Here is a 144179-nt window from a genome sequence, read left to right as displayed (position 1 = left end):
ACAAAAAAAAGTACCAGGTAAGGCATGGAGGGAAGTAAAAATATACTAAATGTAAATGAATATATTAATGAAAACTTCTGGACTGGAAGGGAGTTTTGTTTTGTTTGGTTTTGGTTTTGTTTTGTTTTGTTTTTTGTTTTTTGTTTTTTTTTTATATTCAACCCAATAGCACATCTTCAAGCTTAAGTAGCCTGGAGGAGTTGGGGAATATTACTTTATGGAACACTTTATCTTGGAGAGACATCTGTATCCTAAATCTTCACTTTATGGCTAGTACAATTCTTCTTGTCTTCAGTGAGAGTTTTGTCTGGATAAGTAGTGAGGGAACTATTCACATAAAAATGTATATATATACACACAGGCACAAACAGATGCATAAACAGATGCATAAACATACATATATAAATATGGAATAGGCAAATCTCAAAATATGATAAATGAAAAAGAAGAAGGATAAAGAAAAAAATAAAAATAATATGAGTGTCAGATTTTAGAACTGGTGAAAGTATCATTTCAGCTGCCAGATAAGAACTACATTTAAATTCAACAACAGTGAAATCCTTTTATTTCAAGATGTTGGTAATATTATTCCATCAAAAAGGAAGCTGAAGACATTAAATAGGGTTTTATAAGGAACTCTTAGCATTGGTTTGTCTTGACTGTTCAAGTAAAAAAGTTAAGGGTAATTCACAAATGAAAAATAGTGCTAGTGCATACTCTGTTGAGAAGTATTAACCAGTTCATGCTTATAAAGCGCTTTGAGGAAATGCATTGTTACATAGAAGGAGACATACTTTTACCATAATATCATGCAACTCCTCTAGCTATTTCCCACTTTCACAGTATATAATTTCAAACTGTTCAATAATCGATACAGCTTTCCTTCTCGGGCAAAACCTGTGTAAAAGAGCTAGAACATTGGATTATTCTAGAAAGGTAAAGAAGTGAGACTATGTTCACACTATATACACTTAGAAATGTTCCAGCAAAGTTACAACTAGTTCTGTGACTGCTTTATTCTATTATTACACAGGAATTGTAATACTGATTCAGATCCAAAGCCTGTCCTGAGCAGAGTCTCTCTGAGAAAGTGGCTGGTGTCAGATGCTTTAAAGTCCTGGAGCCCTCTCCATATGCACTCCATATCATATAATCTGTCCCCACTTTTGACATTTTTTTTGGTTGCAAGCAGAGATTCAACCCCCATGCATGAAGTAGTTCAATGAGTCTCAATATACAAAAATCTAATACTTGATACCTTGTGTGCAAAAAAGCAAATTTCTCCAGGTAGATGTGGATGAAGAAAAGCTTTTGGTAGTTGTACACTGAGGCAACTGAGTGAAACAGGGGGCTGCCGTAACTCTCATAATCATAAGAGGGATGCTCAAAGAATATCGGTGTGTGCAAGCAAACTCCAACTCTTACCTGCTTTTCATTCCCTAAAACCATCACCACCTCCATTATCCATCATCTCATTTTCAGTCAACTAATTTGCATTCATGTTCTGATTTTACTTCTCTGATGTTTTATTGCACTATCTGGGGATTAAGGTGCAGTGTAACTTTCCGTATATGCTAATCTTCTCACTCATAAACAATATCTTTATTCTGGGCTTAAAACTAAACCAAGAACAAAAACCTTCATAATCTTTTGGTTTGTGTTTCATTTGGATAATTTTTTCATAGATCTAATACATACTTTCCAAAGACTAAAAAAATACTGCACAAGTGAGAATGAGTGAAACCCCTTCTCTGTGAAAATATGACTGAAGTTGATACTAAACCCTTGATTATGTTCCTAATTTGTTGACATTTCAGTTTATATTGACTGTATCTCTTATCAGGCTCTATTCAACTTAAAAAAGATGGAGGACTGTGGATTCCTGTGCAGTAGAAGGCTTTTTTCTTTGTAGAGAAGTTAGTTACCTTAGGCATGGTGGTGTTGGGTTGATGATTGGACTGATGATCTTAGGGGTCCTTTCCAATCTTAGCGATTCCTAGTTTTTACTTTCATTATAAATAATCCAGCCACCAAGCCAGGAAACATGAAATTGCTACTCTACCCTTAATTGGTTTAGTGGTGGACTTGGTAGTGTTAGGTTAATGGTTGGACTGGATGATTTAAAGGACTTTTCCAACCTAAACAATTCTATGATTCTATGATTCATTAGGAGACTAACTGCAGTTGTTAGCCTCAAGGGCCCAACAGAGTAAGACTTGTGAACTAAACTAAGATAATGAGTTCTCACAGGGGTGCGCTCTGCAGCCAGCATGGTGTTATGAGGATCACCCATCCCTTCAGCATGGCCATATTGCACCAGGTGCCAGAGGTTCTTGTTAGCAAATAATAATTATTAAAGGCAGCCCCATGAAGGGTTAGAAATGGATGGAATAAACACAGTTTGCCCCAAAGGGTTCCCATGGATCCCTAGTGAGCTAGATCTCTGAATTGCTGTCCAGTCTTCTTGAAGGTCCTTGGTTTGCCTGAGATTGTCAACCTACCAAATGTAGGCACCTCACGTAAACACTAAATTAGGCAGGTGATCATCCTGCATGCCAACTACAGGCAGTGAAAACTGGCCTCTTCAGAGAAAGAAGCTACTTCAGAGCTGAACACCGCCCTTCAGTTTCCATCAGCTTGCTTCAGATAGAGGAAGAAAGACTATGCAAATGTTGTAATTTCCTTATAACTTCTTTCTTCCAGGTACATAGTCAAGGACAAAACTATAACACACTGTGTCCTTCAGACCAGAACATCACTGTATGCCCAGTCGCAGTGAAAAAAGAAAGAAGAAATATTTGAAATAGTGTTTTGATTTGTTTTTCCTTTAATTTGTAAGGATACTGGAGAGCAATGAATGCAGTTTGGTGCAAATGAGGCTTGCTCTGGCACTGCTGTATAAAGACACTCACTTCTGGGTTGTGAGCTGGAATACATTCCTACTCTGTTTTCTGTTTCCTAATTAGTTTTTAATCCATAACATGACTTTGCATGATCCCCTCTGATTGCTAAATATCCTCAAAAGAAGAAATTTTTCAAAAGGCTCTTGAAATTCTAAATCAGTTACATAGCCTGCTTCTATTATGTGTTTTGTTAACCATCCCAAGTAGTGCTAACCCTTTAATAATGTGAAAAGCTCTGTAACAATAAGCTTTGTAGTTTTTTTCCTTTTCATGTTGTACTCATCAGAGATTCTTATGGACCCTTGGTCAGTGATACCTATTAGGAGCCATACACATACAAGAGATCAGACTCTGTACAGTTCTTGCCTGTTCCTATCAGTACTGAAACTGCCTGGAGTACAATTAATGTGATATGAATAGTACCTTTATTAAAACATGGCATGGCAATAACCATCCATAAATTCTCTCTAATGGTGAGGTTTTTAAAATTTCTTTTCTTTAGTAACCTATCACCTTAAATTTTAAGGGCTTGAGTATTTGAGTTTTAGGCTACATTCTACTGAGGCCTACATATATATATATATATATGTGTGACTTTTTTTTTAGATATCATAAAAAAAAATTGTGCACACCTGAATATTAAGACTTGTAACTTCAAGATGAATATATGAGAACCAATATTAGTTTTTTAGGTAGGATTCGCTACCCAGAAAGGGCAGGCGCAACCTTTTGCACACTCAGTATTATTTTATTTTTTTATGCACAAGAAGAAACTGTGTAGAAGCCCAAATGGGAATGTGCTTCCTTCAAAGTGTGAATTCAGTCCATTTCTGTTCCCTGGTGTCTAGCTTATTAAAGTGCGTATCACCTCAGACTGACAACTGGCAAATGCCACCGGTCTTCTCAGCAGTGTTTGACACTGTCAGTCATACATTCCTGCTTACTTGCTGTACAAATCTGGCAAGTGTAGGCAGAAGCATTCTGAAGTGACTCTGATCTTTCTTGTCAGATTAATCCCAGAAGGTCCCATTTCTATCTCCAGAACTTGCCATCGAAGAACTTGGTCTTTCCCCTTTCTCATTCAATAACTGTACTTCGGGAAACTGACTTGGCAGAGGCTTGGGAAAAGGCCAGCAAGAAGAATATATACCCCACTAGCAGAATGAGATAACAAACACATAATATACCAGCAGATGTGCCCAAATACCTTTTATATTGAGCTTCCCAAAGAAGTATGTATAAAGTTTTTGAAGGAAACTTGAAGTGTAAATTTAATTTGCTTGCTTCTGCCCTCTCATCCTTATTTTTTGTTCTGTATAGTTACGTATGGACTTGTGTTGTAAGTTGATCAGGGAAGCAATCTGCGTTAAATAAAACAAACTGGAAACCTCTTTTTTATTGCTTAATTTAACTTGAATCATTGAACTGATCTATTTCACAGTGTAACCTCACATATGTGATGTCACCCCAGCTGATGGGATGGTGAGCAGCAGCCCAGGGGTAGGAAGGAAAGAGAAGAGGAATGTCTCAGCATATTTTGTTGCCAGTGACACTGAAACACATGATTCTGCCCCTTGCCTAGCTGAAAACCACACATCTTACAAACAGGATTGAGTTTTCAGATGCAGCTCTTCAAAACTCGTACACTTAGTATGTCCACTGCCTTAAAGAAAAGAAAGTTTTAAGAAACACTATGAAGGAGATTTCATGATACACATATTTATTTACTTTTTTTTTTTTTTGAGAAAAAGAAGTGAATTTTCTGTTGAAGATACAAACTCTTCCTGGTCTTCTGTTTTAAACCTTTTCTTTGAATAGAGGGCATTTTTTTCTCTTTTCTGTGTGAAAAGAGTAGCAAATAATACAATGAAATACTAATAAAGAAAGATCGAGATGTACCTCAGTTTTGTGTCTGTAATTCAAGGAGTGAAAAGGTTTTTTTTTGTTGTGAAGTCATGTATCAGAGACTCTAGAATACCATTTGAACATTTTCTTTTCTACATCTCAATGTTTCTGAGTCAACAGGCAGGTTTTTACATATCTTTTCCCTTAGCTTCTGGTTTTATACCTCTTAATTGAGTAAACAGTAAGATCTTCTTCCTTTCTTTTCCAGCTTACTAATCTACCTCATGGATAACTGTACTTCAAAGGCCATGTGTTATACCCAGCCATCCCATCTAAATGCAGAGCCAGAGTAAATGCTGTAATTCCTAATTTCCCCTGATCTTAAATCCATGGGTTTATGAATTAACATAAACATCCACTTTTTGACCAGTCTGGTAAAATTACCTATATATCCGTAGAGATTTTGCTTTCCTTTCAGAAGCATCAAAGAATGCTTCCTTTTGAAGTGGTAAGTGCTTGGTATTGTGGATTAATGCAATACTGTATTGTTTTGTTTGGCCTCAGCATCAGTGAGCTGTTGGCCTGATCCTTCACACAGCAGAAAATACTGTGATCTGTTATCTGGGACTGAACCAAGTAATTGCAGGAGCTTGGCTGCACCAGGGAAAGAGGGAGGGTTGTGCCTTCATCTTTCCCTGCTAATGCCTTCTGTGCTCTTATCTCATTTGGTAGCTTAGAAAGAATTTAAAAAGAGGTAAATACCAAATCTTCATCTTTTTTTTTTTCTTTCCTTTTTTTTTTTTTCCCCTTGGAAAACAGCGATGTAGCAGCTTCTAGTCACTGAAACAGTTTGATAATATGGTAGTAAATGGTGATGGTGACTATTCCTCTCTGTAAATTGATCTCAGAAATAGTTTAGAGAACTTGCAGATAATGTTTCAAACAGTATTGGGGGAGGGGTACACAAATGATCTTGAATCACATGTCAGGAATATTCTGCCAAGGGTTAAACAGCAAGATGTTCCCAAGCCTGAACTGTCAGTGTTATTATTTTAAATGTTCCCCAATTAAATAAGTAGGTGTAACTTAATAAATGTTTGAACACCATTTTCTCCCTTCTTCTTTCAGTCCAAATGTCTTGTAGTTTATGTCACTATGGCCTACTTTTCAGTAAGAGCATGTCTTAATATTGAGTGTATCAAATCTAATCCTACGGTTTATTGTGGGCAGCCCCAGTTGGTCCTGTTCTAAGGCTTTCCCTCCCTTTCTGGTGAAAAGCACTTGTACTGTGGCCCTGCTGGTGGCCTGAATCACCTCAATTTGTTCTAGCAATCAGAGGCAGCTGCTCCCTGTGAAAGGAGTGTGGACCACTAAACAGAGCATTAGAACTGACCTCAGGCTGAATGCAAAAGTCTCAGCCTTTTCTGCGAGGCCAGTCGAGCATGTGCAAACAGATTTGCTGAAGTACAAAATGGTCCAGTGATTTAAAGCAAGTTTTCTTTTTTCTTTCTCTCTTTTTCCTTTTCAGAAATGAAACAGGATAGAGGATAGCCTGGGTACAATCTTAGCAACATCTGTTGCCTTTCACTAGGGTCTTGGCCAAGGACAATATCTATTCAAAGAGGTACTGACATTTTACTGAAAGAGAAAAAAGCCTTAAATGGAGAAGCGCTTGGACATGTTTCCCAACACAAACAGTTGGGTCTTTTTATGGGTCAGAATGCTTTTGGAGAAACACTCCCCACCCCCTCCTCTCTCCCTTTTCTGGTGAAAGTGTCAGAAAACAAATCTTCACTAAATTACAGAGCTCAGTGGGCTTACAACACTGAAGAATCGTTAAGTTTTCCATTGTTTGCTTTCATTCTCTGAACCAAAGGGTGTTTGACAACCGAAATCTTAACCACACTTAATAAGAGTGTGAAGGAATTTATGCTTAAGCTTGTTTCACATCTGTTACTTTCTAATTTCCACATTAATTTAGCTTTTAAAACGACTAGTAATAGCAGTGGAGCAACTGCAGCATTTTAGCACTATTGCGATGACTGATATTGTATGAAGATATATTTTGTAAAGTTATTTGTTATGTTTGTTTTCCTGTGTGCTTTTCCCCCCACCATAAACATTAATTTCACCCAGCACTTAGGAAGAGGCAGTTACCTGTTTCTCTCTCCCTTTTTTCCTCACACAGCTTTTCACAGGCAATTTTGCTCTGTCCAACCATGACATGCCTTCATAAAAATGACAGATGAAGCAGCTGAGTAACTGGTGGGTATATTATCCTCCTGCAGGCATCTGCTGCTCAAAAGGCACCTATTCTTTTGTTGGCCTTGAGACTGAGGATGTATATTGCATCCCATACGTGAAGCCATTCTTATCAGCCTTCCACTGTTTTGAAGGTAATCATTGTAAATTAAATAAAAGCTACTCAAAAGAAGTCTAGTAGAGTTATTCAATTACATAGATTAGCAATAAAGCTTTATATAAGCCCAAATTTTTAGGCAAAGAAGATAGTGCTAGAATCCTCAAGCAGAAATCTTGTGGTACCTCCAGTTTTACTGAATTTTGATTGATCAGGCCATGGTCATTAAGTTCAAAGCAACATGAATACATACAGATGAACACAAGCTCCATGACAAGAAAGGATTTAAAGTAGCTGGACCTATGTATGCATTGTATGCATGTGTGTAGTAGATTATTAATATTTATCGTATGGTGGCACTTCACACTGAGATCAGGGTGCTTGTGCTCTTTCTAAAAAAACCTTGTCTCAGCAAGTTTACAACAGAAGCAAGTAGGGCAAACTTCAGTGACCCAAAGAAAAATAAAAGCGGCACTTCTGTTGAAAAACTAAGGTGTGTAGGACTGGTAACATTAAAGTCAGTGTAACTGAATGATTAGGCACAGCATCCTAGTGATCAGTGCCTGATGCCTCCAAAGGCCAGACTGGAGGAAATACACTAAAAGAGTGAAGGGGATTCAATGGCTTTTACTTCAGATGCTAGGGCACTATACCATTAACCTGCTAAATATGGGAAGAAGCAGGTTCCAGAGAACTGTTATTTCCTTTCACCTGCCCGCAGCCCATTTTTTTTTCTCTTACACATACAGATATGGATAGAAGTAGGAGGAAATAGGAACTGATAAACCTCTGTTTTTATTCTTGCAGCGTAACCATTGATGTAACACCTGGGGACCTGCATCTACATGGCAACGGACAAAGTTTTCTATCACCTTGTGCAGGAGTGGGACACAGTGCTGTGCTCCATACTCTGAGCTAATTTTCTAACCGACAATGACTTAGATCCTTCATAAAACCTCTTCTTCTCTCATTGAATCAAAAGATGTTTTTCCACGGATTTTAATGAATACAGAATCTATCCCAGGAACAGGTAGAAGGATTAAGGGATTTATAATGTTTTCAACATTTTAAGTATAAAAGTAATGTCTGAGTTGTCATTCCTAAGGAATAAAAAAATTGATGGATACATTAGCTGGGTGGAAAATTGACATATTGAATTATGCCTCCTTCGGCACTCACACCAAGTAATTGTGAGAGTGGGCAGTTCAAGATGATGAAGATAGTCACATTTTTTCTCTAGCTCACTTAGAAGATATTTCCATCTGCTTCCTATACAACAGCTTACATGTTGTTTCAGAATTTTCTCCATAAATATTCAGGTATAGGAGTTTAGCATTTAGGCTAACATTCAGACATTAAAACTTTGATTGCCTGAAGGTGAAAAAGAAGGGTCACCAGCATGCTCTTTGCTTGTAGTGTTTCTTGTACTTATAAAGCTCAGATTGTACATTTTGTAAATGTTTCATGTTTTGGGGGCAGGGGTGGCGGTGGCTTGTTCTGTCTTTGGTTTTGGGGACATTTTGAAAAAGAGAGACAGATATTGTCCAATTATTGCTGTGGTCCAGGGAAAAACATACAAATAAATAAAATTTGCTTATTTAGCTAATGTGTTCACACAGGGAAAGTTATGACCATCTTGAACACCAGTCATGATGCAGAAGTATACATAATTTGGGCCATTTATTCAGAAAAGACTTCTAAAATCACAGCTGCAATCTCTGGTTTTGTGCATGCAAGTATTCAAGCTTATATTGACAAGTTACACTGGAACAGTGAAATCTGGTTTGGGTTTAGAGGTCAGCGGAGGAGTTATTCACATTAATTTTTGTATAGTTGACGCAGAGTACAGACTCTGACCTGAAGTAATATATCCCACTGTGTATGGGCAGTTACTGGTTTATCTGTGCATATAATGGCATTTTTCACAAGTAACTTAGTTGCAGATTTTCAGATGACTGCTACACAGTACCAGCCCCCTGAAGTGTGCAAAACTCCCTGAAGTCAGTTGGACTTCTTATGTATAACTTTTCATAGGATCAGACAAATGTTTTCAGTCTAGATTGCAATTCCTCTGAAAAATTGGCCTTAGTTGTGCCACAGTGTGAATGCCCTGCAGAACTGAGCTTAATATCCAGCACAAACTTATCTAACCTAATTTTTTTTCTGCATACATCGGAAAAGAGAGGAGTGCTGATTATAAAAATGGTGATGCTTCTTCTCCATCAGCAGGATCTTGCTGGCAGGAAGCATTAATCCAAAACCTAAGTGTTTGTGGATTTATTTATTTACAGTGTGAACTATTGTGTTCATCAGTATTTTAGAGATGCTCATAAATGTAGCCATGTGAGGTCTGTCACAGAACTACTGTTTAACTTACTCAGTACCATTGCAATGTTAGTGCAGGTCCAAGGATACCCAAGTAGTTGGCACTTTATTTGCACTTCTCAGAAACTGGATTTTCTTCTGCTCCTGCCCTGACTGTATCTTTCCAAACATTTTTGTTTGAATGAACTCATCTAGTGAAACAGAAAAAAAAGCTTTTTTTAAGCATTTTTTCTCGCTTTTAATTCTCTTATAATATCTCATTTTCTAGCTTTTATTCCTAGCTTTTTTTTTTAATTCTAATGTAAAAATAATTTAAATACTTTTATTCTTATCACTTTTCTTTGGCTGCAGTTGATTTTTTTTTTTTCTCCCCCCCTCCCTATTCATAATCCATACTTCTTGCAGAGCGCTCAGTGCACAACACTGCCAGCTTTGTCTTGCCATATTCTGTCTCAGTGCTGGCCAGCTTGGTACATCCACTTATAATATGATGAATAGCACCTGGAGCCTGGCCACACAGCCTACATTCTGGTCTTAGGGCTTTTTTAAGCCATCTATCCTTGCTTGTACAAATAGCCCATTCCTGTGTGGCCATAATGATATTCTCCATTTCTCTTTTCAGTATGCTGACAGCCTACCTGCCATTTGCCACCATCTTCTTGTGAGATTTTCAAAATTCTTTCCATGCAGTTGTTTTTCAGTTGATTTCCCCTTGCACTGTTCTTACTGCTGTATGACTAACAAATTACCCTCAATGGCAGAATCTTTTTCTTCTAATTTTTCAGCCTCCTTATGACTAAAAAAACTTATTTTCTATCTACAGCTTCTTAACTCTTGTATTGGGTTTATGTGGCAAGGTTTTGGTAGTGGGGGAGCTACAGGACTGGCTTCTGTGAGAAGCTACTAGAAGCTTCCCCCATGTCCAACAGAGCCAATGCCAGCCGGCTCGAAGATGGACCTGCCAATGGCCAAGGTCGAGCCAATCAGCGACAGTGGCAGCATCTCTGGGATAACATACTTAAGAAGGGAAAAAAAAAACCAAAAACCCACCGGGACACAAACTGCAGCTGCAGTGAGGAGTGAGCATATGTGAGAGGAACAACTCTGCAGACACCAAGGCCAGTGAAGAAGGAGGGGGAGGAGGTGCTCCAGGCACTGGAGCAGAGATTCCCCTGCAGCCTGTGATGAAGACCATGGTGAGGAAGCTGTCCCCCTGCAGCCCATGGAAGTTAACAGTGGAGCAGATCTCCACCTGTAGCCCAGGGAGGATCCCACACCAGAGCAGCTGGATGTGCCAAAAGGAGGCTGTGACCGCACAGGTAGCCTGCGCTGGAGCAGGCTCCTGGCAGGACCTGTGGACCCATGGAGAGAGAGAGGAGCCCATGCTGGAGCAGGTTTGCTGGCAGGACTAGTGACCCCATGGGGGACCCACGCTGGAGCAGTCTGCTCCTGAAGGACTGCACCCCATGGAAGGGACTCATGCTGGAGCAGTTTGTGAAGAACTGTAACCCTGTGGGAAGGACCCACGTTGAAGAAGTTCATGGAGGACTGTTTCCCATGGGAGGAACCCCATGCTGGAGCAGGGGAAGAGTGTGAGGAGTCCTCCCCTGAGAAGGATGAACTGATGGAAACCCCCATTCCCTATTCCCCTGCACTGCTCGTGGGGAGGAGGAAGAGAAAAATCGGGAGTGAAGTTGATCCCAGGAAGAAGGGAGGGGTGGGGGAAAGGTGTTTTAAGATTTGGTTTTATTTCTCGTTACCCTACCCCTGTTCTCACTCCCCTCTCCTACTCAGTTTTGACTGGTAATAAATTAAACTGATTTTCCCCAAGTGGAGTCTGTTTTGCCTGTGACAGTAACTGGTGAGTGATCTCCCTGTCCTTATCTCAACCCACGAACTTTTTAATTGTATTTTCTCTCCTCTGTTCATTTGAGAAGGGGAGTGATAGAGCAGCTTTGGTGTGCACTTGGCATCCAGCCAGGGTCCATCCACCACAACTCTATGTGTTCCTTTACTACAACTCCTTCTGTTGCCTTTCTCTGTTCTTCCTGACAACATAAACTTAATTTTTATCTGCATTCACATTTATTACCTTAAGCAACAGTAAATTCTTATTACTTTTACAGTTATAGGCCCTTAGATTAACTAGATTTAGTTCTGAAGAATACCATTCTTGCAAATACATCAGTTATCCAGATTTGCCAGTATATGTGGGCCAAAGAGTACATCAAAGGTCTGTGGAAACTCTAAAGAAGATAAAGAAGAACCAGAGAGGAAGAGGTGGAGCCATGATGGTCAAGTTGAGTTGATAAGGTAACGCTTCCTAAGTGGAATGGGTGATTGTGGATACATAAAGACACCTAATAAATTGACTAATTGAATCACCGCTATTGTTATTTGCTACTATTTAACTCATATTACTGTCTTTGTGGATGCCAAATCTTCAGAGAGTATTCTGCAAAATATCTTCTAAAGAACAGGTTGCTGAGTTTTTGGGGGCTATTAGGTATGTCCCCATAATTACTGTTGCTTCACAGGGGATAGAAAAAACTCCTGGATTATAGACAACAATGTAATTGCCTCAAAAACTGAGTTTAAATAGGAAATTAAGTCATAACTGGCAGGACACAGAAAGGCAGAGACCTTACTGTGTTGAGTATCTTGTTAAAAGCAGTGTTGGTTTCAATAGACCTTTTGTTTTTCCTTCTGCTCTTGGTAGAAATGAGAACAAAAGAAGACTGAAGACAAGCAATGCTCAATTCTAGATTTGAATCCAAGCTAGTGTAACCACAGCAATGGACAGTGATTTCCCATGTGATACAGAAGATGATAAATGCACGTCATTATTATAGCAACCTGTAAATAATATCTCTGGACAACAGAAGTCCTTACCTAAGGGTCATTTATAGAAGCATTAGTCTTGTACAGAGCAACCATGTGCTCATGGTGGTAAGTGTTTTCTTTTTAAAAAAGATCTTAAACTACAAGCTCTCCTACTTGCCTCATGAAAGCCTAATATCCATATATATTTTCAGGAAAAGTAAGGTAAAGTTAGCATTTTGCCTCTGAGCATAGTACATTCTCATATCGAAGGAACTCTGCAAGCTGTTGCTGAGTGCATAATGGAAGTTATTTCTGCCTACACAGTCAATGAGTTACCGGCATCCAGCTAGCAGTTACCAGACATTGCTGTTTTCAGAATGTGTATTATGCAGACCTGTAGGTAGACAGGTATGTACCTGTAGGTAGAAATGTTATTGTTGAGAGACTGTCAGTGGCTCAGGGGACTGAGGACAACTACAAACTTTTTTGTTTTCTGCCTCAGGTCAAAACCCTTCCTAAGCAGCAGCCACCAAAGCTCTCACTAAGAAACATTTAAAAGCATATTTCAGAGCAGGTTTTGTGGTCCTAAATCTGCCTATGGATCCACTATACAGAACAGAAACACAACTCGTACTGTGAAGAGGCATCCTTGACACTTTCAGAAGTCAAAAGATGGGAAAGGTGCCAGTACCAATGCATCCTTTGATGCCTGCAGCCAGTCTTTATATGGCCTGCCTAAGAGACAGTCTAGCATGGTCCAATGTTTGTTTTTACAAACCATAGACATTCCTTCGGAAACAGTATACCCGTACCTCTCAGGATGACTAAATGCACTACGAAACATATTAGAAAGACATACAACAGCACTGTAAGTATGGATTACAGCCAGAATGATCCAGTCAATGTATTGGAATGGACTGACTCACTGGCAAAGCCCCACCACCAAGACAGTCCAGAACAAACTGTATTTAAAAAAATACACATTTGCTTATGTTACTAAAAATGGTAGATTGCCAAAACTGACTAAGAATGATTGCTTCTTTATATGTTATTCTGCCTGTGCAATGAAATTAAATTGGCCTGCTTAGTCACACTTTTTGCTTGGAGTCACTGGGCTGTTTTGCTCCCATGAAAGTCAAAGGGTTTAATACATTTTATTTTGATATGACAGCATAAGTGTTTAGAAAAATAATCAGACAAAAATATCTATCGTATTTTCAACACAGTAAAAATAAGTTCAAATGTTTTCATAGACATACAGTTTAATGAAGGGTTCTGCTTGAGAGAATATAGATTTTTGGAACATAAAGCACATCCTTGAGAGAGGTCTGTTTGAGTTAGTGCGAACATCATGAAATACTCTGCAAAGGTCTACACATGAAAGCTTTTTAATTGGATGGTAATTGGCTATTCCAATTCTTCATTAGTAATATCTGGATCAGAATCAAAATTAATGAGAAAGAATCCTTCCTTTGTAAAGAATTTAAGTGATTGTAAAACTATTTAGTCCCTATTTTGAACCTGAAGAGCAAAGAAAAAGTTTGAAGACGTTAGGTAAAGTTTATGAAGCTCATGACGCCTTGTAGATTTTTTTTTTTTTGTATCATCCCATTCCCAAACAATGTTTTTTTGACTTTTCTCTTTTTAAAATGTTCTATTTTCACCATTGAGGTCACAGCTACTGAATTAAGTAGGAAAAGATAAGGTTTCCTAGTACTGGTTAGTTTTCAGAATGAATTTGAAAGAAGATAAACCAGAGGTGTTTGTGATATTTAGTGATGAAAAAAGATAATCTGTCCTTGAATCTTGTCCTCTAAGGATCAGTGCAAAGAGTCTTATTCTGATTAACTTGTGAAAGATGAATTAAGGATTGGGGGAAGGAGGACAAAGGAAAGAAGGATCCTTAATTACAATCTTAAGCAACTGTGTGCAATCATGTTTCAGGATTTTCTTGCCTGAATACATCTTATTACATTGTAAACAAGCACTCAGATGCTCCATAACTTGGAGAATGAAGATTGCTTCTAGTTGCTCTCTTTAAACCGCTTCTTTAGTTCATAAATGCCATGATGCTGAATGGTCTCTTTCTGATTAGAAGGGTGATATTGGAAATCACATGTCTGAAAATGAAGCTAAAAGACGAGGTACATGTAGCAGTTACACGTTGCATTTATTAAAATACTCTTGCATGTTTGCACTTGTGTATTCAAAGGCTACAAATAAATCCAGAAATTAAAATGATAAAAAAAAAATCCTTTGTGATCTAAACCAAATTTTTTTTAAGAGGTCACCTTATCTTCACATTATTATTGTTGTTGCCACACTTCATAATATACTTTATAATAGGATTGAAGACTAATTATGAATCCACATTATTGGTTTGTTCATAGTATGTTGAGAATGCTTTTCTGCTAAAGCTATAAATCAAAAGACTTTGGCCAAGGCTCACTTCTTACAGTTGCCCTTGGTACAATCCATTGTTCTAAAAACAGTAGGTGTTAAAAATATTTTTGTCCGTGGAAAATGTCAGATCAGCAGCTCCGCCAACACTTGGAACCTCTGCCTTTTTTTCGCAGGAGGCGTCCTGACTGCTGGGTGATCACGTTTCAGTTGTAGACGTTTTTCATTCTGCAGACCCAAAAGGCTTCAACAGCGCTGAAATGAGGCAGAAAGTTTGTGCTGCCGCTTTCCCAGCCGGACCAGGTCCAAAGAAAGCAGGTATTAGTTTCCTAGAGAGGCTTCCCCGGGCAGCTTTGGGGTGGCGGGGCTGTGCGTGGGTGCTGCCAGGCACCAGCCCCAGCGTGACTCTGCGCCTTCTCCTCCTACCGCTGCGCGCAGCCCCGGCACGGGTACAGCCGCCTCTCTCCACCGTTTATTCTATGAAAGCACCTGCTTTATTTATTCCATGTTTGGGGTTTGTTTTTTTTTTTTAATTCTCTCCTCCCCCCTCCCCCCGCGGTTTATACAGGGGCCGGGTAGGAGGGCCAGCGGCACTGGGGAGGCGGAGGGCAGCGGGGGTGCGGGGTTTTAGGTGCCTTGAGCCGGTGGGCGGCAGGTCTGTGCCTCGCCCCGGGAGAGCCTCGCCGCGCCCCGGGACCTGGAGAGGGGACCCCGGCCTGGCCCGCCCGCCGCCCCGTGGCCCCCCGCTTCCCCCCGCCGGCTAGGCGAAGGGGCCGGGGGAGGAGGTGCGGATTTTGCAAGTGGAAGCAGGGCAGGCGGGGGAGCCTGAAAGGGCAACACTGTAAAGCAGGGACCCCCGCAAGTTCGGATTAGTTTTGCGACTTTGCCTTCATGCCTCGGGAGCTCAATTGATCGCGGCTTCTACGACAAGTGCACGTGTCGGGGGTGGGGGGGGGAATTAAAAAAAAAAAAAAATTCTTAAACTCCGTCCTTCAGCTCCGCGTTTCAAATGCAAATCGGGAAATAGACTGACTCCCGCCCCACCCCCTAGCCCGGCTCCTGATTTTTCTCCAAAGGACTCCATCTGTATATCCTGTCAAGGAGGAGGGAGGGAGAGGCGGGGGGAGTGGGGCCGGGCAGGCTGTTTGCTCCCTGGATCCCTTTTCAACAGCCACCGCCGGCTCTTCGGGAGGTACAAAGAGTCCCGGTGCCTCCTCCGCGCGCCCTCGGACGGAGCTGGCAGCCGGCTCCAGACGCCGAGCGGTGATATCCCCTGCCCAGAGCAGCATCCCCACCTCCTCTGCCTCCTTCCCTCCTTCCCTCCCCCCTCCTTCCCTCCCTCCTCTTCCTCCTCCTCCCGCAGCCACGATCCGCACCCAGTCGGAGCTGGGCTTGGCACCGGCACCCACTTCTCCCACCGTGTGCCCAGCGCCTGGCCGCGCCGCGCCGCGCCGCGCCGTGGAGGAGGAGGAGGAGGAGGAGGAGGAGGAGGAGCGGAGCGGCGGCGGCGCTGCTGCTACTTCCGCGGGTGCGGGCGAGTGCGCGGGCGGGCGCGCAGCCCCCATGCCAGGCGGGCGCCCCGCCGCCCGCAGCCCGGCCCCCGCCTGCGAGCATCCCGCCAGCACTTCGCCGCGGAGGCGCCGCCGGCCCTCAGGATTAAAATACTCAGCGCGCTGGGCGGCCGAGGGAGAGGGGGGACAGGTAAGTGCCCGCCCGCACCTGCGCCTTCCCCGGCTTGCCTCTTCCCCTTCCCCTCGCACGCAGGTAGAGGGAGACCGGAGGAGTTGCAGGAGAGGGCTGCGTGCGGTTCGCCTTCCCCCCCTTGCCCCTAAACTGCTCCTGCTCGGCAGCGGGGCTGCGGCTCTGCGGAGCCGGCGGGGCGGCGCGGCCGCAAGTTTCGTTTTCCCCCGTGCTCGGGGGCGGCGGGGACAGGGCCGGCGGGGCGGCCCGGCTGGGAGCGGCCGCGGGGGCACCGGCAGCAGATACGGCAGGGGGACCGTGGGAAGCAAAAGCACTGACGCTATACGCGTGTGTGCACCGTCTGAAAAACAAGAGAACAATAGCATCTCTCCGACTCTTTGGAGAAGTCTCGCAGACAAGCGGAGAGGTGGGGAGGGGGAAGGGAGGACCACAGACTTCTGCAAAATCTAGGCAGCAGTAAGTCCTGACTATCTCAGCCTGCTCCGCCAGCCCGGAGCGGCTGTCGCGCTTGATCTCAGAGTCCGGCACTGATGCCACAGAGCAAACGATTACCGAGGCCAGGAAATTTCCCGAGTTATTTCCCAGAGCTTTCCTCCTTTTATGTCAAGGTTAACTCTACCTCAGCCGAAACCAGGATACAAGGATGTTCTAGAGTTTGCAAATGTGGAAATGATGGGAGCTGATTTCTTCGATTAGTATTCAGCTGGTAAGGCTAGCTCTGCAGTGCTTGGCTGTTCGATACTGACCCTTCCCCCTCCGCCCCATCACCCCATCTAGCCACATATCCACACACAGGCATGTCCTGCTTTCCCATAATAGCTTATATGCACCGGTAGCCAGTGGTTTGTGATCTGGATCTTCAGGCTTCTAGTTGCTAAATGGAGGAAAAAATATCCCTTTTTGAGAGAAGATTTAGCCTTTATACTTGTGCTTTCAAAAGGTGAGGTAGTTCAGGTGAGCCAGGATTCTGCAAACGCTGTCTTTCCTGGCAAATCAGGGGATTAGGGAGGGATGGGAGATGGAGACGACTGAGGTACCCTGATTCTGGGAACTGAAATGTTGATACTTTAATCTTTTCCCATTGCAAGGATAAAATCTTGTGTTCTGATAGATAACTTCCCAAGTCAAAGCAGAGACTTGAAAGGGCAGTGTATACTTTGTAGTCTCTCTAACAAGACATACTGCCTTGCCATTTTTCAGCAAAAACATAGGTGATTGTACAGCTTTGCAGAAAATAAATTGCTTTTCCGGGTCAAATAAGTAAATACATAAAGGAGCCAAACTCTTAAGAATGCCAGTTTCCGAAACAAGTCTCTCCTTGACAGTAATGTGTGACTTGGCTTTTCTGTCCTTATTACATTTACTAATTGTTCCTCTGTTACATTATTCTAAGTTTGCAGGGGATTGTTACTGGTAAAAGCGACATACTTGTTCTGTTTCTGAAAAAGATAGGGCTACATGATCTCAGGTGAAGAGCTATTCAGATGGGCAATAGCATGAAAGTTGCACAAGTAAATTAAGTTTGCTTAGAATATAGCTTCTGAAAGTTCAACAGCTCAACAGATAAAAGATCAGTTGGGAAATGATGCTGGTTTGCTCTTAGCAATATGATAACAGTTTTAATGATGCAAAGATGAAGTGAGGATGTTTAGAAATAATACGACTGTCTCATTAGAGCCAGTTCAATGCGGTGGGTGTGTTACCATCTTTTGGGGAAAAAAAGAACAAAAAACCCACTAAACAAATCCAAAAGAACTGTCTAGGGACCAAATGTGACATCCTGTTTAAAGTCCTTGTACACACTTTTCTAGCTCTCCAGCCTACAACTACCAGGGGATCTAATCTAGACACACTTCTTTTTTAGGGTCATGAAGAAAGACTAAGTAAGATTTAAAAACCAATTGCAATAAAATACACAGCAAGGGGAGAAGAGCAAAGGCGCTAAAAGCTGAATCTGACAACTTTTAATGTTAGGTATGTGAAATATCTTGGGTTTCAATATAGATTGAAAACTACCTGAAATATTAGGGAAATATCAAAGGTAATAATCTGAGCTACCACTGCACGTTAGAAGTACGTGTCAGTTAATGTGAGTAATGTAGACTATTTTCTTGCAAAAAGCTATTAAAGATTGCAGTTTTAATCAGAGGGCATTTCACTCTTATAATGGGAGACTTTACTGTAATTAAAGGTTGATGGAGGTCCTTAGAATAGTGTTGAGAGTCAGATGACAGCCTCACAACTCTCTTAAGTCTACTTTTATTGATTTAATAGCAAAACACTCTGGATTATTTGCTATTGATTTAACAGCAAAGCATTCTTATCTTTCCACATAGAAGTGTAACTGTAAAGCATTTGTATAACTGCAGATTATTAATGAATTATCTAATGAGAAGAATAGAAATAGCATCCATGTAGATTTTTGTCTATCTTTTCATGTATAACTGTGTGCATGAGCGTGTTGTGCCCATATTTTTCTGTTTTTTCAGCAGTCAGAGACTTGACTGAAGAAAATCATTATTAATGCAAAAGCTTAGGTTGTTCTACTCTAAGTTAAAGTCCTACTTTGCTATAAACCTGACTAAACCTTTTCTCAAAGGTATTCAAGTCACATATTGACTCCAATGTGCAATGAAAATAGAAAATATTTTAAACTTCAAATGGTTTGCAGATGAATATATTGTTTGGGAGTCAGTTTTAGTGCCAGACTGGCTAGTAAGTTTCTGTGTATGATTTTGGCTATTGGCTTGAATATCTGATGTGTTCAGTGGTTCTTTAATGAAGGCCTTTCTTGAGCCTTTCCACTCCCTTTAGTTTATCATGCACATTTGTTTTCAGGTACGCTTTCTGCTACTACTGGGTATTGTTTTCTCATGGCAATGAAAATCATTAAATTCTGGCTGAGGAAGGGTGCATCAAATAGATGATGGTTACTTGGTTCTTCCTGTCAAACCAGGCTTAACTCTAAGCAGTAGTGCAGGAGTGCCTCCTCTGGGAATTCAGCGGTTCTGCAAGAAAGTCATCCCTACGTATTATGTGAAATTTCTCAGCTTAAATGAGGCTGCAGAAATAGAGCTTGTGGAAATTTAAATATTTGACTTGATTGGTCACAGATATACAAACACTGCTCGCGTTTCTTTTCAATAACTAATCAAATTAACATAATCCTTTCCAGTAACTTAGACCTATAAAATGTACCATATCAAGGTGAAAAACCAACAAAGCACTTTCACATGGAGAAAATGCTATTTAAAAAAAAAATATTTTTGTTAATTTTTCTTGGGGGGGAAAAAGAAACCTACCAACAACCCAAACAACTAAGCACTCTAGCCACATACAATCTTATGATCAACTGCAGAGCAGTATGAAAGACCAAAAGCTGTTGCCTGGTTTTCTTTACATATTTTTTGAAGCCATATCATTTATTGAAGTGTGCCTAGTGTTTTTCTGTTGTTTCATCAGGTCCTTTCACCTGAGTCAGAGGGTATAGGAACCACTTTAGTGTAACAGCGCCATATGTTTGGAGCAGTGATAGTTTTTTGCTTGATAACCAGATGCAGACTGCAGGATGTGCACTACATTTACAGATCTCCCATGTGAATATTTAGGCCAGTTAGCGGCAGGAGGTTGTGGTCTGTAGTTGTAATGTCATCTGGCACAGGAATTTAATAGGTTTCATTGTACTGCCTTGACTCACAGAGCTTCATTTCATGGCAGGGTCCTCACCTCACTTGCTCCAAGGCACCCTCCTTTTTTCTTTTTTTTTCTTTCCCTGAAACAAAATTGTAACCAGACATTGCAATCCACACCGTAATTAGACATGTTATCTTCTCTAAACTCTTTGTCTCAAGGATCACAGAGTTCCTGCACCTGTGAAGGAGTCTCCCATGATATTTAGGATCTGTAACATAGAGGAGCTGCAGGCTCATAACAAAGGGGAATTTTCTCTGCCATGGAAAGTGACGCCCTTTCCAATCGGCATTGTAAAATTGAATGTCAAAACATAAATATTTCAGTGAGAGTAGTTCAGCTGTCAGGAGGCTCACCTGCTGATTCCACTGTGTTTAAGGGATTATGGTTCAGGATCCAGTGGCCACAGTCCTGCTCAGAATTATCTCAACAAGCAGGGTCTTATTTTATTGAATGACTAAAGTAGAGAAAAAAACCCAAACAAAACAACAAAACACAGGATAACTGTGCACTATTGACCAAGGTAAACCAAGATTTACTAGCAGGTGTTGTCTGGGCTGCACTTTCAGAGACAGTGAGGTCCAGGTTTACACAGTAAATTTTGCAATGGTATCAAAAATTGAAGTAATCTGATGAGAGCAGAATAATGGGGGAGGGAAAGGGAAGGCAATAGGAGTAGAAAACTCTTCAGTTACACCTCCAATGGATACCCTGAGCTGACAGTGAGAATTCAAAATAGAGAAATGTAATCCAGGCTGGTGGAGTTCAGTAATGGAAAAGGTTTTGGATTTCCACTTCTTCATGAAGAATTTTGCACATTGGAAAGATTTTAAGAAAATATATGGTGAAGGGCAAATTTTTCTGTTGCGTTGAAGAGGTTGACACGGAAATGATACGGTTCACAGATTAAACTGCCACCATGACACCAGTAGCAATGTGTGAGTGGAAGTTTGGAGGAATTTGCACTTTGGCTGCAAAGATTAGGTGGTATGAAGACGATCTCAAGAACCTTTAGCAAATGGCCCTACAAGGCTGGGGAAACCTCAGGGGTGGGGAAAGAGGGCTTCCATGAGGATATCTAGGAGACTGACAGCCTGTTTTGTCCATATCTACTGGTGCTCACTGCTACACACAAACAGCAAGGACTAGTCTTGATGCGGTTGTTTTAGAAATTATGGAGCGAAGCAAAATATTCAGAGAGATTTTCAGTGGGTGTAAATTACCCTTAATTGCTTACAGTGAGGGTAACTATTCCTTAAAGCTGAGGATCTTATTCATGATCTGAATGTTTTCAACAAATCAAGATTGCCCCTCGGAGACAGTGCATAATAGTGTCTTTTTGACACTAGCAGATTGTTTTGGCAAAGTAGAGTAGCAACATTTTTCAGATGAGCGGTGTTCACCAGAACACTTCTGCTACTAGACTGTGGCCTAAATATAGTTCAATTTCTACAGAGCAGATGGGAGAAAATGTAAGTTTTATGGTATATATTGAATAAGGAGGTTGTTATTTTTTCAAATGTGTATTCTTCAGTCTGATGTTTTATATATCAACCAGCTATTTAAGAATACAAACATGAGATATTAGATATTTAGTTGATAATTTTTATAGGGTTTGGTTTTCTTTTTTGATTCTTATAGCTGTTCACATAGGCAGCATGTTAGTCCTCTGGTAAGGCATGCTACATGCACAGTCCAGATCACATAACATACTCTTTGAATTACACACCATTTTTTATACTTTGTATTTTCCATATTTGTGATTGTCAGGACTATATGCAAAGTAAGTACGGAATACAAGCTTAGATGTGAAAGGTAGAGCCTAGTGCTTTAAATATACCAGCAGACAAATTAATTTTATTTTTAAAACCTAAATTACTTTTTATGTAGGCAAAGCGTGAGTGAGGAGACATGATTGCATTTTGCCCCTGTCTGGGGAGAAGAGTAGCATTTTGGAGATCCAGAAACAAGATGTAAAGGTACACTTATGTCCTAGGGTAATTAATGACATCAATTACAAGTGCAAATATTTCTCAGGTCTGTGTACTCCGAGTCCTGTTTGTGCAGAAAGTGATACCATTTTATAAAAGAGCATCTTTAAATGCAAAATACAAAATGGTTGCAGGTCAGTTTTGCCTTCACTTCATGCTCAAACCTGTAAACACAGATGATGGAGAAGGCACTGGAATCAGAGCACTGCATTCCCTCTGTTGCTGTCAGTGTTAGTCATATCCACTGCTGCAAATGCAACTCTGACCATTGAAGTTATGCCTTGATGAGGGAAAAAAAAACCCAACAGCACCTTTCAGTTTTATGAGTGCTGTGATGTTACTTATGTGAATTTGTGGGCTGCATACTTATGGACTTCATAGAACAGGTAATGCTTAAGTACTAGTTATGTTCAGACAGAAATACAGTATTTTTTAAAATAAAAAATTCCATATGAATATATATCTCTATATCAGTAAGAAAGGTAATGAAATGCAATTTAATAAATAATTATTCCCAAAAAAGAAAATATTTTTAAATACCAGACACTTACTTCTGCTTTGGTAAGTATCACACTCAAAAGGCAATGTGGTGAAAGAACTATAAATAAAAACCTAAGGAAAAGGGTTTTAAGAGGAATAGGAAGATTTACCCTGACAAAGGGGAGGAAGGGAGGGAAGGGTGTTTCAGAGCAGCAAGTGCTGCTACATAACTGAATAAAAATAATTGGAATTCTGGAGACTGTGCAGTGAAAGTATTTGAGAATGAGTAAATGACAACAATTTTTTTCTAGGGGGTGTGAATATTCTGTTTTTCATCAGATTGTGCTGTCTAGCATATGGACTGTTTTTCAGTCGGTATTTTGGGTGCGTTTTTCAGTTCTGTGCTGTCGTGTGTGGCTGGGGACCATGGCACTCCATATGGTGGCTTTCATACTTTCCTGCAGGTGTAAAAGAAAGGATATAAGAGAACACTCTTTGAGATAAAGGTTAGAGCAATTCTAGGTTTGAAATGTGCGTTCAGAGCAAGAACAAGACATTTCAAACTGCTTAGTGGAAAGACTCTAACATATTGTAAATGTTTTACTGACATTTCTTAAGAAAATCCATTTCATATTTTTATCTCTGTTAAATAACAATCTGCTGCCTCTTTGAAATAAACTGACAGTTTATCAATATCAGATATCTTTAACCTGATGTAACTTAGACACAGAGAGGGAAAGTAAAGGGTGCATAAACACCCTCTACTACAAACAACACTTATCGTATTTGAACTGAGCAGTAAGAAGTGAACACATCACCAAGGAAGCACAGCTACCCTCCTTAACACTCATGGCAGCCCTCTCAGTAATTACTATGTCATATGGTCATGATTTACCCAGAGGGCTAGATCAAAACTGAGCTATGACTAGTTGGGATTAATTATTTTAAACTATGCTCTGCTAGTAAGGATGAAACCTGCATGTTAATCCCACTGTAAAAAGAATCTTGATCCATGTTGGAGAGACGTCTTTTATAACGGTAGTGTCATGGTTTTGGAAATTAGGGTCTTTAGGTAAGACATTGCCTATTCTCTTCGTTTTTCCTGTAGGGAGACACTGGATTTTCACATATGGAAGCTTTCAAATTGCTGCTGCTTAGCGAACACGCTCAGTGGGTTTGTGGTTTATCCCACCAGTCTCTAAGCAAAGCCTTTCTGGTGCAGGGCAGTACCACAGAAGGGATTACTATAAAAAGGCTTTAAATACAGTCTGTAATCAGAAGAGCTTTTTATTTGTTTCATGTTTCTGCCCTCTAGGTACCTTTGGCAGCACGATGCATAGGCATTCTTCAGCTAAAAGAGCCTGACATACTGAAAACAGATAACAGAGATCACATTTCACTCAGTTTTAATAGTAGTGGGTAGGGATATAATAATAATCTAGAGCATTTAATGTGCATGTGATTTAATGTCTAGTATTTTCAGATTAATAAAATGTAGAAAGGATGAAATCTTCTTTCTTCCACGGCTTCCTAAGTAGCAGCGGTTCACCCCAGATGAATGCCTTGTTATCTGTTTTAATCTCATCCTCAATTTCACCTTGTGTTTGGCACTTTTTAAATACTTCTTGTCTGCCTCATTGCTCGCTCAGACAAGGAGGATGCCTGTTTCAGAGAGAGCATTGCTTACCTGGGGTTAATGGAGGTGATTCCCCTGAAACACAAAGCAACATTTCATTCTGACTGACACAACTTATACTTTTAAAAACATTATACTAAGTATACATTTTACTTGGCCAGAGAAGGCTCACAATTGTAAAAGCCGGGAGGGGGGAGGGAAGACTTATTTAAGTATTGAAGGTTTTTAGGGTTTTTTTTGTTGTTGTAAATTATTATTTTTTTAGTGATTTCCACTAGTTACTAAGTGATCAAGATTCTGAAATAAAAAAGTACAAGATGCACAAAAAGATAAAACCTGTATGTGTTACTGCTGAAAAATCATTTGTCATTAAATCAAGGTTTCATTGAAAACACAAAATCAAATAATCCTCTGATCTTTCTGAACATATTTGTGTATAAGTATATAAACTAGTCTCGCTTGCTTCTTACCGTGCCTGACATTTGCTTTAGGAATGTAGTAAAAATGAGTGGGGAGACTCTGAGGGCTTTTTAGTGGGTCAGATTCAGATCAGAACAAAACATAGCATCTGGTGTACTGTGACTAAGAATCAATGAAATTGATCTGATTCATCTTATACTACTTTATTTTACTTTTCGGTTGTATGGAAGAGAGTTAAGCTAGCATATGTCCTTTCCATTAATATAACTTCCTGCCTGTATCTGGTTTGTAATTATATCACGGTAATGGCAATTAAAGCAGACTGCAGCAGACAGAGGAGGAAAAATCAAAACAAATAACTGTAAAAAACTACACTTGCTTTGATTATTTTAGAGAGAAAAGTATCAGCCTTTGTACTGGGGAAACTGGTGTGTTAAGAGAACAGTCATGAGAAAACTTTATAACTCTAGGTACAGATGTATCAGCAGTAGTAATGTTGTCCAAGGAATACGCTCTAAACTCTTAGAGACTTATTACGTAAACTCAACTGTGTTGGTGACGGGAAAAATCATAAATAAACATTTTTGATGAATTATGTGAAAGTTGCAAAGATTTTGCATTCTTTAAAGAAAAAAAAAAAAAGTTCTGACAACAGTTCTTGTCTTTTTCCCGGATAGGTACCTATTACACCATTTCTTTGGTGAAGGCTGTTCAGCAGTGGTGACTTCTTCCAATCGACCACTCCACCAATTATTATCTCTGGACTCCCAGCTGACACCCTGCCAGAGGCTAGAGCTACTGAGACAACTGGAATTGTGCCCGCCCTCGTCAAGGTTTTTTCTTACACGGGGAAAAAAAAAAAAAAAAAAAGAATGAAGTTGGGCAAAGTGGAGTTCTGCCATTTTCTGCAGATGCTAGCTCTTTTCCTGTGTCTTTCCGGGATGAATCAAGCAGAGCTCTCGAGGTCCAGGTCAAAACCCTACTTTCAATCAGGGAGGACGAGAACCAAACGCAGCTGGGTGTGGAATCAGTTCTTTGTGCTGGAAGAATACATGGGTACAGACCCACTCTATGTAGGAAAGGTAGGGGATTTAAACAAACTTTGGAGAGTGCAGATGCTTGCTTTTTGATGTGTTTATATGGTGCAATCTGAAAACTGCAATTCTGTCAGTGTGGTTAAATTAAGCCAGGGTGGGACAAAGTTTCGTAGTTTGAAAAAGAAAAACGTTTAGCACTTCAGAAGAGCAACACATTACATTCCTAATTCCTCTTGCAATTTTCTTTAAAATCTCTACATATTAGCTATTCTTCTTTACAGGAGTGTAATAATGAAAGTGTTTTACCAACATTGATAAAAAGAAAATATTTTATTACTAATATTAGATGTATTTTTTTATGTAGGAATAGAGAAATATAACAATGCATATTCTTTTATAAGAGCTAACAGTCCCAGAAAATAAAAGTTCTGTGTTATATTGGTTGCTCCCTAAAGATCAGCACTGCTGAAGTCAAGAGAGAAAGAAACAGGCATCTGGGGGTGTGACAAGTAGAAAGGAGGGCACGTCTGCATTACTGCTTTTCTTTGACGTTGCTTGGCTGGCAGATTGGCACCGTGGGGGCCTTGCTGCCCTCCGTGCATAGCACAGCCTTGTGGCTTTACCTTCCCTCTGATGGGCACCAGGCCAGCGCAGAACAAGCCCTTACATCAGGGCATCCCAAATAGCTCGTTTCAAGCGCGCGTCACTGCACATGGAGCACACTGAGCACAGCTGTGAATCCAGGCCTTAGCTCATTCACTGCCTTGTGCTGGTGGGTAATACGCTTCCTTCAGCAATTATGAAGGAAAAAAAAAACCCAGACAAAAAACCCTCTTGTGTTTCTATGTAACATTTATGCTTAATCATCTTACTGAAAGAAAACCCCATTTTTCTATGTAATACCAGAATCAATAAATAGAGTTTCTCATTAAAATATAGCAAATGCATAGAAAAGAAGGGAGTGACAGCTTTTGGCAAAATGGCACGCTTATGGATGAAGTAATCTGAAATCCACTGCTTCAAATATATGAGTGCAAGGAATTTCAGCTTACTTAATTCGTCCCACTGAGACAAAAACCTTGATGTTTGTGTTACGCAGTTAAGCACTTAGAATTTAATCATGCCAACTGAATAATCAAGTTAAATGGGGAACTGCTTTCATGATTACAGTTATGGTTGTGTTTAGGTGCTTTTCTGAACTGCGGCTGGTACGTTGCACAATTGAGCCCTTAAGAAAGATGCGCTAAAAGCAGAAATATCTTCTCTTACTACAGCGGTCCTGAAAGTTTTTGTTAAGTTTTAGGTTACGTAGCAATTTCCATTCTGATGCCATGCAGTTGCTGCTTGGTTTTGTGAGTTTTGTCTTTTAGGCAAATTTGTTCTCAGGTTGGAGCTTCTCTTGTGCCTCTGGAAAATGACGTTTGGCATTCTTGCCCACTGATAAAAAAGGAAGTGTGGCTTGAGAATTAGAATTTCTCTACTGGAAAGGAAGTGTCTTTAAATACTTGACTGAGGACTGGTTTTGATCTGCAGGATTCTCATATTCACTTGATTGCTATATTATGGCCAAAGATGCTGTGGTAGCACTAGCGTACATGATATTTGCATGTATGCAGCTATTTTTAGCTTCACAGTCTGCTCTTTCCTGTCCTTTACAGGAGTCCTAGCATTCATAAGCAGATATCTTCTGAAAAGCAAACCTTTTTTTTTTCTGAAACAGTCTGTGCCTGGCCTGCTTTTGTATCAGCAGTATGAATTGTTGGCTCAGGAACTCACATTTGTACCAGCAATTCATTTTGTAGGAAAAGCAGATAAAAATTTGCACTTGCAAAAGGAAGCCCATCTTCCTGGAAACAGAGCCCTTGCTGAGCATCTTATAAGATAAGACGTGCCCAGTTCCTAACCTTCTCACTGGAGAGGCTTTTTACCGTGTGGTTCCTGAGGTGCAATCATGACCGAAGCTGCATTCCCACGCAGGGGAGCAAAAAGGTGAAGAAGTGATTTTCCTTCTGTACGTTAACATATTATGTGTAGCACCACTCTGAAATGAGCAGCAGTTGCCTTCCTCCCCCTCTTCTCCTCTTGAAAATATTGCTGTTTTTGTTTCAAACCCTTTGCAGGCAGGTAGGGACTGAGAAGACCGAGATTTGGATAAGAAGGTTGGGGTTCGTTTTGTTTTTTTTTTTTTTCTTTTTTTATTTCTTTTCCCGTGGTGAGGAGGGGAAGCTACGGCAAGCAAAGAGCTGGTGTAACTCACTTCTCTCATCAAGTGAAGTAGAAGCAGCAACCAGACTCTGCCTCGTGTTCTGCAGAGTGCTCTGCTCCTGGGGAGGTCAGTCCTGCGCTACCTTATGATCTGGATGCTTTGCAGGGTGCCAGTCTAACTGCACATCCAGGAACGAGGAACCTTCCTCCAGATTTTAAGGGCTGTGAGATAAAAATGCTTCAGGAAAAATCAGGCAAATGGAGCTGCAATAGGGAATGTTTTCTCCTTGCCACTATTCAATTTCACAAAGCCCTAGGCAATTCTGTTTGGAAGGCAGCATTCGGAGAATATGAGGGTTACACAGCGAATCGTTCAAGAATCATGAAATACCAATGTTAATTCCATGTTCAGCATTAACTCTGTCCTCCTGGGTGTGTGCATTCTGACACTAATTACGTGATCATGCATGGTAAAATCCTATTCCTTTTAAATAGTGTAACAGGATTCCTATTCACCTCAGTAAGAACAATCTTTCACTTAAAATAATTTTTCAGTGTTTTCATGTTTGTTTAACAAGTCTTCAGATCCATACCTGAGGTATATTGCAGCCTTCCTTCTTGCATCCTTGACATCCATTTATTGGCAGTATGTTTTTGGTTTGTGTTTTTTAAAAAAAAATATTTATTTTCTCAAGGTGGCAGGGGCCTGTTTCTTGCATCGCTTGGGAGAAACCTCTGGAGGAGTTCCATTAGTTTTACACTAATAGGAGTCAGAGGTGGCTGAGGTTTTTTTCTTTTTTTTTTAATGTAGGTCTTTCATCTCCATGGTATGAATTTTAATCATCTTAGATTCAATCCTGAGTAATTCTGAGTGCCTCTTGGGAGGTGCTTAACATGTATCAGATTGTGGACTGAACCATATACAATTTCTTTCTGTCTGTCAGCAGAGCATATGTTATGTTCACTTAAAAGGCTGAAACATTTAACTATTTAGCCCATTTACCTGTTTGGACAGGCATTGTTATCTTCCAGATGTGCCATGCAGGAGACAAGGCAGTTAACTATGATGCTTAGCTAGAAGCATAAGTGGCTTCTGTTTTCTGGAAAATGTTTACTATTGTTTGATAATATTTTTTGTGAAATGCCTTACTCTGTATTTTCCATATAAATGACTTTAATGGAATCTATTTGGGCATAAAAATAATAGTACATAACAGTTTTAATTGATTCAAAGCATGAACACCTCAAATTAGGAAAAAGTGTATGCTATTATACTGAATATTTGAAAAGCTGTATACAACCTTGCAATTAAAGTCTATATAGGTACACATTGGCAAAAAGGGGTGCAGTTAAAGTAGAACTTCAAAATTATGTTGATATCTTTTTTGGCTTTGCTACATAACTATCAGACATCCAGGGTTTGGTTTTGGTTGTGGGTTTTTTTTTGTTGTTGTTGCTGTTGGGGTTTTGGGGTGGGTTTTTTTTTGTTTGTTTGTTTTTTATTTCTTTTTACAAGTTCTGCTGCAAGAGTGTCAGTCTCCTCAAAAGGATTATAATGACACAAAGTCTCAGCCAGTAATCCTTTCATTTTTCTTATTAAAAAAATTACAAAAAAAAGAATCAAAAGAAGCCGCAAATAAACCTGGAGAAGTGAAACAAGGCTGTGAACTCCATGTGAGATGCTGATTGATGGCTGGATTCACTGTTTTGTTTTTGGATCCAAACCAAAGCTCCTTTTCCAATGGCTCTAAATTTAGGTATAGTTAAAGACAGGGACAGTTTCAAGCTCTTTGCTGAGTTCAACTCTATTTTTTTCCCTGAAACCTCAGTGAGGTATGAAGGACTGAAAATAAAAGAGAAAAAGGCATAGGCTTGATTGAGCACAAACTCAAGAAGTTAATATTTAACTTTGAGAAGCTCACCGGCACTTCTCAAAAATAACACTGGAAGTTGTAAGGTGCCCTGCATGTAGTTGTTATTTATAATGTATGGGGAAGGAAAGCATAAATCCTAACCTGCATTTTGTAGATGGTAAAAATCAAGAAAAAAAGGTTAAATGAGTGGACTAAGAGCATGTAGTTTGTTAGAGTTCACAGTCATTGCCTTCCAATTTCGTTCTACCTGCCTCTTGGTTTTTCTTCTAACTGTTTTAAGATAAAAAGGCTTGTTGCATTCAATTTTCAAACACAGACCAAAGTGCATAAAAGTTAATATTTGCATTATTATTTTCTGGAGTAGGACAGAATGAGTGAAGCATAAAAAAATGCAGTGAACTTAAACATTTCCTAGAAAATTGGTGCATTTAAGAGAATTTACAGGTTTGCACCAAGGCAGGTGGGGAAAGGGCTTTTCAAGCAGCAAAATAACAAGAAGTGTATATTATTGTCAGCATAGAGAGTGGATTGGTTTTTCCAACCTCATCGTTTTGGAGGGAAAGAGGCTGGACAGGGGAGGATACGTGTTTTTTGTGTTTGTTTTTTGTTTTGCAAAGGTGTTGGTGAATGTGTCAATAAGGTGACAGAATTATTCACACATGATATTTATCTGTGGTGTGACCTCATATCAAGCTATACAGATGTAGTCAAAAGTAGCGCTCTTTTTCTAGATCATAGTCTGACACTTTCAGATGCAGCTGATGGCTTTTTGACTGACTTGGATAATAAGTGTCTTTGCTAAAATACTTTAAAGCGGTGAGTACTGCGGAAGCTCTAGCTGCTCAGTCGAATTCAGACTGATATGCGGGAATATCAGCTGCTGAGAACCTGAGGGAACTTAATCGGTGATGAAAGAGCTGAGGATCTCTGAAGAGAAATTAGCCCAAATAGCTTTTCATCTCTCTAGAAACTACACTACAGCAGTTTTACTGACACTTTAGGAAATGGAGAGGAGATGGGGTGAAATTCTGAAGGCTAAATGTAGGTAAAAGAGACTAGACTGCCTCATTTGCAGAGAATGGAGCGGGAGGTGGGTCAGGTGTGATTCCCTGGAGGGCTTTGTCTCTCCTGCTGCCTCTGGTCCCCCCATGGGGACCTGCGCTCTCTGCTCAGCCTCAGCCTGGGGTCTCACCTCTCCTAGCATTCTGCACAAGATGAGGGTTCACATCTACTATGCAAGTAAGCTCCTGGCTGAGAGTAGCTACAGCTCCACACAGATTCTTTTTTTTTTTTTTTACTTATTTTCTTTTTCTTCCCCCAAGCACTTTTGGGGAAAAAAACCCAAACCAAACCAGCTATTCTTGATCTGTCTTCATGGACACTATGTGGAAAACAAAGATGGCATAATAACTCAGTAAGAAACTTCGCCTTTGTTATATTTTTTTTTTGCTCCTTTTCTATTTATTTTATCTTTACTTTTAGCATAATCTTTGAAGCACTGTTGTTTTATAAACTCCCAAAAGGCCATTTATGGAAGTGAAAAAGCAAATCTGCTGTATTTCTGATATTTATCCATCTTAGGAACTCTTTGTTGTTCTGTGCTACAAAAATTGCTAAGAGTTGACCTTTTAAGTAAAATGGGACATGCCATTCCTGTCAATGTTTTTCTACCACAAGTGCTGCAAATGAAACAAATGAACAGACAAAATTGTCAAGTCCTGCTTACCTGCTTTGTGGATTGAATAGGACTTGGTGAGGGGATGCTTCAACTGTACAGCAGTGAATTTACCATCTCAGCTTGTACTACACAGTCACTAGTAGCACACACTTGTCTTCACTGGGTAGTCACTATGGACTTTGCATTATTCCATGCTTTATTTGGATTACCCCAAATAACCGAGAACTGACTGGCAATGTGAATGTTTCCTACTTAGCATGCGGGGCTAAAGTGTCTCTGGGGAGAATGGTGAGATTAAGGCACACAGGAAGAATTATCCAAAGGGATAACCTAAAATCTACTGCTTTTTGCTGGTTGATTTCATTAGCCTGCACAGCTACAGTGTAATTTCCTCTTTCCCTCTTTATAGGAAGTTGTCTTCTCACATAGCTGAACGGATACAGAAATGGGTTTTATGCCGGGGATTTAAAGTGATGGCAATTTCACATGCTCAAGCACTAAAAGACAATTTGTATGTAATTTCATTATTAGAAGCGATAATAGAGTTGAGAGACTTATGGTTGGATGCTGAACCAGAACATGCAGCTTTTTGATCTTTTAGTATAATATAGAACATTGATCCTTAACATGTGGCATTACAGAATAGGAAGGTTAGTGAAGGTGATGACAACATCCATAAATTAAGTAGCCCTCATCGCAGCTTTTTATTCAATGGCACAGCCATGCTATTTATATAATCCTGTAATACCAGTTCTGTATTTCTGTAGACTAATAGGCTCTACCTGCAGTGCTCTGCTCAGAATTTCTTTTGGGCATTATTTAAAACTATTTTTTATGGGTCTCTGGCAAAATAGAAAATCAAAAGTAAAAGCTAATTTTGCAATGATATGTAGATGCAAGTCTCCTTTATGCTTGGCTGGTTATCAGAAAATGCCTTCTTTTCATGACAGCATGAGATTTACAGTTTCGATGTCAGTCAAGCTCATGCTGCTTCAGCTGACTTTTTTTAGTCATGTTCTAATGTTCCTTCTCCTCTTCATCTGCTGAGACTGTTTTTAGACCTCTAGTTCATGCTATTGGCTAGCACTCAACATCCAGTTTTACCTCTGTCTTACAGTTGTGTATTATTGATGCTGGAAACACAGCTCTGTAAAACTAGGGCTACCAAGAACTGTGAGTATTTGCATTATTCTAGGGCTAAGGAAGTCTAGTCATGAACCAAATTCCCACTGTGCTAGGCACAGTGCAAGCAAACACAACCCCTGCCCTGAGGCAGTGGTCTTGTAAGACAAGAGGCAGTAGCAGATTAAGAAGCAACGACAGAATCCAGAGAAATATGGGGACATTAGCCAACATCCTAAAAATAGCTTCAGAGCAATAGCTCACTATTGTTCTTTACTATGAAGATAGAATATTATTTGTTCTGAAAATGAGAATCATGCAACATTTTTAAATATTATGAACAGATAACAAGGAGTTTTTTCCTGCCTTTATTTTCCATCCTTTATGGACGACAAGTGAGTTGAAATTTGTAAGTGCAGATGTGTTTGATATCTATGTTAGTACAAGGCTACTTTCTTCAGACCAGTGAAGATAAAGGATATTTTTCCATTGCTTTCAAAAGATCAAACTGCGTATGCTTTAAAGTTTTACATCTTGTAGCCTGGTAGCCTGCTATCACGCTACCTTTTCCATGTTGCCTCTTTTCTTATACCTGTACTGTTAGACATAAGTGTCTTTCTACAGAGCCATTGGGCATTCATTCCATGTATTTAGTATTTTCCATGTGTCACAGTCTAAAACTGCTCCAGGACTATTGCTGCCTTGTCACAATTCTGCTGAATTTCATCTTTGCTTCACACTATCGTTGTTTGGGTTTTTTTTTTTTTTTTTTTTAAATATCACACTGCCCTTGTCTTTTTTTTTTTTTTTTTTAGTAATCACTTAATAAAATAGAACCTGCGTACACTTTTTCAGTGTTAACTTTTACCAGTTAAAGGGGAGTACTTGGGACAACATATTAAGGGATCTTGAAAAAATCAGGGAATGTTTCCTTCATGTCCAATAAATTGGCTTTTACCTAAATATACTGGTGATAAGTCCTAGAAAATCTCTGCAGTATAATATTTCTCTCTCAGCATTATGCATTTCTCTAGAAAGAGGTGGCTGAGCTAAGTGCTAATGGTGGAACTGCTGAGAGAAGAAAGAAATTAATACACTAAGTTGCTCACTTCTCTCAGAATAACTATTAGCTACCTTATGCTACCAGCATCTTCTCTGTCACTTTTGCACTGGAAGAGACACTTACTGTCACGTAAATTAGAGACAAGTAGCTCTTAGAAAAAGCAGTGAAGTTTATGCTGTTAGGAGACCTCTAATTCTGTCCCAGCCGTCCAAACCATGGTCATGGTATGAATACCAGGTGACACCATGAGCACAAGTTTGGGGAGGTCGTAATGCTTAATCTGTCATAGGTTCAAGGATGTAAGAAGGAGGATCGACCAGTTAAAAATACATTTTTTTTTTTTTGCTTACATGATATTAAAAATATGTTGTCAACACCTACCATATATCACTTGATCTCAATCTATGAATGGGAACCACCTTAATCTTCCCAGGCTAAGTGTAAGCTTAGCCAATGAAGAAGCACCATTGACATCAGAAGAACACATCGTGAAAAGATGCTGATCACAAAAATAAAAAAAAAAATATGTTCATAAAATTATACAATATATTTAGGATTAATTCTTGCAGAAGTTTTTGACTCGGCTAAAAAATTACTACCATTAATGTTTCCTTCCATATTCAAGTGTTTGCTGGTGCTACAGCCCTGTGCTGTTGCAAAAGTAATATTGTTATTTACGTGGGTGTAAAGCACATAGTACAATAGTAGTACTCTATAAATCATAAACAATATAGCAAAAAATAAACATTATTTTATCTTTCAAATAAATAGGAATACCAAGACAAATACAGTTCTTTTGCATATAGCAGTTCATGTGCAATCATTCAGGTACCAGAAAATACAAAATATGCTTTACTGGCTCAGTATCAGGCTGTCTTTTTCAGAATGCTCCCCCAGGACAAGAAAGTAATTCTAAACATTCAAGAAGGCGGCAAACGTTCTTTAATATGTGTTGCCTGTTAAGTTGTGCCATTCATAGAGTAACTGAAGATTTAATCCAGAATCTTGAGATCAGTTTTATCAACCCTAGTAGACCACTTGAGAATGTTAATTTTGGAATGCAATTATTTGGCTGTTTTAAAATTTAATTTTTAACTGATATGTTATTCTGTAGGTTAGTGAAAGAGGAATACTGAGGACTGATTGACAACAGATAGCAACATATTCCACATTTTGTCAGTGAAAAAATACTGTCTTCCTTTCATATAGTCATGTAGTATTCTTAGAGCACCAAAGGTCTGCATTACGGTGTTTCATATGGGTGAATAAGGTATATGTTGAGAACAGCTAAGGGCTGTCCGACATAATGTTCTATCTTCATCACAGGAGATTCTTTGGCCCTCTCTGAGTAGAAAGAAATAAATTTAATGTCATTTTCCAGGTGATACAAGGAGATTTTGCTGCAGGAATTTCACAAAATGTTACCCTAGTTGTACTGTCCCATTTAGTTTTCCTATTTCTGTAAATCATGAGAAATTACCTTGAGGGCTACAGAGACATGCAATTTTGTTGCTGTGGAATGCAGGTGAGAAGCATTGAGCTCACAAAGTTATTTTCCATTTGAAATGATTGCAAAATATGGTAAATCTGGTACTTGTATACATGTGTAAGGATGATAAGCTGCTTAAACATTTCATACTGAGGTACCAAATTGTAACCCTGCTGACTAGGCAATCAAGCAATTCATTTTCCCTACCAGGTATGCAGGTGCTGTATTAGGCAAAGTTCAGTTTGTTATTCTGTAACAATAAAAAGTTTTCAGACACAGTTGGGAAAAGCAGATGGTCATTTCCTAAGTTTCCATAATCATGGTATAAATGCAAAGCCATAAATTAACAAAATACTTAACTTACCTTTCTTATACAATTTACAAAATTTATAAGGCAGAGTAGGCATTTGGGAAAGTATCTGGCATATTTTTATGTTTCTTTTTTAACTTGCAGGGCTATAATGATATTTTGGAAGGCAAAGTAAGAGTTGTTCTGTTCTTCATACTCCTGAAGTTGTGTATCTCATTAATCAATAGACCCTTCCTGATGTTTTGCTGTAAGGTTTGGCTCAAGGAAAACATTCAACACTGTTAATTTTTTTACATCAATTGAAATTTTAAATGCCTTCAGGGTGGAGTATGGGACTGTCAGAAGAACCAGCAGGTTGCCACATGGAAAAGTCAGCCCAGGGCCATGAGTCTTCACTTTGGCCAACCCTGGGTGTTTTCACTAAATACAACAGTCTAATATGTGTCTGATTGTTTACAGAGTAGCAGAAAATTTGCTTTTAAAAGTGACTGCATAAAGTTATACTTTGTTACTCAGTAGATGAATTCTGTGTGTGAGTCGCACCTGCCTGTTCTGGCAACAATTTTTTTTTTTTTTTACTTATTATTGCTGTTAGTCCTGCTGAGCTAACACAGCTGAGAGAGAGCAAACTGCATTCTGTTATTTCTTGAGTGTCATCCACAGACGTGTTTGTTATGTTCCACTGGCTTACACCTGCACAACCCAGTTGTAAGCTATGGAACCATACATTTTTACAATGAGAACAGAATCTGAAGATAGCAGGGGTTTTACTTATGTAATCAGAGGCATAATTTTTCTCCTGGAAAGATGGAGTTTGCCTTTAAAAGACAGCCAAAGTTGCAATACAAACAGCTTAATATAACTTGTCCACTGAGTCTATTTGAAATGCAAGTCACAGAAGGGCATTGCTGGTTTTATATTACCACTTTTCAACATGCAGCACATTAATAGAAAGCCTGTTTACTGTCTTAATGCCTTTTTTATGATCAAATTGGTTTACTTGGTTAATTCAGTTTGTTCTTGGCCAGTTAACATTGAATTCACTAGATTTGCTACTGAACAACTGCTCTCCTCCACTTGTACCAATGTATTTGTGTATATATGGACACAACAACATGGCTCTATTACTGAACTGGCATGTTTTCTCTGATAAAAATTGGAGAATTTAATAGTGCATTCTGGTCCCTTTATTATCTTATATAGCCATTGGTTTCGTCTTCCAGTCTTCTACCTGTTTTAAAAGCAACTGCAGAACAGACTGAAGGGTATTCTTTATCTTGTGCTGTCATGAGCACTGACCAGCAGTGTTTGATCACTTCTGCAAACAACATGCTTTAGAGTTTCTCATGTATTCTTCACTGAAAACAAATTAAAAAAATCCCTGAACAATCTTTCTGCCTTCTCGTAAATTTTATTGAGCAAATACCAACAGACATTAATAGAGAAAACAAAAGAAGAAGAAGTAATAGAAAAGGATGTATCTTAGAAAAAAATAAGCCAATACTAGCCAACCACAAACACCCAGAAGAGCAGAGGATCTGTGGGACCATTAGGAGGACAAAGGATTCACCAGTTAAGAATGCAAGGAATAGAGTACGGTTGAAGAAACACAATAACTTTTGAAGATATATATATATAAACTAGAGGCAGGTGGGGGATATAAATTCCATCTGTGAACTGCAAGTGAGATGATTAAGTAGAATTTTCTGTTCACTTCAGAAAGTTTGATTTTAATGATAGTTGAAATTTATACATCCTTGATCTTCATTAGTTTCACTGATCTGCTTGTGACTTTTCTTTGCAGAAGCTTTTGTTTATTTATGTTATTTTCACAAGCTAGATTTCATCTATTCATAGGCAATATAACTTTTTACTAAACTGCCATTGTATGTAAATGACAATTTGCACATTTTGAAAAATAACATAGATAAGAGACTTCTGTTTCATGTGCAGAAACAGTTACTATTTGGAAAATATTTACTGAATTTAAAATAACATTTTCCTTTTGAAAGATCTAATTTTTTTGGCAGCATCTATTAATGTAAAAGTCTCAGAACTTTATGACTGGGGGTATAATTAATTATTTGTTTTCCCTTAAGAATATAGGAGCAGATCCTCAATGAATGGAAATTGCGCTCTCTTTCCAGTGCACAGAGCTGTGCTGATTTACACCAAGCCATATAGAACTTCCCTAGGGGGGGATATTTAGCACAGCTTGTTATATTAAATGATCATTTTAATGGACCACACAGAAGGTGTGAGACAAAAGTGACAATGCCTTGAGTATAAAGTTCTGAACATTAGAATTGGTGACAGAAGGCTAATCAATGAGACAGTAATCCTATAAAAATACAGAAAGATCAGATTGCTTGTTGAATTAAAATTGCTTTAATATGGATGCATGCAAGGGGATAGCAATGGAGCTGGAAACTTTCCATCTGCTTTGTATACAAAGTGATTAGATTGTGATCACTTAGTCCAAGAGGATAGAAATGATGCACAATTCTGCCGGGATGAGACACGCAAATTGGATCAATTAAGATTTGAGAGTGCTCAGACAATCTGGTAGAGAAGTTTACATGCTGTATCAAGTGAAACTCAGCAAAGATCAGTCTTGAATGCTAAGGGCAACTATTATAGCGATGTAAACTCTAATCTCCAAGAGTAATTCATTGTTTTCAGATTAGGTTATAAAACCGATCAAATACTATAATAAAACGATCAGATACTATAACAAAAGATCCCTTTAGGAAGTGTTTGGTGGTATACACAAGAAGTATGACAGAGAAGTTAGTAACAGTCAGATGAGTTGAAACATTTGGGGTAGATGAGAGTAAATTCAGATGTCTGATCTTGTTCGCAGTTGATGGAACACACAATACTAATAACTCCTGTACCTTCGTGTTGACCACAACGCTTCAGAAGCAGGGAGTGTTCTCATAAGGAACTGATTGTGTGCTCTATTTTTACTGAAGAAGAGCTCACTCAGGAGGGGAACAACGTGAAAATGATTACTAGATAAGTGGTCTAATTTCATCAGGAACCATCTAAGAATTTGAATTATGTACCCTATGCAATGTCTTTTATAGCGGCAAAAGGACATGTTGTTTCAGATAATCAGAGGGGTCTTTATGTATATCAAAAGTTCCCCATGCATGTGAAGTACTGGAACCTTCAGAAACAAGTTTCTGAAGGAAGACTTTGAACATTTTCAGCAGAATCCAGATGGCTTTCAGAATTAGAAACAGGTCTGCGCAATTTGAATTTTAATGTAGATTCGGCAAGTATACATGACCAACATAAAATAACACCTGCCATTTCAGTATTTTCTCATAATTTGTTCATCAATGGCACATAAATTGATTGTATTGCCAGCATTTAATGGCAGTGAGTAAGAAACACAGCAAGAATGTGTTCTGGTGAAAACATGAAGAACAGACAAAAAAATCCTGGGTTGGCATCAGCGTTGTACATGACAAAACTTGTATCTATGGATTTTTTTGAAAACTATGAGTGAATTTCAATTTTAATCCATAAATATCTTCTCTCATCATTTGAAATGTCAAATTATGATTTAAGGAAACAGGGTGTAATGACTGCATAGGAATTTGATGAGATTGTCTTTATTAAACACTCATAGCACTCACCAAAATAGAGAAAGGCACCAAGAGAGCACTGCCCTTTACATAGAGCTGTTAAAATCTTTCTAAGCTGGAAGGCTTTACAATTAACCTAGTATTGGTCATGTTAAGGCAGTTTGTTATGGTTATGAAATATTAATGCATTATCCTCCCTCTCAAATGTTTTCTGAAAACCAGCACAAAGCACAGGCATTAAAAGCATTTTTTTTCCCAGCCCTTAATCCTATGGAGTAAAAATGCCTATCAAAATACGAAATGCTATCTTGAGATCAGTCTCATTGTATCTGAAAGCCCTGGAAGAACTGCAAATTTGAATGGTTAAAAAAAAAGTTAAGAAAAAAAATCAAAGCTTTTAAAGTATTTATTCGCAAAGGATCACTTTAAATGATCTGAACAGTTTAAGGCAGACTTTCAAATGTCCGCATTTACTGTGCATACCCTATTTCAGCTTGTTCTGAATACCGAACAGCTACAGTGTGAATTTATGTAATGGAATCACTTAAGCTTTCAATTCTGCTTCTTACAATTAGTCTATGTGATGCACATTGCTGTTCATTAAAGCACCCTTCCCTTTGCACAGGGATTAAGGCTCTATTTCAGAAAGGCGCTTAGGCATATGCTTGGTACCAACTTTCATGAGCGTTAAGCTAGTCTTGACATGCTGTACATGGATAAGGATGATTTCTTAACTTAGAGAATTCTAAACCAGACGTTTAATTTGATGTAGCACAGGGTTAAATTTCCCTACTCTTTGGAGTAAGAACAATGGGCTGTTAATTAACTAGCCAGTATGTATGTATGGATGTATTTTAGAAATATTTTTGGATAAAAATCAATGTGATAAACCATCTTCAGTGAAATGCACAAGAGTAGGGGAAAAAAGAGAAAAAAAAATTGTCCTATAGCCTACTGAAAAAAGAACAACTTATTTGTCATTCGGTGTTTTACCTTTACTGAACTGCATGCAGTGTTAGTAATCAGTCAGAGTAGTAAATAGAAAGCACTACAGAAATGTTAGGGTGTTTAATGATGCCAGATTGAAAAAGAGATTCTAAATGAAATGTAAACACACTGACAATAGTAACTTGTGTTTTAAGATAATGTTAACCACGAGATCCTTCTGCTCTTTTTAAGTGAACTCATTTTAAGACACAAAACAAGTGTTTACAGGAAGGTATCTAATACTGCACTTTATTTGGTCATGCATTGTTTTTTCACATTATATTGTCATAGTAGCAACGAAACTGTAATGCTTTGCTATAGGTTTTCATTGCTGCCCATTTCATATGAAATAATTTACTCATATTAAAATCTTATAGTAAAATTTTACATTCAAAGTTCTCTGTTCTTGTTTTATTTCCTTAACCCACTGTCAGCTCTGAGCAGTTATGACTCTCTCCCCAACATACCTTCCCAGGGACTAATTATGTGTGATACAGGCATTGTGTGAAATTCTTAATTTTGCACTTTAAATCTAGGAGTAGTCCCATTGATCTTAGTGGGAATACATATCAGATTAGACTTGTGGAAATGCTTTGAGAAATATCCATGTGGTATGAAACATTTTATAACATATAACCAATATGATCATATGAAGAACTGTCACTTTCAAGTTAACTATAAATCTTTCAGAAAATTCAGCGATAAGTATTGCATCTAACCAAATGTATAAAACTTTATAAAGAAAGACAATAAGAATTTATTTTTTAAGAAGCAAAACACAATAAGAAACACCGATGCCCTGACATGTATATTGTCATTTATGTACATTAAAAATGGAGAAGTAGACCGATGCATTAATTCTGCTTTGTTTTCACAGTTTCATAAATTTTATTTAAAAAGTCCTTAACTGTTTTCAGGGAATTATAGGTTAGTATGGCTGTGGACCCAGTTCCTTACATTTTTTCTGTATTGTAAATCTTTCATCATTAAAATGATCAGATCGTGCTGTCTTCTGTAGTCCAGTACTTTATAAGCTTCTACAGACACAATTAGTCACAGTAATTACTTCAACTGCTTTACAGTTACATATTTTACCATTGTCTTCTAGTCTGTTAGTGTTTCAGCACTTCCCACTAACATGCAAGGTAAAATTATAAGTGGATTTTTAGTAGCATTAAACTTTCAGAAGCAAATGAAATTTGAGGAATTGATACAACATAAAACCAAACCAAAAACAACAGAAAAAAGCTCTACACCCTCTGGGTATCTATTCCTTGGTACTAATGTTCTTTGGAAGCAGGTTCCTATAAGAAAAATCATTATCAACCAAGCAATGCTGCAAGCTATTTTGGATAGTTGAAGCAGAAACAGGATAATCACTCTAAACTACAGAACAGTAGTTTGACAAAGAGGAGACAATATGGGAGGTATAATTTCCACTCTAAAATAAAGACATTCGGTATAAGTACATATCTTATCTCATAAAAGGCTTTAATACCAAATGAATTTTTGTTTGTAAATTTGGTATTATTGATATGATAGTCAAACAAGAAGTGTGTATTATTATTTTTCCTGCTCAGTGCTATTACAGACAATGCTTTAGATTACAGAGTTATATATGAAAAAATAGATCCTCTAACGTGCTTTCATTTTCTGTGGTTGAAATCCTAGGCCTGAATTATCATGGTTAAGTAGAAAAAACAATATAGGAGAAACAAGATTCCAACCAGGATATTTATATTCTTTTTCCTAATTTCTATTTTCAAGAACAGGGAAAAAGTAAAAGCATTCATTTTGCAGTATTGCAGGTATATAAATTCTGCTATTGCCTTTCTTGTTCATTTCCCCTCTTTCCCTCTTTCCTATGCCATAAGGCAAAACATATATATGCATTCTCTGGCCATAAAAATAAATAAGACTTAAAAATAATAAATAAGTAATAAAAGGATTAACATATTTTTTACAATGTACAGTGGTATACAAATAGAAAATACTCATATCACTGTAAGTATATGTGTATTTATGCATATATGTATTTCATTCAAGAAAAGTGTATGCTCAAGAAACAGTTCTTTACTGTATGTATATTAATATTGTGCAAGAAGAGATTGTTTCATGTGTAGTGGGGAAGTAATTTGAGAAGAATGAGTGAAGTTTCTTGAAGGCTCTGTTTCTGTAAGCTGCTACACGTGCATAAACTTTTCAAGCCCCTGGACATCTGCTAGCCCAGAGATATTCTTCTATGAAGTATGCTAGGGTCTTTGGTATTTATTTGCCATGCTACATTTTTTAAGCCTGATCACTTTCATAGAAGATCTATGTGGGGAATGCAGGGAGAAAGCATACTCACACAATTTTATTACACTGCTGAAATAGAGAGTAGTGACTTTAAGAAAATTTTGTCTTACAGATTCAGTGATTCTTGGCAACAAAATAAATCAAATCACTGGACCAGTAAATACGTTGGTTTAGTATATAACACCAAGTTGTATGGTGCATTATGAATATATATGGATCATGTGAAAATTCTATTGGTATGTATGGAAGAGAACTTAGTCCCTTTCCTGGAGAATAAATAAATGCAGAGACCCAAATACAGCTGGTAAGAATAAACATTCAGCAATTTGTGAATAGAATTTCACTCCAGTGGTATTTTCACATGATTTAATTGTTTTAGGCTGTTGTATAAATGAGGTTTGAGTCATTGGTTTCTTTAATCAAAAATTAAAACTATTTGGGTAAAAACAGAAGCAGTTTTTGTATATTAAGTCAGATAGCAAATCCACTACTCCATGGCTTGGTTTGTCAGTGATGCAGTTTTGTTACTGAAATACTCAGAACGAGCACTCCAAGGAATAAATACTGATGGACTGAGAGTGGTTTGGGAAAAAAACAAAACAAAAGAAAGCGGAATATTGAACAGGTCTGTAGGGATTCCAATGTGCATATTGTTTACAAACACTGTGGTCTGTTTCCCCATTCTAAATTCTAGCAAGAGAATTTCTGTAAAGCTTGAAGTGTGTGTGTGAGTGGGAAGCAGGACTCTTTTTTTTCCATTCTTATTCTGAACGTGTTATGTTGCCTGCAGGCTCTTGGTGGTGCTACAATACAGTATTGCTGTCCCCCCACCCCCAATAACTATTATGCAATTAGTACGTGATGATGCACAGTATACAGATGGCTTTTACGTCCCAAAGCTGCCTAACTGTCTTTTTAAGAGTGTGAATGACAAATAGTCATTTTGGAGAGTGACATGTCATGATGATGGCCCATTAAAACTCCTCAAGAATACTCAGCCGGTGACATATGCCCACTCAGCTCCATCTACAGCAGCAGCTGCTGCTGAGTTCCTCCTGTAGCTGCACTAACCTTAATGGGCTGGCTGCACAATTCCCTGTTGCCACAGGGCATTTTGTGCTCTTATTAAAACTGGGGGGGAGAAGGCACAGGTTTGTGAGTACAGCATCTGCAGAGAGTGGAAAAGAAGAGGACAGAATAAGGAAAAGCACGTGTGTGTGTGCGGGCGCGTGTGTGTATAAGTATGTATACATACGTATACTTAATGTATGCGTATATTGTATACATATATAAAATCACTGCCTATATAAAGAGCTAACTTTTATAACTATACATAGAGCGAGAACTCTACAGACACAATTGGGTGTTATTAAGAGAAAAAGTGTCATAAAAATGTGACATGGTTTCTCTTATCACATCCAGTTTTCAGTATTTCCTATTAATTATTCAATTCACTAGCCTTTAGATGACAGTGTCTCTTCTTCCTAGAGGAACCTTTCATCTGAACTTTGTCTTCCACTTAGAAGCCTTGAGGGCTTACTTAGATACTAACTGGAATGTTACAAAGTGTAAGTTTTAGAATTTTGGTACTTCTATTTCGAATTTTGTTTGAACAATAACCATCAAGGAATGAAAGAAGTTTCACTGGTCTCTTTCCTGTTTCACCCCCCTTTTTCAAAAGGTTGGCAAAACTAAATATTCACTTCATGTGGCTGAGGTGATAAAGTTGTTATCCTTCTGGAGCACTGATCAGTCACTTAAGAGTTGAAGGGTTATATATTTTTCACTAAACTCTTCCACCAACATTTCTGAACCTTTTACTGGGGAAACAACATGGAGGAAGGAGGGGATAGTAAAGCTTAACTGCTTATTCCAAGTTTGAATGTGGGAGAGAAGTTGTCTGAGTAAATTAATAAAAATTTTTACTACTTTCATTTCTTAGGCACAGAAACATACATTCTGTAGCAGCAAAAAAGTTCAGAAATTACATTAATAGGGGAAAATAAGTATTTTTTTAAAAAAAGAATGATACCTAGTTCATTCAGAACAATCTGACATTTATGCTACTCTCCCTGCCCATCAGATATGTTTCTTATGTTTGCTCCTCTTGTTCCAGCACTTTAAAATCAATGACAATTTAAATTGCACCCTCTTTTTTTTTTTTTTCCCCTTCCAAAGTAAGCTTTTTTTTTTGTGAACTTAGCGTAGTAGTAATACAGACCCTCAGCAAAATGCCACCTGACCAGATTCAGGTTATCAGCCTTTTTAACTCCTGTTGCATTAAACAGAACATGAAAAGCAGATGCTGGTAAAGTTATACAGCTTTACTCTCAAATACTCTTCTTGCCTGAGACTGATCAGTCACTGAAGATCAGCTCCACTTACTACTTCAGAATTTTCTTTCATTTGTACTTTTTATTTTTCCTTGCTCTTTCCTCCCATTTCAACTTATCATTCTTTCTTTTGCCTGTCTCCTTTTGTCTTCCTCTTGCCACATCTCCTCTGCCTCATCACATTCATTTGAGGTCTTTCATCAGTCTGTTTCTCATTCCAGTTCTCTCCTGGTCCTTCAGACCTGTCCATGTTCTCATCCACTTTGGTTTTTCGGTTTGTGGGTTTTTTTACCTTGTGTTTTTTTTTTTTTTTTAAACTCAGTTTCTTCTCTTCCCTCTTTATCCTTCTTATTTATCTTATCCTATGCTTTCTTAATCATGCACCTGCATGAATACCTTGACTGTAGATGGAGTTTTGTTCTCACTGGTTTTATATAGACTGTTGAATATGAAGATCTTGGAGGTCAAAATATACCAAATGACATACAATTTGCCTGTAGGAGAGCTATTAAGGACAAGCTGTGGGATGACACAGCTGGTACTCCCAAAGGCATGTGTCCTGGTTTTAGCCTGAATGTGAAATGCGCTCATGTGATAGGTAACCCCTCATTATCTCATTGCCTTTGTGGTGATCTTGGGTACATATATTGGCTTGTGGTCATTCATAGGACTTTAGTATTACCTGTAACAAGACAAAAGAGGATTCAGAGACAGTCTGAGTTCAGGCAGCCTATAAAGATAGTGCTGGATGTGAAGAGATCTCAGGAATGTCTAGGACCTCGGTTGTCTCAGCAGGTCTTTGGTCAGCTCTGAGCACTCTAGGCACAATTTTGGGGGTTTTAGATCAACACAGAACTGAAGTCTTGTCTAGCCTGACTGGGTTTTCAGCAAGCCTGTCACCAGCTGCTTGTGTTAGATAAATATAATGTGGTATACTGTGGTCTACAACATGGGACCTTGTTGTATTCCCACATGACTATCTCTGCACTTGCCTGACAAGGAGAAAGTCTGGAGGCAACAAAACAGTGCATGAAATTGCTGGTATGTCAAAATGGCAAATTGTGCCACTGTGGCACAGTTGTCTATGCTGGTTCCCTACTATACTGACAACATAGCTGGGACAAGGAAACTCTGGCAGCACGACAAGCATGTTCCTTCTTTTCAAACTCTAATTAAAAATGTTAGGGTTTTGGGTATAGCCATTTATATTGACTTGAACTCTTGTCATCAGTATTATCTGTTATGCTGAAAGCGCAGAACATACACCAGCATATTTCTTTCTGAACCTGGGCTTGTACTATAGTTTTACATAAATTAATAAAACCAAAAACAAACAAAAGCCCTCCAGGAGCTCCTTTATCACTTTCTCAATGCTTCTTGGAAAAAAGACTTTTATAAGAAAATCATTACCTGCTGAATAATACTTTCGCTAGTGCCTGGGTGTGAAGTCAATTATATGAATCACAAGCCTTTGCTGACATCAATAAAATGATGAGGAATCTGTTTCTGTCCCACATGACTTCTATAATGAGACCGAAAAGGAAATTAAAAAAGATGTCTTAAGCTGTTGATATTGAAATATGGTTACAGTTTTCAAGAGTGAGAGTTTCATAGCTCCCTCTGAAAACAATTGTACTAACAAATAACATGTTTGTGAGGCCCTTAAACGTTGCAGAAATGTGGTATGTGTGCACATTGGATTTTACTTAAATGTTAACTCTATTGTCTATACTGAATTTTAAATATTAGTTATTATTCGCTTTGAAACAGTTCCAAATCAACAACATTGAACCCTTAGTTATCCTGATAGTTAACAAATAAAGTGTTGTATTTAAAAGAAAAGAAAAAAAAATCCAAATATGTAGTACTTTATGAGTCATCACAATTCAAAACATTTACTAGCAGTGATAATCTGAGGGGAAAAGGGGATTTCAAAACCTTCTAGGTGCAACCACAGTGAATACCAAATCTAAGAACAGAAGTTTGAAGAACCTGGCTGTTGTGATGAGCAAGATTTAATAGAAATAGCCAAATTAAGTCTGTGTTTCAAATCACCTACTTTTTTTAATCTTCTGGCATTTACATGTTTAATTTGTATATACCTGACAAGTTCCCTTTTTAAGTCTTCCCAGGAAGTGTGTGTGTGTGGGGAGGCATGTTATACATGAAGACAAGAGTGTCTTCCTCCCAAAATCAGTTCTCAGTTGTTTTGTGATAGTAAGTTGTGGTTATAAAATGGACAAGAAGATTGCTCCTGGCTTGGGGTTCTTTCTTCCTTTTGTCCTTTTATGCTTCCTAGTCCCTTCTTACCTTTAGTGAGAAGGCAGAAATAAAGCTGCGGTTGCGTCAGTTCCATATAACCAAGAGCTATGGATGCCTACACAGTCATGAGGAGGCAATTTTCATTCCTCTCCACCCTTTCTAGTTATTTTCACAGCAAGAAAGGAAAGGGTGCAGGCAAGGTAAATCCTCCTTGAGAAAACTTTTCAGTTGTTCTGCAAATGAGTGCACATTTCTTGTGGTCTCAGGGAGCTATGGAGCTAGGTTGTATTGAAACACCTCACGTTTGCTCTGTCTCTTTCTCACCATTATCTCTGTGATCCTGCCGGTCAGCTCCTTGTGTTCTCCTTGTGCTTTCCTTCTTCACCCAGAATCTGTAAACTCTGCAATGAAACATTAGCCATGCTGCCACAGGGAGGAACAACTGCAAAGATAGATCTTTGGGGAAGAAAAAACCCAGAAGAGAGGCTTATGAACATTGCACCTGCTTTAAGGAAGCCTGAACTGAAAATCAGAGAAATACCAAACCTCCCATTCAGACCTCAAACAGATCTGTGGTGGCCAGATAAATTGCTTTTAATGCAGTGCAGTATCTCTGCTTACTGATGAAAATAAATGTCCTTCTCTATTGAAAATACTGCATTAGTATCCTTTAATGGCAAGTGATGCAAAATGACATCATCTTTGGTTGTACAGATCTGTACCTACAAATAGACAAAATCCAGAAACTATTGAGTATTAGGGATCTTGAAGAAAATGTATTCTTTACATTTCCCTAGAATAATCATCACCCCAAGGGTCCACATAAACATAAATACATTAGGCAAGACCCTATAGTAATCTATATTGCTGCAGGGACAAAAAATGTAAGTGAGGACAAAATTGCATTCATTAAAGGAGTTAGGGTAACAGTACCTTTGCTACTGAGTGAAGCTGACTGCTTCATTCTCCCACACATATCCAAACAAGCATTTTCTAAAACTGAGAGGAATTTTAGGAGTTAAGCCTAAGAAGATATGAGTGCTCTCTTTTCAGGTTGAGTTCAGAGACAGTAAAGGGCACTCAGTAAATTATCTTCTTTACAAAAAAAAAAAAAAAAGTGTACTTATACACACTGGCCCTCTCTGCTTCCACAAGGCTTGTGTGGCTTTTCTTATTATATTTGTTCACTCTTTGCTAACTTTCCTAGAACATCAAAAGTTATCCTCCTGTAAAAAATGCATCATTTCTCTGCAGAAGCTTGCTCCTTCCCATTTCTGTTCTCACACACTCTTTCTTGTACATGATGTAACACAAGGAACACCCAACACCAAAACTCTTAAAATCTTCAGGTTAAATGTATGTAGAACGTACAAAGAAAAAATAGGATCAGCATATAATAATTAGATCATGAATCTCATACTGAAAATAAGGTTACTTGAAAGCCAAGGCAAGCTGGAGAGTGACCATCATGGATATTGCATGGAGGCAGCAATGGATGAAATTAATTGGAAGTATACAACCATTTTACCTATAGCATTCCTCTTTCAGAAAACAGAGGGAGGAATTTTATTTACAACATTTATTGCAAACTAATTCTGAAAGAAAATTTGTCTGGGATGTTCCAGAATGGGATCAGATGAGATTTACACAGTGAATCCTTGAATCCTCCATGTCTCTTGGAACAAGAATTTGAAACTGCCTTTGTCTTGATCCTCTCTACTTCTAAAGTCATATTCACCACATACAGCTATAGACTGATCTGCAGTTCTGTCTCCTACATGAATGTCTCTGTAGAAAGCGGGAGGATTGATAGCCAAGCTAGTAGATGGCACTGCCACAAATGTTTTCTGGAGCTTTCCTGTAAAGTACAATGGTCCTGAGGACTAATATCATTCTGTATAATTGTTGCCAAATTAATCACAAGAACAAATAAGAATCCCAGGTCTCATTCTTAAATGTACTTCTTCTTAAAAAAAAAAAGGGGGGGTGACACCAAAACAATAACCCCAAAACAACAACAACAAAACCAAAAAAACCTTGCAAAGTGTTTTCTAAGGACAACATTATAAGGAAAATTTTACTTCTGACTTCCTAGGATGTTAAACTAAATAGCTGGAAGTACAGGTAGTTTAAAGTCACATTTGGTAGAGCTGTAAATATGGTACAGGACTGCTGCATTCAAAAATTCTGTTCTTAGTTGCAAATCACTGATGTCTGTACATTAATGACTTTGAAGATTACTGTTCAGAAGGATTATATTGGGTGGAACTGGAATAAAGGTGATCTGAAAACTGCACCAAACATCCACCTGGATTCTGTCAGCTTAGTTTATTTTTGCATTGTTCTTTTGTATTGTATTTTTAACTTATTTCAGATTGACACTAAAATACACACTAAAATGTTGAAAAAAATTAGAACGTTTTACACAGAATTGGTTGTACTATAGTGCCAAAGATAAAATATATCTTGAGCTATATCACCTTCCTGGGGTTAAGTAGGTAGAGAATGGTACTTTACTAACTTGAGCATGGGCCAACATTGTTTTTTAAAGGCTTAGTAGAACAAAGTTTTAATAAAAGATACAAAGAAGTTCGCTCCCCCACAGCCTCAGCCTTGGAGTAACAAAGGTCATTGCTAATCACTTTACTAATCCGTGTGGTAGCAGTTTTCTACCAAAGCATCATCCCAAAAAGTGGCTTCTGTTTAGCATTTCAATCCAGGGCACCAGCCACTGTAGTGTAATCCATGAGGAGATTTATGGACCTCAGAGTGGGACTCCTTAAAAAACAATGTGTTAATCAGCAAGCCACTGAGTGAGCAAATGGGAAATGCTGAAGCTACAGAATTTCTTCTTTCTCTGCGATGTTAAAGCCTTACTCAGTGCATCTTTGAGGATTTACACTTATGGCCTCTCCCTGAAGGTCTATTTTCTTTCAGAACACTGCTAGAAAGTTTTTCAGGATAGGGCTGGATCTAAATACAAGGTGAAAAGGAGGCTGTGCAGCCCTGCAGCATAAGACCCAAGTGTGAGTGCTACACTCTGGTGTGCTGATGGGCTCAGCTTCACTCCCATGAGAGAGCACTATGTTGCTCTCAACAAGTTGAGACATGGAATCCCTTCCCTTCTCTGCCTGAAGATATCTACTTGCACAACATTCAGAAAACCCCTCTGCCTGATAAACTGCTGGGTATGCCGGTGTCATCTGCTTTTCTCTCATCCAACACATCCTTAAGTATGCCACAAAAGGTGGAATAACTTCTACAGGGAGAATGGGAGAGTTGGCCACCACAAAAAGACCAGTGCTTTGCTAGAATATGGGATATGGAAAAAACCGAATCACTTCAAGAAGACAAAGGCATTCAATCTTTGTACCCCGTAACTTCAGTTCTTGGGTAATGTGATGCTCAGCATTTCAGTCTAGACTGTAGGATTCTGGCTATGTAGGGGAACCCACACAATGCCTCTGTAGCACACAGGAGACTTATGAACCCTGAAGTAGGTCTTAGAAAAAGAAAAGAAGAAAAAAAAAGTAAACCAAAATCAAACACAAGCCAGACAGATTCTTACTTGCACAGGCCACTGCTCCTTTGTAGGGAAGACGGGTACTTCTTGAGTCAAGTTTGAAAAAGCAGAAAGAGCCCCAACTGCCAGATTTGTGAGATGAACAGACATATGGTTTGTTGAATAAACACGCAGCCATTAAGGCTGAGGAATGTGCAGTGCTGCAGATCTTGAAAGAGCCTGGATGTGAGATACATTTTACCTTTATCTGCTCACAGTGTCAGCATTGACTATTTCTGAGTGTTCTGAGAAGCAGGACTTTAAATGTTCAGGGAACTCCATCAAAGAAATTTCAGGCTTGTTTAGGTATCTCAGGAGTTAGGTAGCCGCAGAATGAGCATAAACCGTGTTTTGAAATAATGTAGCTAATCTGATTTAGACAACCTAGTTCTGTTTTTTTGATCCAGTCCAGAGCTCAGAGTCCACCTCTGTCTTAAAAGAGAGAGGGATTGCACTGTAATTGCATAAATATGAGATATCCGGACAGTGTAAGTGAAATAATGTGTAAGAAATAGGCAGCTTTTTAGCCAGCTGAAAAAATCAAAACTGATCGCGAATACTTCCCTGCTGAAATAGGAAAAGGTTTTGCAGCTGTGCTAAGTTATGCCTGAGATAGCAATTTTCTGCATGTATTCTGGAATTGCTTACTATCCCAGCGATACTCCCAGCTGAGAGAAAAAAAATCTTAGTGGAGGAAATTATGACGATGATGACAGTAGAGTAACCTCCAAACTCAACGTGACATAGAGTTAGGGCAGGTACAAAGTAGATAAGAGACATAAAGAATTTGAACATCTTTGACATTGTCCTCAGCTATTTACAAGTAATAATCCACTTTTTAACAAGCGAGCAAGTATTTTGAATTTTACTGATGTTCTTTTCACTTGTACCATATTAAATATATCACACGTGTGTTACTTTAATGTGATATCCAGATTGACTACATTGCTGATACAAGTTTGAAAAGTATATGAGAACTGCTTGAGTCTGTGTTCTGTAACAGGAAGCTGAGACTCAGTAGACCTAAAAGAGCTACAAAACCTGTGGAATCTTGCTTTGTAACTTAAAATAGCTTGGGTGGTGAGGAAGAAAATTTCTTTCTGTAAATCTGTCTTCAAATGGAAGATACATTTTGCCTTACTGAGGTACATTTGTTCTGTGCCTGCTATAAGTAGTCCCAGGGAAACTACACCTGACTTTCAATGATGTGTAGTTCAGGTGGTGCCAGGACACTTGGTCTTTTTCAGCCTGTATTTTTCTGAAGTTAGATAGTGGAAAACAAGATATGGAAGTGAAGTTACTGGCTCATCAGATAGTAAAGAGCAATCTAGCAACCAGTCCATTTTAATTCACTTGATATGTTTTACTGCTCTACACAGTAAACACTGAGGAAATCAGTATGTTGTTTCCCATACATGCACAGGAGCAAACACCCGCTGACATTAAGTTTATAGTGACATTTGTTTGAAGTGTCACCCTTCAGTAGGATAATAAGCTGATAATAAGCTGAAACCAACAATGTAGTTAAATTCAGGTAGGAATAAAGTCACAGTTATAATCATATGTGTGCATCTGTATGGCTATGTAAAACTCTGGTATGAGAAGACTGTAGGACAATATCAAATGCATTTGAAAATGAGATTGTTTGCAGGAAAGAATGAAATTATATTGCTCAAAGGAGCAAGCTGACAGATTCTAACGGTCCCTCACATGCTGTGCACTATAGACATTCAGTTTATCTTTCCAAGAACAATAAAATTTCATGTACTACTGCTTGGCATAAGAATTATTTTTACATATCTCCATGCCACTGACTCTCTTGTAAGTTAATCTCATCTCTCATCAATTTTTCACCAGCTTCACTCTGATGTTGATAAAGGAGATGGTTCCATCAAATACATCTTGTCAGGCGAAGGGGCAAGTTCCATTTTCATTATTGATGAGAACACGGGGGATATTCATGCTACAAAGAGGCTGGATCGAGAAGAGCAGGCCTACTACACGCTCCGAGCACAAGCACTAGATAGGCTGACTAATAAACCTGTGGAACCAGAATCTGAGTTCGTCATTAAGATTCAGGACATCAATGACAATGAACCAAAATTTCTGGATGGTCCTTACACTGCTGGAGTTCCCGAGATGTCTCCTGTGGGTAAGTGCAAAATACACTGTTGGTGTTGTGGGAAATTTTTTCCTATTGCCTTTTTAAAAATTTCATTATTTTTTACTGTATCACACTAAGCTACTGCATTATCTATGAGGCACCTGCAACAGTTAGATATTTCAAGACTTAACTGAAAAAAAGATGCTAGATTAAGTATTTACCCTTTCAAAAATTTTGTGGAACTCAAATAGCTATGTAGGGATTTAGATAAGCATTTTATGGTGTATTTCTCATTCCAGTGGCCAAAGGCTTTGTTCTATAATTCTCATTAACAGTAATAAGTTTCACACCCATGCTATGGTACTCAGGGGTGATAATATATCATTTTGTTCAGATAGTCTGTTCTTAAACTCTTCAAATTCCTGCTAGTGCATAGCATAATTTTTTTTTTGTAAGTGTTGCATATATCAGTAACAGTTTGTATCTTTTTTAATACCGAAATCCAGCTCTCTGGGAAATATATGCAAGCAGCAGGGACTGGGGTACAACTTGTTAGTTTCAAAATTCCAGTGGAATCAGAGAAGAGTGGCTTTTAGAGGCTTCAGACCCTCTGTTGGAAAAGAAGAAATGTTATTTTTTCCTGAGTTTGAATTAGGGAAGAATTTCAACATCAAATCCACTATCTCTTCATTTCAAAGAGACCAAATGCTCATCTGTTGTCAGCTGCCACTGTCCTTTTGAAAGCTGACTGATTCAGACCAGATAGGAGTTTGGCCTGGAGACATTATAGTAAATTTTACTTTAACCTGAAATTATAAATGCAAGCATGAAGCTAAAAAAAGCTTCAGTGGAAATACATGTATGGGAAGTCTCACTTCAGGTTAAGAGAGTTATATGGTGATTGAAATTAGGATTTTCTTTGTTTGACTGATTTTAAGCCATATCAAAATTTGATACTCTTACATAAGACTGCCCATATAGAATTTGCTGTAGTTTCCTCCATACCCTCTCCTGTGGTTTTGGATGTTAAACAATGCCTCTAAATTAGAGCTAGAGAGAGAAAAGAATATTCCCTGCCTAAGTGCCCTGCAGCAACCATTAATCAACATTGCTTTTATATTTGAAACTCAGCTTAGGAGCCAATAGGATATAAGTAAAACATTGCTAATGAGTTTTCTATTTATTTATTTTACTAAGCAGTGGGCATAAACTATTTCTCATTTGATACTTTGCATTTGTTCTTTGTCACTCAAACAGTAATTGGATGGCTGAAGAAGCAATAGTAGGTTGGAAAGAAAGATGGACACCACAGGACACCACGGTATAAGGGAGGAGATGAAGTGATATGTTGCTGAGAACTTTTTACTGCTGCAGTTTGGAGAGACAGAGATAATCAGATAATCTAAGACTGAAAAACCTAAATATTCAGCACTTCAAAAATATGTTCTGTAATTTTTTTTTTAAATTTCTGTTTTCTTTTAGAATTAGATTATTTAAGTGAGCTGTAGCATACAACAATGATTAGATTTTTGCCTTGTGCCCTGAAAAGCAACATCTCCACACTTCCCTTTTGCATGAGTTACCTCTGCCTTGTCCTGTACTGGCATATTGACATATGGGAAACTATTACGGATATATGAGGTTTACCTACAAATGCACATCCATGCCTCTACCCCTCACCCATGCTCCATTTGTTCCAAAAATATATTGGGAATCAACCTGTGGGGAGTGCACAGTGTGCAGTGGAGAACATAAGGACTATTGTTCAAAAGGAGCTGCTTTTGCATATTTTGTTGAATCTTTGCCACACAAATGACTGAAAGAAATTCTCTCCTATATGGACTGCAGCACGAAATATATATTCAACTTAGGTGCAATATTGTGCAAAATTATTAACTGAAACTTATGCACTCTTTGGGATTTGTGTTGACTAAGGGTGGTTTCATCTTCATGAGCTTCCTGAAACTGTACATTTTAAATATTTGTGGTTTGTATCACACAACTACCAAATACTGCATTGTTACTGAATTAAGGATTACCATGAAGTGCCTGTGTAGCACTTGTCTTACATAGTCACGTTGATTCATAGTTTATTCATATAACACAATTTTTAATTAATCACCTAGAGCATTCATGAAATATTAAGGAGAAACAAAGTATTTCTCTCCTATTTTGTTTACAATTACGTCCACGACAAGGATTTTTAAATGGATATTTAAAGAAAATGAAAGAGATCACAGGATTATAAACCAAATTAACTATAAAGCTAGGAGAACTATAACCTTTAACCTAAAGGGTGGTTATGCAAGTATAATGACTCTGTATTTTATTTGACAAATATTTCAGGACATTATCTAAGGTTAATTGAAGTCAATCTTTTCTATTATTTGAAATGACTTTGGGTCAGGTTCAAATTATATTTGGGTCAGGCCCAATTATATTGATTATCCTGGATAGGGTAAATATCTTGATGGCTTGTAAATCTATTCACAGCAAAAATGTCAAAGATATGGCTTATCTGAGAATCATAGGGCTTTTTTTTAAAAGTATGTCTCTTACTTAAAAAAATTGAGCAGTGTTATATTTAAAATGAAAAGATTGCAAATTATAGTTAAAAGAGTATTAAAAGAGTGCTCCTGTGATGTTGACCAAAAAAAAAGATCATACGAGATACTGATCTCTTTGGCTTATAGCCAAAGTAACTGGGGATAAAAATTCCAATACCCAACACTCTTTTGTTTTTGTTTAATCTCCTCTACTCACCAGACATATCAACAGCTTTGCTTGTTACCCAGCACAACAAATATCTTTCTTGCCACTTTTATTATTTCTGATTAAGATGGATAGAAACATTTGATTTTTATACCAAAGATTAAAAAAAAAGGAAAAAAAAAGCTTTATATTATGCTTAAATCTTTGGTACAAGTGGGTAGTGGGTTTTGAGAGCCTGAATAAAGGGAGAGTGTCTCTCTCCAGTCACAAGCCCCCTGTGCTTCACTTGACCTTGCTGCTGGGCTGGGACCAGTCTTGGACTTTGTCTCCAAGTGAAGACAACCTACTGAGGCTGTGGGAGGAGAGGGAGGAGGTGAAGAGGGTAGAACCTGCCTCCAGGTGCTGTCTCTCTCCCTTCACACTCCTGGAGGGGAAAAGCTGTGGAAGCATTGCTGCATCAGCTCTGGGTGAGGGCCAGTGGCAGAAGCATGGAAATACCAGATGGTATGGAGCAGAACAAGGCCGGGCTGTAGCATGTAAGGATTAAGCAGGTATTATGGATAACTTGACAGTAAAGGTGTATTAGACATCATTAATTGATATCAGTCAATGCCTTTAATAACTGACTGCCTTTAAAGGTCTATTTTTAATTTGTTAATGTGGTTACAATTAAATAGATAAGGGTTTGCACAGTTTCAAAAATAAGCGTTCGTTAAGTTCATGTAGTTTTAGAAACCAGTTTTACCTTAAAAGATTTCACCAATGTTAAAAATAGAAGTCACACAAACATTTCTCATACATACTCGTATAAAAACTTTGGTGAAATACCACACAAGTTACTAGCAAGCTTCTTAAAAAACTCTGTGCAGAGGTTTCTAAAACAATAAACTCGGAGATTTAAAAAGGATCCTCTTGAAGGATCTCCAACTCAAAATAAACTTCAGCAATCAGTTTACCTTTATCTGACCCTGTCACAGAAAATGTTGATCTCTGCAACATGTTGGAAACATTGCTGAATCTTGACTTGGGTAAATTAAAGTACAGAAAACATTCTAAATTCAAGGTGCTCTCTGCAAAAGCTCCTCCCTTCCTTTTGCCCTAATATCAGAACTTAAATAAGTGAAGTTCTCAGACTACTGCTATTCTGTCTGCCAATATCTATTAAAGGTGAGGTTAGAAATGATAGCTTAAACATTCCAGAAAAAAACCAGAAGTCTGTCGCAGCCACACAAAATTCAGTGTGTTATTAGCTAGTATCAATAAAGAAATATGTGGAACTCCCTTTGATTTGCATCATGGATTTTCCCTCAGTATTTGCTACAATTGCTGAAAAAGTTTATGAAGTTGCTACATGTAGAATTGTTTTTAATTAACTGATATTCAAGCTTTGTTACAAATACATAATTGTAGAGAAAAATAATTGTAGAGGAATCCATATCTGAGAGGGAAAGACCCTTTTTCAGTAAATAGCCCCTATTTATTTTTTCAAACCATATCAGATCACAAACTGTAAGAAATATTTAAAGTTGTAGTTCTGAAACCGCAGGTTATAACAAGTCACTAATGAACATTTGGAGTAGGGTTAGTGTCTTGTTTACACCTGCAGTCTAGGGCTCTGAACAATGCTGCCATAAACAAGATTTACTGGGACACACGTTCTGTCGGATGGAATGAAGGTGTGGTGCCATTTGTTGACTGTCCCAGGTTACCTGTAAGTCTAATCTTGCACACATGTATGATGGCTGACCTCCTGGGTTATGAGGTAGGGCAAAGTGTTCAGGAATAAAAGGAATACTTAATTTCAGTACAGGAACACAAACTCCCCTTTTGTAAGATGATGTAGTTGGAATCACCCATTTTTTCTCAACCTATAGATTTATTGACTATCCATGAGTATCCATAGAGCTTTATTGGTTATATTTTTTTTTAAAGGAAAATAAGCATATGAATTCAACATCAATCCATTGCAAGAAAAATTAGGACAGCTCTGTGTTGCAATGATTGTCCTCTGAAGGAATTCCTGTTCTTCAAGAGACATCTGTTTCCTCTGGGAAAATCTCTGGAAGTCTTCGCATACTGATCTTTCCATGCATTAAGTTTCCTTGGAACCGATTTCCTACACATAGGACTTTTCACATAGTTAGCATACCTTATGATAGCTTGCATATTCTTTTTAAAAAAAATATTGTGCAGAAACCTCCCTTTCAGCATGGGACTTCTGGAAGCTGTTTGTGTATGCAACTGGTAAAGAATTAATGACAACAGCAGTTGTTTTAAAGGATCTTTCCCCCATGAGGTTTGAGAGAAGTTGATTAGCACGAAGGGACTAGAAGAGTATCATTGTTTTTTATTTGCTGATTACACTCAAGTGGGGTGAGTGCAGAAAGATTTGGTGTTAAAATTGCTACCTAAAAAAAAAAAAAAAACTTTTCTGAAGGATCTATGTGTTTTAGGAGAGAGCTAATTAGATTCAGATACTGACTATTCATCTCATGGAAAGTAGAGGGTTTGTTTGTTACATCAATAGATTTTTTTACAGCAAACAAGCACTTTTAAGCTTGCAGGATTTCCAAAATGTCTCTGTTGAGGTTGCAGAGCCTGTAGTTTCTTTCATCTTGTATTGGTCTGGAGTCCTTGAAAGCAACAAGAGCAAGGAGCAAAGACGTAACTGTGTGTGAGGTTTATAAGCACTTTTGCCAATATTTGCAGACATTGTAAGCTTCATTGGCAGGGCTTAGGGACTTTGTAAATGTGGTAAGCCTGGCTTTCACAAAGAACACAGGATGTCAAATAGTCATTATGATACCCTTGTACTCAAAAGCTGGAGAAACTCTGGCAAGTTTAAAATAGGTCCCTGTATGAAATTACGTTATAGAGTAATCTGTAAAATCAGTTTGACATACTGAATCAAAGCTCTTAGTTACTGGTGAACAGAAAATTGATGTGTTTTAAGTCCCATAACTGATAAATGATTTGATGGATTAACTACCAATTTTCTTTTTAAACTTTCCATCTACTTAATAGTTGCATATGAAATTTCAGGTTGAGGATAACCTTTTCCTTGTCCAAAAATATTACAGTCCACAAGAGAGAAAAATTGCATTTAGAATAGAATTGCAATCATAATACTTTGTCACGGATACTTCAGGAAGAGAGATCAGGAATGTGCGTTAGTTAGGCCATAACTTAAGTGAATGAAGTTATCTTATGATTGATTATTTCTGGTCAGAATTCACTCAATCAGGTCCTATCCTTTGTAATCTGTAACATTTTATGGAGGGCTGCACTTAATCCTCTCCAAACCTTCAGCCTGGTTCCAGGACCCATTTACAATCCTCTGCTTAACTGAGAATTGAAAAGCTGAAGAAAATGGATGGTGAACATACTATATCAGACATGAAGAATTTCAAAACTTTCTCCAACCCTTTTCCTGAAAAAATCCAAATAAAACTGACCAGAATATAATTTATGTTAAATTCATCCTGGACACTTGCTATTGCCGTTTGTTCTTAAAAAGTGATGTCTAGACTTGCTTCTCTCATTTTCACATGTCAAAAATGTGTTCATTTGGAAAATGAACACTCTCTTTAGCAAATGTTTTTTCTTGAATCTTGTGTCCAAATCCAATTTATGAAGGAATCTGATCCTCTGTTCAAGACCTTTACTGGGCATCTGCCAAATTGCTACAATATTAATTTGCAACCTAACCTCCAAATGGGTCCCTGGGCTGTTGAATGAAGGTCTCAATGTTCCAGACAATCTGCCAGTGAGAAAAAATAATCCTTTCTGGCTATCAAAGGGTAGTGACCATGGTGAAGGCCCTGGCTCCCGAGTGTTGTTTTATTCTGCTCTCAGCATACATCGTGGAAGCTGTTGTACAGAACAAAACAAATGGGAACTGATGTGGAGAACTTAATGAATAGGAGATGGATGCAGAATGAGATCCTCACAAAATATACCCTTCTTGCTAGTCAGTTAGACATTTCACTTTCTTATCCCTGTCAACATGTGTACCATTATCAAAATATATAACACTTATATATGTATATATATTTGAATCTCTAACTACTCATTACAATTTTAGCATTCAGACTTCTCTTCAAAGGGGAAGTATTACTATATTTCATACTTAAGCATACTTCAGGCATCACCATCATTTAAGAAATATTGTTCACATACCCTCCGCCAACCAAAGGCAAAGATAGAAAGGGGGAGCTACTGAATGAGATTGTTTTTATTGCTGTGAGTCAAAGGCTGAGACTATTTGGGAAGATGGAACTCTGTGATAGCTGAAACTACTGGTTTACAAAGTGGACCTTATATTCTAAGCTGAATCAGCATGGAAATGATGAACAGTTGTGAAAAAGTCACCTCACACTGGTCCAGATACGTATTGGCACAGCATGTTGAATAAGTGTAGTTCAGATTTTTGGATCTTTTATGTACAATAGTCCCTTAAACATTTTGCAGGTACCTCTGTGGTTCAAGTGACAGCCACCGATGCAGATGATCCTACTTATGGCAACAGTGCTCGAGTGGTTTACAGCATATTGCAAGGGCAACCTTACTTTTCTGTGGAGCCCAAAACAGGTAACTTTCCATGAACTTTCTGCAGTAATGCTGAGAAAAAAGACAATGTGCATTAAAACTTGCTACGAACTTATTAATGTCATCCCTTGGTTAATGGAATACATTTGGATTTTGTTGATCTTTTAATCTCTTATTCTTTAGAATAGATTATGAAAACCACAAATCTGAGCTATGTGATAAGCAGACACTGCTGGAATATGAATTTTTATCTTCTTGTCAATCTACCAGCTCCCTGGTCTGCTGCCTGTTGCCATCTTTCTGATCAAAGAAAATTTCAAGATGCTGTGAACAATTTTTTTTTTGCAGATGTTTGTTTTAAAAATATCTAAATGTCACATAGCCAGATTCCTTAAGTATAGATTTACAACATGATCACCTCTCCATTCTACTTTTTAAACTGAGATTTTGTTGTGTGGGAAATGTATCTTTTCTTTATTAGTTTGAAGAAGAAAGCACTGTGCATCCTATCTTTATCTGATATAACATTTTGCTGCCACTTTCAAAACAATTACTGTTACAATTTTCATGAAATTTTGTGAATATTTTAAGTCACAACAAGATGCAACCTTTAATCTTCTGTCAGTTTAATAGACATCACCTATTCTACTGTATAATTTCATAGAGCAGGAAAATAAGTTCTTGCTCTGCTCAGTTCAGTTTGGTGCCTGAGCCTGCGTTTACACCAACATGGAGAAGAGCTATAATCTTCATTTCAGAGATGAACAAGTTGAGACAAAAGAGAAACAAACTATTTACCCTATTTATCATAAAAAATCTATGATGTGAATCGGATCTGAATCCCAATGCTATGACCAAAATGTCACACTCTATTTAACAACACCTAAATTTGCAGAAATAAGTACTATAATTATCTTCATATTGCAACAGGTTCATCCTCAGCAGGGATATATAGAACTTTATTTATCCCCCCAAAATGAGTATGATTTATAGTGGTTTTCTCTCTCTCTCTCTTTCTGTGTATATGTATGTACAATGTATATTGTCATAATGACTGCAGAAAGCTCTTGAACAATAATACGTTAGTTTCTGCTAAATCAAAATCTTTAAGGATTCAGACTGAAATGTTTGCATACATTTTCATTTTGATGTAATACTCAAATTTCCTGTGTGCATAATTACTTTCCAAATGATTGGTTAACATTGCGTGGCAATTTAACTGTGATAGAAAAACAAACAGGCCAGAAGAAGCAATGTGGAAACAATGACATTACAAAATTGTACATTCATTTTATTTTAACATGTCTTGTATAATGGGTGAAATAGTGCCAGACAGTCTGTTTGTGAAATAAATTTTTCAACCCAGAGATGATTAATGACAAGTCCTGCATTCATAAGGGAAGAAAGAAATAAAACTCTAACTAAACATTCAACAAATATCAGATTAAGAGGTATGTGTCCCAATGTGCCTCTCCTTTATTTAGTTTATTTATGTTTCCTCTGTTGCTGACACTAAGTGCTGGTGGAGTAAACGGCTGCCTCTCTGGAAATCAGCATTAGTGGCTGTACTGTGTACTGAGCATGAAATATTCATAAAGTCATCACATTTTGGGAAGGCATATTTATTTTCTGATCTGTATCAACAGATCTGAAAGGGTGAAACATGGAGCTTTCTTCTGGTTTTAATTTCAAATCAATTAATTAAAAATTGTATGCAGATCATCAAATGGATGTAACAAAAACTACTTAAGATATTACTTAAGATATTACATATTAATGGTTGGGCTGGATGATCTTAAAGGTCTTTTCCAACCTAAACGATTCTATGATTCTATGATTCTATTACAGTATTTCCATTAATAAATAAAAAATCTCTTAGTTACACTAATGCTTTAGAAGTGGGTATTGTTAAAGCATATATTTGGTAAAATAAGATAATTTCATATATATATGGTGTGTGGCATAGTATCAATATTAGTAAGAGTTAATGTAGTGAATGACTATTTAAGACATTGTGAAATGAATGCTGAACTTGGAATCTTAAAAACGAATGCAGAATGTTCTGTTCTTCCTAGCTCTAAAAGAGTGGGAAATCAAACAGAGATTATATCTTCCAGGAAACTGGGTGTTACCCAAGACATTATGAAGGCTATAGTTCAGGGAGAAGATATTCAGAAAAAAGAGTCATGGATGGTATTACCCAAAGCACCTAGTACTAAATAAAAATGGGTAGGTTTTGGTGATGTTGTGGTTTAGCCCCAGCCAGCAACTAAGCACCACGCAGCCGCTCGCTCACTCCCCCTACCCTGATGGGATGGGGGAGAGAATCGGAGGAGTAAGAGTGAGAAACGCTCCTGGGTTGAGATAAGAACAGTTTAATAATTGAAATAAAGTAAAATAGGAATGATAATAATAACAATATAATAATGATTATGATAATAATAATAATAATAACAATATACAAAGCAAGTGATGCACAATGCAATTGCTCACCACCCGCCCACCGATACCCAGACAGTTCCCGAGCAGCGATCGCTGCTCCCCGGCCAACCCCCCCCAGTTTCTATACTGAGCATGACGTCATATGGTATGGAATAGCCCTTTGGGCAGTTTGGATCAACTATTCTGGCTGTGCCCCCTCCCAGCTTCTTGTGCACCTGGCAGAGCATGGGAAGCTGAAAAGTCCTTGACTAGCATAAGCAGTACTCAGCAACAACTAAACCATCAGTGTGTTATCAACATTCTTCTCCTACTAAATCCAAAACCCAGCACTATGCCTGCTACTAGGAAGAAAAGTAACACTATCCCAGCCAAAACCAGGACAGGTGACTACTTAAAATAAGCTTGTAGTATGTCAGTTCAGCTCCTAGTCAAAAACTGTGATGTTAATATTGAAATTAATTCTTCCATCTCTTGTTGCAGTCATTGATCTGCTGCTACCTTTTTAAAGGCAAACTCAGCTTTCATTATAAAGTATTTGCTTGTGCAACCATTGACATATGTTGTCTTACTGCAGGTGTTATCAAGACTGCCCTTCCCAATATGGATAGAGAAGCCAAGGACCAATACCTACTAGTTATTCAAGCAAAGGACATGGTTGGGCAGAATGGTGGATTGTCAGGGACTACATCTGTAACTGTGACCCTGACTGATGTTAATGACAACCCACCCCGCTTTCCACGACGTAAGTTACTTTGTAAAAATATGACTTATAATATTATTTCTGAACATTGTTACTTTCTTTTCATGTCATGCTATTTCTAAACAAGGAGTAAAAGTGCTCAACTTCCATGTTAAGTACTTTAAGAGTCACAGACAGCAAGGTATATTATTATTATTATTGTTATTGTTACTTATTACATTGGAAGAATCTTTTTTGTTTACCTAATATGTTTTAGATCAGTTGAAGTGATGTACAGTGGGTACATTTATTAATGTATTTTACTTCCTCTCTATGAATAAAAAGACAAAAAAAGATACATCTTAATAGGTATCTAGCTCTTGCCAGCTGGACTTCAGAATGTATAGTTCTTTAACTTGACTTTTAATCCTTCATATTCCTTTGGCATTTTAGCAGGATTTCTCTTGTGCATACAGTATTTCCTAAGGAGTTAATCGCAGAAGAACTGGAAAGTCATCTTCCCTCCATTTACTTTCTTTGACCGAGGTGGTTCTCATCCTAACCAAAGAAAGGAGTACATAGTTGTATGCTCAGACCTGAAGAGCTGAGTTTATTATTAGCATTGTCTGGGGTGCTGTTTTCTTTAAAAAAAAAAAAAAAAAAGTCCTTGCTAAGTAGAATTAAAATAATGTGAAGAATTTATTGATGTCCACTACAGCCTCACCTCCAATGATATAAAAAATAGATCTGTACATAATAGATTTCCTGTTAATGCAAGCCACCAACTGCTTGAAATAATAATAGAATAACTGAAGTTATTTTTGAAGGTGAGGGTGTTATTGGCTACAGACTGCACTCAGATACCCTTTTGACAGCATATATATCATTTTATACTTGAATGAAAAACTGGAATTTTCAAGAATGCAGATGGTGCGCTTACTTTTAAAGAACATACATCAGTTTCTAGTCGTATTCAGACTGCAAACTGCCTAATCAAGATACACAGCTATAAAGGAATAAGAGTTTATATTGATATTATTTGACTTACTTGCTTTTTTCCTCTTTTGTGTAAAATAAAGTAAAATATTTTCTACATTGGAACTCTGTAGCAGGCATTCACCTCATGATTTGCACTTAAGTTTTGAATTATGTTTTTGCAGCTTTGCCTTGTACTTCTCTCATCACAGAAAGAAATTACGCCCATAGTACTTAGAGCCCATCACAATGAAAACCTAGCAAAAAAAGAGCAATTCTATTTTAAACTGAATATATTCTGGTAGCCTAAGTAAATATTCAAGTGTATGATTTAAAGGATGGAATATTTTAAGAAAACCAGATTTTTTTTTTTTAGCTTACAATCTCAGAAGACTCTGAATTCATTAAATTTTTAAACTTCACAGGATCATATCAGTATAATGTCCCAGAGTCTTTGCCAGTGGCTTCTGTGGTGGCCAGAATAAAAGCTGCAGATGCAGATGTGGGACCTAATGCTGAAATGGAGTATAAGATTGTGGATGGTGATGGCTTGGGAGTATTCAAAATTTCTGTCGACAAAGACACCCAGGAGGGAATCATAACAATTCAGAAGGTAAGTCTGATTGTTCTCACTGATTCTGTTTGGATCTGTGCAAGACAAGGGCAGGTAATGAGAATATGAGCTTTTGTTTCCAAGAGCTTTATCTGCTGTAAATGTTTCCATTAGCATATTTCACCTTGACTTCAGCGTGTGTGCATGTGTTTATGTGATTTTGAGCTTTTTAATAACTTACACTGGAAGTTCTTGGGGGGTTTTTTGGCAATAGCTGTATTGTTTCGATGAGGATTTTTTTAAAACTCCTGCACATAAAAGTTTGGATTGGAATCTCAGCATTAGTCTCATTTGTCCTTGTATTAAAGAGAAAATGTGAAAATATATCCTACGGTAAAAATGCAAGCTCCAAAAGTAAAATGAATCCAAATGTAATTATTTAAAAAAAAAAAACCAAACTCTAGTTGTCTTTGGCTGATGTTATTCTATTCAGGAGGCACAAATTACTAATGGTAGAATTATGTATCAGCAAGAATAGTCGTTTTACAAGATAATAGGTTATAAAAAATATTAGTTTGAAAAAAATTGAAATATTTAAGGAAATATTTTTTTCTTAGCTTTGTATATTTACAGTTCAAAACCTAACATTTTGAAATAAAAAATCGAGTGTATATAAATATATTAAAACTCAGCATTCTTACCTTGCTGCAACATGTTTTAAAGAATATCTTTTTACAAAATAAATGTGCTAAAATATTTTACACGAAAATTTAAATTTTGAGGAGACCAGGAAAAAAACCCCAACATCTAAGACAGAAGAATCTCTTCTCATATAATTGCATACTCTTAATGTGTGAATGCTTGGCAATGACAATACTGAATCTATGGTCCTAACTCTGCTAAGCAATTTAATACCCCCTAAAACATGGGACTGACTTAACATTTTAGAATATGTGTAAGTATGTTCCTGAACAAGGACCTATGCTTGTAGTTCCATAGCAGATTTTTCTTCCCTCTATACTCTTTAATCTCTGTAAACTTCACCTACCAGTTGTGGGGGTTTCAGTTTGGATTTCTGTTTTTTCTTCCTCTGGTGCATCAATTCCTTTCTAAAGCAATATAAAACTTCAGTAACATTTCTCCTTTGACAGAAGTTAATACTGCATGATGTTGCAAAGCAATGGGCTAATTCTCTGATGCCCTGAACACCTGCTGATAGCTGGTAAACATCCATAGATGTTATAGCAAATGGAGGATGTTCAGCACCCTTGAAAGATCAGGCTCTAATCTGTGCAATGTGAATCATTTTTCAAGGCAAACCCACCCATCTTAGGCTTCTTGCAAGCAGTGCTAATTTCTGCTTAGCACATTTGAAATACAAGTGATGAAAAATCGGTTGTCTCTTTGATCAACAGCCAAATTCAATGTGGCTCCTTCAGTTTGCTTGTTTAAGGTTTTTGAGCAAAGATCTGGAAGAAATATGCCTATCCTAGAGGGAGAGCATTTATCAGTGCCACAGCGAATCAGTCAGGGGCTTCAGCAATCAAATTTGAGAATTGTTGTTTTTTATTTTATTTTACTTTATTTTATTTTATTTTAATTTTTAGTGTGCTCTTGTAGTCATGGTGTTTGTTCCTGGAATCTCCTGATTCCAGTGTTGTACAGTGGGCCAAAGAATTGTCATTTATTATTTCTATAATCACTTTAGCCAGGGAACTGAACTGGACTTCTCAGTACTGAATATTTATCCTGAGAAGTGTTTTTTGAAATGGCCATTGGACTACGTTAGAGAAGTTACAAAATTTTGACCTGATGAACTGCTCCAATTTGCTAATAATTTTTAAATCTAGATGCTATATATTTTGACACAAGAATTCAGACTTTTTTCTCTGCAGCGTTAGAACATTTCTCTCATTTACCTACTAGTATCTCCTTTCTATCCCCTGCCATATACAAAGGGGAGTCCCCATGCTGAGGGGCACCTCCCAAACTTCTGGAAGTCCTTAGCTCTTCATTTGGACTCCAGAGAACTTGGTACCTTGCCCCAGGCTGAAAGATCCTCCCTGCCAACCCTGCAGATAAAATGGCAGAGTTGGCCATTGGCTAGGAGAGAAGAAAGAGAGTGAAGAGCTCAAGCACAGTGGCTAACAGGCAACTGCACCTTGTTCTTCTCTGGAGGATGTGTACATAGAAGACCATTGATGACGGTGTACGCAGGTTAAACGGGCTTCAACCACTGACCCTTGTTATTAAGGAATAATTAATAAGGTGCTTGTTAATAAGGAATCAGGGAAGAAATTAAGTCTGTAGCCTGAAGTCTGTCTAAACATTTTACTACCCGGCACATGACATTCTGTACACCTCTGAGTGCAATTAACTCTCTCCTTTTCATGTCCCTGACATCAGCTGAGGCATTGAGAAACAGCTCAGCCTCCAAACACATGCCCATCATTTTAAACATGTGTGTATTTATATGCTCAGATGACATGTCTGTGTACACATCAAGCAGTAAAATGCCAAGGCAAAGACTTCTGAAAAGGCACGCTTTGGTTCTAAATGCAAATGCATGCCTTAGCTTTGCATACTTTTCCTGCAATCATACATACAAATCAGCAGGCCAAGCATGAAAATCACCACCAGTATGTCTCAGCAGCTGAAGGCACTGCTCCATTCTTTTTTTGCTGGCTGTTGTGGAGAAAGTTTGGCACCTGCTTATTGGAGCTCCACACACAAACTGAGGGCTTTACATTCTGTTTTTAGAAGGATAACCATTTTGAGACAATTTGAAAAGTTGACTTCCTCACTAAAAACTAAGACTTTTTTTTATCACATAAGGAACATCAAGTAAAAAAAAAAAAAAAGTTTTCATAAAAAAAAAAAGAGAGACGTGAGATTTAAGAATTCATTGAGCAAATCAGGATTTTTGTATGCTCCAAGTGGATGGAATTTGAAAGAAAATGCCCAAGGATCAAAAAAATTGCAAATAAATTATTTATATATAAATTCAGGAAAAGTAACTTTTTTGAAAAAGAAAGATACCAAGAATTGTGATATTAGAAAGAGAAAAATGTTACATAGCTAGATATTTCCCAAGATTACTTGTGTATAATAGACTTGACTAATACATATATTGACTTAGAATCATAGAATCATGGAATCATTTAGGTTGGAAAAGACCTTTAAGATCATCCAGTCCAACCATTAACCTAACACTACCAAGTCCACACTAAACCAATTAAGGGTAGACTAGACTAAACCATGTCCCAAAGTGCCACATCTACCCATTTTTTGAACACTTCCAGGGATGGTGACTCAACCACCTCTCTGGGCAGCCTGTTCCAATGCTTGACCACCCTTTCCAAGAAGAAATTTTTCCTAATTTCCAGGCTAAACCTCCCCTGGTGCAGCTTAAGCCCATTTCCTCTCGTCCTATCGCTAACTACTTGGGAGAAAAGGCCAACACCCACCTCACTACAACCTCCTTTCAGGGAGTTGTAGAGAGCGATAAGGTCTCCCCTCAGCCTCCTCTTCTCCAGGCTAAACAACCCCAGTTCCCTCAGCTGCTCCTCATAAGGCCTGTGCTCCAGACCCTTCACCAGCCTTGTTGCCCTTCTCTGAACACGCTCCAGCACCTCAATGTCTTTCCTGTAGTGAGCAAAATTGGTGAATGAGATTTGGGTTTGGTTTTGGGTTGGTTTGGGTTTTTTCCATGCACATTTGAACACATTTCTTCTCTGCAGCTGATGACACAGAGACTTCAAAGCATCAAAAGTCAACATAAAAAATTTATCAAGGTTTTACTGTAACAGTGATATTCATCAAAATACGGAGTGTATTCTTCCCTCCTTTATATCTTCTACATTGCTAAATCCAGATATCTCTTTACCTTGCATGTTTTATTCCGGATGGATTTTTGTCTAAACAGTTTGAGAACAGTGTTGTTTTTCAAATAGTAGTAGCTCTGCTCATAGCTTTTATAGCCATGGCAGGGCTGGGGATTATATGTTCCTGAACATGCTAGTACTGTTGCTGCCTAGTGCCTAATATCAGTATATGTTAGCTACTAGACTAAACCTCAGTTCAAGGTTTTGAACATATTTTGACAATAGGCTGGTACTCTTATAATAACTCCCTTGACCATACAGAATCAGACAAAAGAGGAATACTTTCTCGGTGTTTTCATCCACTTGGTCTTAATCCCTCCAAAGAGTAAAGAGTAGGATTATACTACCTTATGCAGCACAAATAAGGAGCCACCATGCTGTACCACTGTACAATATTTGCTGCTACATGGCTTTTCACGTACTTGTGACATGTTATTTTCTTTCATCCTGGTTAGGCTGTTTAAATCAGGATTAAATTAATGAGATGTGAAGTTCATGTATTCCAGCGAGTTGCTTAAGTTCATTCTAGACAAAAAAACCCAAACCTTTTTCAAAATATTCTTGGATCAAGGACTAATTTTTGTTCACTAATTTATGGCTTAAATGGTAACAAGAGGTTAAGTCTGTGTAGAATTGATTTTTTTGTGAGATTAGTGAGGCTAAAATTTTATCTTATGACAGAAGCTAGTAAAACCAGTATTGAACCATTTATTTGGTTATTGGCACTAAAAAATAAAGTCTACCTTCTTCTGCAATACATTAACTGAATTCATTGACTGAATTCATATCCAAAAAATTTATCCAGCATGTATCTAGGATGGTATATAAAAGTGCCTAAGTTGGTTTTAGGATGCCATGGCCTGTTTCCAAGCTGAAATAGGATATGAAATATGCTAGAAGACAAACTCTGTTTTCCAGAAGCTGTTATAAACAAGTGAATGGGACCATTAAGCACAGTTCAGAGTGGTATTCTCAGCTTACAGGAAGGGTGGGAAAGTGGTGGGAAAACTAGTGGGGGTCTTTTCCTGTAACCTGCTATGTTCATACAATTTGTTGCCTGGTAGTTTCAAGTCACTGTGGAAACCTTCCCATTTTTTTCTTTTCCCACTTTCTCTTTTATTAAATAATAATAACTAAATGAAAAGTTCTCTCTTGTCAAATGAAACAGAAGAAAGTTCTTAATTTTTATTTTGTACAGAGCAGTCTAAGTATACAACCTACTCAAACTTTGTATTGGAGTTCTGATGTTGCAAATAATGGGAGAGTTTGGCTATTCTCCACCCTGTAGGCACACTCTCTGTAGCGAATTCCTAAGTAAAGCTAAATTAGATGTGTAAGTTCCTTTTAAACAGGATTTAGGAAAACATCCATCTTAGGTGATCTTTTCAAGTTTAGTTTTGTACAGTTTTTGAAAAGGAAATGGGCATTTATATTTCTTAGAAATATTTGAAAATTTTATCCCTGTTCACACTGTGACTCAGTTCTCCATCTGTAGAGTAGGATCAATTCCTTCCTGTGGTTTCATTTGTAATTTACATTCTGCTATCAGTGCTCTGTTAGTAAGGACTCAGATCATTTGCATAGCTACATTTCACAGTGGTGAGGGTGTTTAGAAGAAAAGTGTAAATTTTCTGAATATATTGGAGTTTTAAAAAATGTGTTGGATTTGTCTCTGCAGTAGCAACCTTAGAACTGAAGAAATGTTTATGGAAGTGAATGATGATTCAGTCATTTAATACAACAAATTCTGAAGTGTCCATGCAAACCTATGCGTGTACAATTTCAAAGTGAATTCATGTTGACTGTTCACAGAATCCTGATTGTAATGCACATGAATGGAATCTTGGCTTCATTTTCTAAGCAAAATATATACATAAGACCATATTGTTTGTAGTTTCCAAAGCACTATTCCTAAAAATAATGCACTGAAAAAGGCATCATATAAGTACAGATCTCACTTCATTCACAAAGTTGCAGGCTATAGTTAGACTTTGGTAATAATAATAGCTTAGTAGCAAAACATCTTCAGATAAAAACCTGATAGATGATCTGTATCCATGTACACCTTTATCAAATACTTGGTGCTTAAAGCAGTAATGGTAATTTAATAATAAAAAAGGCTGCAAGTTATATTTTTATTATATGTATCATATGTGACTTTTTGGAAAGTTATGAGATCTGATTCAAGACATTTTGAAGTCTATGGAGAGATTTTATTGGACTTAAGTGAAAAAAAAAAAAAAATCCTGAAGTCTCTATAGAGATATAGAAAGGGGGTTGTCATGCCTTACTGTAGCAAGTGACAAGAATTAAGATTTGCCATGGTACAGTTCTTGCTCACTTTGCATTCATTTCTCCCCACAATACGCAGCCCTACCACCAATAGAAACAATCAATTTGAAGGTTAGAGGGAAAAATGTGCAAATAGTGTTGCAAAGTACTTGCTCATAGAAATTGACTGCTAAGAGACTATTCTGAAACCTGAGTTCATTCAAAGAGTAATACTGGCAATTATAAAAATGTGGAGTTTATGCGTAAGCTTTTGAGTGAAAAGCTATCTTTCTATTACTGTTAACATTTCACTTTTTTTTGCAGCTAGAAAATTTTCTTTCAATTTTATATCAGAGTTTACAATGTAAGAACTTGAGGCTTCTATGGTTCCTTTGAGAGATAATGTGCATTTGTTTGATGTACTGCAGTTTTCAGTATAAAACCTCAACTGGGCTTAAAAATGTGATTTTCACCTCTGAAAAGTACATTATTACAAAATTACCATACAATAAAAAATGAACATTATAAAAATGGGCTTCCTGTGAATGATAACTTCATATCCATCCTCTGTAATATAGATGACTTGTTTTGTAATTTCCTTCAGACAGGAGAAAATTGTTACCTATTTAAAGAAAAAAAAATAAAAAAGAAAAAGAAAGACAGACCCCACAAACCCCCAAATGAGTGAAAGATGAATGGATCATGCACAGGATCTAATCAGATAACACTAATGCACAGATATTAATGAAGCTGTCAAGCTCTATTCACTGTACTGAAGGACTGTTGTCCATTTAACCTTCAACACTGATGTAGTGATTTGTAGTCTGTTGGCTTGGTATGCCATTATTGGAACCTTGTGCTTTTGTTATAGCAGGAAATAATGAAGGCATAATCTGAAGGCCAGTTAAATAATGTTTTCTGTATAACAGATATCCGTGATAATTAGATAAGAAAAAGAAAAAAAAGAAATCTTTTCAGTTCACTTTTTCAGTCTTCATTAGTGTCTGTAGTATGTAGTGTCTTCATTATATTATCTATGAATTGTTGAAACATTTCCACCAGGTCAAGAACTCTTGCATAATAATCGCATTTTAGAGATTTTGTTTATTTTCCCAGATTATATTCTGCCTCAAAACTTGGTACCTGTGTATTCACCATAGGATCTGAGGATGTGTATCTTATAGGAACAGACTGAGGACGACAACTGTAGCTTTTGTAGACATTGTCACACCCCACAGGAGACAAACTGTGTTACAAAGAACTGGAATAAAAAAATATTACTGCCCCTGTAAAACACAATACTATTTGATGTTGTAAAACCTCTTCGCCAATCCATAGTTTCCCTCTTCTAATCACCAACTGTTCCCCACTGTATATGTACATACATTAGATTTTATGTATTTATTTATTTTTCATTAGCAAGGACCCTTATAGCTTTTGGAAACTATCAGCATCATTGGGTACCAGAAGATATCTGACAGAATTCTAGGGCAGGATTCATGTTGCTGAAAGCAGATGTTTACTTCTTCCAGTTATTGAGAGTCCCTTACTAGTGACTGATGAAAAACAGGCATTCATAAGTAGACCAGCTGATTTCTTCCCTAGAAGAATTTTGCTACATTCACAGTAAGCATCATATGGTGATTTTCTCAGATGTACATGGCTAAATTAGAAAGTGAAACCTGCTCTTAGTAGGCAAGCCTGTTTAGAATACACATGTACACTATTGGTTTTGCATCCTTCTCTGTGAGGAAATACCTTTCTAATGAAAGTGGGTTTTGTGTATTCTGTACTAGTCTAACACTCCTGTAATCCAGTCAAATAATGAATGATCTCTTTCTACATTACAAGAATGAAATATGATGATTTAAATGTGCGTGCGAACCCTTGTGATAAATATTCACATGGAAAATACATGTTTTTATTATTTTAATTATTAAATTTCTAATTTGGTCTTTAATCAATATAGAAACATGGGAACATCTTTAAAAAAAAAATAAATAATATTTCTTCATTTTTGTGCTTAGTCTGTTCAAATTAAAATTTATATAATTTGTCCAATTACATATATTTTGTTCTATGCACTTTCTATATTAAATCAGAATTTTCATAATCTTTTAGTATATCATAAGAAGCTGTCTTGTCTGCAGTCTCATATGTTTCCACGTGTTTGATTAAGTATTGCATAATCTTAATCATGCAGTTTCAACAGATATCACTGATTAATGAGAATGCATTAGCCTTCCCTTCTCTGCTACACATTTTTGTACATTCTGACTGAAAATAGACTGTTAAAGGTTCGCTTTTTTTTTTTCAGTTCAACAAGACTCAGCCTTTTGTCTTTGACATGCTTCAGGTTATCATTTCTTTAGTTAATATGAGACTTTTATTGGAAAATGGGAAGTCTTAAGATATTTGTGTGTTTGGTTGTCTTCTCCATAACCTTGCCATTCATCTGGTCGTACCAGTTGCTTAATTGTTATCACCATGTAATATAGTTTCTGAGACATTTTTCATCATCCTAGCACCACATTACATTTGCATTATGGCTGTGAGGTTTGTTTCATAGCACACATATTGTACTTTAAATTTAAAACCAAAATTAAAATTAAAAACAGTTAAACATGCTTTAGTAATAAATACTGACCAGTTGTATGCAGTATAGTGACCAGTATCCAGAAAACCTTTCCTTTATGGCATATCTGTGTTTGGAGAGCTACAGATACTACAGCTCTGAATCAGTGCAAGAAGTAAACGCTTGCATAACATAAGTGTATTGGGTTTCTGTGGCAAGGTTTTGGTAGTGGAAGGGGCTACAGGGCTGGCTTCTGTGGGAAGCTACTAGAAGCTTCCCCCATGTCCAACAGAGCCAATGCCAGCCGGCTCCAAGACAGACCCGCTGCTGGCCAAGGACGAGCCAATCAGCGATAGTGGTAGGACCTCTGGGATAATATATTTAAGAAGGGGGGAAAAAACCCTGCACAACTGCAGCTGGGGAGAGGAGTGAGCATATGTGAGAGGAATGACTCTGCAGACACCAAGGCCAGTGAAGAAGGAGGGGGAGGAGGTGCTCCAGGCACCAGAGCAGAGATTCCCCTGCAGCCCCTGGTGCAGCCCATGGTGAGGCAGCTGTGCCCCTGCAGCCCATGGAGGTCCATGGTGGAGCAGATATCCACCTGCAGCCCGGGGAGGGCCCCACGCCGGAGCAGGTGGATGTGCCCAAAGGAGGCTGTGACCCCATGGGAAGCCTGTGCTGGAGCAGGCTCTTGGCAGCACCTGTGGACCCATGGAGAGAGAGAGGAGCCCAGGCTGGAGCAGGTTTTCTGGCAGGACTTGTGACCCTGTGGGGGACCCACGCTGGAGCAGTCTGCTCCTGAAGGACTGCACCCCGTGGAAGGGACCCACGCTGGAGCAGTTCATGAAGAACAGTAGCCCGTGGGAAGGACCCACATTGGAGAAGTTCATGGAGGACTGCTTCCCATGAGACAATGAGGATCACATGTATTCCCATTTGGAGAAGACTTTTGCTGCCACATAGAGTTTATAAAAGCTCAGTGCCTTTCTGAGTGTGATGTGTTGTAATTCATTTTTCATTTTAAACCTAGATTGTTTATAACTGTATTGTAATGTCAGCATAATTGCTGACTTTAAGATGCTCATTTGGGATTCATCCTACTGTAACTCAATGGAGAACTTAGACCCTTGCATTTGTAGGTCAACAGATATGTGTTGACACACATGCTGTGCTGCTCCTCTGAGTGAGTATAGGAATGTTTTGCAGATGCTGTCAGTTTCTTTTGCAAGCACATTTCAGATCCCTATGACATATTCAGAATCAGAACTGAGGAAAACCTTTTTTAATCTGTTTTATACACTTGGAATTGTGGTTTGAAAAGATAGTTGAGTAACCAGACTGCAGTTTTAGAAACGTTTGGGCCTTTTGTTGCTGTTCTTAATGATTAAACTTGGAATTACAAAGGAATAGGTAACTGGACATTTGCTGCAAGCTGACAAACTAAGACTATTGATATAGGGTAAATGGTGCTAATATTAACATGGTGTTTTCTTTCAATAATTGCCTGTGAGGTAAGATGCTTTTTTGCCTCTAAAATAATTTTCTTTACAGGGCTGTCCTCCAGATCACAGATATCCCACTAGCTGTAGGTGGTAATTTTTAATTCTAATGCAGTATTTATTCCAAAAGAAACTATACTTCCATCAAAGAAAATTAAAGCAGAATGAAGGTGGAAAAAATTAATGTGCATTTTGTTTAATAAGCAAAAGAAAACAAAGCAATCTCCAGGCTGCATCTCAGTGCCAAATACTGTCATATAAACAATGTAGTTTAACAGATTGCCACATTTTCTACATAAATTTTTACAGAGTTTGGATTAATAATTGATTAGTCAATCCCGATGTCATGCAAAAAAAAAAAAAAAAAAAAAAACAAACCAAAACCCCACAATTTTCTGAATGAGGTGTTTTCACCAGTGAATATTATATTGAGTACTTATGTCTGGGTAGTATGACACATTGTATTTGACATTACCTTAGATAAAATATAAATAAGACAAAAGAAATATTCATTCACAGTGATGAAATAATGGGGAACAATTTGGTCCTCACAGAAGTCACAGGAAGTTTTGCCGTTAATTCAGAATTCCTGTTTCACTCACAGGGTAGAACTACCTTTACCACGAAAGTCATTGAGGGATATTCGCTAGTGCGACACTGCAAATAGTGTTTTGAGAAAGCTAGAAAATGAGCCATCAACTATGCTTTGCCAATCAAAAGTGCTAGTTGGATCCAAATGTCAAATTTCATTTTGTACTTACTGACAGTTATAAGTGAAACAGTTTTGCAGCAACGTCACCGGATAATTAAATTTCCAAATAACATTACCTGTATAGGAGCTGGATTTTGAAGCTAAGACAAGCTACACCCTGAGGATAGAAGCAGCCAATATGCATGTTGACCCTCGCTTCCTGAGTCTGGGACCCTTCAGTGACATGACAACAGTGAAAATAATCGTAGAAGATGTTGATGAGCCACCTGTGTTTACTTCACGTTTGTACTCCATGGTGGTGTCTGAAGCAGCAAAGGTTGGCACTGTCATTGGAACTGTAGCGGCTCATGATCCAGATGCCTCAAATAGTCCTGTCAGGTAATTGTTTATTTATTTAGCCTTTGTATTGAAGTTGTTCATTTTGTTGTTGGTTACACTGAAATAAATTAGTTAGCTTTCTTCCCTTGCAGAGGGAGATTGAGATGTTCTAAGAGTTCACATATTTTGACTTTTATACTCCTGAACTATGGAACCTTTGAAAAAAATAATATATTTAAATCTCTGTAAAACAAAGAAGAGAAGAGAAGATATAATTTCAGGATTCCAAAGAAAAAAAAAACTCAACATGTTACTCATATTTATTTCTCTCTAAGTTTAGGAAGAGTCTATTATTGTCTATAACAGGTTACATTCTCTTAAATCAACCAGGACCAATATATATATATAAAAAAAATTATATATACATATATGTGTGTGTGTATAATGATTCATGTTCTGAGTGCACAATGCACAGGAATGTAATAGCAATTAGCATGATAAACCAGAGGTGAGGTCCCACAGAAAAAAACCCCGAAAACATTAGGAAAAAACTCTTTATGTGAGAGAAATGGATAGGACAAGACATGTCCTGTCCTAGTCAGTGTGGTTAAAGGCAATAATCTTTTGGTTTTTGTAAATTCTGCTGCAGCCAAATATCTTCCATTCAAATGAGAAGAGGTATGAACACTAGAGATGCCTGAAAACTGTCAAGGGCCTCTTCCTTTGTCTCCAGTGTGTGAGGTACCTGCAGGTCTTCCACAGTCTAATGTCCAGGATCATAAAGAAACCATAAGAAAACACAAAGTATTGATCTTATGTTTGCCTGTATCTAAAGGCCAAAGCTCAAGGACAAAGACTTACCACTTAAGTTAAACCAGTACTGAGTTACTTGCTACTTTTCTTATGCAGAGTAGTAATATTAATTGTCAAAGGAACATGCAAAGGATCTAAAGGGTAATACTTCTGACTCAGGAATTTTGTGAACTTAACTGCAGGAGGAGGAACACACTCACAATTAAAAGTTAGTGCTAAGTTTCATTTGTTATTGTTCATTTAGGGCATACATAGAAAAGAACTTCACAGCTACAGAACTCAATTGGATGTCACCTTTTTTGGTGATGTTAAATTTTTACTTTCATGCATAGAAGATGAAGTTGGGACTCTAGTGTAGCTCTGTAATTTCTAAAGCAGCAATCAAAAGTTGTAGAAATAAAGCATATGTTTCACTCCTAGAGGTGACGTAAGTGTTCTCTCTCTCTCTCGTTACACATTTGCAACATATTCAAAATAGCTGATTCCTATCATGTATAAACAAGTCCTAGATGGATGGTTGGCATGGATTCATTTGTGAAATTTATCTTTGCTGAGCTCTTTCTTTGCTGTGGCAGTGTTTTCTGGCACTGATGTTAGCATCTGGTGTATAATATCTGGTTTAGCAGAGTCATGTAGAGTAGGATTAAATCCAGTTCCATAAATGCAGTCCATGCTCAGAATGCTTTTGACTCCTGTTTAAACATAAGGATGAGTTTATTTGCCTTGATCTGATTAATTTTTAGAATTCCAGCATAAACCAGTTTAAGTAACGTCTTGAAGATTTCTTCTGCTTCAAAGTTGTTTGGAATTTGAGATGGAGGAAAAAGAGCAATAGTGAGGGTTTATCTGTATGCTTGTGAACCTGCTATGTACATTGTTGGGGGGACTGACAGATCATATAATTTAAGCTGTCCTGCATCTGCTGTGATGTACATCAGAGCCAGATTCACCTAAAATTAGACTATGTTAAGGAGGATTAATGCATAGTACTTTTTGTGATCTATTTAAGAAGTTTAAATTATTAATCTATAAATAAGCATTCCAAATTCCAGACATTGGATTATATTGATATTGATTAAAAATTAGATTTGTTATAATTCAGAAAATGTTGAAATTACAAGATCAGAGACAATTAAAACCTTGAAAATACTGGGGGGAGGAGGAGGGGGAAGTAAGAAATATTTTGAAAATAAGAGGTTATCTTGCGTGGACCAGAGAACTATTGATGTTTGAACTAGCTTAAATAAAGGATTTAAAACTCCTGCAGATCAAAGATTTTCAAGTATTAATGGCTGCAAGGAATTAAAGGATTAAAAGTATTTAAAATATTTTTTTTAGAATTTGAGTGTGGATACAACCTTTGTAAATAAGTGACGGTAAACTGCTTGCTTCCTATGCATAAAAATAATTTTTCTTCTTCTTTCATAAGAATCTGTTGTCTAATTTATATAACTTGTTCACTTGCCTTCCTCCCTTCCTCCCTTCCTCCCTTCCTCCCTTTCCTCCCTTTCCTCCCTTTCCTTCCTTTCTTTCTTTTCCTTCCTTTACTTCCTTCCTTTCCTTCCTTTCTTTCCTTCCTTCCCTCTCTCCTTCCCTCCTTCTTATTGCTTTCTTTTATTGCTTCCTTGCTTTCTTTTCCTTTTTCTGTCTTTCTCACCTGTCTCCTTCTCCTTCTCCTTCCCTCTCTTTCTTACTATGTATTTTCCTTACTATTTTTTTGGTTTTGGCTCTTCAAATTGCATAGTGAGACTGTTAATAATTGAGAAATCTAAGGGCTGGCAGGAGATTGGATCCCTGCTACGGGGCCTGCCAAGGTTGACTACATAGTGGAGGTGACAGGCATAGTCTCATGGGGAAGCTTGCCAGCCACAAAACAGCTGAAGAGCACTGCTGACCAAATAAACAACAGTGCTGGCATGAAATAAAGTAAAAAATGAACTATAGTTAACATAAAATGGGGGGGGGGGGGGAGGTGGAAGTGAAAGAGTGAGAGCCTTAATCCATGAAAACTGGTGTTAGTTACAACTCTACTCCGTTCTCTCTCTCACAGTGACATAATACGGTAAAACAATTCTAATTATGTAACAAGACTCTGCTCTAAGATTTTGCAGCCAAGAGGGATAGATAAAAACACAGTAATACAACAAAGTAAAAGCTGGTACATTACAACACAGAACAAACAAATAGTGTCATAAGACCATTATATCTGGGAAGTCCCATTTTTTAACTATCTTCCATAATTCTTCCCTTCCACATTGTTCCAAGGGTTTGCTTAATGTTATATCAGTACTGTAATATATCATCAGCATGACAGTAATTGTAATGATCATACTTGGTCTGATTCAGACATTTTAATTAATCCTGACTGTAGGGAAGTGCTCTGGAGTACATACTTGATCTAAGTGAGAGTGCAAGAATTGACCCAATATTAAATCGAACGTCAAGAATATTCCAGTTGTAAATCTAAATCTGCCTAATCAACTGTCCCTTTCTCTCAAAAGGGTTATAAGCAAAACACCCACAAGCATTTTGACCTTTTCCCTTATGTGATTTTCTGTTTGCTAAGGAGCTCATTTCCCCTTCCTAAAACAAATTTGGAGGTAAAAGATATGTTAGGCCAAGGAGTTAAGGGCATGAGCCTCTGTTTGTCTAATGACAGTAAAGCACTGGGAGCTGACAGTGATGATATGCAATCCCTTGACCTACTCTGCATCATCTCTCTTTTCTTCCCTGCCCCTGCAGCTCTGGGTGACTCAGGGGCTTTTCTGCTGGTGATAGAAAGCTTTGTGCTCAGACTGCCAGCCCCCACGGGAGCAGCGCCCGGCTGGTACGGCCAAGTAGCAAACTGCCAGTTCGCCTTCCCCTTAGCTGGGGTTCAGGAGGATGCTATTCCATGAATAAAGGAAAGTTTGCCTTACTGGAGAGAGGAAGAAAGAAAAGAGAGGGGAATACCTATAACCTCACTTAAGAGGGCACTGTGGGAACAAAGCCCACCACTGTCAGCACAGGTTGCTTTCTAACTCTCTTGCCTTTGCATACATCTTTGCTTCTCTGAACGCCACAGAGAAACCGGACAAAACAAAGCTCAAAAAGGGGAAACAGTGGAAACTCTTTCTCTCGAATAAGAAATCAATGAAACATTTTTGCAAGCTGTAATTGAACATAAATCAAAAGTTTTCTTTCATCCTTCACCTAGGTACTCGATAGATCGAAACACAGACCTGGAGAGGTATTTCAATATTGATGCCAACAGTGGGGTCATTACAACTGCCAAGTCTTTGGACAGGGAAACTAATGCTGTTCATAATATCACAGTTTTGGCTATGGAGAGTCGTAAGTAACAATTTAAAGATTTTATTGGCTGTTTATGTGTAAAACTTCAGGCTTGCTTGTGATCAGCTGCACTGAGAGAAATTATGACAGTTTCAAATCATGGCAGATAAAAATAACTTTTTACTCACTATAAAAGAAACCTATGCAATAAAAATTAAGAAATACAACAGATTAAGTATTTGCTCTTTCCTTTGTCTCATACCTTGTGAAGTCTTTTGACTTCTGAAAAACAAGTGCAAAGGAAGATGAAATATGTTAAGTCAGCAGTCTGAAACCAAGTGTCATTAGAGGAAAAGTGATGTGAAGCACAGAGGAAAGCAGTTAGCCTGTCTTAGCAATGGCAGTCACTTAGAGCTGATTGCTGTTGGTCAGCCACAGCATTCTCAAAAGGTACGAAGGAAAGGGGATATGAATGCTTGTGTGGTTTCACTTTCCTGACTCTAAGGTAAGACTGTAGAGGATATTTTGTACTTGGTATCTTTTCTGGTATAAGATTAAAAGTGTTGAAGAATCAAACTGTTCAAACATATGCAAGAGTTCTGTTAATGCAAGTTTAAACCTAAACTTGTTCAGCTCTGAATACATTCTGTGAAAAACTATATATTTTTGGCTTTATAGCTGAAAAATTTATTTCTTAAAATTTCATCCTTATTACTATTCTGTTGGGCTGTGATAATAAAAGAGTTATTAGTTTTCTAACCTGCTATTTTAAAAATCCTCACTTCTTGCTTTCAGTGAGGTTAATTTAATATTTAACCTGAAAAATAACATTTATCATTTAGTGTCTGAATTTATCTTGTATTCTCAGGAGCAGAATTTTGGTCTAGGAAGCCAGCATGGAAACCAAAATTTTCCTGGGTAGTAACAAAACTGACAAGGTAGCCAAGGGGCATACCTGACACAAGTGAGAGTCTAGGAGCACAAGTAAGACCTTACAATGCTTTAACTTATGTTCATGGTCTGCTTGGTTTTCAATAAACTTAGCAGAGGAAAAAGTTAGTGTCAAAATTGCTTACTCCTCTGGTATTTCACATGTGGAATAAAAACCAAAACAAAACACTTCATGATCTACATCTGGATGCATCGCTGTAAATACTGATAATATTTCCTAAAATGTGGTTGCAGTACCCTATAAAAAGATTGATACATATTTGAAGGCTTGTACAGTTTTCCATTCTGCACTGTTTTATCACTAATATCACCACTTGTGGTAAAAAAATAATGCAATCTCTCTCTTCCCTGCTCCAAAATAGAAATGTTATCTAGTAAAATAAGTATAGGACACAGTGATGTCCTTTATGCTTAATCCAAAAATATCTACTTTTTAAGATTAAATGATGACATTGGACCCTACACAGATTCATATTTTAGCTAGAAATGTGCATCAGTTTAAGAATGTGATTCATATTTAAGGTGTTCAAGATGTTAATGACAGTGTTTAAATACTTAGTTGTGTGTGCACTTTAAATACTTTGGGTTTTGCCTGGGAATACTGCTTCCTTTTTTTGTTATACATAGCTGATGGAATTCTGTTTTTAACTTCTTAATAGCCTGATCAATCTGAATTACAACAAAAATTTATCTATACCATAATAACCATTCTGTTCTTTATATGAATAATGCTGTTCTGGCTAGCTATACCCCTTGGCAATGGTTTTACATCATCTTGCTCTTATCCTTCCATACGATGCAATTCAATGCTGTGATTAGTGAGTTAGATTTTCAGTTTATCCCTGAGAGTAAAATCTGAGTTTAATTGAAGTGGTTGGAAAACATAAACATTGTTTCCACTATGTCCAGAAGATCAAGCCAAGAGCTTCCTTTGTTTTTCTAGGAGGGACTGCAATAGATTTGGCAAGTATATGCAAAAGAAGAATGCAAATGAAAAACCTACTGACCCAAAGAATAACTAGCAAGGAGCTCTTCTTGATTGTTTTGTTGGCTTCTTTTCCTATAGAGAATCCAGCACAGATTGGGAGAGGCTATGTAGCCATCACCATCCTTGACATCAATGACAATGCCCCTGAGTTTGCCATGGAGTATGAGACAATTGTCTGTGAAAATGCTCAGCCTGGTCAGGTATGGCTTGATAGTTTCTTTAAGTTTGTTTTTATCAGACAGGCAGCTCTTCCTTATGAAAGTCTGCCAGATTTAATATAAAATATAAACAGCTTTATGGCAATAAAAATGATGCTTTGATGTGTAACACAAGCAAATATTCATCAAACCCTAACATCTCCACTGTACCTCTGAAGAGAAAGACTTAGGTGTAAAAATTACATGTTGAAGATACAGTTAAAATCTCTGGTTTTCTTACGGACATAACAGATGCATTTTGCTAAACTCACCTAATTTTAAATAATATTAAGAATGTGTACTTCCTTGTCATGGTTTAGCCCCAGCCAGCAACCAAGCACCACTCAGACGCTCGCTCACTCCCCCCACCCCGATGGGATGGGGGAGAGAACTGGAGGACTAAGAGTGAGAAACACTCCTGGGTTGAGATAAGAACAGCTCAGCAATTGAAACAAAGTAAAATAGTAATGACAATAACAACAATACAACAATGATAATAAAAATAATAATATACAAAGCAAGTGATGCACAATGCAATTGCTCACCACCCGCCGACCGATACCCAGACAGTTTCCAAGCAGCGATCACTGCTCCCGGCCAACCCCCCCCAGTTTCTATACTGAGCATGACATCATATGGTATGGAATAGCCCTTTGGTCAGTTGGGATCAACTATTCTGGCTGTGCCCCCTCCCAGTTTCTTGTGCGCCTGGCAGAGCATGTGAAGCTGAAAAGTCCTTGACTAGCATAAGCAGTACTTAGCAACAACTAAACCATCAGTGTGTTATCAGCATTCTTCTCCTACTAAATCCAAAACCCAGCACTATGCCTGCTACTAGGAAGAAAACTAACTCTATCCCAGCCGAAACCAGGACATTCCTCCTAATTTTACTGGGAAGTGGGAAGTCTTAACATGGAGGTTTTTCTGAGACTGAAGGCCTACCATTCCTAAAATGACTACACACTTTTATTTCCCTTAGGAACTATGGGCTACAAGGCCCTACCAAATTCTTCAGTGTTTTTAACTCCCCAAATGTCTTCCAAGTAGTCCTAGACTCAGGTAAATGTATCTGGTGTTGTTTATCCTTGGTTTCTCCCATATTCAGACTTTTCCTCTCTACTTCGTAAGACCTCAGAAAAAAGATATATTCTCTCATTCTCCCTTCAGTCTCCCAGAAAACTAGTCAATGTTTCACCCATACAGATCCCACGTATTCCCTGGGAGGCTTTGCACTTTTGTGCCTTTTCCCAGAACATTGTGCTTCCTGTGGCAGATACTGTTTATTGCATATTTCAAAATCACAGCATAATTTAAATCCTCAACAGAAAACACTACTATTATGAGCTCTCATTCATGAGAAACACAGAATATGTGTGCTCTTATTGGAGCACCTGTTTGTCTTCCCTGTGATCTAGTCAGAACTGTTATCTCTGAGTATTCATTCTTTATGGATTGTAAACAATGGTGACACCTTTTTCTAGAAACAGATTTTGACAAAATTTTAGCAAAATTAGAAAAATCCTGATTATAAGAAAAAACCAAAAATATTAATATACTTATGACTTGGCTTTTTCTTTTTCATTTCTTTAAAAAAGAATTAAATGAGTTTAAATGCTCAAAATCATAATCTTCTCCTTGCAAAAGTTTATGATGCAATGTTAATTGCAGCCACTGATAACTACATTAAAGGCCATCCAGAAGATACACTTCTTCCACTGCTATGCAGTTTATACTCCCTGCCCTGGTGAATGACAGCACCTAACTTTCTCACAGGCCCTGAAGATCATTGCTTCTTGCCAATAAAGTTGGTACAGGGAAAGTAAAGTGTGGAGCCACGTTTTAGTTTTATTAGTGTCTGTACATGCTTAGGAGATTAGAAAAACAAAGTCCCATATGAGCAGGACTCAAGAGAGATTGATACTTTGATAGGTAATAGAGGGGTTATACAATGTACATGTATTTATGCTATTTCCCGTTCCAAACAATGAAACCCCAATGTATGTCAAAACAGGTCATCCAGAAAATCAGTGCAATTGACAAAGATGACCCACCAAATGGCCATCAGTTCTACTTCAGTTTAACAGCAGAGGCAGCAAATAACCACAATTTTACGCTGCAGGACAACAAAGGTAAGGACATTTTGTTTGGGTAAATACTCACCACTAACACTTTTAATTTTGACTATATCATGCTGATTATGACCTACATAAAATTCTAGTCTGGTAAAGACATAAATTAAGTACAATCAGCCTGCAAAATAATTTTATCTGTAGATTTGTCAAGGGAATTAAGCTGTTGTTTGAATTGTTTAAAGCTTTGAGCTAAAGAGAGCAGCTTCAAGTCTTTCTTCCTCTTTTTTTTTTTTCCCCCAGAAGTCACTCTTCTCACATTTTTTCCTTGTATTTATAGGTTTTTATCTAAATTAGATTTTACCTTGGGGCAGTGACTGAAAAATGTCCAGGAATTCATGTTTTATTAATATAACTCAGGGCATAAAAAATGAGTGCACAGTAAATCAAGAGAGAGTTTCTTTTTTTTTTTTTTAGAAAAACACATCTTTTCAGTAAGTATACCACCTACTGAAGAATGCTTTTGATAATGGAAGCTGCCTACAATATTTACACAGACTTCTTATGACTGTTTCCCCAAAGACTTATGCAAAGGCTCCCATTGACATCACATTTCTATTAGTTAAAATATCTGAGAACGTGCTTCTAATTAGTGTTCTCATTAGTTGCACTGCATAGTATGGCAGCTGGGCATGTAGCAGTCAGCTTAGCTATTAGCTGAAGCAAATAGAACTAAATAGATGTTATGTTACTCTTGCACTGCTCTTTTATAGATCTGTACTAAACCAGAGCTACAAAGTCATCCTTATTAATAAAATAAGAAAAACAGACATATGGTGGACTAAAGGGTACTCTTTGTACAGACTTTGAACAACATTCACTAGGTATAATGTGACCTAATACAGTTCTCTCACACATTATTTATTGCCTTACCCTGCATATAGTTACTGACATGCTTAAGTTTCTTCATATGAGCAGCTTGCAGTTCAAAACTGAAAACTGTAATAGTAATAATGATCAAAACAATAAAAATGTGTTAGAGTAAGACTCTATTCAGAAATCTAACATTGTTACAAGTACTGTAAAGTATTTAATGAAAAGACAGGCGCTCTTCCAGAGAGCTTAAAAATTGGAAAAAGTAACAATGAACTTTTGCAATGCCAGTAAAATTAATGGAGGTACAAGACACAGCAACAGCTGCCTCTTTTGATGTTAATTGATTTCATGCATATCTCATACGATGCTATATGAAGAAGTGCTTGCATATTTTGCCAGATAGGTCATAATAGATGACACAATAAGATAACTTTACAGGACTATCGATATGTCTGTCTATAAATAGGTAGATAAAAAGACAGATAGACAGACAGACCGACCGACCGACCTTTTCTATACATTCTAGGAGATGTAACTCCCTACCTCTCAGGAGCTGTCAACCTGTATTGAACACAGTGAGTTTTGCACATATTTTCTGGAACACATGGACTTTTTAATCACTCAACTCAGAGCAGCTTCGAACCACACATTTTAGATTGATTATATTAGTCATCTTGACTCTCAGATGAGACTGAAAACAAGGACATGTCTTTGTTACATGTGCCATTACCTGTATTTGCACACCAACTGGATTTTTTTTTACATTCAAAAAATATTTCATTGGTCTTCAGAACTTACTCTCCTATTAGTGTGTTCATCCCTTCCATTAATATGTTATCTATATCTGTGAATAATTGAAATAAACCCTTGGAAATTAGAACTGAAACAGGTATATAGATATTTAATCTGAACACTGAAAGGTGAATTTTTGCTTTTTCATAATGATGTCATCTTCAACTATCTATCAACAGTGTGGAGCTGTGTGCTTAACTAAAAGCAAATAGACCTCTACAATTTTGAAACAGTCTTTCCTGGAAAATAGAAATATTTTTTTTTAGTTGGGTATCATTTCTCAGCTGATCCTATCTCTACAGCTTCAAAAATATATGACCAGGAAAAAATAAAATTGTTGAAATAGTATATATGTGTTTATAAAGTCTTTTAAGTGAAAGACTATTATTTATAGGCTTGTGTTTTAGAAAGGTCATGTATTTTATATTTATCTTTTTATTCCTTTATCTAGATAACACTGCAACGGTATTAACCAGAAGAAATGGGTTCCGAAGACAGGAACAATCTGTTTTCTACTTGCCAATATTCATTGTGGACAGTGGATCGCCTTCACTTAGTAGCACTAATACCCTCACCATCAGAGTCTGTGATTGTGATGCAGATGGTATTGCTCAGACGTGCAATGCAGAAGCATATATCTTGCCTGCAGGACTTAGCACTGGAGCTCTGATAGCAATATTGGCTTGTGTCTTGACACTGCTAGGTACGTCTTCTTCCTGTTACCCTTATTTTCCATTCAATATATAGTAGCAAAAGATAGATATATATATGTGTGTAAGCTTCAACACCTACCCCCCCACTCCCCACCCCCAGCCTGATTTCTTTAAACAGGGACACCTAACATTCCAGGCAGATCAGCGTTTTGTATCATGAGCCACACAAAACCTTTAGTTTGGGATTTTCAAGTTCGGATACTTTGTTTCTATGTCAAGCTGTCTCCAGAGGTATATATGAAATAATAGTAAAAGAAAAAAAGATTATTTGCATCAAATGTAATATTTAAGAAATAGACAATGTCATTTATGGAAGTATTTGGTTTAGCATACTCACTGCATAACCAGCATCAGTGTGCATCCCTTTTTCAGAGATATAACTATTTTTATGAGTATTCTTGAGTGTTATTATCAATGGAGAGATTTTTCTATTCCCTGGCTGTACAAATCAATCTAAGGGGAAGGGTAGGACCATAGTTTCCTCAGGTTGGTATAATCCCAGTGGTGGTTTATCTGTCACTGTTATCCAAGTAATTTGAATAGGTCAAATCAAGAAACTGTTGTCCACACTTCTGTTCATGGCAGTATTTCAACAATATATAGATTTCTCTTCTTACTGACTTTGATTCACCTCACTGTAAACCATTAGAAGGAAATGTCCCTTCTGCTACAAACATTTCTAAAGGACTCAAAAAAGGCAATCCTCTTGCATTGTTGTTGCTGAATAAGAAAAATCACTACCTCTGCAATGAACCCAATTAAATTATTCAATAGCTATGTATAGGAGGTGGCATTTCCAGAGTTTTCTATCTGTGTTACAAAAAAACCTAAGAACATAAGATTGTTTAAACTTACTCAGCACATGATTAGGCCTAGGTTTAAGGAGAGACAGAAGAGAATGATTGCGAAAAGTTTTAATGAACATTTTTTAAATACAATTTTTCTAGTAACATTTATAGGCCATTTATACACCCAAATGAATTTTATTTGGACATGAAGATAAATGGTAGAGTTCAAAAATACATACAAAAGATTCTCTCATATCAACTGGCATTGACATCATTGGCATTTGGTGTGGAAAAACACCGATATAAAACTTTGGTCCAATGTACTTAAGAAGAAAAGTTCTGTGCCAATAGCAGTTCACCCCATCCCAAATTGAAATGTCACCATTTCTGTTATATATAAAAAGGGGTTTCTGAAGATTACATAAGAAACTACTGTAGATACAGTGCAACCTGGCCTGGGCATAAGCTTTTCGTAAATAGGAGCCACATGTTTTAAAGAAGAGCACTGAGTGGAGACACAGCATGTTACCAGGCAATAACTTGCTTATTCTACTCAGTACACAGGGTTCAAATGCAATCAATGAATCAAGAAGCCTGAGTTTTTGTTCTGTCATTTTTAGACTTTGCCAAACAAGCGTTTGGTAAAGAATTGAGGATAAGCTCTGTGAACATGGTATTTGAATAATGGGCTGTGCACTGAAGAGGAATCTGGCATATGACCATCTTACCATTGGTTTTATTTGTCAAAAAATTGGACTTCCAAATACAGCTGTCTGAATGCATCACCACTGTTTATTCAAATAGACGTTTGTATGCTGTCACCACTTCTAATCTAAACTGTTCCTTTTGGGTACAGTTCAAAGCTGCAGGCACAGTTTAGGCTGTGTTTGTATGCTAAACCTGGCTTTGAGTCCTGCATTTTGGTACTGTACGCTGCTGCTGTTTTGTTCTCAGCCAGGTGCCAGTCTTCACAAGGAAAAAATGCCTAAACATCACTGCTGCCCAGTGAAACCCCAGTCAAGTGTTGTTGCTTGTCTGGTCCCAGAGCCTTTCTTCTTTTCTCATTTGTCCCTAGAAGACATTTTCTGGGATCCACTGAATATTTGTACTGCTAGGAATTAACTTTCGCCTTCCCCTGTTTCTTTTCATATCCATTCCTGAGAAAAAAACCCTTGAAGATCTACTAGTACAGCATAAAAAATAGGCTTCAGCTGTGGGCAAGTGGTTCCAGGGCTGGGACCAAGGGGTGCACCTTTTTGTAAGAGTTTATCAGTGAAAAGAGGAGAAGGGCTACAGGATCAAAATTTTTTTCTAACCCAAGATTAATACGTAGTGCAAATCCAGTCACATTCATCAATGTCATCTTAATGTGAGTGCCAGTTGTAAAGCGGAGGAGGCATGAGATTTGCATAAATGTCATGGATACATGCATTCTGGCACTAGTATCTTGAAGTCCTAACAAGCTCTTATCTTCTTAAAGTTAGTATGATGTACTTTGATATTTGTTCTTGCCCCATACATCCCTTTGTCTAATAAATAATGATTCGTTTTGACCAAGGCTCAGATTGTCTCAGTGGGATTTCTTAGTGTTATTATTTTTTCTCGATCAGTTTTAGATAGGCACAAGGTTTTCACTAATGCTAAGAAGGAAGAACGTAACTAAATCATACCAATTCATTATAATTGCATATAACATGGTGTAATCTATTTTTTCAAACTGAAATAATTTTTAAAAGTTAAAAACATTCTACCAAAATCTTTTCCCCTCCTCATATCAACTGATGGAGATTAAATTCTAAATTTTAATCCACAGGAAACTTCCCTTACTTTGTTAATTAGTCAAAACAGCTTTATAATTATTCACTCTGCAGTGAGGTTATGTTTTAAAGAATAATACTAAAAAACCCCCTTTTTGCAACTTATTCTATAAAAAACATATGAAAAGCTAGTTTATATTCATTTTAGGCTGTACATAATTTTTACAGAAGTAGGATTTTTTTAACTCCTCTGAAAATTATATGGTAATTTAATTCAAGGTAATTTGTTTTTCAGTTAGCATCTTCCAGACATAATAATTGGTTTTGTAACAAGTGTTTAGCATAAAATGTGTACATAAAATCACACAAAAAAGGAATGTTCACCTGTAGATAACCTAATTATATTTAAGAGGTTAAAGATTTTCTTTGTATTGAAACAATGGAAAGCTAGATTGACATAATGCTTTTTCATTATTTTTATCTTTCATACATCTGAATATGATCCTACCATCTATTTTCTTAGAAACAACACCTATTTTCTTAGAAACACTAAAGAAAGCCTCCTATTAGTGTGGTACTAGAGTTTACAAGTTAATAATACATTGATTAAACTTCAAATACAGATTTAAATTATTATTTTTTCAGTTGAAAGACGAGGAATTTGTTATTATTATCACAGTAACTACAGAAACCAAGTAAATCAGCACACATAATTGTGTGATTAGTAAACAAGAAGAAACAGCCCTAGTCATAAGGATCTTATTCTCTAAATAGATAAAATGTGTACAGAATGGGACTATGTAGTATGCGTGGGGTTTGGTCTTGCAGTTTTAAAAGTGATAAATCTATCCAAATTAAGTCATTTAAAGTGTGGTTGAGTATGCAATGCAGAAGCTCTTTTCTGCAAGTTATAGAGCTTATTAAGGTCACTCAGTGTGGACATTTAAAGGTCAGTCACTTTGCAAATATCAATCTAAAATGGTTAAACAACAGTTATATATGAAGCTTGTTAACTGGGAATTAAATGCAGGTTTCCTGGCTTGGCCTCTGTAATCCCCAAATCTCATCTGACTGTACTGGCAACTGCAAGTTATAACTAAACAGGTTATTAGTGTGCTGCTTAGGTGGCTGAGGATCTCCAGTCTTCAGTTTTATGAATCATGACACACCTAAGTCATAAACCAATATGCAGATTTGCTCGCAGCTGAAGTGGCTTATTGCTGTCGTAAATGCCAGGCTTAGGGGTGTAGCGTACACAAGGCATGATAATGCTTGTGATTTAGCTCTGTCCCTTACTGTATAGCTCTGCATGTAGTCTTCTCCCTCAGGTAGTCTCACTGCTTTTATGGCTTCCTTACAATTATGTGGCAGTTACCTTGAGTACAAAAAGAAAGATCAATACTGAAACAGAGAAATATGCTCAGGTGACCTAAACCTGACTTTTTACCAGATCATACCAAAATGAAAATTTCATAATAATTCCATAAAGCACACTGCAAAATGGCAAAGCAAAAATCTACTCTTGTATTCAAAGGTGTTTGTTTAAAGACTGACTTGGTGAACTGAAACTACTGATATTATCATTACATCTATACTGATACAAGGGTAAAACTGCATATTATCACAACTAATATAAACACAAATGACATTTTCTCTTGGCTATTGTACCTGTTAAACAAACTCAACATTTCTAACGATTCAGGTGAATCAGAACAAAAAGGTTAGTTTACATCTACCTTTATTAGTTCTGGTTATTTAGTCTTTATAATTAGTTACTTCTCATAATGATTGGTTCATTTATTTGTTAAATGACATACAAAATCAGTATTGCCAATTCTTCTCTTTAGCATGAGTTTGGTGTACCAGTATGGAGCCAAACTAGTGGCCTCACTGTGCAATACGTATGTCCCCAAAGCTTTTCCATTATATTATTTCTTCTCTAAAAAGCATAAAATTAGGTTTTCTAGATGTTCACCCAGTCACTAATTACTGACTTAATCTCTTCTTTTGTGATAAATGTAAGAAAAAAACACCCCACTATGACTTAATGAGAAATGCATAAGCTTTAAAACCATTTGCACTTGATTTAGGTATCAGTGAAATTTGTTTTGGGCTTGTATTCATCTCTGCAGTTCCTGCAATGCAGCTAAAGCTTTGCTCATTTAGAGGTTAAACTTTATTGTTCATTGTTGTTGGAAAGGCTAGAAAATAATAATGTCATAAAGCCATCTAAATGCTAAAATATTTAACCTTTAGAAAGACTCCATATTTTTCTTGGTTTCAAGCAAGCGTGAGATGTACAAGGAATACTATATAAAACATTCATTGTATCTTGATTTTTATTGTACCCTTAGGCAGACCTGACTACCAAGTTTCATATTTTTCACTTATTAGCAGGTATTTAACTTTCAAAATGAAGTATGTTAAGATGGACAGTGGTGTAAAAATGCATTTACACTTGAGTAAAAGAAATGATTAGCTGCTTGCTTACATGGCAATAAAAATTGTGGCAGTAAATGTTAAAAATAATAATTAAAAAGTTATGTCAATAACAATCTTGGCTTAAATGTATATTTGTACTGTCAGCAAGCTAATTTGTCTTTCACTTTAAAATATCTTTTACAATAAGGAAAAACATTAAGAGTGGAGTGCAATTGTTGTCTCTATGATGAAAATTTTATGTTCTCTGCTGTATAATTACAGCTCATTTTGTATTATACGAATATCAGAATGTTTTGAAATTTCATAGAAGCCACTTTAAAGGTCAAAATCTTATCTTGTCAAACTGCTTATGTAAATATTGTTCAAAGCAAAACGCCCCAAAATAGTGGTTTCTGAATTCAATTCATAAAGCATGAATCAGGGAGATGCCAGGGGCAAAAAAGTGAGAGTGATGCTGATGCTGCAGTAATATAGCGTCACAAGGCATCTGTTAGTAGATAGATCATTAGATGTGTGCCTGGTAGCTACTGAAAAAAGGGGAAAAAATATTACCGAATACATTTGTCAAAAAATTTAGAAAAAATTGAACTTGTTCCAGTTTTATTTTTAGACATACATGGCTCCAAAGGAAAATAAAAAGAATTGCCGTAAGTCCACCTTTAAAGTAATCTTATGCTTTAGCCAATTCCAAATAGTATTATAGACATATGATACAGTTTTCTGCATGTACAGTCTCTGAATGACTGGTTTATTGTAACCAAGTGATCCCAATATTAAATCATGCCTCATGATGATTAGATTGATATTGATTTTAAAAATTCCTCCATGAAAAGAAAGGCTTTCAAGAATGGCAGTCCTACATCATACAATTTATGGAGGTCACTTTTAAGACTGCCTAGGGAAGCTCAAGCTTGATTTTATCTATATCAGCTTTTGCTTTTCCAGATGTTTATACACCATTTAGTGGGCATATCAAAGTACAGTAACTAAAGATTGTAAATCTTAGATATATGAATGCATATAATCACATATTCTTAAGATTGAAAATAGACATAAAATCAGAAGAGATTAATTGAATGTGGAATGACACTTACTTTTCAACATACTGTTATTTTTACAGTCATAGTGATGCCTGCTATTTTCTAGGAGTATCATTAACTCAGCAAATGTTATCCAGATGCTACAATATAGTATTAATCATCTTCTAGGAGGATGATTCGCACTCTATCATGTCCCACAGATGGGTGCAATATTCATATTACTGGTTCCATATTTTGCGTTTCAGCAATGATGTTTCTCTACCAAAACTGCATTTGAATAAGAGGAGCCTTGAGTTAGTTTCTCCAGTTGTTTTGGCTGTCAGAAGTTTAGTATTAGCTTTCAAGCTGAAAGAAAATTTAAGGATTAGAATTTTAAAAATAATTACATTTCTAGCACTGGCTGATCCAATAAACTCCAGCCCTAGTACTTCTCCTTTGGTGTAATTCATAAACCTCAAGTACAGTACTTTGCACTTTATAGGAAAGTGAGGTTTTATATAGAGATATTTTTAATCCATGAACTAAGACAGTCTTATTTAACACATTGCTTAACAATTCAGTTTTCTCCAATCTAGAGTTTTTAATTTTTTTTTTTCAGCAGAGATTGGCCATATACTTTAATTCAGTTACTTCCCAAACCATGGTTGTTAAATTCTATTCAGTCACTTTATGAATGTGTTTTTATCACTTGGGCAATTAAGAGTTCAGGAAAAGGTCTTTTCTTTTTATTTCATGGCTGTGAGATTGTAATAGTCAGACTGAACCAGTCCTAAAATTTATGGTTAGTGGACAGCATAAGATATAGAATTAGAGATGAAGACGTTAATCCAGAATGGTTTTGGAAATAGATTCTTTAACATCTAAAAAGCTTATGGTTTAAAAGCTGCTTCAGAACCTGCTAGGTTTCAAATCTAACTGCATAAATTGCCTGCTATTCCCTTGGGTCTTTGCCATATAAATTAATGCGTACTTCCACCACTAGGAAAAATATGAGGAAATTTAGCATTGCTGAAACTCCAGTCTTTCTGTGTTCCAGTTCTTGTCTTGCTGATTGTCACCATGAGGCGACGGAAAAAAGAGCCCCTTATTTTTGATGAAGAGAGAGATATCAGAGAGAACATTGTCAGGTATGATGATGAGGGTGGTGGAGAAGAAGACACTGAGGCTTTTGACATGGCTGCCCTGAGAAACCTCAACATTATCCGAGACACCAGGACCAGAAGGGATGTGACACCTGAGATTCAGTTCTTGAGCAGACCGACTTTTAAAAGCATCCCAGATAATGTCATTTTTAGGGAATTTATCTGGGAAAGACTAAAAGAAGCTGATGTGGACCCCTGCGCACCACCCTATGACTCCCTGCAGACATATGCATTTGAGGGGAACGGCTCAGTGGCAGAGTCGCTCAGTTCTTTAGATTCGATCAGCTCAAACTCTGACCAGAACTATGATTACCTCAGTGACTGGGGCCCTCGCTTTAAAAGGCTGGCAGATATGTATGGGACTGGACCAGACTGCTTATACTCATAGCCTTGGAACCTTTCTCTGAAAATGCACTGAAGAATACTAACACAGAAAACTCAACCTTACAGACTGAAGAAAGTTGTAAATATTTCTCCATTTTTAACCTTTTAGTTTTTTTTGCCTTGGTGGAACATATCTTCATTAGACTTGTCCTAGGGACTGCACTGACCACACAGAATATGAGCATTTGGTGGCATTTTTGATAAAATGAAATGCTTGGCCACGTTCAAATAGATAGCAACCCTCAGATACCTGCAGAGGCAACTCACTTTCAAGGGTATGTTATGCACTGTGATCTCAATGAGCCAATGACACTCTGGAGATGCCTTCGCAGTATTGCTGTATCTAGAACACAGTCTCTGGTATGAGATAAGTGTAAGAAGAAACAAATTTACAAATATAATATATCATTCAATACAACATTACAATATATAGTATTTACAGATGCAAGGTTTTTTAAACAGTGTTTCTTTACAGTGTTGCATGCAGCTTGCTAGGCCAAAAGCAGAAGGACAGACATGAAAACAAACAAAAGCCCAGCAGATAATTTTTTTCCTTCTCCCTGTTTGTTCTCAGAGTTATTTAATTAGAAGTCTGTAATTTTCTGGGTAGTTTTATGAAAAATTACTGTTTGTGCCAAGAAATTCCACAATGTTTGTCATCAACTTACTAGAGGAGTTTACAAACCACATAAAATGAGAAATATGGAGGGGTATTCTTATGGTTGAAAAGTTTTTTGATGCCCATGTAGGTATAGAAAAGATGTTGCTATCTATTTGCTATTTTTTTATTATCTCTTCTGATTTGTACAGGAGAATTTATCCTTTTTTATTATTATTTGACATAAAGTGTTATATTTATTTTGGAGCTCCAATCTCCACTAAATTCAGGTCCATTTTACTGCCTCACGGTATTAGACTTGTCAGAACATGCTGATTTTTCTCCAGTCTCGGATAAATGTAGGAAATGAAGCATGGAAATGGAGAAATTACAGTAAAGCAATCTCACCCGCCATTCATCTCTCAGAAAGGAGAGCAGCTACAAGGACATGCAGTTGTTCTTCTGAGCCATTACAAAGTCTGAGACATTTAAATAAAATATTTGTACATTGAATTTTTGGAAAGAAGACTACAGAGGTAGCTGGAGTGTCTTTAATGCAAGATTTAATTTTCAAGGTTAAACATGCTATGTGCTTCAAAGACTGTAAACACCTTGCTTTTCTCCTTCCCCTTCTCTTTTGCTGCTGATGAATCACAGTAAAAGACTCTCTTCAATTTCTTTCTTGTGTTAAGCAATGTAATGCTATTAACTCCAGAAATCATCTTTAGATCCTGCTGCACATAGGTATTTTTCCCCAAAGGTGTTAACTCACTATACATAATTTCTACGCTGGTTCAGGAGTGCCAAAACAGAAGGACAACTGCTGTTGGTTAAAATACTGTATGATTTTGAAGTAGGATTTCTTAGAATAAGACAACTTTTTTATGATTCTGACAATATTTATACTTCATCTTTCATGATTTATTACTAGATAATAAGGCATATATTCAAGTAAAATAACGTTTTTAAGTATTATTTTAGATTGTTTTGGTTTAGATAATCTTTAAATGAGTTCCTAAGTTAGACTCTGCTCCTGCAAACTTTTTTGCTTGTACCTAACTTGAGATGACTTGACTTGCCTGCAACTACTGTGAGGCACACAGAATTGTTCGCAGGACTGTGATTGAATAGAAGGTACTCCACAGATGATGATGCTCACTCTAAAAGTACTTCTTTCTGAAAGAAGGATCCTTGTACTAAAATCCTAATGTATGGGTGACACCAGGCTGGGAGATGGGAATTATCATTAAGGCTTTGTAATTTTTGCAGCCCAGCATTATCAATTAACTATGTGAAAGTGGCCTTCAGCTCCATCAGAGAAAATATAATAATTTTAATCATCTGCAACATATTTAACTTGAGTTACGTTTTGGTAGACAATCATTGTTTCATAATTCAGTATATTTGCTTCTAGTTGTATTAAATATATATATATAAGTGTGTATATATATATATATATGACAGATTTTGTAATGGAACTGAAAGATATCGCCCATGACTTTTAGTCATACATGTATGATTTTCAATAAAAAATTTAAAAAAAATAGAAAATAAACCATGTGTGTGCAGTTTAATGAGAGCGAGATATGCTGCAGGAGTTAAGCAGGTATTAAATCAGCAAGGTGCTGAGAGAACAGTTTTTTATTAAACTCCTTGTTGTTTGTGGGAAGATAATTCATGTACCTGGATTAAGATGTCAAAAATGCTGATTTTAACACATCACACTCAAAGGAGATTTAAATGTGATTTAGAGTAAACACCACAATTCCCTTGCTTTTCTACCTTCTATATCTGTAAAAAACCAAAAAGCTTCCCTGTTAAGAAACTATGTTAGGGGTTTTTTTTTGTGTGTTTTCTAGGGAAAGAAATATGCTTTAGTCTAATGCCATAAAAACTCTTGCATATGTATGTTTTCTGTTGCACAGTTCTAAAATAATTAATTTTTTTGTTACATTATATACACTTACCTATTAATTATATTAATGCAGTAAGAAAGAAAGGTGGAAATCATTTACTTTACATTTGATGACAGATGTTACTACAGTATATACATATGGTCTGCATAATACATATCCTATATAATGTTCTTCATAAGTTACCATGATTTTACATTTTCACAGCTTATAATCTGATTCAGATTCTTTCTTTGAGTGTTATTTATATTGCATAGCCTGATGTCATAAAGTATATTCTACTGACTAAATAGTGTAAAATATAAGAAATATTTTTTCTGTCCTGAAAAGGTTATGAAATTATTTGAGCAAATTAGTTAGAAAGGCCTTTTAAAAAGACTTCCCATTTTATTTATTTGTTTGACTTTCTGAAAAGCTCCAGTAGCTAACTAAAGGCAACAAATGCTCCTTAAAAAGTATGTTAAACATTGTGACCACTCCCATCTTGTACTGGAATGCCAACATCTCTTTCCTTCTACCATATAACAATTGAATAGGCTTATTTGAATTTGAGATTTCTAAGCGCCTTGAAAAGCGTATGGTTTTATGAGTGCTACTAAAAAAATCCATGTAAAGTTAACCCATTTGAAGAAGATTTAAAACAAAATTCTTTACTCTGCTTTGACCAGTGTAAAGTCTACTGAATTCAACGGAGTTAACCAGTGGACATCCCAAGTTACATTTTTTTATTCAAAAGAATAAACTTAGTGTGCTTACTCTATTAAGTTATATCCTCACTAAGACATAGCACAGGCCTTCCTAACCCTGGCTGGGTTAATGCAATCACCTCAGGACTCATGAAATTTGGTGACACCAATAAAAAAGTCTCCTTCTCCTTAAGAACAAAGGGGGAAAAAAATTGCTTCCTTTTTACTTGTTGTTTTCTTTATTGTTTTGAAAGGGGAATTTCCCTTTAAAGTTAAGGTCTTTTCTCAGTTATTTTATCTTATTTACCCTTCAGGTGCTGGCACTCATCAACAACAAAATATTTCCTGTCCTCTTTTCTTTTTAGAGATTTTGGATGAAAGCATGTTATGAAATATAAAATGGCAACATCTTATTTTTATGGACAAATACTTTTGTATGATATAAAGAAAGGTAGTAGTTTGTCATTCTGAAAAAGAAATAAATATACTATAAAGCATAAAATTACATTGAATTTTAAGATCATTAAAGCGTTAAAAGGCGAACACAATTACCTGTATAAAATCTGGTATTAAATTCTTGGTTGCAGCCTGTCATGTGGCTAATTTTATTTTTCCATATATAGAATTTTCCTCTACTTTAAAATCTATGTAGAGCAATACTACTTTGAGACAACATTGTATTCACCTCAGTGATAGTTAGATAGAGTCAAGTACATTTTTATTGGTCTGTGACTCTAAAAGTGAATTGCAAAAGACAGAAATATAATTTTATTTATTTGCCAGAAACAGGAAAGTCTATAAGATAACCAGAGGTCTACAAGTTGCAATCTTAAATATGGCATTACTAAGTTTCTGAGCTATAGTTACACCCTAGCACCATTTCTTTCACACTAAGAATTCTTCCTCTGTTCAGCATCAATGAAGTTAAAATATATTGTATTGATTACTGAAAAGTTTTTATGGATATCTACCTGCAGTTTTGTTCCTTGAACTAGGAGAATCACAGTACACAACAGGAATAATCTATTTCCTAGATGACGACAATGAAAAAAATATCCACATGTGAATGCTATACTTTGCTTTGTGACTATAGTTTATAATTTCTCACAAAAGAGAAAAAAAATCTTTCAATATGGTACATAAAATCTGTGAAACCTTAGACCATACAATTACACACAGAAACATATTGATCGAAAAAGCTTGATTTACCTAAGCATTATATGACACAAGATTGTAATGGAATCTTTATTTATCTAATCAAACACAATGAAGGCAGAAAACAGCATAGGAATTTATTGGAAATCAGAAGAAAATCTGATTTGAAGCCACAGTGATATATGGATATGCATCCTTCTTCTCTTATCTCATATGTGAACAAATATTTCTTAAGATTATATGCACATTTAAACATTCCACCCACACATTATTTATTTTAAAATACATTATTTAACCAGATAATATCCAAAAAAAGTTAACCCTACTCTCAAAACTTTGTTTATCTCCATTAATGTCAGATGTAGAAAAATATAGACTCAAGCAAAATTTTTGAGACTGCCCCCACAATAAAAGAAAATTGTTTTCATATTTTGACCCAAAATAGTTTAGAAGTTGTTAGAAGTGTTGCAAGGAATGCTATTTCCATGATGTTTCAAAGCCATACATTATTTTATAATAAAATGGTATCATATTGAAATTCCTATTCCTAGAAATGGCCTGAAGTTTAATGGACTTTAATATTTGGTTGATTAACTAAGGTCATAAACCTATTGTGTATCATAACAACAAGCTGAATGCTGAACCAGGGCTAGAAAAAAGTCAAGGATTTTATTTTCTTCTTGTACTCCCCATTGCCTCTGCCAAAGTCAGAATTTCTTTTCATTGTACATCAAAGCAAAATCATATTGAGTCTGTTAGACACAGTAGAGAAATGGATCTTGGTCTGCTCCTCACAAAGGCTAAAAGACTATTTACTAGGTCATTCTAATCAATTCTTCCTGTCTGATGATGTCTTGACTTCTAGGTCATGCTAACTGAGACCTGTGAATTTGTTGGGTTTTTTTCCCTTTTTTTGTTATTGTTAAAACTGGTATTCTTGGTGAAAAGCTTACGTTTGAATGAGTTGACTTTTTTCATTAGATTTTTTTCTTTTCTTTAGTCAAAAACATACCCATCGGGTATATCCTGACTTTTCTTCAGTTTTGACTTCAAACCAACCTTTTTCTCTTCTGTTAATTGCACAAAAGAGGTGTTCCGTCTCTTTGATGTCAAGAAGCTATGGAGAAAAAGCTAAATATAGCACCAACAGAATGCAGTGAAACTAATCTGTCACTTTCTCTAAACATGAGCTCACAAACACTATAGTTAAGCTGCCATTAACACCATTCAAATCATGACATGGGTCTAATCTTACAACTTTAAAATAAACTGTCATTTTCTGGCACTACTATCAGCAATTTTTACATGTTTAGCAAAATCAAATTTAGAATTGTCAAGGTTTGCTACCTGTAGCTCAGTTTCATCATTATTATTTATATCATGGTCTTGATGCACAGAAAAAGAAGGAAAAGTTGCAAAAGTAAAACAGCACAAGTACAAAATGCCCCTACAGGTACTCATTTTTAATGCAGTGTTTTAATTATTGCTCTACCTTAGTACTCCCTAATATACTGAGAGCTTTTCTTCTCATTGAGACTAATTACTCATCAGTTAGGATAAGTGTGATATCCAGTCAGACATTCAAGCCACATCAGACCATTCGAGTCTGACAAGAATGATGAGTTTGAATTTTAATGTCCTTATATTTCCTTAATGATCAAAACATCCTTTATTATTATTATCCCACTGTTGAAATTACATGGAGAAAGAAGTGTTTACTGATGCACCTAAAAAATGCTAGGTGAAATCCTGATCATGTTGAAGTACTTGGCAGATCTCCCTATGGCTTTCAAGAGGTGTCAAGATTTATACATTATTAGGGGACACTGATAAACAATCACTTAGAACATCAAGACGAGAGATTTTTAATTTGAGCTGGATACCTTTTCTTTTTACACAGTCACTTCTACTGACTTTCCCCTTCTAGAAGCCACAATCTGCAGCTTAATAGGATGTTTTTAATGGCATAAACTACTTACTTACTATCAGCATAGTAAGTAACATATAAATGTGCTATAACAAATGGTACCCTTGCTCACAAAGATAATTTCTGTGCACATACATAATACCAACAGTGTTTCAAAAGGTTTACACTTGATGAAGTATCAGTGGTGAAATACTGACTGGGGGAAAAAAAATCTCTTTGCCCCTAAAATAAAGAACATATAGAATTTATGAGCTGTAAAATCAAATTATATACCTTTCCTCAGACTGTGTAACCATCTGTAGCTTTACTGACTTCCATAACTGTAGAAACAATCCAAATGGATCATAATCTTCCTGTTTTGGAACCTGTTATCTTGCTGTTGCTTGAGATTTTATTAACATAGAAAGGGGCTGGAGCAACAAAATGACAGAGGGATTAAGAGTACCAAGCTTTTCCTGGTGTATTTATTGCTTCATACATGACCTAATGATGTGAAAAATAACATTTTACCAGATGTTAGTGGAATACAAATTCCTCTGAGCTAATAATGTTTCCATCCTGCAGGACAATACGTTCCAACAGTCCACAATACTTGGCCTGGTTCTTATCTAAATGTAAAGAAAGAACTATTAAGGAGAAAGGTTAAATATCTAAGTGATAAGCTTAATAAGAAATTTGCTATTCCTCAAAACATTAAGTTTTCCTAGTTCATATGTGATGAACACATGAATGGAGCTCTCATAGGACGTGCAACCTGTTGATGCAGTTACTATTTCTGGTTGGATGTTTGTTCACATTTTTTTTCCCCTTCAGTTTCTAGTAGAGTTTGACTGTGACATGTAGAAAACAACTATAGTGATGAAAAAGTGTGATATATTCACCTCCAAGGACACTGTGAAGATTCAATCAGTATAAAAAATAATTCCTTTAAAACAGGTTAGTGAAAAGGTGAATATTTTGTCTTCCCCTTTCTCTTCTTCTCTACTCTTCCATACTCTATCCCCTCAAAGATGATATATGACACTAAAGCTTTTGCTAATATATCATTTTGCTGTTTTGGGTACACATTCATTATTGTTTGTTGTAGTCATCTGTAGGAGGTGAATAGAGAACAAGCCAGTGTCAAAGTCAAAGCTTGAGATTAGGAAAAAGATTTAATAGTTTCGTACTCTTTTTATATAACCTGACACTAATTTTGAGGTAGAACTATGATTTATCTTTCAGTGTAAATTATTATATGATAACAAAATAAAATAATATGAAAAACGGATACTTAGTAACAGCTGATCATGAGAAATAGATTAATATATTACGTATGACATATTTTTTTACTGTGACTTAGCACAGGTAAATATACCTTATTGGGATTCAAAGATTAACGTAGACCATCTTGGCTCAAGGACAAAGCGCTTTCAAAAATGGATTTTAATTCAAATAGCTACTGTGAAATGTGGGGTTATTTCAACATTCAAAAGCCACAGCTCCTTGAAAATAAACAGAGGTAACCAACAATCCAGACTCCTTGTCCTTCTGGGAACAGGTAGATATATATACAGAGAAAACAGGAAGGGGAAGCTTTTAGAATTTAGCACCCATAGTGAATACTTACATAAATCCAATTGACTACAACTGAAAGCAAGACAGAAGCAGAGGAGGCATCTTTCAATGGCATGCATTCTAATCAGTTTAATTTAGCCAATTATTGTCATCTGTATTAAGCATTGTCTTTCTTTAATTTGGCCTTTGCGTACTACAAAAAATGCAACTTCAGAAACTGAAAAGATTTCTGTTGTCTTCTAGTGAATTTACATTCATGAAGAGGTAAAGCAAATAATACCAAAGCTGTGGCTGACTGGCAGTCTGTTCTCACCTACAATGTAGTTAAGACTGATGGTACACAGAGACCATGCTGAATGACAATGTCTTGCTGTCTCATTCTTCATCCTGAAAATAGTATGGTAATGGCTACATAACAAGAGTTGTTTGTTTGTGTGTTTTCTCTTTCAAATTGAAAATATGAAGTATACTCATGGATAGAACTCAGTCCTGGCGTATGTCTGGAGTAAACCATTCCTGAGCCAATGTCAGCAACAATGTAATTTTAGTGCTGTATATGGGATGGCAAGGGAGCATCAAGAGACAACAAGCATTCCTGAAAATGATTGGGCATTAGGACAGCATGTGAATGTGATATGGTAGTCATACCAGTGGGATGCAATATTGTAGAAAAAACACAAATAAAAGCTGCCAATAATTTAATTTCATGTCTCTTGTGTTCCGTAACGTTTCAGACAAAGAAAGATTGAATTAACTTGCTTATGCATTCTGTCTTTGAAGTAAGTGTTCTCTCAAATCCAGAATGAAACAGTGATGTGTAAATATATTTGAGGACTAGTATACTTTGTTCTGAGGTAAAAGAAAGCTTTATATATTTCTATTGAGTATACAAGTAGATAAATACAAATACTTAATTGATGTTTTAATACAGAAGAAGCCATATTTGCCAGCAACCAGGAAAGGCTTTGAGAATGTATATTCTCCTCAGCTAATTTACTTCAACAGCTGAAGCTTGTTAAAATCCATTCCTAAAGTAAAACATGTATCTTTGTAAACTTTATGGTTTAACTAATCTGAAATTAATAAATACAAACTTTATTGACATGGAAGCTACATTTAAGGAGGAAAAGTTAATTTATCCTTCTTTCCATTCAATCATAAAAATACCCAATGGTTTTGTAAATTTAAAAATCTGTCCTCCCTTTGAAAATGATAAATTAAAAGCTTTCTCACTAACAAGTTGTATTGGCAAAGTAATGTGTGGGATAAACTAAAGGTCTTGAACAGACTACCTCATTGAATAATATCTCTAAATTTTATCCATCATGTGCATCAGGAATCACTGCTCTGTTAGAAAACCGAAGTGTAGGCAGCACAGGTAAGCTATCATCAACTTCAGTAACAGAAAAGGTTTTGCTCTATTACTTTATCTCTGTAATTTGATGGTGGATGGAAATGATATAAACCAATTGATACCGACAGGATTGATACATTATTAATTTTAAGGCTGATCATACTGTCCAAAAATATTCTGTGTGAAGTAATTGAGCAAGATTTAGGACAGTAAAGCTGGACTGCTCAAATTTTTGCTGAGTGAATTAAAAAGGATGCCAATACTTTGATACCAAAGATATTTTCTAAACTAAATACAAGCACATGTTCCACTGTTTCCTTTCAACATGTTTAAATGAACAAAAGCCAGGGAAACAGAAGACATGAGTTCAAAGATTTTAAAGAGGACTTTTTATAACTACAGCAGCTGTTTTATTTGTCATCCAGTAGACCACAATTTGTGCAATATGGTGGCAATAATTTTGTACTAGAGCAGCAGTGAATTGACCCAGAGAACAAGATGTTTTTCAGTGAATGAGGCCAGGTTCAGATCTTCAAAGGTATTTAGGCACCTGATCAATGACAGTGTGACAACTAAACACCTCTAAGGACTGGGATCAGAACTGTTCCCTCATCTTCTCAATTCCCTGGAGACCAGACATCTGAGCATAACATTCTTTAGGCAGTGAAATGTGACAAGAGTCTCTACCTTAGGAAATCTAGTTATAAGAGAAAAAAAAGGTCATATATAACTTTCACCTTTTTGTATTTTGTTATTATAACGAAAGAGATCATACCAGTCTTTTATCTACAAATGACCAAAGCACTGCAGGAAACCTTATCTGCACAATTCCCGTTAAAACTGCATAAGCTAAATTCTTTGGAAAGCTGCCTTCATTTTTCTGGGGACTCTTTGGTAGTTCACAATGAAGTCTTTTATAATTTCTAATTATTTTTCAGTTGCTATGCTTTCTTTCTCCACCTGCTGCATGAAGAAACATACAGCAGGTTAATAATAAAGCTTCTCTTTTTACTATTTGGTTTTTTAATAGAATCTAATCTTTTGACACTCAATGCGAGCTGAAGTGTAGAATCAGAATATCTTGTGTTTAGAAGAGTAGCAAGTTAGCTGGGCTTAGGACAAAACTGTAATAGCTCCTGAAACACCCTATTCTTTTTATTTTTTATGATTTTTCCATAAATAAGATCCTACTGACCTTTACATCACAAGACAGAGAGCAAATTTAACAGTTTTTATACATATTGTCCAAGGAGCTAGAGACATGTATTATTTACAACCAACAGGCAGCAGAGTGAGTATGTGTAAGATGACATGATGTTAGACTAAAAGGATGCAACTTTAACCAGCTTAGAATCAGGACATCTTGTTTACAATGGAGTGTATTCATCAAAGAGCTGTTAAGTATGAATTATTAAACTTAGTGCACTTCAGAAAATGTAACTGAACACAGGAGACTAAAAATATAAATTATAGTCTGCAAGCAAATAAATTTAACGTTCTCTTAGCTCTACAATAGGTACAAAGTATAATATTAGCATACAATTTAAAGGTCAGTTAGTAGTGGTAGTCAATCAGTATTTTTTAGGTTAGCCATGTTGGCAGCTTGAAAAATAAAGGACTGGTCACATGATTTTATAGACTTCTGTTACACCCATACTCCTTCACCTTTTTCTGTTTTTTCCTCTCCTCATTCCCCTTTCTTCAGGGGTTTCTTAATCAGTACTTCTGGTAGTTCTGCCTTCTAGATCAACCTAGAACAAAATTCCCTACCAGTGTTTACATGTGTTCAGGATTTTGCCTATTTCTTATAAAAGATAGGCAAAAACCATAAAACTAACACACTACTTGATGTCTTCTCCTTCTGCCTGTGTATTCTATGAATTCTAAAAGAAAAGCTTTTCAAGAAACTGTGCCACTGTGTAGAGGAAAAGACAGGGTAAGAAAAGGGACTTCATGTCTCAGGAAGTTAATAATGAGTTGTGAGTGGGAAGGAGATGCTAGTCAATAATATTTGAAAGACATTACATTACTCTCAGCTGACTATCAGGGAGCCTATGTCAAATGAATTGTATTTTGAAACTAGGTGGTAGAGAATAAGTTTTCACATAACTGCTGACCATTAATTCAATGTCTTTGTTGGCAGTCTCAGTAAAGACAAAAAGTAGTGAATTAACACACACACTAAAATACCCTCTCTCTTTCCATCTGATTTTAAAATGTTCCCTTTAGGTAATTTTTTTTTTAGCCACACTGGTGAAGAAAACCTGCACTAGCTATCACAGAACAAGATCAAGAAATCTTCAGATGTTAATAGTCTGTTAATTCAGCATTTTTATAATAGCATTAGAAAGAAAAGAGTTGACTAAGCAAAGATAATTCAAGTTAAGTTCAGTCATAAAACCTTTCTGATATTTAATCAGCTGCCATGCTCGATTTTTAAAACTTCTAGCAGTTATGTTCAAATCAGGTCAAAAGTAATCATTAAACCAGGTATGTATTTAGATAGAATTTAGATTCATTTTTTATACAAAGTTCCAATATCTTCCTTCTTTCTTACATCTTTTTTTCCTTTAACCTATATGAAATTGCAGATGTTCAGTATGTAACAATCTCAGTAATATTCTGCAAGTAATAAGTAAGATAATTATGAAAAACTACAGTTTTCTAGGCATGTATTGTGAAATAGATACCATAATAATGGCAGGGACAAGATACTCTTGTACATGGAGCTGGCAGATATCTCTACCAAATACTGAAATGAAACAGTGAAATAAATTCTTTTAGATCAGAAAGTATTTTTATAAAACAATTAGCCACAGAAAGTAATCTGTGACTGATGTGTTGAAATGCAAGACATAAATAAGCCTCTGACTTTTTAGCTTCTTACTCCTAATTGCTGATGTTGATTGGCTTGAATGAGGAACACAAGAATTTGAATGTGAACAAACAAAGAATTATCTTCTGTAAAAAAGGCAAATTTGAACAGGATCTTTTATTCAAAGCAGGAGGGCAAAATAACTGATACGGAAGAAGTACAAGACTTACTGAATGAAAAAAATAAAACAGCCTCAACCATGTCCAAAAGAATATTAAGAAGGCAAGCACAAAGCATGGAAAAAGAATCTGCAAGAAGGATGCCTATGACAACATTGCAAAGAAGTAAAGAAACAAAGTGAAAATAGTCAAAATATGGTTAAGCTGAACTTTTTAAAGGAAATTACAACTGTCAGTGACAAAGATAAAAATAGAAAAGGTTGAGCAGGGATAGGAAACAGAAGTGATACTAATACATGCTCAGAAAGAAGTAAAGATCAAGGTTAATCTATTCCAGTTGCAAAAGGAATATTTTTGCCTCAGAGTTTTTTTTTTTTTTAAATGTGACTGCTATACAAAAAAGTAAGTATACATAAAACAGTGATTTCCTCAGTCATTATTCTTGGGGTAGGTTTGTTTAATGTTTTCATTAGAGACCTTCGTGAAGGAAATATATGGGTGCTCTGAGATATGCAGGTGATACAAAGTAGAAAGTATTATCCATGCTCCAGAAGACCAGATCAATAAGTGGAAGAATCATATGAACTTGTGGACTAAAACAATGGAAATTAAATTAAATTTTATAATACAAAGTACAAAGATATATTCTTCAGGATTAATGAGAATTTGAGCCTATAAATGTAAACTACATCAATTATATGTGACAAAGGAAAGGAAACATCTGGATACATTTGTGAGTAATAGGGTAACAGTGTGACATGGTTGTGAAAGTGCTAATGATATCCTGGGGTGCATCAATACAGTCAAGGTATTCTCAGTACAGATAGGAAAACATTGCTCCCTTTTTGTAACAAGTTGGCAGGATCTTACTTGAAATATTCTATACAATATTACTCATCTGATAATGATGAAATTAACCTCAATTAGGTGCAGAAAAAGACTACAAGGTTGACTATGGCAATGGAAAAATCCCTATGAAATCATGTTAGAAGAGATAGTAAAACCAATGTTGAGAGAAGATGACTTTCTTTGGAAGTGTGCAAATACAAGGACAACAATGATCTGCTTTAGAAGACAATGTTATGCATGATCATATGGATATAAAATGTTCATGAATATTTCTGTCATTGCAATTGGAAAGATGTTTCTAAGTAAGGTCCTGGGATAACCTTTCTAATGTTTTTGGCTCTAACACAAAAGTTGATCATGTAAGACAAAAATACATCAGTCCCAATTCTCATGATGAAAGACTGTGTATTCAACTCATTTAAATTTTCTAAGGCTGTAGAAATAAACTTAAATGTTTCATTGATCAAAAATATAGACCCTGTTTATTTGGTACTACACAGAATTTACATGTTGCCAAGATTGCCTCCTAGATGAATAAATTGGGTCTTTTTTGGTTGGTGTTCTGTTTTTTACTCTCCGTCCCAAAAAGCACTTGGAGGCTGGTTACAGGCTACTGTACAGGTTCACAAGTGGCTATAGCAATACTGAAAATTTTTCAAGTGCCTACATGGTATGTTTTTGCTTAGATACTCAAGTGATCACCTCGTATCATTAAATTAGTAGTCAGGAAGTCATCCGAAAGACTGACTGGCAGAAAACATTGGAAAGTTGTTTTAATTTGTTATGCAGTGTCCATGCCTAGATGGTTTCTTCTAACAAATGCTCACATTATTCCAGGAATCTATGACAGTGTCAATGCCCTTGATGTTCTCAGCTGTATTTCCATACATTTTTGTAGCTTTTGATCTGATGCTGAAATACTGAAGTCTTTGGTTTGTTGAAAGAAGATAGTGTTGTGACTTGTGAGATGTTCAGCTAAGTTTTTTTGGTGTCTATCCCAGTAGATGTTCTTTAATCTATAACTGGTGAGCACTGGGCTCTATTGCTATAGCTCTTTTCTTTGCCCCTGCAAGCTCTATTTCTTTATTTATTTGTACTTATTTATGAGTTTAAGCTGTATTATTGACTGTTTTCCCAACCTGATAACAGAAGTAATAGCACATTTTCTGTAATTCTCATTCTTTGGGGCCTTAAAGCAACATTTGGGGTCCACTTTACTGAATAAGTATAAATCTGATTTAGGATTAAATGAAATCCATGTAGTATTTTAAAATTTAGGACCAATATTGTAAAGAACAAAATTCTACCTGGTAGAGTATATTAAACACTGCATATGTATATACCTACAAAATCACTGGGTTTAGTTAAGCAACTTTGACTTATCTTTTTTTCCCTTTACTGATACTTATCTCACCTTTCCGCATTTCTGTCATTTCTGGCTGAATATCTGAAACTACCTGTTACCATTCCCCTACTGTATGTCACTTAAGAACACTTTCCCAGTAGTTAATTGGGAAAAGACAGCTCACCCTGGCAGGCTCTAGCCTCATGATATTTGCACACAGGAGTCTTTATCACTCAGTTGTCATGACTGATGCTGCTCGATGTATCACTGTATAGAAAAGAGCAAGAAATGCAGAAGGCATCTCCACAATTTTTCTGTACAGTGCTCCAGAAGAGAAATGGGGGAAAAAGTAAAGAGGTTTTGTTAGAGAGAGAAAAAAATGACAAATTGAGATTAAGCAAAGGGAAATTCATATTTTTAATACTGAGGAGGAAATGTAAGATTTTCATCATTTCCATCAGCAGTTTTACTATTTTTATAAATGTAGACCAGTATGGAAGCAGGCTTTTATGACAATTTTTTGTTTTCTTAATCTTTGTCTTCTCCACTGCTTTCTCTGTTCTATCATGACAAGAAAGTAGCAGGAAATTGCAGGTTATATTTTCTCAATTCTTTTGTTGTCTGTTTTAAAGCTGTGTTTAGTAATTTATACATAATAGCTCTACAAAGTACATATTTTTGAAATAAATATTGTTCATCTACAGAAGGCAGAATGCCTTATAATATTAGATTCACTGACAGCTGAATCATGTTATCTTTAGATCAGTAATGTAATTGTTTCCCTTAATTAGGGAAAGGACAGTGTAGAATGAAAATAATAATCATAGTAATAAAACTTTACATGTATATTATGTGTTGTGTGTGAAGAATTCAAAGTATTTTTCAAACTTAATAGCCTTTAGCCAAGTGTTAGAGGTCTATTTACACAGAAGCAGCTAAGAATCAGGGCATAGACAACCTAAGTGTCTTACCCAAGGCCACACAACCATTCAATTTCAGTAACAAAAATAAGATTCCATAATTTAAGCCTCCTTTTTTCCGAGCAAGACCTCATTCCTGCCAAGCACCTGTCGTATAGACAAATACACTCGTTCTCAATGGTAAAGTGAAATGAAAGGAAATGAAGTCACCTTGTGTGATTTTATTAGCTGACCTGTCTTGATGAAATATTGAATTCTCTAAAGACAGTGCATAGAATCTATCTTTCTGGTCCTAAATTTGTTAATAATATTCTTTTACTCTTTCTCCTGTAGAAAGTTTGGATGTGTCACCAGAGGTGCATCCTTACAGCACAATCTTTTGCAGCTGGGAAGACTTAAGAGTAAAAGAGAGCAGATGTGATAGCAAAGGACTGACTGCATTAACAGTTTAAATAAAAAGTAAATGGTATATCAGACAGAAATGTGAAGGAAGTGAAATACCCTCTATCTAAATATACACATGCAGTCACAGCTGTTTCCGAGGTAACGCAATGTGCCTTTCTGAACAGTAATTCCCAAAAGCAGGTGTAACTTTCAAGGGATGAGTCAGTGCAGAAAGACATTCAGACCTATAACATTTCTAACGCCAGCAGTTAGTTATTTTAGGTGAATTTTTCCTTGCCACAGGCTTTTATATAATCACTAAGCAATGGTTTGCCAGGAAAATAAGTGCAGTCTTCTGGCTATCTCTATCTCTGCTTCCTGTAGAGTGATCTGTGCTTCTGTATGTCAGTAAAAACAAGAACAAAAATAAGTTGATAAGAAAGTCAGGAGGAGCAAGAAAGATTATTTGATGAAGGCCTTACTGCCTGACACAACAGCTGTCTATAAATCATTTGTGCATCTTTTACTTTTGCAAAACTGGGCACTAGCCAGTAGTGTATAATGCTCCATAGGCAGGGAATCCAATTCTCTACTGCCTGAAGCCTGTGCAATTTCTTATAGCTTTTCAGAGTGCATGTATAATGCCACTATTCTGATCATACTCACACTTGTTTGCACACAAGATAGTGATTACCTAAGGTCGTGTGGAATCAGACCAAGAGAGACAGGGAAGAAGAGTCTTTCCTTATGATCAATATTTAAGTGAGAAAATACAGAATAATAACACACACAAGCATTTTCATGAGTTTTCTCCTTTTTTCCAATGTTTGCAATAACATTAATCAATTTTTAATTAAGAATTCAGGCAGGTGTTAAAATATTCAAACTGTATATTTTCCAATGGATTACCAATGCATTCAAACCCACTTAAACTTACATTTTACACCCATAAAAACTGTTACTTAATCATCTCTGCAGAAGATCTATTTAAAACCCATGCACAGATTTAGAAAACTAGATTCCTGCTGTATTACTTTTGGGTGCTATAATGTACCTATTAGTACTTTGCTCAGAGTGCTAGTGAACTGAAATATCTAACAATGCACAGAATGAATATGGAACATGTACTTAATCTTTTATAGTCTCTGAGTATCTCTTGCTGCACATTAGTTGATTTGTCACATACTCTGGTTTACAGTGAAGGACTGCAGATGTGCAATTTGAATGTTTTTTGTGGGCTTGTTATTGCATGAGGTCCCACAAAATCCACAAGATTAACTATTTGTTTCTCACTCATACCTGTATTTTTCATTCACAGATTGAAAGTAGAGGCCTACAGTCAAGGGAGATGTGACTGTCTGACTTTCAGCACTATAATGGAGAGTAAGCATCCCTCATTTACATTCTCCTCACCCCTCACACACTCTTGCTCTTATGTGGCAATAATTGTAGTTTAGATGAAACTGCAGAGAATATAAAATATCCATGTTCTGCTGTATTTTTGTGAATAATATTACACCACCATTTTAGGTAAGAAGAACATGTCATTCAAAGAAGCCTTGAAAATTTGGAGAGGTATGTCAGGACACAGACCAGATTAAGAAGTTAATATCCACAAGAACATAAGAAAAGCCATAGTTCAAACTAAAGACCCTGTAATCAAAAGTGAAAAATTAAAAAAAAAAAAGAAACCTAGAAAGGAGAGGATGTGTTGACATGTTCTCAAAAGACTATCTAAGCCTTGAGATGGGAATTGCAGTTCCAGGACTCAAGGCAGCTGATATGTCCTCGTCTGTAGTACCCAGATGAAAGCCGGGAATGGAAAGTGCTTTCCCATCTCCAGGCAGATATGTTGTTCTTGCCTTTTATCCCAGTCAGACTTTGTTTTCCTCAAAATAATCTATCTGTCATTGTATAAACATACTGCACTTCAGAGACTTCATATTCTTTGATAATGATCAGTTTACTAGTTGGAGAACCATGGACCATCATGAGGTCAGTCATATTCCTCAGCTGTCACATCTGACCAGACAGTAATGTTTACTGATTTGCATGGTTTGCTTACAAACTATGTGAAAACCATACCATTGCATTTTGAGAAATGATTTTAATCTATTAGTTGACACAAGAGAAACAAACAGAAACAAAGGAAATCGGTTCTGCAACTTTCATTTGTAGGGAACAGCAGTAAAATCATTAAGATTGGTGTAAATGGAGGATGAACAGGATTTTTCAGCTATAGAAACAATATAAGGAAAAGCAGAAGGAAGTGAGACCTATAAGAATAGCATGTGCTGACAGCATGTAGATTATCAGCTGATCATGAACACCCCCACACACTACATGTTGATTCCAAACCCAATCATATCAACAGACAAATAACTGAGTAAATTCTGAAGACTCATAGAGGTTGGACAGGATGGAGACATTAATGCCTGAAGGGTCCAACAGACATACGCAAAATTAGCACATAGTCACCAACCTAAGAAAAAACTGAGAAGGTGAGGAGTAGCTGGTGTTCCTTGGAATCTCTATGATTCTGGGACCAACTGCTATTGTACAAACACCTTGGTCACTGGATGCTGGAGAGGCTGCTAAGACAAAGATCTTGGTGCCCGTTAGTATGTGAGTATCAGTGTGAGTGTTAACAAGTTAAATTAGTTGGGTTTGTTTGGTTTGGTTTGGTTTTTAATAAAATCATCTGAAAGGAGGTTGTAGTGAGGTGGGTGTTGGTCTCTTCTCCCATGTAGTTAGCCATAGGACGAGAGGAAATGGGCTCAAGCTGTGCCAGGGGAGGTTTAGGTTGGATATTAGGAAAAAGTTCTTCACAGAAAGGGTAGTCAAGCATTGGAATAGGCTGCCCAGAGCGGTGGTGGAGTCACCATCCCTGGAAGCGTTCAAAAAATGGGTAGATGTGGCACTTTGGGACATGGTTTAGTCTAGTCTACCCTTGATTGGCTTAGAGTAGACTTGGTAGTGTGGGTTAATGGTTGGACTGGATGATCTTAAAGGTCTTTTCCAACCTAAATGATTCTATGGTTCTATGATTCTATGATCTTTTCCTCCTAGAAAGCCTGCACTAAGTTTTGCTACGTTTTTGCTCCTGTGTATGATATTACTTCCTACCTTCTCTATTTCTCTTTTGTTCTTATTTTCCATTTTATTATATATCCTCCTTCTGCATGAGCTGGAAAAGAAAAGAAAACAAAACAAAGCAAACAAAAAAAACCCAAACACCCCAAATAATGAATCAAGATGTGGTCCCTAAACATTTGTTTCACAGATAGCACTTTCCAGCCACAGAAGTTTACAAGAAAGAATGACGAAAACTGAAGTACAGCCAGACTATGAATAAGTTCCAAAAATTTCTCCCTTAACAGCCATTAAACAAGTGGCCTCCTGTCAAGAGGATCCAATTCAGTCTGGCTTTTGGTACTTCGTAGATCTTGTAGGACTCATGAAAACCATTGTGTGGAATCCAGCAGAGTTTCAGTGGTTAGTCTGACTTGATGGTTACATGACTTCTCCATCTATGTAGTTCACAGAAAATTGAAAATGCATCAAAGGCACAGATTCAAAAAGGAAAATGTATTTCTTAGTTATAAAAGTGGAAAAGGAAGTGGAATGAAGTACATCTACAATGGCTTTCACAGTGTGAAGTGCAGCTGTCCTCTGCACAGCCAGCCAGTTTGGAAGGCCAGTGCAAAGGGGCAAAAAAGGCCACTCTTCCATTCAGTTTTTGGGCACATCTTGTTTCTAAAGGGGCATGCATAGATAAAGTAAATTCTGATATTAAGGATAATTGTATCACATAATGAAGGATGTACTCCAAAAGAGGGCTATCTGACCCTCTTAAGTATCACAACATGCTGGAGGGTGTAGACAAAAGACACCAGCCCCATGTTAATTCTGGAAGCCTGAAGTGAGGGGAAATAAAAAGAAGTATCACAAGTGAAGGCCTTTTTTTAAAAAAAAAAAAAACAAAAAAACAAAAAAACAACCCAAAACAACTGTACTGCAATTTCTATCAAGTCAGGTTGTTCCAAGCTCTACAAGCTATAAATGAAGTCTGTACATGAATGTCTCACATTTAATTAGTAGGTGACAATTTGGAATGTTAGCCACCAGCTGCCTATGTGTCCAGATGATTTCAAAATAATTAGAGCCTCCTGAATATTAGTTCAGGTTAGATGTTTATCATTGTATAGTTAGATTCTTCCACACTCTATTGCCCATTAGTTTCAACACCACTAGTATTGCTCAATAAAAAAGGGAGAAGGAGGAAAGAAAAGAAGGAAGGAGACAGAAAGGTAGGAAGCAAACATGCAAGACTTAAGAGATTTTTATTGTAACAGCTAGGAAACTTACGCATGGAGAGCCAGGGGAGAGAAGTACTGTTGTTTTCAGTTTCAGCTTTTTGCTTAGACATTTCAGTGATTCCGCTCTGAATAATATCTGTGGCTTGATCCAAAGGCACAGAAGCAGTCATACTGATGACACTTGCATTGACAGGTGTATGGACCAGGAACAGTTTTAACTCTGATGTCCCAAAATTATTTTTTTCCCTGTAGAATAAAGAAGTAAAGGAGAACAAGAGAGGACCTGCAAGTCTGAAATTTAGCTTTGCAGCCAATGAAACAACAGCAGCAGCATTCCCCAGCTGTGCTTATTACTACTGCACAACAGTGATAATTACTGAATTTCTATATTTATAGAAAACTGGTGCCTCATAAACATCCAGCTGCGCTTTTATCTAAGTACAATATGTGCTGGTTTTCTATAAATATGGACATTTAGTAGAAGCATTTTGTAACTGTTAAAATGCAGGATTAAGTTATAGGAATGTGCAGTAATTTATTTATTTAGAATACAGAAAAATTCTGCCTTTCAGAAAAATCAATATAACTCATTGCCATTTTCAGTGAACCCATCACTAATCATTTAGCAATTTTTGACCATGAGAGCTGTACAGTTTTGGGGTTTTTTTTAGCAGTATGTTTTGACAGGAAAAAAGCAGATTAACAAAGTTTTTGATCATGATGGCTAATGTGCATAGTCAACAACTATGCTGGCTATAATGCTGGAAACACTGGCACCAAGAAACCTATCAGCGGTGTAGAGCTGTACAGGTAGAATAAATCAGGGTCATTGATTCAGATGAGATAGGTAGAACATTTCAATTATTTATCTGCAAACAACTACAGTAACAGCAAAACCCTGACGTAACGTAAGATGGTTAACTTTGAACTTGGAGTAGATCTTATAGTCACCAAGGTACCTCAGAGGCAGAAGGAAAATTGTCAGTAATTAATGGCTTGTGGATTTAAGCAAAAAGCAGGGTGTCAGCATTTAAGCAGTGAAGGGTAGAAGAGTACGTGGGATCAATCTAGCTGTCTGCAGGGAGTTTTGCAAATGTTTGCAAGTGGCTTCTTAAAAAATATTCATCTGAAAATGACTATACCTATAAATGGATTATGATATCTAAAACCCCACATGCCTTTTATTGTCAGCTCTGGCTGCTGGTCCTCTTCCATCTTGTCTAATAAGATTTACCTCAGAATGTTTGTCCTATTTTAACAACAGCAGCAGGAGCCGAAGAGAAGAAAAACAATGAACCCCTTTTTTTATGCCAGACAAACCTCTTCCTTTTTATTAGTCCAAATGGTTCCAAAGGCTGTTTTTGTATAGTGCATGATGTGTGTGTGGCTGCAGTGGCTATATATAACTTAAGGACACAAAACTGGCAAGGTGGATTTCAGTCTACTGCTGATGAGCTAGCTCCTTTTATCCCTCTTCCCTCCCTGAAATAAACCGCTAAGCTTTCAAATGCTATCCTGCCTTCATGTAGTCACTTGACTAAAATGGATTTTAAACTTTTCACCTGTTAAAGCTCTTCTTTTTCAAACAGCACTGAGGGAACCCAAAGCAATAAAAAACTGGCAGAAGTCCCAATGTCATCCAGAGAGGGGGAAGGGGAGCTCAGGAAACTAAATTGCTGCTCAAAATGTCAGCAATTAAAATTAATTGAAAATAATTAACTCCCATCTTCTTGTTCCTCTTCAGTGTTTATTTAATTTTGATATTACTACTATGGTAAGTTCATGCACAGGCTGAAAACAAGTTGAAAGTGATCTGCAGTTTCATTCCGGATTCTTTGCAGGGGTGTGTCAGGGTGCTGCGGGGGCTGGGGCCATGTCATGGCAGGGCCTGGCAGCCAGCGCCCATCCCGCTGCCCCAGCCAGGAGCAGGGCAGCCGAGGGGAGCACCGGGCACCCCCAGCCCTGCGCGCTGGGCACCTGCCTGGGGACAGGGATGGGCCGAGGCTGGGCTGGGACGGTGGCCCACAGACGGGTCTGGCTTGGCGGAGCCCAAGGCAGGACTGCGGGGACAGGGATGGGCTGAGGCTAGTCCAGGGTGTCCCCACAGGGCACCGGGGCCTCTCCCCAGAGCCCCAGAGGGACAGGACCCCCTCAGCCATGCCAGCTCTGAGCTGGCGTCACTCTGCCCGCACTCCAGGCCCTGCTGAATGGTGCTGCTGTGACCATTTCAAGGAGAGGTTCATCTGTACAAAGTTCTTTTACTCACGGGCCAGGCAGCTGCCCTCCATCCCTTCTTTGGGCACGTGTCGTGTGGGGACCCCTTTTCTCATTTCCTCTCCTCCACCTGTGGAGGGTCTGGACTTCCAAGGCAAGGCCAGTCTGCCGGTGTGTGGTAGCTGTCCACATGAAGGTCCCTGGTTCCCCAGGCTGCTCAGCGAAAAAAAAAAAACAAACCAGTGCAGTTTGCAGTCGTTGCCTCAGTCCAGGGACCTGCACCTCTGTAAATACCCTCATACGGAAAAGCAGAAGCTTTCTGGGAAATTACGTTTCAGGGATTTTGGATAGCAAACATGTTTTTATTAGTGTCGTGGTTTAGTCCCAGCCAGCAACTCAGTACCACGCAGCCGCTCGCTCACTCCCCCTACCCTGATGGGATGGGGGAGAGAATCGGAGGAGTAAGAGTGAGAAACACTCCTGGGTTGAGATAAGAACAGCTCAGCAATTGAAATAAAATAAAGTAAAATAATAATAATAACAATATAATAATAATAGTAATAATAATATACAAAGCAAGTGATGCACAATGCAATTGCTCACCACCCACCCACCGATACCCAGACAGTTCCTGAGCAGCGGTCTCTGCTCCCTGGCCAACCCCCCCCAGTTTCTATACTGAGCATGACGTCATATGGTATGGAATAGCCCTTTGGGCAGTTGGGATCAACTATTCTGGCTGTGCCCCCTCCCAGTTTCTTGTGCGCCTGGCAGAGCATGGGAAGCTGAAAAGTCCTTGACTGGCATAAGCAGTACTTAGCAACAACTAAAAACATCAGCATGTTATCAACATTCTTCTCCCACTAAATCCAAAACACAGCACTATGCCTGCTGCTAGGAAGAAAATTAACTCTATCCCAGCCGAAACCAGGACAATTAGTTACAAGAATTCAAGCAAAACCAAGACACAGTCAAAACCATAAAAGAAACCTGTCCTCATTGCTTTTAACAGCTGAATGCCATTCAATTTTTCTGTTTTCCAGCTAGGATTTTAGTAACTGAAAATCAAAATATTTACTCTGAAATTAAAATGGGGGAGGAGAAGACAATACTTTCTAAGCAAAAACACTTAGTGGAAGAAAGTGAGACAAAGTTGTAGTGACAACTAATATTCTTAATTAGAAAAAATAATGTAGTTGTGAAAACTAAGCTTTTGAACCCATCACCTCTTCTTTGTACCTGAAAGAGAAGGAGCATACCTCAGACGAAGGCCAGGCTGGTAGTGACTGTTAAGGTTCATACTCTTTCCCCTGGCTTATCATGTCCCTGGCTTTTCCTTCCTGGCATTCCTCGTACAATTTGTGGGTGCCTCAGCTGTGACAGTAAATGCTTGTAGGCCACCAGTACAAACCAGATAAGTCAAATGACCCAGAATAATTACAAGCCTTGGAAACTAAACAAATGTGGAAAGAACTACATCAGACCACACGTTGAGTTTAACTTACTTATGTTTACTGTTTTAATATGCTTTCCAGACTTGGTTTGTGTTAAGGAGAAAAAAATGTTAGACACAGGAGAAGTAAGAAAGGTGTTTTACTTGGCATAACAAGGCGGGGTAATTATCACCTGAGAACATTAACAACTGCACTGGAGAAAGGATGGGGCAAAATACATACAGCATAAAAAGAATAGCCCTGTTGAGCCTTTGATGTAAAATATTAATTTTCAGGAGGAAAAAGAAAGGTTTTGATGGGGAAAAAAATTCCACTGAAAGTGAAAAAAAGTGAAAAAAAAAAGAAAGTGAATAAAGTTTAACAAACCTGGCTCGGGATTAGCACTTCACAATGTATTAAGTTTTTTTTTTTTTTTGGGTTTGTCAGTTTTCTTCTATATCCAATATCTTTCCCCAGCTGCTATTGTTAACGTTATGCTTGTGCTGACAACAGAACATGGAGTGTTCCTTAGCAATAACTTATCCTCTATGTCTTGCTTTTTGAGATGTCTGAGCAACGAATTTTCTCTACTGGATACTTGCTGTCTCATCAGGTCTTCCTCACTTTTAAAATGTAAACTACTTTCTCCTGTCCTTTGATGCCTTTAATTTATTCCCCAAATTTCATTCTGAATCAGAGCATTTCCTTCAGTCAGCTGGTATGCTGCTGGGCTTCTATTTCTTTTGTATATAGTGTCAGCTTACAGACACATTTAAAGTTGCCCTCGTCAGCATAACTCTCAGCATTACAAGACCTAGTTGTATGGCACAAGACTTTTTATTACACAGTACAGGCTGGAGCTAACCTAATCCATTTTAAAGATGAATTACAAGTATAGCAGACTGGTGAATGTGGGCTAAGCACCCAACCTTCTTCAATTCACAAAATAATAATAATATACATAATAATGTACATAAGACTTGTTAAAGTTTGGCTTTTTAGCTCAACTGTCAAAATTCATGTTTATAGTTTTGGAATTTCCCAGTTTGTCTGCTATCATTATTGCTGTCATTATTGACAGTTTTCCAGAATTCAGCTGAACAGGATTCTACGCAACTTGATCTCAGTTTGAATTTAACCCTGCTTTCAGCAGAAGGTTGGGCTAGGTAAGCTTCAGAGTTTCCTTTGAACCTAAACTTATCTACGCTTCTATGAATTATAATGAACTTGAGAAGTACAGGCCTCTGTTCAGTAGTGAATTTATTGCTCATTCTCAAAACCCCGTGACCTCTGCTATTTTTAATTTATTTTTATCTCAAGTTTTAAACGACTCACTGAAATTCTACTGCATTTTATATCTCGTATTTCATCTGATACATTGTTTTCTTTTGCTTAAAAAGTAACGGAAGAATAGAAAAAATTGAGACAGTAATAATCTGTATATTTACCACTTTTTTTCTTGTTCTGGTTTCCCATAATTATATTACTTATACATTTTGCCATGTTTCTTCCTTTGACCCTAATACTGCCATTACTGTTCTGTGAGCAGTCACCTCCATTTCATCAGTTACTGGTGACAGGAGCAGCTGTCATTCACAAAATCTTTTGTAAAAAATTATCCTTTGGGAACTAACTGACCTCCCAACAATTTTCTTAACAAGCTATTGATTTTCTTGTGCTTTTCTCTCCACATCAGACATAGAAGCTTCATACTTTTGAAGATACTGTAGCTAGGAAGACAATGTAAAAGATATTTTTTGCACTAGATTTCCCATTTCAACACTTTATTTTTATGTTTCTGTGAGTTTTTCAACTCCTTTTTAACACTATCTTTGCCAAGCAATCAAGGCTCCCTTGAATGCATAAGACTTTTAAAAGCCCTAGAGACACTGAAAAAACATTATTGATGTCTTCTTTTGGGACACACCCATAAATTACAGTTTATTAAATTACTATCTAAACCTTTTGAAAATTGGAGCAAATATGTTGCAGAATTAGGTCAGGAGGAAATAAAGACATAAAGAGCTCAGTAATTTATTTCCCAAAACAAGAGTGTTAACTAATCTCATTTTGTATGTTTTCATATCATATCATACAAAGGAGATAACTATGGAATGTTTCATTGCACTCATAGAGATAAGTAAGAAAAAAAGACATTTACTTTGTTAGAGATACATATTGAAGAGGTTCTTACAGGTGGTCTGGGTATGAAGAAACCCTCATGAAATATAGAATCAATAGAAATCAGTGTTATGTTTAGTTTTCAGTAAAAGGTATGGGGTGAATGTTAATCTTCAGTGAATATTAAGATGCACTTGATATTTCTTGCAATTCCCAGTAAAATCATTTGGATCCAAAGATTTTGAAAGGCCGGCTACTTGTTTGGGACAGTAAATAGAGACAGGACCCCAAGACTGCAAATCCTCTTATTTGTGCACCTATTCCTTCATCAGTTTTGCAGATGTCTATCCTTTTAAAAAGTAACCATTTTCCTACACAAACACATGCAATAGTTCTGTTGGCAATGACACTTTTTAGGTGCAAAAAATAAGCAAATATTTTTAATAACTTAAGGCCAGCAAGAAAGCCTGTTTTTTGTTCTAGGTGCAAGCAATAAAAAGATGATAATGTAAGAAACCTGCATGTAAGTGTAACAAGCCATGTTTTTTTAGTAATTTTCTTTTTCCAGTTGCAAAATGCAGTATGTACATGTGGAAAGCAGAGAGAGTACCACCTCTTGGACTTTTTAACAGGTATAATCCCACCTTATGCACTGTTACTTCTGACCTCCTGTTAGCCAGCAGCATTAGAAAATCACTATTCATTTGATATGTCTACAAGGCATTAAATACATTTTTATAAAATAAAAGTGCTTGTATTTGACTATAGACATGTTTTAGAGAGTGTCTTGTTATATTTGCTTAGATTTCTAATCTTACAAAACAGTTCCCTTCCAAATGTGTAGAAGCTGTGAATGCTACATATTTTCTTAACAGCAAATTGCAGTTCTCATGTTCATAGTCACAGAATCATAAATGAAGGGTTTCTGGATATGGCTCATAGGACTGTGCAATAAAAGGAACACTATGCAAATAGTTAAATATTGATGTCCTGTAAAAGTGACGTGAGGTAGATAAATGTTCCTATTAGGCAGTATCAGCTTTTAATACAGTAATAAAGTTTCCTGTGTCTAGGTGCTGTAGTAAATTCCAGCAAGAGATATTTATGTAAGTGTCTATTGATTAAAAACACCTACAGTAAGTATTAACAGTTGTAGGTTTGGAGTGGAGAATTTTACAGATTTTCTATCAAATCTCCCCTACTTATCAACTGTTCAGATTAATTTTTCAAAATAATTTTCAAGAGATATTTTGAACAAAGTGGGTAATAATTGTAAGCCAAGACAAGACCCAATTTGTGATTGTATCCCTCCCGTATTTGACCTCTAGACTCATAACCTCTCCTCATTTACCATATTCCCCTCCTGTATCACTTACACTGGTTTCTGGTCAGAAATTGTAAATGTTCTGATTCAGTGTTCCTAGAAAGATAAAAAACTTTTTAAAACTTTTCATTGTTAAATATTTAATTGACTTTATATAGACATTTTAAACTAATCCATACATACACTAACACAAAGCAGGCAACTTCTCATCTCCAGGGGTACAATGGGATTTATAACTATTAAAAAAGGAATCACAGAGGAGAGGAAACCTTAGGAAGTAGACACTTTGATCACTCTTTCCTATTTACAAATGCATCTCACAGTCATTTGTCTTTCAGTCAGCACAGACAGCTCCAGCAGAGACTCTCTTCCTAGTTATTCTTATTTCTGCTCATTCATGTTGAGTAAGAAATTATATCTGACTAAAACCTGAGATTCTTCCTAGTCACATCTGCTGTAGAAAATTTAATTTTGTTTGTGCCTTTTGAATAACTAGGTTTTTCAAACCCATCAGCAAGACTATGAAGTGTATAAACAGTTACGTCAAGAGTTTATGGTTCTGCAAAGGCAGAAAAACTGGAATTACTGAATGAAGTAGAGAAAATAAAAATAAAAATTGAACATAATTCCTTAACAGTTTAGTGAGAGTGTTTTCCAATATAATTTTCTTCTGTATCACTAAAGTATTTTGTAAAAAAGGATTAAAGGGGAAAAAAGGAATATACACAAAAGAACTAAGAGGAAAAAAGGACAATAAAGAAGGACTGATGATAACATTTGTCAGGACTTGTTAGAGGGAATTAAAAAAATGGTGTAAACATTAGGAGTTTTCCCGAAAGACCCCAGATAAAAAGGTTTGGGAGCTGGTGACCCAAATATAAAATTAATGCATACAAAATGTTCATCTGTGAAGGACTGGAGATAACCCAATATGATGATAAGATAGTTTTCAAAGCCAGTGATTAAGAAGTGAATATAAGCTGCCTCTGGGACTGCTGATTGCAGCTATGTTTGTAGCTATGTATATATGTCTGCAGTTTGAAGGAATGGCAGCAACTATCCTGTAATGGGTACATATCTGAAGGATAAAGGTTAGTCTCAGGTAAGACTTTTCTTATTAGTCTGTCATCAATTTTTCATGCCTTTTCCATAAAGAAAATATCATCCACAAAAGTTCCCCAAATCACAGGATCAACAAGTTTCCCAGTAGAAATCAGAGGACTGTGAAACAGCTCTTTGGGAGCGATTGAAACCTTAGGTGTTTTTTGTTCAGAAAAACTTCAGGCAGTAAGGACTCTATTTTTATGCCAATTGCTGAAATATCCTTTGTAATTGTACTTATAAACTTTCATAAAAATCCTACAATTTTTCTTTAAAAACTTAACTAAATTGGACTCATTCTGTAGAAGAGCATTCCACAAATATTATAACCACCTTCCACCACCACACCACACCACCCCCCTTTTTAAAAGTCTTAACTCTATTGCTTACTAGATATATTGCTCTCTCTAAACATAAAAGTAGTTGTTATTGATTACTTAAAGATACACAAAAAGGTAAGAATTTTAGTGCAGATCCCAGGTCCTGCAACACAGCATGAGACTAGTGCCCAGTCTTAAGCCTTCAAGTCACATTAGAGTGTGTTGTCTCTTCCTCATCAGTGCTAGGCATATTTGCACATGAAGAGATTTAAGAACTGAGTCTTCTCAGCATGTCTTCAGAGAAGACATTTAGACCTTTTTATTATCTGTCGTTACATTTGTTCTGTTTTGGAATGACTTTTGTTTTTTCAGGAGACCCAGTGTTATCTATTTCTGCACAGCTCCTCCTTCCCCTTTCTGTCTTTAGTCATATCCTCTAAACCTGCTATATCACTTCATATTTAACCCCCGTTGATTTTAACTCCTCTGCCATGTTCCAGTTAAGCATGTTCACTTAAATGGAACAGTCACCTGTCCTTGTTATTAAGAGGCACTCATTATTAGTAAGTTAAAGACCAAAGAGCAGCATATCAAAAAGGTTAACGGAAAATGAAATGGTGCATTTCAGTGTTACTTTGGAACGTCATTAAAATTTAGTACCCATTATTAGTCTTTTTAAGATCCCACCTTTCATTGAATCATCTGATTTTGTCCTTGTAGTTTCGTTAATAATTCAAAAACTTTTGTTTCAAACACCTCATGTCAGCATCTCTGTCAGCGTCATGCTAATACTTCTAAATTCACCTAAATATAAAAGGAGGGAGATCAGCACAGACAGAGAGAATGAAACATGAATTCCAGCCTTGCAGTAGCGATCAATCAAAGGAAATGCATTTTCCACTGAGGGATACCAGCAGGCTAAAGAGGACCTCTTTTTTTTTTTTTTTTAATAATTAATATTTCATTGCATGTTAAATAGAATCATATGTTTGTACTTCAGGGAATATTCATGTGAAGTTTAGCTATAAAATATGAACAACAGATCATATCATGGAGACACCTCATAGTAGCTTATTGCCTACTAGTTAGCATTATATTGCCAAACATTGTCATTAAAATGATGAGAAATAGAGTAAGGAGTAGGAAGGGGAAAGAGACAGAGTGGAGGGGGAGAGAGAGAGGCTGTGTGTGAATCTTCATGTTCTGATTCTGGTATTAGGCTCAAGTTAGGAAAGGAACAATCATATAAGAAAGAGGAATATAACTTTATTATAAATTCCTATTTATTCCTTTACATTTATAAAATGCATTTATACATTTAATCTCTGCAGAGGTACAATACATGACTCTCATATTCTCTCTGTGGAAAGTGGTTTTCAAAAGATAAATAAAAAACATTTTAATAAACAGAACAATTGGCTGCAATAGAATTGGCAGACACAGCAACCTTTCCTCTTCCTTTATGCACTCATAATGAAACCACTTTATATTTAAGCAACATCTAAAATATTCTTATGAATACCATCCTGATTGCAGCTGGGATAGAGTTAATTTTCTTCTTAGCAGCTGACACAGTGCTGTGTTTCGGATTTAGTATGAGAATAATGCTGATAACACCCTGACATTTTTGTTGTTGCTGAGCAGTGCTTACTCTAGTCAAGGACTTTTTCAGCTTCTTATGCTCTGACAGGTGCACAAGAAACTGGAAGTGGGCACAGCCAAGACAGTTTATCCAAAGTGATCAAAGGGCTATTCCATACTGTATGGCATCATGCTCAGTATATAAACTAGGGGGAGTTGGCCAGGAGGCTGCAATTGGTGCTCGGGAACCGGCTGGGTATCAGTCAGCAGGTGGTGAGCAATTGTATTGTGCATCACTTGTTTTGTATACTGTTATTATTTTCCCCCTTCCTTTTCTATCCAATTAAACTGTCTTTATCTCATCCCACTAATTTCACTTATTTTTGTTTTCCAATTCTCTCCGCCATCCCACTGGGGAGGGAGCTAATAGCGGTGTGGTGTTTAGCTGCCTACCAGGTTAAATGACAACAAATACATAAGCCACATCTTTTAAGATATAGAAAGGATTAATTTCACTTACTGTAAGTAGTTCTTATTCAACAAATATGAATATTGCTCATTAGAAGCTGATTTGTATTGTTCTTAAAAAATATCTCTTTAAACAGTTACTCTTGTTCTTATTTGAAGGGGGAAAGGAATAAAACCAGGTTTGCTAGAGATAAGCCTGGGGGTGGCAGGCTGAAGTTTGAGGGATGGTGTGCTAGCGAGATCCTTTGGTCTGCCATCTCAGTGCAGATCCTGTGGCAGCAAAGATGCAAGGGTTATGGATGTGTTAGAAACCACAGAACACTTGAGAATGCTCATATAGGAATTAGGGCTTCTTCCCCAAGAAAGGTGGCAGGATCTATAGCCCAAGTGAAGTGCATCTACTCCAATGCATGCAACCTGGGTAAGAAACAGGAGGAGCTGGAAGCCATTGTGCAGCAGGAAAACTATTATACAGTTGCCTTCACAGAAACATGGTGGGATGAATCACACAGCTGAAGTGCTACAATAGATAGCTATAAACTCTTCAGCAGGGATAGGCAAGGAAAGAAAGGTGGTGGGGTAACACTGTATATTAGGGAGTGTTTTGATCATCTAGAGCTTGATGGTGACAACAGGGTTGAATGTTTATGGGTAAGAATCAGGGGAAAGGCCAACAAGGCAGATATCATGGTAGAAGTCTGTTATAGACCACCCAATCAGGAAGAAGAGGCAGAGGAAATATTCTATAATCAGCTGGGAGAAGTCTCACAATCACTAGCTATTGTTCTTGTGGGGGTCTTCAACTTACCAGACATCTGTTGGAAGTACAATACAGCAGAGAGGAAAGAGTCTAGGAGGTTCTTGGAGTGTGTGGAAGATAACTTCCTGACACAGCTTGTGAGTGAGCCAACTAGGGAAGGTGCCCTGCTGGACCTGTTGTTTGTGAACAGAGAAAGACTTGTGGGTGAGTGATGGCTGGACGCTGTCTTGGGCATAGTGATCACAAAATAATAGAGTTCTCAATCCTTGGAGAACTAAGAAGAGGGGTCAGCAGAACTGCTACCTTGGACTTCTGGAGGGCAGACTTTGGCCTGTTCAGGACACTGGTTGGGAGAGTTGCTTGGGAGACAGTACTGAAGGGCAAAGGGGTCTAGCAAGGCTCAGCATTCTTCAAGAAGGAAATCTTAAAGGTGCAGGAGCAGGCTGTGCCTATGTGCCGAAAGGTGAGCCTACGAGGAAGAAGACTGGCCTAGCTGAACAGAGAGCTTTGGCTGGAACTCAGGAAAGAAAGGAGAGTTTATGACCCTTGGAAGAAGGGGCAGGCAACTCAGGAAAACTACAAAGACATCATAAGGTTACGCAGGGAAAAAATTAGAAGGGCCAAGGCCCAAATAGAAATTAATCCAGTTACTGCTATAAAAGACAATAAAAAATGTTTCTATAAATACATTAGCAACAAAAGGAAGGCTAAGGAGAATCTGCATCTTTTATTGGATGCAGAGAGAAACAGAGTGGCAAAGGATGAGGAAAAGGCCAAGGTACGTAAAGCCTTCTTTTCTTCGATTTTTAATAATCAGACCTTGAGCTGGAAGACAGGAACAGAGAGCAGAATGAAGCCCCCATAATCCAAGGGAAAATGGTTAGCAACCTGCTACACCACTTAGACACACACAAGTCTATGGGGCTGGATAGGATCCACCCAAGGGTCCTGAGGGAGCTGGTGGAAGTGCTTACCAAGCCACTTTCCATCACTAATCAGCAGTCCTGGCTAAGTGGGGAGGTCCCAGTTGACTGGAGGTTAGCAAATGTCTACAAGAAGGGCTGGAAGGAGGATCTGGGGAACTACAGGCATATCAGTCTAACCTCGGTGCTGGGGAAGGTTATGGAGCATCTTGAGTGCCATCACATGGTACATACATGACAACCAGGTGGTCAGGCCCTGTGAGAATGTGTTTATGAAAAGCAGGTCCTGCTTGACTAACCTGATCTCCTTCTATGACAAAGTGACTTGTTTAGTGGACAAGGATAAAAAGTTGGCTGGATAGCTGGGCCCAAAGAGTGGTGGTGCATGGAGTTAAATAGTTGGCAACTGGTTACAAGGGGTGTTTGCCAGGTATTGGGTCCAGTTCTGTTTAATATCTTTATCAATGATCTGGATGAAGGGATCGAGTGCACCCTCAGTAAGATTGCAGATGACACCAAGTTGAGCTGGAGTGTTGATCTGCTTAAGGGTAGGAAGGCTCTACAGAGGGACCTGGACAGGCTGGATTGATGGGATGAGGCCAATTGTGTGAGGTTCAACAAGGCCAAGTGTTGGGTCCTGCATTTGGGTCACAACAACCCCATGCAGCGCTACAGGCTTGGGGAAGAGTGGCTGGAAAGCTGCCCAGAAGAAAAGGACCTGGGGGTGTTGGTCGACAGCTGGCTGAACATGAGCCAGCAGTGTGCCCAGGTGGCCAAGAAGGCCAATAGCATCCTGGCTTGTATCAGGACTAGTGTGGCCAGCAGGAGCAGGGAGGTGATTGTCCCCCTGTACTCGGTGCTGGTGAGGCCGCACCTGGAATACTGTGTCCAGTTTTGGGCCCCTCAATACAAGAAAGACATTGAGTTGCTGGAGCGTGTTCAGAGAAGGGCATCAAAGCTGGTGAAGGGTCTGGAGCACAAGTCTTATGAGGAACATCTGAGGAAACTGGGTCTCTTTAGCCTGGAGAAGAGGAGGCTGAGGGGAGACCTTCTCGCTCTCTACAACTCCCTGAAAGGAGGTTGTAGTGAGGTGGGTGTTGGTCTCTTCTCCCAAGTAACAAGTGATAGGACAAGAGGACATGGCCTCAGGTTGCATCAGGGGAGGTTTAGGTTGGATATTAGGAAAAGTGTCTTCACAGAAGGTGTTATCAAGCATTGGAACAGGTTTGCCAGAGAAGTGGTTGAGTCCCCATCCCTGGAGGTATTGAAAAGACATGTGGATGTGGTGCTTAGGTACATGCTTTAGTGGTGGACTTGGCAATGTTTGGTTAATAGTTGGACTTGATGGTCTTTTCCAACCTAAATGATTCTATGAATCTATAATTCTATGATTATGTTGTTGGAAATGCAATAAAATGTTTTCAAACTACCAGTATCTTAAATGCGTTTATTAAAACATATGTAAAAATAATTTTCAGTATTTTCTCAAGTGAATGTTGCCTGTTAGTGATAAATATTTGTTTTGTTCTGGTACCTACCTTCCCTCTTTCCTGTATAAATTATTGTGTTTATTTATTTATTTATTTCTGTTTCTGCCACATTTGAGCATTTATAGAAAAGACAGAAGAATAAAGGTCTTACATGAAATAGCTGTATGTCCAGCTGTTCTTATAACTTCAAATTATATCTTTTCAGTGCAGCATCAAAACTAAATATACAGAAAATTTAAATGATAAACAAGTAAAAGAAAACAAATCCTTGATGCTAAACACAAACGTTTCAAAGTAATGTTTGCAAAATATTTTGATTATTGAATTCATTACTTTATTTTCCAAAAGTTGAAATGTGTTTTCCTATCAGTATTAAACATTCTCTGAATGCTGAATGCAGGGGTTTTTTATTTAAGTAAGTAAGTTTGACCATTTTTAAGTTTTCTGTGAAGGAAATCAATATCAAATTAGAACAAAGAAGTAAAGCCTGAAGGAAAAATTGGCTCTGCCTGGCCATGGGCTAAAAAGCTCACTGGTGAACATTTAAGAACTTAAACTACTTTTGCAATGCATAATCTCCCAAAAAGCTATCAATTTATAATACTGATTTTCTGGAATCATCCAAATCCTGACATTTAGAAGAAACAGTGGTTTCTTCTAAAGAACCCTCTGCCATTTTACCTCTTTTCCTGTTTAGTAAAATTTTAAATATTTTGCCAACAGTATAGCACAAAAACAATACAAAGATTCTAGAATATCCATGACAGTTTCTTCCCAAAGTAAATATTTACATTTTCCTTCTAATCTAATACAGTAAACCAAAAGGCATGAGAATTATCAGACACCAGAACACCGGCACTGACAGTAGTTTAAAACTTAAAATATAGAGAAAATCTGAAATGAGTTTTATAAGGAAATGGTCTTTTACAAATTAAAATGTAAATTTCCTACTTAAAGAGTATAAAAGTAGAATGCTTTGACAATTTTAAATTTGGCCTCAATTTTTTTACTGAGTTTTTAATCAAGACAATAGTTTTCTGGGAATAATCTCAGTTTTGACAATTCATTGACTGTCAGAAATATTTCAGTGAAAAATTTCCAGTCAATCACTTCACAAGCTCTCTTCTAAATGCTAGCATTTAATTTCCCCCTACAATAGCGTCCATCAAAAATGTAAGTGTCTGATTTCTCTCTTTAGCTAAAGAGCAATCATTTTTTGTAATAAAAGTTTCAAGATTAGATGAAGAATCCCTGAAAGAAGATGGTTTGTTTATTTTTCACAGCTTACAGACTCCAAAATTTGACTTGTTCTTGTCCTTGTGATCCCCATTGTGGAGTAATTGCTGGAGATGACTTAGACATTAAACTTAGATTTACGATTTAAAGAAAGGCACAGCATTGAAGAAGCTTTCCAGGTAGAATGCAGCTGGAATCTATTCCACAGGAAGTTCCCTAAGCCTGCAACCTTAGATTTGGCAACCCCAGGGGAGCGTGGTGTACTGGGTCTAAGAGGAGGTGCCCAGGGGGTGGAGTGGTGTGAAGACAGCATAGCCAAGCTCTGCGATAAGGGAACTCGGAGGAGTACCACGGCAACAATAAGCTGCATAATTGCTACCCTAAGCCAATAAACTGTCATGATTTTGACATAATGCTGTCCTTTTGGTAAACTTTGCTCATTATAATATCATTATAATACCAAAACACACTTCCATCCCCAGAACTACCCGCCTTTAAGGTGAGACCACTCCTCACTGAGCCTGCGCTTTGAATTTTTCCAAGCCTATACCTTTAAAACGAAGCGAGAAAGTTTTACACCAATCATAATAAAGTATGTATGACTAGAGTCACCCAAGCTGCACCTGAAAGGTAAAAAATAGTATAAATTAGCCTAAGAGAGAGGGAATGTTAGGGAAGATACCATCACGTGCTACTCTGACCTCTGGGATCAGTCAACAGGCTGAGCCTCTCTTCCCCCCCATCGGGACGCCTTTGGGTAAGAATCTAACACTTGGTTATACCACGTGCCTCCCTGGGAAATTTAGAAACCTCTGTAGAGTTGCTTTTATGTCTTTTGATGCATCTATGTTATCCAAAGCTTTGGTATTTGCATGTGCCTTGCAGTCAGTGAATTTATCACCGGTAATCCAAAGAACCTGTGTGTCTGTTGCTTTAATAATTGCTTTGATTTATTGGTCTAGCCGTGATAGTGGTCATTGAACACGATCAGGCGCTTTAAGTGTGGCCGTGGTAGTTCATGCAGCACGACTAGATGAAAGGTGCCTACGTTATTTGTGAATCCGTAATCGTGATAGTTCAGTGTACTGAACGGGACTGGACTTATAACGATAAATTGGGTACCTTCCAAAGCCCTCTTGACGCAACACCCATCCATGAAACTTCTGGATAAAAAAGTTGCTGTCCATGCTATTGCCTCTTTACCTCACTTCTGGCTGGATGCCTGCTTGATCTTCTTTCTACTTTCTGAAGTTTTACGTGGTAGTTTGGACAATTCCAGTATGTAGATAGACTGAAGCATCCCACCCTTCATCTTACATGGGGTGTCTAAATGTCAGAGAGCAGTGAGGTAACTCTGCAAGGGAGGTGAGCAGGCAGCTAAGGGTGATAGCATGGCTGGTAGAACAGGGACCACATGGAGGTGGGATATGATCCCATAGCTCCCAGGCAAGGGCAAAAGAAACCAGGGGCAGATGCAGCCCCAGGATGGCTGGACAGGTCTGTGGGGACCACAGTGGTGGGTGGGGGCCCGGGTCAACACAGGCGGCCCTACAGTGCAGTCTGGGCAAAAGCCAGGGCTGAGGGCCTGAGCTCCAGCATAGTCCCCACTGGAGGAGGAGAGGTCCTGTGGGGGCCAATCCCTGACTTTCCTCACTGCAGCCTTGTCCCAGGTCACTGCCACTCTACAACAGAGATGGTCCTCATAATTTGGGGAGAAAAATGCCTATTTTCTAAGAGTCAATTTCAAAAATACTTCTAAAAAGGACATTGGAAACTGAAGCCTAAAAAAAAAAAATTAATTTAAAAAATGTTGGCACAAAATTCTTTATATAGCTAAATCTCTGAGACTTTTGACCCTACTTTTTTTTCCCCTCATTGATGCATTGGAAGACACAGGGTGTCTGGCCAATATTCTATAGCAAGGGGCCTAGAAAATGAAGTCTCTCCAGGTTTTAAGGCACTCTGCTGCAGAGTCAGAAACGTAAATTCTGAAAGCCTCACTGCAAGCTAGTGTCCATCAGGATCTCAGAGAGTCCAGCTGTGTTATGAGTCTAACCTATGATGTCTAACCTTTAGACAGCTTAGACATCAGGACTGTTTCCTTGTAATGGACAATGAAAGCCACACTTACCTAAATCAAAGGCATTGCTGAAGCGACAGGTTAGCAGAAACTGGTGGATGTTACTGAAGCCTGTTTGTGGCTAATTAAAAAAGTCAATAAAACAGGCCAACCTGTGGAAACCTTCATTTATGATTACCTTATATGTTCTAGCAGAAAATTAGTCATTTGAAAAATTACAAAGATAATCATATTTTGTTATTGATTTTGTCCCTAAGATTCATGTTCTATCACACAGTAAAAAGTATTTGGGGACGGGGGGAGAAGCTAGAAAATAACACCTAAAAATGCACCTGGTGCAGAGAATCATCAGCATGCGTAAATCATACATGAAGGTCCTGTACAAAACTCCCAGAAATTAGTGACAGGATAATTCCTATTTTCTCTTTGCAAAACTCAGGCCAACACTCACAGTTAGAAAACATGTCATCTCTTCATTATAAGTACTAGTACAGTAACAGTTAATGTCACACTGAATGGAACAGTTTGCTCCTCATGTTATCTTGGAAATTTCACAAGTATCTGTTCAAACACAATGGCTATAATGCATTTCCTATATACTGAGGAAAGATGCAATAATCTTTAAGAAACTACTTCTCTGAGGTTCCTTATTTGAAGGACCTGACCTACTTATCCTTTCCTGTGGAGCCACCCTATGTGATATGATTTGTACTGCATATTTAAGAAAGTTTTTCAGAAGGTAACTGTGCCTTTTGATAGAAGTTAAAATATATGCAGCAGATGATGTACTTTCAGATGCAGTGGAACCTGTTGTCCATATGTGAGGTATAACTACAAATGGCTGATATAAAAGGTACAAACAGTGTGAACACAAACTGAAAGCTAAATTAAAAGAAAGCATCTGATATACAACAGGTGTATTGAAGGAACTTTTGTGTGCAGATTGGCTAGGCTTTTATATCAGGCTTGAGTGGCCATACAATAGTCACTCTCAGCAGATATATTAGTCAATGATTACGTAGGAAACAGATTTTTAAATAGGCATTTCTTTTAGTATAGATGAGAGCAAAACATATCCAAGAGGAGAAACATTTCTTCTTTGAGGGGGAAACAAAGAGCCTTTCTTTGCCCATTATTTTTTTGGTGAAATCTGTTACATACGCTAAAATTTTCATAAGTTTTGATAAACATAATAGTGTCAATACGGAAGACAGTTCTTAGAATGTCAGCTAGTCAGAAAAATTTCCAGAAAGCCAGTCCTTGGTCCAGCAGACTAACCCGGGTACTAGGAAAGATTTATTCTTTACCTTGAGATTTTCCAAAAGTGGAGAAATTGTTTTGTTATATTGATGAAGTTAAGCAATATTATATGAGTATTAAGTATGATACTACTTTCTCAAAAAATCCTCTTTTCTTTTTTTCATATTCTGCAAACAGCAAAAAAATAAAGAAATATATGTGGATGAATACTGTTTCTCTGTAATTGACGAAGCAGGGTAAAACCAGTATTTCTTAAGAACCATAGAAGAACAGAATCATTTAGGTTGGAAAAGACCTTTAAGATCATCAAGTCCTTAACCATTAACCTAACACTGCCAAATCCACCACTAAACCACAACCCTAAATGTCACACCTACGTGTCTTTTCAATACCTCCAGGGACGAGGACTCAATCCCTTCCCTGGGCAGCCTGTTCCAATGCTTGACATCTTTTACCCAGGCCCCAAGGAGGCAGCAGACTTCCCTAAGAAGTGGCTTCAGTCTGCACATTGGGCCTTCTGTTCCCCTCAGGAGAGAGGCCCCCCTGACAATGACCCATTTTTTTTCTTTATGGAAGTGGTTTTGACTCAGGGTGTAGGCTGACTTACCCTTGGCAACACCTCCAATCTAGATGAACCATCGTCCTTGTTAGTGTTTAGTTCCACTTGCAGAGCCTCATACCTATTATGCAAGGGCACCTGGGAAGACGGGGCAGTCACAGAGGAGACATGCCCGTTGCTTCGGGCAGGAACTTGTCGCCATCGCCCCCTATCCCTTACGTCACTGTGTTAAGCCTGGTGGAGAGACAATAGGGAACCCTTCATATCAGGCATCCTGACTGCCTGTTGGGCCTGTCTCAGGGAAGGTAGGGTGAGGTTCCAGCAGTCTATCTCTCTCTCTAGCACTCCCTGATGCTCCTCAACCTACTAACATCCTCCTGGAGCACTGTCACTAAGCGGAGGCGTTCCTCTACCTGGGTGCACTTCCCACAGGTGTGCGCACTGCTGCCGTCCAGTACTGCCATAAGAGTAGGGCACATCCTGCAGCCTGACACCTGGGTGGCAGCAGGTTCCCACCGGAGCTCCGTCTGGGAAGCTGCATCAGTCATGATATATAGCACCATTCTGGCACCATTAGCTATATAATTATGGTATGAATAATTCTTATCACCATTTTTCAAATCTTGTGTAATTTTCAAATTATGTGTAATACAAAATAGGTGCTTCTTACCCATAAGATAGTACACTTATATAATACTCAATACTTTTTTGGCAAAATATCAGATTTGTGTCCAATGTAAGTTAATATTTTTTCATTATCTGCTGGAAAACTCTGTGAATGGCAAAATCTAAAGGCTATCAAAATATTCTTTTCACACAAACTTTGGTTAGTTAAAATTTCTACATAGTGCTTTCCCAAATCAGGTAAAAATGATCCAAATTTAATTTAAGTTTCAAGAATTTTGGAGGAATATTTATTATTTCTTTAAACTAAGTTTTACTACTATAGAGGTATGATACTATTAGTATGGTTTGTTGGAAAGTATTCCAAAATGTTTAGAATTCAAAGATATCTGATATTCAAAGATTTTTTTTTTTCAAGTAAAAAAACAAGAGAAGATAAAAATGGGAAAATTCTATGGCCTTCAATCTGTCATCATAATTTAATACTTAGCAAAGTGCTTACAAATATCACAGATTTCTTTTGCTGTTAGTTACAATGTTTTCTTCTGTTCCATCTAGATTAAAATAAGGGTCTGGGGTGGAGATGTCAAAACACTTATATCACGGACATAATTTTAAGGCCACAGTAACAGATTTGATCTTGTGATTATTACTCATAGACAAAGTTAAATATGTATGTAAGATTCATATCTATCAAAGCAGCTTTCTACTCCTTCATTTAGCTGCATCATAGAACTAAATTCATGTGTTTGTGTACTTTCTCTTCTACCTTGTTCTTTGAACAGTGAATTTAAAACCTCTCGCCTGATAAAAAGAAAGCAGATGTTTTTATACTGGTTGTCTTATCTCAACTGAAATATTACTCAACTGAAATATTACTTTTCAAAAGTATTTTCCCCTGTCTCTTTCCTGCAAATTAGGCTTGCAAAAGCATAATGCCAGAAATAGTTTGGAGAAATAAGATTATACATTGTATCTGGGAAACCAGCTCCTAACATGCTGTATGCTGACTGGCGTTTTATCTTGCTATCATACTGAATACATTCCCAAACACTTTGTTTTCTGGGCAGTGCCATCTTTTGCAGAACACACCATCGGTATGCCTTATTAATACATCATTTGCATGACAGATTCAACAGCATGCTGAAGCAACAGCCCATCAGAGCAGCAGCACACTGATAATTTATTGCTGTAACATATCATCAGGATGAGACATGTTAATAATATATGATAAAAAAATCCCCAAAACTTACAGGGGCATTATGCTGGAGTGGTCTCAATCCAGGCACCAGAATGAAAGTATAACTTGCAAACCTTCAAACCATTGTCACTGATGTAACAGCATTTGCATTCTTTCAGTGTCACATTATTGTCTCCTACATGCCTTGTCCCTTCAGCATGAGCCCTGAAGCTCTATGGACATGCAGGAAGTCAGCTCACTAGTACAATCTCTCTGGCTTGTCTTGGCACAAGACAATGGTTTAACTATTCTCCAGGGCCCAATTTCACTCCCTTCTCTGTCACGGCTAATAGAGGCATAAGAGTATGGCACATTATGCACAGGTAATGCGCTTCTGAGAGCTGGTCTGAGAGAGTATGCCCTGAAATATGATGCATTCAAAGAGGACTCTGGCATTTGTTATCACTAGCTACAAGGTCAAAGTCAATGGCATACAAAACATGAAATGAAAATTGGATACACAGAGAATGCATTGCTTAAAGATTATCTACTAAATATATTCTTGCTATTGCAAAGCTTTGCTACAGGGCAGGAGAAAATAAGCTCAAAAAAGTTTGTAAGAACATCTTCTAAGAAAATTAAGAACTGAATTTAGTTTTGGAATGCTTACGAATTGGAAGTCACAAGACATGAAGTAGTAAATACTCCTCCTTTGGTCTTAGTCTTACTAACTTAGGAACTCTGCTTTTTTCTGCAAAAAACATTGAAGTACTCAGAAATTAATTTTCTGTTCAAATCTATAATTTTGTTGAAGCATCTTACCCTTTTTTATTATTTTATTACAATTATCTTTGGTTAATATAAAAAGATTCCACTATGTGCAAGGAGTTGGACATTTCCAACTAACCAGTTGATTCATGTTAATTGAAAGCATTGTAAAAATGAATCTTACAATTACTAAATATGTTGTTATTAATTTAAATATTTATATAGTGTTATGTTAGAAAACATTAGGAGACCAAGATAACAATAACTAAAGATGTTAAGAATAAATTAATCATGATATTTATATAATTATATAATCATCACATACAGACATGTGCACTTATGCATATATGGCCACTTATATGCATACGGCATATAACAGCTAAGTCAAAATTATTTGGTACCCAAGAATGGAATCATATCTCATTAGTTAACTGACCCAGAGAAAAACATTTTCTGCATGACTTATGCAGGCCATTTAGGAACAAGTACGATGCCTATATATCTTCAAAGTAGTGTGCAAAACTTAGCTAACTAATCCATTTATGCTAATCCATTTATTTAAAGCACTTGAATCTAAATGACCTTTATGAGTCAGGCAGAACCTTTTTATGTTTTCACAGATTTTTTTCTACAGACCCTTCCTTTATGGGTCATTTTCCCTTTTTTTCACCACTTTGTAATCACTGAATAAACTAAAACTATCTGGAGCTACATGCATGTTAACCACAATGCTAGCTTTAGAATTTAAGACCAAAAAGAGATGAACCATATAGTTTCACCTGCTCTTCTGATTTGGATTTTTCTGGGTACCACCAAGAACATTTATTTTAATTCTAAGAAATCTTGATCATTTTACCCCGGAGATAGAACACAGTCAACAACAGAGGAAGTGTAAGGTCTGTCTTCTCAAAGGGTCCCTACCTCTGTACATCTGTAGATGCACAATAGAATTTGGGGTTTTTTTGTGGATAGACTTAATTTATGCTGTGTCTCCTTCTGAATTCTCCTGTTTTTACTGAACAATTTCAATCAGTCTATCATTCCAAAACCAATGGCATCTAGCGTCCAAGACCTCCCATGATCTCTAGCTCCACAGACCTATTCTTTACGCAGAATATATGTTAACGTTTGTTTAGCACCCACAGTTTATTCTTCCCTTTGCTCACACAGTTCAAAACTATTTAACTTCTTTAACTGTCACTTTTCTTATACTTGAAAAGTAAAATGATGTACCAAAATAACTTGCCTTGTCATGTTATTACTATTTCAACATATAATTTCACTGACAGGTTTGATATGTAACAAAATGTTTAGTTAAGATATCTCACATTAACAATATTATGGAACAAATTTAAACATATGATTAATTTTTTTTCATTCAGTATGACTTTTGAAGGTGCACTTTATTTTACTTTCCTGATTTTGTTTGGACTGCCAAGGTGTTTTAATCATCCAGCTTGTATATATTACCTTTGTTTTGGGCAATCCTCCTGAAGAAAATAATTATTTGAAGAACTGAGGTTACCTAATGCAATCCCCAGTAAAGCAATAGATATTTTGAAGTCCCATCTTTTCTAGCTATTCAACAGCAGGATTCCTGGACCAGTTCTAGAGGTTGTCAGTGGAGGTGATTTTTCTCAGGCAGTTTTTCACAATGGTTTAAATCTTTGCATATACTTTGAGTTTGTATTTTTGCCTTTCTATGCTATGTCTGACATGTATTGAAGTGTCCCAGGAGTTCTGTTATAAGTCTCCCATTCTTTGTTATCTGTCTGCTGCCTTTAGCTGCTCTGGTTTGACTGAGTGATCCAGGCTTTCATTGCTGTCCAGAAAAAAACATGCAGATTTACTTGTCTTTTTAAATATATAATAAAACCATTATTATCCCACTGTCTTTTATATGTCCAATAGTGATAGATGGATTAGCTAAATTAAAAACAACACTGAAAGAAATGAAATTATTCCACTGATGCTGGCACTTATATCAAAGATTTTTTAATTAGCAATGAATTAACTGTACCCAGGATTAGGAACCTGCTGATGACAAGGACAAAGAACTGAAAACCCCTGATATCTATATGATAATGAACAGTAATATATAATAAAGTTTTAGCACTAGTTGCTATATTTGCCTAGTTTGTTTCCTGCTATGTCTTCCATGACTTAAATTACTTTGATGGATCACAATCAAACAACATACTAACATTTCATAGAAACACAGAATGGTTTGGGTTGGAAGGGACCTTTAAAGATCATCTAGTCCAGCCTGACCTTGAACACTTCCAATCATGGGGCATCCACAACTTCTCTGGGTAATCTGTTCCAGTATCTCATCACCCTTAGCTTAAAAATTTCTTTCTTATGTCCAATCTAAATTTACCCTCTTTTATTTTAAAACCATTGCCCCTTTTCCTATCACTACAGGCCCTGGTAAAAAGTCTTTCTGCATCTTTCTTTTAACCACCCTTTATATATTGAAAGGCTGCAGTAAGGTCTCCCCAGAGCCTTCTCTTTTCCAGGCTGAACAACATTAGCTCTCTCAGCCTGTCTTCATAACCTAAATAATAACACTGAGATGACTCAGCACATTTTCTAGCTTTTTCAGCTCACTCTGTTGTTATCCATGCAGGTTCATTATCAATTTTAAAATGTTTCTTGCCCCACCAGACCTTGTGTGTCCTTGAATTCTCTTCCTTTAACAAGCTTTCTTTCTCCATATTATGGTTGAGTTCTAAGTGCTCAAGATACCAGTCTGCCGACTGGGACAAAATTGAAGCTGAATCAGCCAGTGAAATTGTTTTGACATCTACAATGCTGGAAACATTGCACTTTTCAAATCCAAACTGAACGTATTTCAAGATTATTTTTGGTTCCGTTAATTCAAATTATTAATTTAATTAAATGCACATAATATTTCATTTGGGAATGTTATCTGGAGAACTCACTGCAGTTTTGGACTCCCCACCAGAAAAAAGACACTGATGTACTGGAACAAGCTCAGTGGAGGGCCACCAAGCTGGTCAGGGAGCTGGAGCGCGCAGCATACAAGGAAACACGGGGAGAGAGAGGTGCCTGTTCAACCAGGAGAAGAGATAGTTTTGGGGAGACCTTATTAGCGACAGCAACTACTTCAGCCATGGGCACAGACAGAGTCAGAGCAGATTCTTCTCAAAGTGCAAAGCAATAGGGCAAAAGGCAATGGACACAAACTGAAACATGGGAAATTCTAATTATGTATTAGGAATTATTTATTTGTTTGTTCATTAATTTGTTTATTTTACCTTGAGGGTGGTCAAATATTGGGACAGGGGCCTAGAGAGGTTGTGTCTCCAGCCTTGGGGTGTTCAGGACTTAGCTAGACACAAGTCTGAACACCCTGGTTTGATTAGACTTGCTTTAAGCAGAGGATCAGAGTAGATGACTTCTGGAGATCCCTTCTTACCTGAATTGTTCTATGATTCTACTATACACATTTCTCATTCTCAGACACCTAACATTTGTAATCATTGTAACAATTTGTAGTAGTATGTTTCATACTGTACTGGGGATTATTTGTCTGTGCTCCCTGTTTGAATCAACCAACTGTACATAACAGTATGAGATCAGAAGATTTTTTTTTCATTTGGCTTTGTGCATGTAGCTTCCATGGGAGCAAGTGGAGTACAACATCAAAATTTACTTGAATTAGTGACACAGAGAGAAAAAAAATGAAATCCTCAGATTGATGAGAGTAACTTTGTGTCACTTCCTGGGTAACAAAGATTGTGAAAAATGAGGAAAGAATGATATTGCCCACCTGTGCTTCTGGAATAATATTTGGATCAAAAGCAGTGAGGTGGGCAAGCAAAATCCTCAGTTATGGACTGAAGTGAGCTAGAAAGAGCTGCTGAAACTGATTTTGCTGGGGTCACTGAGGTTCCAGCTGTATGCCCAACCCAGACTCCTTCTCAGTGTTGCAGGAGAACAGAAATAGGTGTCATTCATTTCCTAGCTACCTCTCCCTACTTTTAAGGTACTACAGCTTTTGGTAGAGGGGAGGCTTTAGCATGCAGTTCATACAGGTTGGGAGGGTTGGTCACAGTGAGTTTATAGACAATTAGAATCTGTCTATTTGGTTTTGGTTCATCTTTATATTTTGTCTTGTGACATTTGTGTTGCATTATTTCCAGAGATTTTGTCCAGATATATTTAACAACATGACAAAATATAGCTCTAAGAAAAGTTTGTTGCCAGAAATTAAATTCTGAAATATAATTATAGTTTACCTATTATCTTTCAATGCACAGTGTGGCACTTTGCTATGCATGAAGAAATATGAAAGATAAGAGAATATAAAGAAGGAATGTCTCCTGTAATGGATTTACAAAATCAAAACAGACAGTTATGTAAATTTACTAATTGCTACAAGGGTGTCCTAAAGTGGGATGTTGAAGAAAAACAATAATTACATTTTATAAGTTACATTATTAAATAGGGGGTGAATGTGAAATTTTTTAAACCTGTGCAAAGACAAGGTAGACTAAGTTAAAGTAAATATTTTAAAATCAAAATACCATCTGTTTTCTTAATGGCACTGATATTGAAGTCTGTTATTCTACTATGAAGCTATATCCACCAATGTCCCGCTTCCCTACATTGATACAGGTGTCCGTGCATCAGAGGACTGCATTTCACAATTGCAATGATACCCGTCAAAACATTATGATACTTCAGGTATGTGGGCACAGAGCATTAGTTCTGTAAGGGAGATGGGGCTGTGACATTTATTTCCATGACAGGCTAAATCTGCATTACAAAAGGTCTGTTCCATCCTACTTCAATTTAATAATTCTGCTCAGACATACCAACCTCTTGAATGTCTTCTAAATGACTGCAGATGTTTCACTACAAAAAAAAGGTGTCATTAAAATGCTTAGTGTTCAAAAACATATTAAAATGTTTAAACAAATTTCTGTCTCCAAGTGATATTTAATGCCCATGGCATTCATAATCAATGAAGCCATCTCCAGTCATGAAATGTGAAACTAGTCAGTATAAAGCCATTACTTTTTTTATATATTTAATTACATTAAGAGTGTTACCTGCATGTTACCAACTGTACATCCATGCCTTTCAACATATGAGATATGTATTAAAAGACAACCAGCATTCCTTTCCTATAAGAAATAAGAAAGAATGGATTTTATACAAGTGATTTTCAATTTAAGCAATGCTAAAACACCATCAAGGAGGAATATTAAACTTGTCCTTCAAGGAGGAAAATTGTAAACTACAATACCAAATTTTAAAAATTAATAACTTTTTCAAGTTACTCACAGAACAGGAAAACAGTTATGCTGTATGTATGGAATTTCTTTAGAGTGTTTCAGGGCTCCAACTGTTTGCATTTGAGACAACATTTAGGAATTTCTTTCCCTCAAAACTATCCTGTCTTTCTACTTCTTTTTACTTCATTTAGCCTGAAATATGGTAGCTGCTTCATACCTAAAGTGGGACACCAGGGATCCAAGCTGCATTACATTAAAAATCTTTGGGGCCTTTCATCTTTGCATTTTGCTTACTCAGCCAGAAAAAACTTGGTTTGGGATCAGTAAGAATTTTTCCTGGATGGAATAAGTAAGTACTGTTGGAAGTGTTCTCCTCCATCTGCATTATTCATTTCTTCCTAAAAGAACTGAAATAATTTTAAGTAATAGCTCCAAACAAATAGAAAAAGTGGCTTTAATGTATTCCTGACATATTTCGCTCTTTCTGTAGCATGATATATGCTTTTATGGGTTCTGTCTCTCATGCTAAGGTGTTTGAGTGTTCAGCAAGGTGTGAAAATGATGTGTGGCTTGTGATGTGAGAGGGACCGTACTGTTTCTTATAGATCAATGTAGATTGATGACTGCTATAGAGCTGTTTATTATTATGTTTGGCCATGGAGACTGTCACATCTGGTCATATATTTCATGAAAAAATATGTTCATACCTGACAAAAATAAGCTAAAATGGGTCTATTGTTTTATGAAAGAAAGTACAGGAAGAATTTGAATAGCACAGCAAGATTGTCAGAGTGCACAGTTGCACTTGGGAAGTCTTTTTTTCCTACCTCTTCAATTTGTTTGTAGTTTTGATGATTATTTTGTATTGCTGTGTGGGTCCATAATAGAAAATAATAATTCATATTTAAAAAAATCAAAATCAAATTCAATAATTCTAATTTTAAAATGTTTTGGTGATTTCAACATTGTTGGAAATATTTTTATTATATTCTGATTTGCATTAATGGCAGTAGTTTGTTTCCAACAAACTTTGAAATTGAATGTTGGAAACTAAAAATAAAATTGTCAGCTAAATATCATTAAAAAAATTGTAAATATATAGTCTTTTTAAAACAAACTTTGTGTGGAAAATACAGGTTTGACAACATGATTAATTTTAGTGGAAAAATAATCAGTGTGAAAGGTTTTAACCAGTTTTATTATTATCATTCCTAGTCATCTGGATTTGAGAAAAAAAAAAGCTCCACAAAACATTAAACATATTTTTGGCAATATATTAGAAAAGTTTAAGGAATTTTTAAGGTGGAGTTTATGGTCTCCTCCATTTCAAATTTTCATGCTGAATCTTGTAACTGGGTTACTATACACATTTCTACTCTACAACAATGTAAAAAAATGTTTTTACATAACCCAATATTGCATTAATGGTTGGCAGTAGAACAAATACTCATTAAAATTCTCAAATCGTCTTCAACGGTATTAGCACTTTTAAGATAAAAAATATATTTGAAAACACTGTCAAGAAGGCCTTATTCATTAATAAACAGGAATATTTTTATTACACCATCTTAGCTGAGCATAGGTAACCTCCATCTGTAAGGTAATATCTTGAGCCATCATTTGTGTTATTTAGATTATATTGTTAGTCCCCATATGTTGCTGTTGATGTTGCAATGATCTCTCCATGATCTTTTACCTTCTCTTGCATGAGCCAGAGATTCATTCACATATACAGTGTGAGAACTATTTATAATTATATATCAGGGAAATTATTCTTACTTCATGAGATTGAGTATATGCAGACAAGTCTCCTGTTAACAATAAAATTGTAGCCTTGAATATCTTACACATATTGAAAGAAGAGTGAACTGATTTCTCAGACTTCATTTAAGTTTTCACCCCATCATCCATTCAAAACAGAGAAGAAACATGGTCAATATGATTCTGAGTCATACTGGAAGTGATTTCAATACTGGAAGTACGTATACTGGAAAATACAATTTAACTCAAGGTAGAAACAACAAATATTTGAGTTGACTTTTTTTCAAAATATAATTATATACTGGGGAGGGAATCTTGATAATCATTTTCCTGGTAAAAATCTATACATAATATTACTTCAGCTGGTTGCACTGTACACTATAAATATTTTTTAATTTTGAGTTTATGTGAAAGGCAGTTGGAAAAAAATACCCTCAGTGTAATTAAAGAGCACATTAGATTTTCTATACTTCCGAATGATAATTCACTTGTTTTCATGTGATGCTGTCATGTGTTTTTTTCCTGTTTGTTAACATAAAGATTCTTGCTATATCTTTCTGTCATTCTGCAAAGGCTTTTTAATATAGAAAAAAGTAAATAAGCATTTGTGCTAACAAAGCCAGGAGTTTTAATTCTGTAAAAAAAACATAAAGCATTTTATGGCACTGAGAGCCAATGATGCATTTGAATATACAAGTTTTCTGTTCTTTGTCTGTTGCAGCAGGAAGTATATTGGTTTTCTCAAATCCTAACACAACATTAGATAGTAATACGGCAGCCTCTGTGTAGTAACTCAGTTTTATTATTAATTTTTGGTGTATTAAAAAAAAAAAAAAGCTGTTAATGCCAATTTAATTGTTTTGGAAAGAAAGTAGCAAATGACTGTGAAATTCTGGATATAAACTTAAAATGTTTCTATAATGTTCACATATTTTAGACAGTACTCAAGCTCATTAACTTTTTTTTCAAACTCAGAATCAAATAGGTTATGCAGAAAGGGGCATTTTGATGATATAATTTAGATACATAAAATCTGACAATTTTCTTCCTTGCTAGTTCATTTCCACTTAGGGCTCAGTAAAAGTAGAACTGCCTATCAAATATTCATTGTTCAATGAACAATTCTATTTTTTTGCTGATGCTCAAGCAAAAATGATTGAGCAAGGAAGAGAAATATTCCTTTCTTAATGCAACTGGCTTGCTTCATCCTCTCCAAGAGAATATAAGGGATTCCAGATTGAGGACACCCAGCTCATAATGAGAAACAGATTTCTAGTTTCATAATATAGCTAGCATAGGCCTTCATTATTTTTTTATGTATTTTAAATTAGTGGTAGTTAATGAGAAGTCACTGAAACTTTCCTTCTTACTTAAAAATGTTAGTAGTCAATAATAGCCATTGGGATAGTGTAAGAGTTTTTTGAGACTGTTGTCTGGCACAAACCTGATTGCAGTCATGTCTATGGAAAAAGAGCGGTAAAGCCACATAAGCTGTTTTATGTTATGATCAACAGTCAATATGATATTCACTCCTGTAGAAGAGAACTACAAATTAATCATAATGTCATTAAAATTTTTTGTTCTTAAATGTGGAAAATGCTTTCTGTCTGCTGGTCATCCGAGTTGGCATTCAGATATTGTCAATATCATCAACTTAATCAGTGTTGTGGCTTGTGATCCTGGAATTCTACCAGGGCTGCCCCACTTGAAGAGCTCTCTTCTTTCCTCAGCAAGTTTATGCCTTTAGTAATGCAGTTTGTTCCTTCAATTTCTTTGTTGTCTCCTTCTTGCTTTCTGTCCAGTAAGTCAGCTTTAGCTACCT

The 144179-nt window shown here is 37.1% G+C and overlaps 1 protein-coding gene across 2 annotated transcripts; it reads left to right on the top strand.

Annotated features, from left to right (window-relative positions):
* Nucleotides 1–25445: 25445 nt before the first annotated feature.
* Nucleotides 25446–93890, top strand: CDH7 (cadherin 7). 2 transcript variants are annotated; one of them, XM_075706306.1, is made up of 11 exons: nucleotides 25446–25655; nucleotides 52247–52541; nucleotides 59676–59795; nucleotides 62770–62937; nucleotides 64275–64462; nucleotides 75468–75721; nucleotides 79671–79807; nucleotides 81765–81886; nucleotides 83895–84012; nucleotides 86072–86323; nucleotides 93397–93890. In XM_075706306.1, exons 1-11 carry the CDS (start codon nucleotides 25446–25448, stop codon nucleotides 93888–93890), a joined length of 2358 nt encoding a protein of 785 aa, XP_075562421.1. The 2 variants fall into 2 exon arrangements, with proteins under 2 accessions (XP_075562421.1, XP_075562422.1); XM_075706307.1 differs by lacking the exons at nucleotides 86072–86323; nucleotides 93397–93890 and adding an exon at nucleotides 85355–85398.
* Nucleotides 93891–144179: the final 50289 nt, after the last annotated feature.

The sequence above is a fragment of the Pelecanus crispus genome, chromosome 2, assembly GCF_030463565.1.
Source record: "Pelecanus crispus isolate bPelCri1 chromosome 2, bPelCri1.pri, whole genome shotgun sequence".
Taxonomy (NCBI): domain Eukaryota; kingdom Metazoa; phylum Chordata; class Aves; order Pelecaniformes; family Pelecanidae; genus Pelecanus; species Pelecanus crispus.
The sequence above is the reverse complement of the archived record's forward strand: the minus strand, read 5'-3'. Positions and strand labels throughout refer to the sequence as shown.

Bases quoted from the DNA above. Each gene is read 5' to 3' on its own strand.
- CDH7 (XM_075706306.1), top strand. From the start codon at position 25,446: ATGAAGTTGGGCAAAGTGGAGTTCTGCCATTTTCTGCAGATGCTAGCT. The intron at 75,722-79,670 runs GTAATTGTTTAT...TCCTTCACCTAG, and splicing joins GCCTCAAATAGTCCTGTCAG to GTACTCGATAGATCGAAACA. The intron at 79,808-81,764 runs GTAAGTAACAAT...CTTTTCCTATAG, and splicing joins AGTTTTGGCTATGGAGAGTC to AGAATCCAGCACAGATTGGG.